Source organism: Stenella coeruleoalba (assembly GCF_951394435.1).
Source record: "Stenella coeruleoalba genome assembly, chromosome: 10".
Taxonomy (NCBI): domain Eukaryota; kingdom Metazoa; phylum Chordata; class Mammalia; order Artiodactyla; family Delphinidae; genus Stenella; species Stenella coeruleoalba.
This window is the reverse complement of record NC_137156.1, coordinates 5,206,998-5,351,176: the sequence shown is the minus strand read 5'-3', so window position 1 is coordinate 5,351,176 and position 144,179 is coordinate 5,206,998. Positions and strand designations below refer to the sequence as shown.

Below are 144,179 nucleotides of genomic sequence, written 5' to 3'. Positions count from 1 at the left end.
TTGCCCCTGGCTTATATTGGGGGAAATGGGGCCCCAGAGAGACAAGGAACTTTCCCAAGGTAACACAGGTAGCAAATGGCAGAGCTAGAGTCCAAACCCAGATTTTTAATGCCTTTAAATGGTAGGAAAGAGGCTAATGAAGATGTGTGTATCCATTTGTGAAGGTTAGTTTTACGTGTCAACTTGGCTAGGCTAAGGTATCCATTTGTTTGGCCAAACACCAGTTGAGATGTTGCCATAAAGGGTTTTTTTTTTTTTTTTAGATGTGACTTACATTTAAATTAGTAGACTTTGGGGAATTCCCTGGCAGTCCAGTGATTAGGACTCAGGCTTTTACTGCAGTGGCCCGGGTTCAATCCCTGGTCAGGGAACTAAAATCCCACAAGCCATGTGGCACAGCCAAAAACAAAAATTTACATCAGTAGACTTAGGATAAAGCAGATTACCCTCCCTAATGTGGGTGGGCCTCTTCTAACCAGTTGAAGGCCTTGAGAGCAAAGACTGAGGTTCCCTAGAAGCTGCCTCTAGACTGCAACAGAGGAATTCTACCTGAGTTTCCAGCCTTCAGACTCAAGACTGCATCCACTCTTGTGCATTTCCAGCCAGCCTGCCCAGCAGCTTTCAGACTTGCTAGCACCAAAAACCTGTAGAAGCCAATGCCTTAAAATAAATAAATCTCTCTCTCTCTCACATTATACCTCCCTCCTAGTGGTCTGTTTCTCTGTTATCTGGCCTGAGCACCCTGATAGCACACAGTCATAAATATTGCCCAAGGTCAGCAATAAAGCTGTGAGAGTGAGAGGCAGACATGAAAGGGAAAGCTCAGCATGTGCGGCTCCCCTGCCTCAGGGGAGGACTCACGGGGAAGGGCTCCCATTGGCTCATGTTGGACTTGGACCCAGACAGCCTGGCTTCCGCAATGATGGCTTCTCTTGTTGCAGAGCACAGGCTTCAGTAGTGGCACGTGGGCTCAGTAGTTGCAGCACACGGGCTCTAGAGAGCACGCTCGGTAGTTGTGGCACGTGGGCTCAGTAGTTGTGGCTCGTGGGCTCTAAAGCACAGGCTCAGTAGTTGTGGCGCACGGGCTTAGCTGCTCCGCAGCATGTGAGATCTTCCCGGACCAGGGCTCGAACCCGTGTCCTCTGAATTGACATGCGGATTCTTAACCACTGCGCCACCAGGGAAGCCCCTACTTTCATCTTTATTCCTTCCTCCCTCATGATTTTTGTCAGCTTCTTTGAGATATAATTTCTATACAATAAAATTCATCAATTTTAAGTATCCAGTGTGATGAGGTTTGACAGTTGTACAGTCATGGTACCAATCACCACGCTCATGCCACAGAACATTTCCAGCTCTCCCAAAAGCTCCCTCATGCCCCTCTGCAGTCAATCCCCACCGCACTCCTGGCAAGCACTCTGCTTTCTGTCACTGTAGTTTGCTTTGTAGAGAATTTCATATAGTGGAATCGTACAGTACGTACTCCTTTCCACCTAAGCTGCTTTCACTTAGCGTTATACGTTTGAGCTTCATCCATATGGTCGCTTGTGTCAATACTCCCTTCAGTTTGCTGGGTGCTCTTCCAGTGTCTATAGATGTACTAAATTTGGGTGCCATTTACCAGTGGCACGTTTGGATTGACTCCAATTTTTGTCTATTGCGTAAAGTTACTATGAGCGGTCAAGTACAGGCCTTTGTCTGGACATACGTTTTCAGTCTTCTGGGTCAATACCCTAGAAGTGGGATTGCTGGATCATGTGGTAAGTGTATATTTAACTTCGTAAGAAACCGCCAGACTGTGTTTCCAAAGTGGCTGTATATGATTTTTAACTTACAAGAGGAAGGGGGAAAAGAAGAGATATATCTTGCTGTTGTTTAGGAAAGATCAAGCCCCCATTAAAGGAGGAAAAGCAGTTTGGGATTAACAGTGGGGTCTTCTATGTGCTATTCCTTCCCAGGGATCACAAAATCCAGAGCTGACTGTACCTTGATTTCTGCAAATTAACATAACGCGAGATGGAATGACTCCGCTCAGACCTCAAATTCAAGTACATCAGAGAAAACGGATTCTGAAGTCTTTCTTTAGATCAAATTCATTTTGACTTGGTGCCCACATTCCCTGGGCTGGAGGGGAACTTGACCTCTATCCCTAGTAGGGTGCTCTTCCCGTCTACAGGGAAGTGAAAAGGTGGCAGGTCTTCGCTGGACCAAGGCAATGGGATGGGTCCTGCAGTGCTTGGTCACCAGCACCTCTGGGACAGCGAGTGACCAGTCTTCAGGTCACCTGACTGCACTGGAGAGTCACTAGGCTATTTCTGCTAATCTTAGAGGACTGATGACAGGAAGCCCCTGTTGGTCTAAGCAGATTCCAGATGTCAAGCGCCCTAATGCGCCTACGAAATTCTTGGGGCACGGGGACATTTGACAAGGCTGGGGATACTGTAGCCTGTTCCCCTCTGAGACGTTGCCGTCCCTGAGAGCAGGACACAGTTCCCAAAGAGGTTTGTAAATGAAAAGCAGAAAGAAAATTTCTGGGTGATCAGGTCTCCTTTCCACCCAAGTAACCTCTAGCTACTTGGAGAGGAGAAAGCAAGCCACAAGGAAGGAAAACAAATACTACAAAACATCCTGCCAGAGTATCGTTTGTTAACATGGTTCATAGTAATTCCTGTTTTTAAAAGATGACAAAATGAACACACAAAACTACTAGAAATACTGTTGCCAAATGAAAAAGGATTAACCTTTTTCTCACATTCTGCCTTCGAGACGAAGACACGTTTTAGGAGACGCCCCGCCCCGCCGAGTGGCCTTCAAATCGCTCCCCCAGAATCAGCCAGCTTCCTCAACCAGGCCTGGTGGAAGCCGAGGGGGGAGGCGAAGGCAGGCAGCCCCTCCTCAGAGCGGGGTGGGGTCATGTCCACGGCCACAGCAGACCGGGTGGGGCTACGGGGCTTCTCTCAATAGACTCGTCCTTTTAATCTCAGATGTTCAGCTTTTTCATGCAACAGAGAGTAGAAGCCAGACTCAGATGGAGACGATGAGGAAACTGCAGGTACCAGGATGGTGAGGCTGCGTCGTGCGGTGCAGGAGGCTAACCCGACTCCACGCTCACGGTGATGACTGGGACTCATGCGGGTGAGACTATCTCAATGGACAGTCGCTACGTATCTCTGCCAACCATTGTGGATGGACGGCAGTGGGACCTCCCCTGGCCAAAGCGCTGGGTGTCATTCGCTGGAGCATCTGACTCCACTCAACCTGCTCGTGGTGAGGGAACCATCACCTCCATTTTGCCACAACCAGTGACAGTGCCCAGAGCGCGCCCCCCAGAATCACCCAGGGACTCACCAGCTCATCCCAGCAGATGCGTCCTTCCTCCTGGCACACCTTCTTCTCCTGGCTTCGTGATATGACCTGGTTTTCTGCCTTGTCTCTGGCCACTCTTCTCCCTTGCTGGCTCCCACCCCTACCAGACCTCTCAGTGGCGGCATCTGTCCAGCTCAGCCCTCCCCCTCCACTGTCCTGACAGCCTCGTGTGTAGGTCACCTGCTGGGGGCACCGTCTCCTCCTGAGCAGCCTCTCTTCTGCCGCTCTACAGTTTGGATATCACCTGTAATGATCTGTCCGGGTCTCACGTGCTCATTCCTCCCAGATACTGTTTCTGGGAGGGCGGAGTTAGGCGTTGCTGGGCAATAGGACAGAACTGCTCAGCTGTGTCTTGGATACTCATTTCTTACCTCGATTAACAATCAGCTCTTTCCTTTGTTTATTGCAGCTGGGGATTTTTGCAGACTCTTATTATCCTTTGGTTGTTCACACTACTAGGTTTTAGAGGAAGGTTTTAAGATTGATTGAAATCGACAGAGGGAAGTCCGAAGGTCAGAAATCCAATGAACGTTTTTTTTGTTTTGTTTTAAAATCTCATTAGAAGAAGTATATGTTTCTGTTGTATCACAACAAGCCTATCTATAATTTTCCTTTCCAGCCCTTATCACAGCTTATATTTATTATATGTATGTATTTGGGAAGTTATGTTTTAATTTCTTCTCCATCAGAAACTCCATCAAGGACCTACTGTATAGCACAGGGAACTATACTCAGTATTTTGTAATAGCCTATAAGGGAAAAGAATCTGAAAAAGAATATATATGTATATAACTGAATCGCTGTGCTGTACACCGGGAATTAACACGACATTGTATATCAACTATACGTCAATTAAAAAAAAAACAAAAACTCCATGAAGGCAAGTACTATATCTGCCTTGTGGCCTCAGTCATTATCAAACTGCCTGACATATGACAGGAGCGCATGAAGTATCTGCTGGGTGAATGAATTATTTAATCAGCCAATCAGTCAATCAATCTACGACTCGGGCCAGGTTATCCCTTCTCACTCACTCACAGTAACAGTCAGTCACGCCCCCTACTCTGACTCTGGGGAGTCTGTGTCAAGTTAGCCTTGACGGGCCTATTTGAATAATAAGTACTTATGGTAGGCTGGATACCCTGCCACAGGCCAAGGTGAATGGATTTAAAGTTTGAATCCTTCATGTCTTTCTGTCCCCATGCAGCTTACAAACTAAGCGACAGCAGCTAATAAGTGCTAGATTAAAAATACAGGCCGAAATACACTGTAGTACCCACAGGGAACGGGGTACGATTTGGCCTTAGAAAGGAAAGGAATTCCAACAGATGCCACAACACAGACGAACCTTGAGGACGTTACGCTAAATGAGCCAGACGCAAGGGATAAACACTGTATGTTTCCACTTAAGTTGGGGACCCAGAGTAGTCAAATTCAAAGACAGAAAGTAGAATGGTGGTTGGCAGAGGGTGAGGGGAGGGGGGCACGGGGAGTTATTTTTAATGGGTATAGAGTTTCAGTCTTGCAAGATGAAAACAGTGCTGAAGATGGATGGCGGTATGGTTGCCCAGCAACGTGAATACACTTATGCCACTGCACGGTACACTTAAAACTGGTTACAACAGTAACATTTATATTTTACCACAATTAATAAAAAGCATAGCCCAAATGCTGTGGGAGCTCAGAGGAAAGGCTTCCGTGCCTCCCAAGAGGGTTCTGATGCCAGGTGCTAAGCCTAGTAGAGTCTTAACTAAGATCACGTGGGGAAGGGGGGGGCTTATGAGATTAATGAAAGATGGCGTAAAACGAGAAGGAAAATGTCTTCAAGTGTTTTTCGTGTGAAAGGACGTTTGGAAGCTCTCCCTGAGCAGGCTTCCAGCTTCTGCACGGCAATCTCAAATCTGCTCTTGTGTCTGGGCCACCACCTCCATTTCAACGGGGATCCCAGGACTCCTCAGTTGTCAAGGGAGTCACCAGGCAGGACAGAGCTGCTCAATTACATGAGCTGCTTCCAAATCATGGGGTGTGGATTTTTCCCCCCCTTTTTAAAAAGCAAATTTCATATTACTGCCAACTCCAATCAGCACTTAACCACACAATGATCTCAAATATCCCAACTGTTCCAAAAGGATGGAAACATTGACCCTGTACGGAGTTACGCGGCTCTGAGGCAAATGGGAAACACCGAATAAGGGATGCGTCAAGGGGAGTGATGGAGGCCTTGTGGGTCCCTTTATGAGAGCCAGGCTGTGGTGGGAAGCGTTATTTAGAGTCATCTCCGCGGAGCCTGATAAACGCCGCTCTTACCTATCATCTCTTTTTGGCTTCCTCTCTCCCCCACCCGGCATGGGCCGTGGTTAGTTCCACCAAGATGGTTCTGGGTTTCCACAGCCGCAGGAGCTGGAGTACCCTGGTTAAAGGGGCTGCCCCACTGGCGTGAACCACCAACACAGCTCGGTCACTCTGGACGCTTCTCACAGCGAGGGAGCCGAAAGCCATCAGCGCCGATGGTTGCGTCTGATTCCACAGCACTCCAGTGACGGGATTCCCTTTTAGCTCGTTTTTAGCGTTCAATGCCTCAAAAATACAATAAAAATTTCCTTCTAAGGCGCTCAGTCCTATTAAGAAGCACAAAAGAAGCCACAGATTTACAACCTGATCAATTTCTTTAGCTATAAAATCAACGTTATCATCTTTACTGAACTGGAAGTCTCTTTTTTCTCCGTTTTTAATACATCTAGGATAAAATCTGAGCACTTACCACTTTTCGTAACGGAGCAAAGGCTCCCTGTCTGCCTTGCATAAAAGCCAACACTACGGGCACTGGCTCTTGAGAAAAGAGCCTTCTTGTAAGCTTGGCCGACAACGCGCTTAAATCCGTCTCCGTGACCCAGCGCTTGGGGCGAAATTTAAGGAGATAGGGGAATTTCAAACTTGGAAGCTGATTGGTTAGTTTTCAATCATTCCATATAAGGTCCTCCTGCTGTTGGAAGCCAGGTTTTCCTTATTGAAGGACCTCTTGCTTTGTAAAGGGCTCCAGTGGCAACGCTTCTTTCCTTTGAGTTCCAGGGACTGAAGGTTCTTGGTTCCTGAGTTCCCGTCTTGAACATGTGCAGTGCTGTCTCTAAAATAACTCGAGGTTTGATTAATCAACCTATTTAAGGAGCCAAGAACCGTTTAAGCTGGGCAATGTTTTACATGTTGTTTCACTTTTACATGGGAAAAAGCTTTTTTAGAAAAAATTTATTTTATTGAAGTATAGTTGATTTACAGTGTTGTGTTAATTTCTACTATAAAGCAACGTGATTCAGTGATACATATATATTCATCTTTTATCAAATGAAAAAAAGCTGGAAGGTTTGTTTCCCTCCTGTCTTTCCTTTGCCATTTGTGGCGCAGCAATCTTGGAGGTGCTGGGATCAGGGAGATAAGAAGGCAGCAGGCAGAGAAGAACCAAGCCTTCTAAGACTCTGCTGGTGATTGGCCTGTTTTTAAATAATTAGGAGACAGAGTACTCTTCCCACAAACCATCTCAGTATTGCCGAAAATAGCCAACCATTACCGTTCTTGATTAATGACTATCTCATCTGCCAAATATGGTACAGCACGCTAAGTGGGCGAGCAGCCCGCCATGGTTCATTGAAAATATGTTTTTAAAATAGGTGATCCCTGTTTCATTTGATGCTGGATCCGTGGATGAGGAATTGAAGTACCACGAGTTACCACACAGCCAAGGGGTACCCCAGAAGTTCGCACAACCTGAGCTGCCCCAAAGACTGTTGTGCTCTACAGCTCCCCAGCCAGCCTGGCAGGATGTCTGGGCGTTGGAAGAAATGAGTGTACATGAATTTGTCCAAATCCCATTGTTTTTAACAAATGCTTTTATCTGTGCATATGGGAATTCCGTTGTTCTAATAACCCAGGAACTTCTGAAAGAATACCTGGGTCAGGTGACTGAGCAACTCCAACTCTTGTGAGTTTCAGCTGCTCCTTGGAGATCTTTTCCTTCAAGTATCAATGCCTCCACCACTAGTGTCTGCTGCTCCTAGACCACCCAGATCCTTGCTTACTCTTAGCATAGCTGAGACGGGATGGTAAGAAATTTTTAAAAGATTATAATACAACATAGGGTCAAACAAAAGGGAACGTATAATTAGCAGAAAAACAGTTCAGCTTCAGGTAGAAAAACAGAGAGTGGAGTGAAGGTTACCAAGGGCGACGGGGTGGGGGAAATGGGGGGATATTGGTCAAAGGGTACAAGCTTCCAGTTATAAGATTAACAGGTTCTGGGGATCTAATGTGCAGCCCCGTGATTATAGCTAATAACACTGAAATACACTTGAAATTTGCTAAAAGAGTAAATCTTAAATGCTCTCACTACAGAAACGAAATGGTAATTATTTGAGGGGATGGAGGTATGAGCCAGCGCTATGGTGGTATCCTTTTGCAATACATAAATGTATCAAATCAACACACTGTACACCTTAAACTTACACAACGTTATATGTCAATTATACCTCAATAGAGCTCGTAAAATATTTTTTTAATTTTTAAATTAAAAAAATTTTAAATGTTGGGTTAACCAAAAAGTTCATTCGGGGGCTTCCCTGGTGGCGCAGTGGTTGAGAGTCCGCCTGCCGATGCAGGGGACACGGGTTCGTGCCCCGGTCCGGGAAGATCCCAGATGCCGCGGAGCGGCTGGGCCCGTGAGCCATGGCCGCTGAGGCTGCGTGTCTGGAGCCTGTGCTCCGCAGCGGGAGACGCCACAACAGAGAGAGGCCCGCGTACCGCAAAAAAAAAAAAAAAAAAAGTTCATTCGGGTTTTTCCATAACATCTTATAGAGGTAAGGACATTTTATCTCACGTATTAAGAAGTCCAGGTGTGGGGCTCTCCCAGGGTTAGTTTATTCAGTCTCAACAACGTCATCAGGAACCAAAGTTCTCCCCACCCTGCAGTCTTCAGCCTGTTGGCTCCTCTTCTTCTGTGGATTCCACTCGTGATCAGAAATGGTTACCAGAGCCAAGCATCACACTTCACACAGCCATGTGTTGAGGTAAAAAGTGGATTTTTTTCCCCCCAAGATATCTCCCCCCAAGGATATCTATTTTCCCCCCAAGATATCTATTTTAGAAGCAAGGAAAGCCTTTCCCAGGAAGCCCCCAGGGAACTGACTCTCATGTACCGTTGGCCAGAACCTGTGTCACATTTTCAGTCCTAAACCAATCACTGGAAAGAGGGATGAGATCACATGACTAGCTTAGACCAATGAGGATTTACCTCTGAGCTCAGGGCGGCCCTATCCCTGAGCACATGGGCTCTGTAAGCAAGAGAGAAAGGGTAAGGGATGGATTTAGATATGCAACAAATGGTGTCTGCTAAGTGACCTTAATGATCTCTAAGGGTCTTTGCAGCTCCAACACCCAGTGACTATGTGAAAAAGCAACATGAAATCCTGGCTAAGTAGTGCTCCTTATTTCTAATGTAAGATGTCAGAGGATTTCTCTCTTTACACAAGGCTCAGATCTTCCACCAAGAATTTCAAAGTCATCAGATTCATTCAGGAGCCCAGTCCAGGACTGGTACTTAGCTCTATACTAAAAAAGGACACAGAGGCACTAAGTAGGGTAACCGAGGATGGGCTGTGGTAACAAATTAATCCTGAACTATCAGTAACTTAACATAATGAAAATTTAGTTCTTCCTCACGGGGCACGTCCAATGTGGTTCAGTAGAAGGCTCTGCAGTCACTCAGGAACCCAGGCTGACGGAGGCTGTACCATCTTGTGATGCCACCATGTTAACATAGCTTCAGCGTTTAATGGGACATGGAATATTCACACCTGCTCATAAGTGCCTCTGATTGGAAGTGACACTTGTTCCCTCTGCTTACAGCCCATTGGCCAGAACTGGTGATATGGTGCTAGCAAAGCTGTGAGCTATCGGGGAAGCCCCCCACATGCCCAGGAAGGAGAGGAAAATCCTGTGTGATGAGCACAGCCATCATACACACTTTCTATCGTATACACTTTCCTTCTCTAATCATCAGAATCTGGACACTTTACCTGAGCATTTCTAGGTTCTAGTTCTACACCGACAACTGAATTGCCTTTTAGCTTTTTTTTGCCAATCAGCCTTTCAGCTAAGATCAAATGTCTACATTGAGATCTGCCATTGGAATTATCCATGATTTTGTATTTATACCTGATGACTTAATTTTTAAAGCAAAAAAAAGAAAAGAAACAAGAAAGAATGAAGGAATGAAAGAACTCCTTCAGTTTCATTTGCATGTTGTTTTTTTCAAGTCACGAACATACCATGTGAGTAGATGACCAAAATAAATGAGCAGCAAACTGTGAAGCTGCAGTATCCATGAAGAGTCTAGGACTGTAGTCAAATAATTGTATATTAAATAAGTCTAAGTTGACATATTCAAATACAAGTAGTATTCGGCTCCATAGTAATAAGGCATACAGCGTGGGCAGTCCATGTAATTATAACTCATATTAATTCTAGGCAAACGGGGTTCTGAAACCAAGTCTCTGACACCATCTGGGTGTCCTGCAGCACAGTTCTGACGCTGACTACCTGGGGTGAGCATCGTACTCCACAGGCGTCAGGGCTGAGTCCACAATACAACCCTCACTTCAGACTCCAGCCACAAGTGGGGTCCCCAGGCCACCTGCACATCTGATCAACCAGCTATATGCATTTGGGGGGTTCCCACAATCCCCTCAGTCTCAATAATTTGCTAGAATGACTCACAGAGGTCATTTAAAACTTTACTTGTGATTACAGTATATTATAATATAAAGGATAAAATTCAGAAAGAGCCTAATGAAGAGATGCACAGGGCAGGGTCTGTGGGGTCTGGGGGAAAGCAGAGCTTCCATGGCGCCTCCTCGTGGAAGCTGGTCATACCACCCTCCCGGCCACATGAGTGTGTTCACCAACCAGGAAGCGCCACCAAAACCGGTCTCCAAAGCTTTGATCGGAGCCGCATTACTATGCATGATTGATTAAGTCAATGGCCACAGGACTGAACTCAATCTCTACCCCAACCCCACTCCCTGGAGGTCAGGCTGGCCCAAAGTTCCAACCTTCTAACCATGTGGGCTTTCTGGCGACCAGTCGCCATCCTGAAGCTTTCTAGGGGCTCACCTTGAGTCACCTCATTAGCATAACAAAGACACTCTTGTCTCAGGAAATTCCAAGCATTTTTGAGGCTTGGCCAGAAACTGAGGACAAAAACCAGGTATATGCTGTATTACAGCACACAAACAAAACTATATCTTCAATTTTTCTCTTCATGCTCTGTTCATTTTACAGTATTTCTAATCAGTGGTGACAATGACTGTTTTCCTAAGAGCATCAGAGACCCAAGACATATTATTGGGAAGGATCTTAGAAAGTCCCTTTTTTTTAACAGATAAGGAAACTAAGACTCAGAAGTTACATTACTTGCCTAAAGCCACAGCTGGTTGGTGAAAGAGTTGCGATTAAATCTTGAGTCTTCGTTTTTGAAATGTGGGCTTCACAGTCGACCATAACATCGCTCTCTTTTTTTTTTGGCCGAGCCACGCGGCTTGTAGGACCTTAGTTCGCTGACCTGCGATCAAACCAGGGCCCACGGCAGTGAAAGGGCCAAGCCCTAACCACTGGACCACCAGGGAAGTCCCAACCATAATATCTCTTAATGCCATGTAGCGAACTCACATTTTTTGAGGGGTTCAACTCCTCCAATCCAGAGTTCCCTAGAAACCTACCTCCAGAGCCCAAAGTTAAGCTTCTCTTGGTCACATTTGGTACCAGCCCTCCATCCTCCAGCCCTAACTGGCCTGCAAGCCAAGTAAGGCACTCTCCCCACCCTCAGGCACAGGGTGGGGAAAAGATCCAGGCTCAGCTTCAGGGAGGATAGAAGGTTGGATTCACAGCGGTTTCCTAAAGCTGCGGAATCATGGTGGAGGGAGGGGACCTCCGTGCTCAGGTAGGGCAAGTACCAGGTCCCAGCTGGCTCTGAGAAGAGCTCTTTACTTCCTGATGTTCCAGCCCCCAACTTCCATCCCCGTCTTTTCATGGAGGCAGAGAGATGACTGAGAGAAGAAACCTCAGTCCCTGTTCCAGCCCTAGAATGACAAAGCAGGCTCAGAGCCAGACTAAACAAGGGTAGCATGATTACTGGGATATCAGAAAATCCCCCTCAAAAAAAATAAAAAATAAAACCTTCCCCATCATCTGCATTCTGAGACTTTCAGTTCCTTTAAGGTAAACAAATCCTTTCATTCTATGAGAGATATGTTTCAAAATTTCAAAACCCAGCAGAGGGAATATATTTATGCAAACTCTCATTAGAGTGACTGACTGCTGTCTGATTTGGGGTTTTGTCTGCATTTCATTTTAAAGTCAGAGAGCATTAACAACCACAAGGACACTGAGTACATTCAGTGCATCCCCAAATTATACATTGAGCAGATCACAGCAACACTGCATGTGCTTGTATTTCATTGCTAATCCCTTGCTCCTGCTTATGGAGGAGATGTTTAGGAGAGTGAAACGGGCTCTGGGGGGAGAGGCAGGAAATGTATATCAACTGTAAATTGAAAATAAGGTCTTGAATTGCCTAATAATCAAGAATGATTGCCCAACTGCCTAATAATCAAGAATAACCAAGAATCCTCATATATCATTGCCTTCTTCCCTGCAAGACCAATGAATAAACGAAGATATGAACTTCTAACGTAAGAGTAAAACTCAATATCAAAATTATTCAGAAATGAACTCATCTAAACATGTTTTTGAAAGCAGAAACCTACCATTTTATTCACGTAGGTCTTTCACCAAAAGAAATCCTTTCTGCTCATTATATATCCCTTCCCCTCTAAGAAATAAATGAAATAAAATTTCTTCTAGACAATTCCAGCCTCATGTTCCCCAAACCACTGATCAAACAATTGCCTCAAAGATCAGAATTTCTTAAGACCCTTGAAGGAGGATGAAATGTATTCGACCCTGACTGCGTCAAGCCAATGGATCGGGCGGGAGTTCTCCACGGCTATGAACTAGGACCAGGCCGGCTTCATCAGAATCACCTGGGGGCTCCGTGACAATGAGACTGGGGGGGCCTAGGATCTACATGTATAAATGTGCTGTGCTCCTGTTTGGGGTACTCCATTTGATCTGTAATATATCAAAATTGTTATTAAAAAACAATTGCCCTTCAAGGGATGCATAGTTTGTCTCAGCAAAACTGACTTTTTAAAAACTTCATGCATTTTTTCCTCAGAATAGTACATTCATCTAGCACTTGGCCATCCTTAGATGGAAAGACCATAAAAAGCAACATTCACTAAGTATCTGTAATATGGCTAAACTCTGCACCAAACGGAAAATTCATAACTTTTGACCATGTTAGCCTTTAATTCCGGAACGAATGCCTTGTTTCCTTGCCAAATAGATATTAAAGAATGTTAGTACATCAAAAGAGTGATTATCTTAAAATGCTGATACTGGGAGTGAAAATAAAAGAGCAAAGACAAGTGCCACCTATCTCCCTTTTTATGTACTAACAACACTCTCTAATGCAGACAAATAGATCCGTATAGTTATTCAATACCACCAGGCTACAGGTCAGAAGAGCAGAGCAGCTACATAATTCACAGGGCCCTGAACAAAATAAAAATGCAGGGCCCCTTATTCAAAACGCAGGAAAACAAAAAAGGCTTTTCCTTTCTTCCATGATCTCTCCTGACCTGTCATGGTGGGTTTTGTTTGTTTTTAATGTCACGCTCCGACAGGCATGAGGACGGTCACAGATGGAGTGTCGGACACCCACCGGACACCCCCTCCCCTGGGGTAAATGTGCCCAAGCTCCCCCCGCCGAGCAGGGACGAGGAGTGGGGACTAACGACCATCCCTGGGAGGTGGGAGGTGGGAGGGGGAGACGCTTCACCCCGTCACGTGCTCCATTATCCCATCTGACTGCACTCCCAAGACACAAATTCAAAGACAAATCATTAAGAATTCCAAGACGGCAAAAGCAGAGCATTGGATCCCAAGCCCAGGCTCCCTTCTGAGCACAGACCTGAGTGGGACATGTGAGAAGCGCCCCATAAGAGCCCCCAGGTTATAGGACTATGCTGCATGGTACTAGGACATCCAAAAATTTGTCAAGATAAAAGCTGCAGGATGCTGTCACTCACCTTAAAATACACACACGATTTATCATTCTTTTAGAAAAGAGAACAAACCGAGGCTTTCTGATCAGGGGTGGGCAAGTTATTTTACGTAAAGTGGCAGACAGTACACATTTTAGGCTTTGGAGACCACAGCATCTCAGCCGCAACTACTCAGATCTGCCCTTGTAGCTCCAACCCGGTCACAGACAATATGTAAACAAATGGGCATGACTGTGCTCTAGGAAACATTTTTTATAAGTGCTGAAACTTGGATTTGATATGATTTTCATGTGTCATGAAATAGTATTCTTCTTTGGATTTTGTTGTTTTTTTTTTTTTTGCCCAACCATTTAAAAATGTAAAAACCATTCTTAACTCAGCAGCTGAGCAAAAACAGGTGGCCAGCTGGACTTGACCTGTGGACCGTAGCTTGCCAACCCCTGCTTTAGAGTATAGTAGATTCAGTATGGAAAACTAAAGAAGCCTCTAATACTCCCTCAAATCTGTAAGTGTGTCATTTCAACAGCAGGGTCAAGAGAAGCAATATTTATGAGTATTCAGAAAAGGGATTGGGAATAAGAGTTAGGAAGCTTGGATTCTAGACCAGGTTCTGCTATGCACCAGCTAGTGCTATGGATTGAATTGTGTCCTCTCCAAAATGCATATGTTGAAACCCTAGCCCCCAGTGTGACTGTATTTGGAGATAAGGCCTATAAGGAGGTAATTAAGGATAAATGAGGTCATAAGGGTGGGGCTCTGATCTGATAGGATTAGTGTCCTTATAAGAAGAGGCATACATAGAGGTGGTGTTTTAAGGTTTCCATAAAAAGTGAGAGCTGGAGTAACCAGGCAAGATTTCCAGGTGGGACTGAAAGGATGAACACGATTTCCTTTAAAGGAAAGAAGAAATTTAAGTCAGGAGGAAATGAATCGAATGTATTGGTGAAAAAGTCAAGAGGCCGGGGCTTCCCTGGTGGCGCAGTGGTTGAGAATCTGCCTGCCAATGCAGGGAACACGGGTTCAATCCCTGGTCCGGGAAGAACCCACATGCCGTGGAGCAACTAAGCCCGTGTGCCACAACTACTGAACGTGCGCTCTAGAGCCCACGAGCCACAGCTACTGAGCCCGTGTGCCACAACTACTGAAGCCCGCGCGCCACAACTACTGAAGCCCGTGCGCCTAGAGCCCGTGCTCTGCAACGAGAAGCCACCGCAATGAGAAGCCCGCGCACCGCAACGAAGAGTAGCCCCCGCTCGCCACAACTAGAGAGAAAGCCCACGTGCAGCAACCAAGACCCAACACAGCCAAAAATAAAAATAAAAAATAAATTAAAAAAAAAAACAAAAAAAACCCACACACGTGCTTTAAACTGCCTTACAGAGTCAAAGAAGAACCCAGAGTCCTTCCAGATGGAAAACAGTGAGACAGGAAAGCCTGCCATGACTTGTTAATAGGAAAGCCTCAGTGTTAAGTTCCTTCCCTGAAGGAAACTGGAATTGCTGTTAATTTTCTTAACAGTGTCTTCTGAGGAGCAAAAGTTTAATTTGATAAAATCCAACCGAGGGATTTTCTCTTTTATGGTTTATGCTTTCTGTGTCCTATTTAAGAAATCTTTGCCTAACCAAAGGTCCCAGAGAATTTCTGCTACGTTCTCTCTTAGAAATTTTATACTTTAGTTCTTACATGTAAGTTTACGGTTCACTTCAGACTGTTTGTATATCGCTGAAGGTAGAAGCCAAGGTTCACTGTGCTCCATGTGGATGTCCTGTTGTCCCAGCACCGTTTGCTGGTAGAACTACCCTTTCCTCGTTCAATTACCTCAGTGGCTTGTCGAAAACCAACTGATCACATATCTGTGTATCTGTTTCTAGATTTTTTTTTTCTGTTCTATTCATCGACATGGCTACCCTGGTGCCAGTACCACTCGGTTTTAGTTACTGTAACTTTGTAATAAATCTTGAAATCAAGTAGTATAAGTGTTCCAACTTTATTCTTTTTCCTCCCTAAACTGTTCTCTTTCAGATCCACTGCATGTCCATATAAATTTTTAAGTCAATTTCTATCAAAAAAAAAATCCTGCTGGCATACTACAACATTGGGTGAACTTTGAGGTGAAGCGCGCCAGCTAAAGATTGGTACTTGCCGTCTGCCTCTACGAGGATTCGGTCACAAGCAACTGCAGCCACTGACCTTCAACACGCCCTGAAAGGAGTTCAGGGTGGAGATCAGGAATGAGGCCCTCTGTGCTCTGGGGAAACTGGCAGAACAGGCCTTCAGATAGATATTTTCAGAAGATTTTATGAGCCCACTTCTTGCATTTCCTCATATTTGGAAAAGCACTGAAGTCATTCATGGTGACATCTGCTCCTCGTGACCAGCAGCCAGCATCTGCCAACATGTGTGACTGCACAGAGTCCCCTTCACTGAAATCACATATAACGCTGACCTGTCCCCCTACCTCTTTGGAGCAGTTTCTCAGAGCTATCTGAGATGCTCTCAGGCTATAGTCTTCATTTTGCCCCGAATAAAACTTAACGCACAACTCTCATGAGATTTTTTTGTCGACAAATAAGCCAAACACAAAAGGACAAACATTGCATGGTTCCACTTATGTGAGGTCCCTGGAATAGTCAGATTCATAGCGAGGGAAAGGAGAATGATAGTTGCCAGGGGCTGGGGTGGGGAGGGATGGGGAGGGATGGGGAGTGTTTAATGGAGACAGAGTCTCGGTTTGGGAAGCTGGAAAAGTTCTAGTGATGGACAGAGGTGACGGTTGCACAACAATGTGAATGTACTTACTGTCACTGAACTGTGCACTTAACACTGTTTAAAATGATGTATTTTATGTTATGTATATTTTATCAGTTTTTAAAATGCATTATGCTTTCAAGAAAGAAAAAAAAAAAGCCTGCTGGGAATGTACCGCAATTGCATGGAAACTTGTTCAATCTAGAGAGAACGGGTACCTTAAACATGTTATCTTCTCATCTGTGAGCATGGTGCTGTTACCAAACCAGGTTTGTTTGCCCGACACGCAGCCAGCCAAACGCTGAGATGCTGAGGTCTGCAGTGGAGAAGAGGTTTATTCACGAGGGGCCGGGAGAACAATTCAAATCCACCTCCCCGAAGGCCAGGGCTTGGGATACTTACAGGATAAAGCTGAGGCACGGGGAGCGTGGGAAAGGTGACTGGCAAGAAGAAAAAGGTGAGGTCATCGTGGTTATGCGCAGGCGCCACTAAGCTACAGGCTTCTCCATGCGACTCACTCAGAAAACTGCAGCATCTACACGCTCCAAGGGTGGAGTTTTCAGCTCTTTGACGTCAGAAGGTCACCGATTGGACATTCACCCAAGTCCAGCTGGAGGGTCTCAAAGGTCCCAACCCATCTTAACCAGCTCGAACTTGAATTGGACGCAGCTGACGCCAAGTTCCTGAAAACCAACTCGGGCAGACATCTTACTGCGCAGGCTACTTGATGCTTGGAAGGCAGGGAGTTTTTCTTAAAGTTAAAGCCAGCTTGATCAGTGAAGGCAGTTACAGTTCATTATTTATTAAGCAAGCTACAGTTTAATGGGTCTAACTGATGACTACCCTCGGTTGCAGCACCTCTTCACTTATGTCTTTAATTTCTCTCACGAAGATTTGTGGTTTTCAGCATGCAGGTCTCACACACTTTATTAAATTTCATCCTATGTATTTTATGCTTATTGATGCTATTTCCAATTTTCATTACTAGCATATAAAAGTTATAATAGATTTTTATGAATTGACCTTGCTAAATTTATGAGTTCCAGTAGGGTTTTTTTTGGGTAAATGTCTACATAGGTGATTATGTCATCTGTGAATTTAGACAATTATTACTTCATCCTTTCCAATCTGTACACATTTTCTTTCTATTGCATTATTGTACCAGTTAGGACCTCAGTACAATGTTGAATAGAAGTGGCAAGAGCAGACATCTTTGCCTTGCACCCAGTCATAGGAAAAATTATTCAATCCTTCACTTTAAAACATCTACAATGTTTTGTAGATGTCCCTTTGCAAGGTGAGGCAGTTCCCTTCCATTTCTAGTTTGCCGAGAGTGTTTTGTGTTTTTTAAGCCCTAAATAGGTCTTGAACTTTATCATGTTTTCTCTGCATCTATGGAGGGTCATAGGGTTTTTCTTTAGCACATCAATATGGTAAATTACATTGACCGAGGTATGTTTCTTCTTGAGTAAACTTAGGTAATTTGTGCATTTCAAGGAATTTACCCATTTCATCTAAATTGTTGAATTTACTGGCATGATATTCCCTTTCTATCATTTTAAAGTCTGTAGAATCTTTAGCAACACCTCCACATTCATTCTTGATACTAATTATTTTTTTCCTCCTGGCCAGAGTCATCTGCCCAGAGGCTTATCAAGTTTATTCACCTTTCTGAAAAACTAGTTTTTGGTTTCTTTCACTCTATTGCTTTCCAGTTTCCTATTTCCCTGATTTATGTTCTTTATTGTTTTCTTCCTTCTGCTTAATGTGGGCTTAATTCAATCTCTTTTTCTATCTAAGTTGACTCAAGAAGAAACAGATACCTTGAAATAGATTCAGTATATTAAATTCATAGATAAAAACCTTCCCACAAAGAACACTCCAGTCCCAGATGGCTTCACTGGTAAATTCTACCAAATACCTTTTAAAAAGGAATAGTATCAATTATTCACAATTCCAGATAAAAAAAGAGGAAGGAAACTTTCCCAGCCATCATTATCTTGATACCAAAACCCAGACAGACATTACAAGTAAACTACAGACCGATATACCTCATGAACGGAGACACCTTAACAAAAATTTGGCAAATTTTTGCAAATAAGTGAATCTAGCAAGACATTAAAGAAACACTATCCTATTTTTCCCGATCCCACCACCCTATTCCTTTCCCCTTCTCCCTCTCCTACTAAAAGCCCAAGTCCATCTTCTAGTTAGTAAAGTCATTGAAATCATAATGAAAAACAATATTATAAATTGAGTTATACTATATGAAACGGCTGATCATTCCAATGGATTTGACCTACAAAGGCAGCAATGTCACACGGCTCAACATTATGGTAACTCCGAAGTCCTTGTTTTTAAGACTTTTCAATCTGAATTTTATATACTTAGAAATTAAGTACAACGGCACTAATAGGGCTTCATACTGGCAAGCGACCCGCTGATTCTCACCTTATAAATTGGAGAGCTTCTTCCACACCTGAACCTAGCAGCCAATCTGATCTAAAACCAGTCAACCTTTCTGGCGTTGTCAGTTACTTACTCACGTAATCAAGGTTTCCTTTCTATTTGGAACCCACCTTGGAATCCTTAACCTGGGTTTCGCAGATACTGCTCTTCAGACATGAGATGTTTAATATTTAATGCCAAAGTTTCAACTGAACAATCTGGCATACAATAGACTATACTATACTACTAGCAACGAGAAGGAACAGACTACTGACACACACAGCATGGATCAGTCTGTGAAGAGGCAAGTACTGTGTTGTAGCATTCCACTTACATGAATTCTAGAAAAGATGTATCTAATCAACAGGAACAAAAAGAAGATCTGTGGTTGTTTAGGGCTGGTGGTAGAGAAACTGACTGGGAAAAGGGGTATAAGGGAACTTCTGAGGGAGAAGGAAATGTTCTCTGTCTTGACTGAGATGAAGGATACATGGTGGGGGGGGGGTATCAGTTTGTCAAAACTCAATGAAATGTACACTTAAAATGAATGTATTTTACTGTATGTAAACAGTACCTCAATCAACTTTATTTACAAAAAACAAAACGACAGTATATTTTTAATTAACAAGTGAAACACAAATACTACCTTATTTTTTAAAAATTAATGCATAATGAATAAAGCTAAAGTTCCCTTTGACCACCCTCCCAATCCTGGTTTCCATCCTTTCTCTCTCCCATTTATACCTCCTCCCTCAAATAATCACTGATGGGAGTTTGGGATGAGTTCTTCTGAACCTTTAGAAATATATTTACATACATATACAGCCAGAGAAGATGTACAGTATTGTTTTGTACATAGATATAACTTGTACATATGTTTCTGAAACTTGTTTATTTTCATTTAGCATGTCTCTGAGATCTAGTCATGATAATACAGTTTATTTCTTTAAGTCCAATATAGTAATCTATCGTGACTACACCACATTTTATTTAGCCAGGCCTTAACCCAAATATTCATCAAAAGGGGAAAGGCCTGGCTAAATAAAATGTGGTGTAGTCACGATAGATTACTATATTGGACTTAAAGAAATAAACTGTATTATCAGTTTATTAATATTCATCAAATATTCATCAAAAGGGGAGTTTTTCCCTTTTACAGTTCACCCGTGGTTACCCCCTGGGGTGGCCACAGGGATCACAGGTGGTGCTCCAAGCATTCTTTAGCCTTATCTGTAAGGTTTTTCTTTTTCTTTTTTTTTTTTTTTGCGGTACGCGGGCCTCTCACTGTTGTGGCCTCTCCCGTTGCGGAGCACGGGCTCCGGACGCGCAGGCTCAGCGGCCGTGGCTCACGGGCCCAGCCGCTCTGCGGCATGTGGGATCTTCCCGGACCAGGGCACAAACCCGTGTCCCCTCCACTGGCAGGCGGACTCTCAACCACTGCGCCACCAGGGAAGCCCAAGGTTTAATTTTTTACAGTAAGAATGCATTTTTGTATTAGTTATGTAGTTTAAATATTCACTTTAATTAAAGAATTTTCTGATACATAAATTATCAAAAAAAGAATGAAACAAAATCAGTAATAGGAGGCAATCATCCATTAAAATATAAGGAAAACAAATTTCTAGGGCATAATCAATGTACTCATGGTTTGGGATGTAAGTATTGGTTGAAAAATAATGATCTGAGCACTGAACAGTTCATAAAAAGCACATTCTCCTACTCAAAGCAATTATGATAAAAACATCAGCATACTGGTTACCATGGCATAAGCATAATTAATACACGCACAAATACTTCGTTTATATTTTTTGCTTTCTTCTTTTATGACTATGATGTCTTTCCCCATCCCTGAAATGAAAGGGGTGAAAAAAAAATTATAAATGACAGGCACTTTAATATCAAAGCTTTAAAATAATAATTCACAGTAATATACTGACATCAGATATAAACCAGAACAAGTTAAAACATGCCCTTAAAACTGATCAGTGACTTTTTTTCGGAGTAGATATAAAAAATGCATCATTAAAACTACAGGGCAAAATTGAGATGGGGATAAGGAAAACGGATTCTTTACCTGCGCTTTGGAGTTACACTTTAAAATTAACTCTGACTATATGTACCCAGTCGACGACCTGAGAATTCATTGCAAACAGGATGCTGGAGTCATAGGAGGAGTTCAGATGTCTGATCTACTCACCCTGGCCCCCATCTCAGCTCCCACAATTCATTCCCTCTCAAGGGTGGCCCTCAAAGACTATCCTAGTGAGAAGTGTTTCCTGCTAATACTCAGTTTATCCTCTCTAAAGGAAGATTACTCATGTTTAGATTTTGAGGTTATCTAACATCTGTAAGTCAATAGGGACTGACTGGACATGTCAAAAATTACTTAAGTGGAAGAAGCACTGACAACCAGAAGAAGTAAGACAGCACAATTTCTGATAGCTAATCAAGAGTTAACGTGTGCAGGGGCTTCCCTGGTGGCACAGTGGTCAAGAATCCGCCTGCCAATGCAGGGCACATGGGTTCGAGCCCTGGTCCGGGAAGATCCCACATGCCGCGGAGCAGCTACACCTGTGTGCCACAACTACTGAACCTGTGCTCTAGAGCCCGCGAGCCACAACTACTGAGCCCGCACAACTACTAAAGCCCGTGCGCCTGGAACCCGTGTTCTGCAACAAGCCACCGCAGTGAGAAGCCTGCGCGCTGCAATGAAGAGTAGCCCCCGCTCGCCGCAACTAGAGAAAGCCTGCTCGCAGCAACAAAGACGCAATGCAGCCAAAAATAAATAAATAAAATAAATATATTAAAAAAAAAAAGTTAACGTGTGCATAATTATCACAGATTATCATGCATTAAATGAATCAAAAGGGTTTACTAAGCAAATATTTCATTTTTATAAGAGGACTAAAATCATAGCTAGCTTTAACTCTATGAACTGAATGATAATAAGATGAGCATAATTATTAAACCAGTAAGTCTTACTAATATCCTGATCGCCACTGGCCCTGGAGAGGTGTCACTTAAAAGCCTACTGCTAGGGCTTCCCTGGTGGCGCAGTGGTTGAGAGTCCGCCTGCCAATGCAGGGGACACGGGTTCGTGCCCTGGTCTGGGAGGATCCCACATGCCGCGGAGCGGCTGGGCCCGTGAGCCATGGCCACTGAGCCTGCGCGTCCAGAACCTGTGCTCCGCAACGGGAGAGGCCACAACAGTGAGAGGCCTGCGTAACGCAAAAAAAAAAGCCTATTGCTAGACAAGCACTGTGCAAATAATACTAAATAAGACATGGACCTGCTTTCAATGAGCTCAGTCTAGTAGAGAGAGAAATAACTTACGTTCAATAAAAAGTAGGTGCTGGGTAGAGTGGTAACAAAATGAGAAAGATCAGCTCTGTCTGAATGAGTGAAAAAGGCTTCATGGACATGACTAAGCTGGGTCTTAAAGGATGAGTTTACCGAAGGCTTAAAGGACTCCCCAGTGGCGCAGTGGGTAAGACTCCGCACTCCCAATGCAGGGGGGCCCGGGTTCGGTCCCTGGTCAGGGAACTAGATCCCATGTGCATGCCGCCACTAAGAGTTCGCATGGCAGCGAGCTGCAACTAAGGAGCCCACATGCCGAAACTAAGACTCAGTGCTACCAAACAAATACATAAATAAATAGTCAACAACAACAACAACCACCAGGCAGCAGAACACGAGGTGGAAAGGCACGGACGAGGCCCAGTGCGGGTGGGGAGTTGTGAGGAATCCGGGCTGGCCAGACCAGAAGTTGTGTAGTTCATGGGGCAGGGGCAAATACAAGGTAGGTAGGCAGGCGCCCTGCTCCAGGAGGTCTCGAGAGCTGTTCCGAAGAACGTGAACTCTACCACTGAGGAGTTTTAAGAGGTGCAAGCCCACTCTGGCAGCAGGGCGGGGATGGATCCATGTGGGACAAGCCTACAGAGAGAACAATGAGGAGCACAGCCATCGTTTCCCAGACGACAGCCTTAAGGACAGAGAGAGGAGGCGAGTGTGAGGCATCTTCACACAAAACTGACGACTAGGACCAGATGGTAAGGAGTAAAAGGGAGCTTCTAGCATGAGTCCTCGGCTGCTGGCTTAGGTGAACAGATGATGGCCGTCCATTAACCAGGACAGGAGTACTGGCGGAAGAGGAGCAGACCAAGAAAAAGTCAAGTTCAGGCGTAGACCTGACAAATTTGAGATCCACGTAGATGCCCAGTAAGCAGCTGGATACAGGAACAGACCTCGGACGATCTGAATTCACTATTTCAGTATTACTTTATATCTCCGCAGCTTTCAGAATTTTATCAGGAATACCAACAAGGGCAAAACTGACTGCCATTAAAGCTTAGACCTTCTCTCTGACTTTATAACATCCTTTATCTGATGAATTAGCAAGAGAAAGAAAGGATGAGAAAGAGAAACAAGAAAGGGAGGGAGGGACACAGAAAGGACTGAAGAAAGATCTAGGCAAACACCTTTTTAACATGGTTAACTTTCTACCTAGACATTACTTTCCCATCTCCTGGTGAGGAAACAAGTAATTAAAAAAGGGAAACCGTACCAATCAGGCAGGTAGAGCTGTGGATATTTGAACTGAAACAGGATGAATGTTAAGAATCATCAATTGTTTACTCTCCTCACCTTAATTTACTTACAAGCCATGTCCTCAGCATGGCCTATGACAGCATGGCCTATGACAGAAGGGCCTTCTCAAGCATCAACAATTCCACAGCGAATGACGCAGTGCCGGGCTTACCTCTCTTTCCTTCTTCTTGAGTCCCAGTGTTTGTCCTTCTCTTTGTTTCTTTTGCGTTTATGCGGGCTCCTACTCCGATCCCTTCTATGTCGTGAACACTCCGCATCCAGATAGCTTCCCCCAGACTGCCGTGAGTCTACTGAAGCCGACCGCCTTTCTTCATTCCTGAAACAGAAAGAACATTAAACAGTTTTAACTATGGTCTCCAGTACAGACCAGCCTAAAGCTCCATATTCTGTATCAGACCAGTGCCAGACAGAGACTAAATACGTATAACCCCGCACTCCAGATAAGAGGGCGGGCAAAGAAACTCAGCTCTTAATGGCATGTTTCACAACTGTGGTAAAATCAAGAACAGTAAGCGTTCTGATGAATCACAGCATGCTACTAATGGTCTTGGAGGTGCTAAAGTTCAGTTGAACGATTACGGGTGACAGAATAAAAACAGAACTATTTTCACCAGCTGACGCACTGACGTACTTCTCCGCATCATCCTCTGCATTCTCCTGCTCCTCCTGCCACTGGCTGCAGAGTTCCTCCATGTGCACGTTGATCACATCCCGAATCACCTACAGAGAGTTAAGTACCGAATTTCAGATAACAGAGCTACTCAGGGACTTCCCTGGTGGCGCGGTGGTTAAGAATCCGCCTGCCAATGCAGGGGAAACGGGTTCCAGCCCTGGTCCGGGAAAGTCCCACATGCCGCGGAGCAACTAAGCCCGTGCACCACAACTACTGAGCCTGTGCTCTAGAGCTCGCGAGCCACAACTATTGAGCCCACGTGCCACAATTACTGAAGCCCATGCACCTAGAGCCCATGCTCCGCAACAAGAGAAGCCACCGCAGTGAGAAGCCCTGTGCACCGCAACGAAGAGTAGCCCCTGCTCGCCGCAACCAGAGAAAGCCCGTGCGTAGCTACGAAGACCCAACGCAGCCAAAAATTAAATAAATAAATTTATTTAAAAAAAAAAAGTTAACCATAAAATTGTAAAGAGCACTTAGCAACGACACTGATACTTGAGTTCAAGGTTATGAGACCAGAGAAGAAACAAGTGTTGAACCACCAAGGATTTGAGGGACTGTAAGACTCACTAGGGCGATGCCCGAGTAAGGTAAGTCTAAAACATGTACTTTAATTGTAAAAAGCACAGCATAAAACCAAGTGCTAAGCTGTCGGTACAGAGCATGAGTGCAGTAAGCCAGCAGATGGCTCAGAGCCATCAACACCTCATGGAAACAGTGAGTGGGCATCAAGTTTCTAAACAGCAAAACAAAAGGCACCACAGATGAGACTACGTGTATTAGGATACTGAGGTAAGAATAAATACGTGTGGTCAGACACACTTTAACAGACATGCTTGACTAAAACAGAAGAAAACGCTTGGTAAAATGAGGCCAGATTATGGAAGGTCTCTGGAATCATAAAAGGAAGGAAGAAATAACATGGGAACAATTAGAGATTCAATGAGGAAATTATTTACAGTGTTTAGGCAAGGTGATTCGTGTACCAAAAATTCATCAACTCTACCCACTAAATGACATCTGAAAATAAGTCTAGATATACATCAAGAGGTTAATGTACTTAAATTTTATAATATACATAAAATTATTTTATAATATAAATTACAAATAATTTATACCAAGACATTTCTTAAGCCCAAATGTTTAGTAAAGTACATAAACGCACACTAAAATTTCTGCCAAAAAAGATATTCACTGAACAATTTCTTTGTCCATAAGCATTATTTCAATTACTTCTCACAATAACCCTGCAGTCTGTATTACTATAAAATGAAAAACTCTGAATCTTGAAAAGCTCAAATAATTTGCCCAAGTCAAAGAGCCAATGATAAATTGCAGAATCAAAACTCAAGCGCAGGTCTGTCTAAAGCCAAAATCTATGTCCTCATCGTGATGTAATACCACTTTCTCAAGAGCAGTGTTTTTGTTAGACCGCACAACCTTTTCTTTTCTTTTCTTTTCTTTTTTTTTGGTACACGGGCCTCCTACTGTTGTGGCCTCTCTCGTTGCGGAGCACAGGCTCCGGACGCGCAGGCTCAGCGCCCATGGTTCACGGGCCCAGCCGCTCTGTGGCCTGTGGGATCCTCCCGGACTGGGACACAAACCCTTGTCCCCTGAATCGGCAGGCAGACTCTCAACCACTGTGCCACCAGGGAAGCCCTGCACAACCTCTTTATAGAAGGGCTTTGTACCCTGAAAAGCCTTTGTCTGGTAAAGGGTGGGTCTGAGAGTGATGGAGCAAATACAAAGCAGGTGTGGCCACCGTGGAGCCACGTCCGCTCAGAAAACCTCTAAGGAACTGTGGAGATCCACGGGACAGAGGATAAGTATCTAAGGGAAATCTCTGTGTTCGACAAAGCTCCATAAAATTATGCCAAACATACCTCAGTATATGACTTCTTGGTTATGTGAACATTCTTAGCTCTATAGGACTGGCGTCTTCTTTTATAATCTCTCACTTCTGCCAGGATTTCAAGGTAAGATTTTGGACTTTTTCGACTATTATCTAATAAAAGAACAAAATAAAATTATTACATCCTCAGAAGCTATAAATTCTTCTGAATTAGTGGGAAGGCACACCATAATCATCCGACATCTCAACATGCTTTAATGTACTGTGATAATACAGCACTCAAAAATATTCTGAAAACTCTGTTATGTAAGTGGACTGAGGTTTATATCACTCCTTTTCTCTAACCATTAATTGAACATAACAGTGCTTAGGTACAGAGATTAAAGTAACAGCCCAGCTCAAGGAACATTCTTACAGAAGTAAGGTATGCTTAATGTAACAATCAGAGAGCAAAATTTCAAGTACTAAGTAAACATCTTAATATATATGTGAATGACAGATGATACAAAACCATCCTATTCCAACTCAAAGTGGCCTGACAAGTCATCTTAGTAACACTCAAAGGATGGAATGACAATTAAGAAATAGAAAACTATGATATTCGTCTCAAACCTTGATTGACTTTGGCAGCCAAGTCTACAAAGAGATCGCTGTCATTTTCAATAATTTGAGAATCTGACCGTTTTTTCTTTGTCTCCTCGATTACAAAATCATAGAGGGCAAGACGATCGGCTTGGGTTAGATCACAAACAAACCGTTTGTGATTCAGAGGAACTTCAACAGGCAATGAAGAATACATCCCTAGAGTAAAAATAAAATCACAAGGATAAACAATACATGAAGCTTTGTGGATTTATGATCTACTATACTTATCTTTAAACATGCGCTGTAATAATGCAACATTAAATTAACACAAGCAATCTGTTTTCATAGTAATCCCTAAACATACAAAACATCAATCTGTGTGATAACGGTCAACATTGACTCTATCCTGAATGCTACATCCACAGAATGTTTGCTGTTGTGGACGTTTGCTATTCTTTCCAACAATGTTAAGACAGATCCCATGAAGGCAGGCAGTAATAACCATGAGACAATTTGCTAAGAAAAAAAACCTTTAAAAGGCTACCCATACTGTAAAGGTAGATATTAACTTTCTTTCTGTCTATATGCTTTTCCCCATAAAAGCTGGGAAAAAAATGTTTTTAATAGGTAATACACATTACAGTCCCTTTGAAGATAAATTATAGAAATATGAAAAATGTGTAAAAAATATCATTTTTTATGAGAGACATCAAGCTAGATGTTCCATAGTCAAAATGCATCCCATTTGTGCAATGACTTAGAGCTAGGGACCAAGAAACAGTTAAGTAGCAGAAATCCCAAGAAAGACCAGAGAAAGACAGACTGAGACTAACCCTGATTTAATTTTCGGAAGCAGCAGCATATTGACTTCACCAAATTAAGTGAAAAACCTTAACAATACCCCCCCCCACCAAAGTCATAGAACTTTCTAAAATCTGCTCATTAATGAAAAAAAGTAAATACAATACCTTGATATGATGTATTAAACATTGAAGAAAATTTGTTTTGAGATTCAAATTTTCTCAAAGAAACAAAAAAATTACTGTAACTGTAAATAAAGCAATTTAAAATGATTCTTTCTAGACTTCATTATTCACAAATGCAAACAAAGAACATGAGCTACTAAAGGAATCCTTTTAATGTTTGCTAGTTACCCTAAAGTAATAACTCAGGTTCACAGAACAATGTAAAATCAGTAGCTCTTCTCAACTACTTATATTTGATAAAGTTTAATCTCACTGACTTCCTAGGTAAAGAGGCAAAACAAAAATTCAAATGAGAGCACCCTATGAACTAAGCATTACCACACAAGAAAAGAGATGACTTTACATTTGTCTACAAATTAAGAGGAGAGCTACACTGAATCTGAGTCCGTGGTGTAACAGCTACAGATAAGCATCTGTACTAGCAGAAGGCTTCTGAATTAGTGCGGAAGGAGGGTTCCCTCCTTTTCAATCAATCTTACTCTAATTCTGGTAGACGCTAGGGAAAGCCAGATGTTAAAACATTTAATTTTATAATATAAAAATGAGATGCCTTTGATAAACCGAATTTATCTGAATATAGGTTATATATTCTAGGAGAAAAATACAAAAGATTAGAAAACACTGATGTATTATAAACAAGCTCCACATAAACCTCTCTCTGCTCTTTTTAAACAAAGAAGTATAATTTCCTCCTTAAAATATTTTGGAGTTTTCTTTATTCATCTTAAATTCCTGTATGGTCAAGACTGATAGTTAAATTCTTTGAAATTCAACTAAAATTCCAAATCAAGACTATAATATTGTGACAGTGATTAAGTTTAGAAATTTGAGTGATACTTTTAAAAGGATATCATTTGCAAAAAGGATACTGCATATCTTTAAATAAGGAGTACATTCAGGTTCCTAATTCCTCTTTATACTCACCCCAATTACTGAAAAAGAAAAAGTACAGGAAAAGTTAAACAAGCTGCATTCAAATCATTCAGAACATAGATATTTCCGACACACAAAAAAATAAACACACTTAAATAAGCTTACATTTCCACAAAATGTAAAAGTTCAAACGCAAGTTTCTATACAATTCAGAGGTATATCTGAATGAGCTGTAATCATACTAATTCTGTGACCCTCTATCTACCTTTTTTTATAGTAGTTTTTAAAAACTGTGGTAAAATATACACATGAAATTTACCATTTTAACCATTTTCAGGTGTACAGTTCAGTGGCATTTAGTACATTCATACTGTTGTGCAACCATCATGTCTATCCATCTCCAGAACCTTTTCATCATCCCAAACTGAAACTCTAATCTACTTTTTCAATAACTTGAACTCTCATTCTTCTGTGTTAGTCCTTTCTGCCAACACAGGGCATCTCAAACGTGTGAGATACAATATTAAATATTAATATTAAATAATAATATATTTAACAATATTAAACATTAACTCGTGTTAAAGGTACAAACTCAGAATTTTGCGAAGAATTCATACAGAGTCAATTTCCTAACGCTGGAGATGAAGAAATGAGGTCCTTGGAAGTAAAATGATTTGCCAACATCTCACAAGTGGTAGGAACAGATCAGGTCTAGAACCATAATCTCCTGTCTCTTTGGGGTTCTTTATCATAGTACACTGATGTTCAAATCACGGCCACCACCCAAACAGATGCCATGAAACTGAAGTACAGAAACTTGAATTTTTAATATTGAAGGAAAAAGATAAACCACCAACTATATAAAATGACTGTTTATGACTGAAATTAGTATCTTGGTGATAAAATTAACCAAAGTAACTATATCCGAAAATAAATAAGTAGATCTAATGGCTGTTCAAGCTTTGACAAAGATTAACGAATTGAGAACTCTATACCTTGAGTTTAGACCTGATGTGACTGATGAAATGAAAACGTAAAATCTGACAATTTAGTATATAACAAACATTAATGAAATGGAAAATGTAAAACTATTAATGTTAGTTATTGTTCCTTCAAAGTAAACATCAATAAGAAAGTATTAAAGAGATTTTTGTCCTGGGGTAAAAAATTTTAGATGTGTAAGACATAAGTGCGCCACAAAAATTAATCTCTATTGAGAAATTGCAGAACTCTACATAGATGGAAAAAAGTTTTAAAAAGAGGGTTACAGATCATATAACATGTTATTCTTAACAATGAAGTCTTAATTTAAGATAATACAAAAATTCAAAATCAAATAGAAGTTCCTTTTAACTATCTATTGAAAGAACTATTCATTCAAAGTAATTATTTGCTTTTGTAAAGAATTAAACTCAATGTGCAAATCTGCAAAATTCAGAACTTGGCTCTCAATCCAGCTTTCCTATATTATAGCAAAGGGGTGTTAGTTAATTCACTTCTGTGTGCCTCTATTTCTTCATCTAATATGAAAGAGCAAATACTTGTTCAACCTATCACAAGTTTGTTGTCAAAGGGAAATGAAATGAATAAGAGAGCTTTGAAAAATAAAAAAACTCTCTTCTAAAATATAAAAGCACTGAGAACCTTTAGAACAAGCACCCCAGAACTTTATCATCTCTATCAGACAGGATTTGTTTCCTGATCTGTAAAAAGCAGAAGCTGGATTAGATTATCTCCAAATTCTCTTTCAACTCTAAAATAAATTCAGTAAATCTATCTAACTAGCTAAGGTCAAAAAAAGTCCTTTAACTAATAACCCCTCCAAAAAAAAAAAAAAAAAAAACCAAAATCCTTTACTTTTTTAATTGGTTCACTAACTGAACAGGGGTCAAAAAAGGCTTGACTGACTATAGCTCAGTAATCGCTTCAAATAAGATGAGAGTCAAATGTCTCCCTCAAAGAATAAAACCTGCAATTTAGCACAAAAAATACTAAATGGGATCTTCAAAACAGGAAATACAAGCAATATGCTTCTGGCTGTTCCGAGGAACCAATCTAATGCAGACTAAGAAGACTTCTTCCTTCTGCAGCCACAGGGCAACTGAGGGAGAAATGAAGCCCAGATACTGGCTTAGAACAATGGGATTAAGACCCTGAACATCAACACAGGAGAAAAGAAATCCTAACTATGGGCTAGTGAGTATCATTCAGCTAAAAAGAAGAGTGAGGGAGAAAAAGGTAAGATGTCCAGAGAAAGCTACCTTCAGGAGGCTTAAGGAAGTCAACTGAGAATTCTTATCGGAGCCAGTCAGCTTTGGCTGGATGGTCTACCTAGAGTCAGAAATCTGTTAACTGCATTTACTTGTTTTCTTCTATGATTTTGAAGGATTAAGGTTTCTTTCAATTTCCTAGAAGCTCAAACTTAAAAATTCTAACCTAGTCTCTGCTGAAGTTAAGTCCCAGGCAGAAACTCTTAAGCCAGCCTGGGCATGCAGGGATCCACAAACCCTCTGAAATTGTATATAAAACCGCTGTTTGTGCTTCACCGAGGAGTAGCTGTGGGGACAGATTAGCCCGAGCCTTTCCTCTTACGTTGCATTTCGACATTCCTACATTTAACACTGGGTTAATTCTCAAGAGAGAGGGGAAATGTCAGGGTGAGACAGTCTACTCAGTGGGATTTATTTACTAAATAATCATAATTAAAAAAAATTTATCTACGAGGCAATCTCACCTATTAGGTAATTCCAAAGCATGAATCCCTAGCTAAAACAGTGTTCTGGTGAGATTGGTGTATCTCAGTGGAATATATCTAACAAATGAAGCTGACACCAAGCACTGAGTCTAATGTCAAATATAAAACTTAGCCTTTCTCATAACTGTTCTCGTAAGATTTCTCTTGAAAATTAGAAACATGTGCTATGGAAGAAAAAGTTTTATTAATTAGTTCAAACTTTGATGCCACTTACTTTGATTATAATAATCACCATCGTTTCCAACTGCATCTCTAGCTTGTTTAATTATCTGGAATTGTGAGTCCTTATCTGTCAAAAAAATCCATAAATGCAATATGAATTGTCAGTGTCCACAATGAAATTAACTGGGTTCCAATCCAAGCTCCCTGGGCACATTGAGAAACCTTCCAGAATCTTAACACCCACAGTGCTGCCAAGGTACTCTGAATGCAGAATTCTTTCAGATCTACCTAGAATCCGGTAAGTAACCAGACTTCAAGCAGTTCAGAAAACACTATAATCAAGCATGCAGCAGTAGCTGCTACAAATTTTATCAACCAATATAATATCTAACATTTCTTGAATTCCAGCTAAGTGTCAGGCAGTATTCTAACCATATTACATATATCATTACATCATTTAATCCTCACAAGGGTGCTATTATCATCATCCGCATTTTATAAAGAAATTTAGGCAACTAACAGGTTAATTACCGTACTGAAAGTCACACAACTATTAGTGACAAAATTACTTGACTCAGGGCATTCTGATTCCAAAGTCCAAGATTTTAACCTCTATGTATGCTGTGAACACTTGGAACACATTTCCATCCTCAGTTCTATCGTCAAATTATGTGTGTGGCCAGATTTTTGTTATAATCAAGAAGGAAGGCATCTGTCCTATTGTACAAAGCTTTGGAAGATTTTCATTGCCTATTATAAGCCTGGTCTCTAAATTTCAGATTGAGCAAACTAGTGTCACTATAGGAAATATCCTTCTTGGGACTTTCCTGGCAGTCCAGTGGTTAAGACTTCGCCTTCCAATACAGGGGGTGCGGGTTCGATTCCTGGTTGGGGAGCTTAAGATCCCATATGCCTCGCAGCCAAAAAACCAAAAGAACATAAAACAGAAGCAATATTGTAACAAATTCAATAAAGACTTTAAAAAACGTTCCACATCAAAAAAAAAAAATCTTAAAAAAAAAAAAAGAAAACCCTTCTTAACCAACCATAAGTATACTTATAAAGTCCATTCTTTTGATAATTCAAAAATGAAACATTAGGACTTCCCTGGTGGCACAGCGTTTAAGAATCCGCATGCCAATGCAGGGCACACGGGTTCGGTCCCTAGACTGGGAAGATCCCACATGACAAGAAGCAACTAAGCCCGTGCGCCACAACTACAGAGCGCTCTAGAGCCCACGAGCCGCAACTACTGAAGCCCAGGCACATAGAGCCCGTGCTCCACAACTAGATAAGCCACTGCGACGAGAAGGCCGTGCACCGCAATGAAGAGCAGCCCCCGCTCGCCACAACTAGAGAAGGCCCGCGCAAAGCAACGAAGACCCAATGCAGCCAAAAATAAATAAAAATAAATAAATTTAAAAAAAGAAATATCAATACCTATACAGGTACAGCTACACTAAGATATTTTAAAATTATATTAATACTTACTCAAGGTAACTGAAGGTATCTTCGCATTCTCATAGAAAAAGTCAGAATTATACATTTTACCCTAAACAATAAAAAAAACAAAATCTTAGTGTTTTTCAGTATCATGACTATTTTAAGATTTGAGATAAACCAACAATAGATTAATATCATTTAAACATTTCTTGCAATAATTTGAAGAATGAGGCAAGTACCATTGCACCCCTCAAATGACTATTATTTTGTCAGAAAACATCACACTGTACCTTCCAAATACTGTGAATTTATTAAGGTATGAATTACACAACATACACATAATAGATATATGGTACCTCTTCTTCTTTGGTATAGCCCAGTTTCCTCAATCTACAAGATACCATGTGCTTTGCTAGAGACGACTTAGGCATGCGATGATTGGAATCATAAGGGCATATGGCAACTTCATCCTATAAAGATCAAACAGAAGCAAAGAAAAAAGGTACATAATTTTTAAGGAAATAATTATACCATTAAATGTTTTTATATCCTCTTCCGTAGGCCTCTCCCAACGCCCCTGTGTGAGTGTATGTACACAGAAGGGAAAAAAAAAAACCCTCCCTCATTCTCTCTCCCCCTTACAGTCTCTGCCCCTCTTCAACCCATCAAAGCCCAACTCTTGAAAGATGTGTTTACACTCACTGCCTGGACAACCTCACCTACCAATCAGCTAGTCTTTTTTCCTCCTAACGAACTCTGAAATCCTTCCACATAATCCATGCCCACTGCCATGTCCCCATGCAGGAGATCATCACCTCCCAGGATCCTGGGTTACAAGGGCCACTGCCTAACTGCTCTCTCCACTTCCGGTCTGGCTGTTCTCCATTCTCCACACTGCAGCTAGCTTGAATCCCAGGTCTGCCACTTACTGACTATATGAACTTAGTCAAGGTACTGAACCTTATTTTGCCTCAGTTTCCTCATCTATAAAAGGGGTGTAACAGCAGGACCTCTTTCACAGAGCTATGAGTTTATACACATAAAGCAATTTGGACTGGACCTGGTAAATAGTAAGTATTCAATAAATATAAGCAATTATTATTTTATTAAAAGGCAAGTATAATCATGATATGCCTTGGCTTAAAATACTTCCATGCGGGGCTTCCGCGGAGCAACTAAGCCCGTGCACCACAACTACTGAGCCTGCGCTCTAAAGCCCACGTGCAGCAACTACTGAGCCCACGAGCCACAACTACTGCAGCCCACGCGCCTAGAGCCTGTGCTCCGCATCAAGAGAAGCCACCGCAATGAGAAGCCCGCGCACAGCAGAGAAGAGTAGCCCCTGCACGCCGCAACTAGAGAAAGCCCATGTGGAGCAACAGAGACCCGACGCAATCAAAAATAAATAAATTAAAGAAAAAAACAAAAACTTCCATGCCTCCCCCACTGTTCTCATTAAGAAAAAAAAAAAAAATCCAGATTCTTTAACACGGCTGACACAAGGATCTTTAAGGTCTGGCCCCTACTGACCATCATTCCCCTCCTTCCCCATAGCCTATGCTCTTAGCTATCCTTAACTACCGGAGGTTTCCTGATCTGCTCACCACACCCTTGTCTCTGGATTTCTACACATGCTGTTGATGCTTTCTCTGTGCTTCACTAGCTAATTCAGCTCACTTTCATTTATCAGCTTAGAATTCACTTTACCCAGGAAGTCCTGGCCATCCCCTCACAGCCTACAATAACCGGCACTACAGCAATTCCAACCCAGCCTTCACAGACTTTATCACATTACAATGTAGCGGCTGATCTCTCTGTATTCCCCCTCATCACCACCACCAGCCGCTGAGCTCTGTGAGGATGGGAACTGTGACGCTGTTCACTCAGCTTCAGTATGAAAACACTCCAGCAGAAAAGTGAAGATTCACTGCCTATCTGGACTGCACCTGGTCTAGGAAGTATGAATGTCACTTACCAGGATGTTTAAGCCAGTTCCTCTCCTGAATATCAGACACTGGTTTTGCAAAGGTCAGATACACACCCACAGACGATTGCCCGAATTTTGGAACTTCAGAGAGGAGTTTTAGAGCGGCAGCATATCAAGTAGGCACAGGGACTCTCAGAGCAGAATGCCTGGGGGTTCAAATCCTGCCACCTCTCAGCAATGTGTCCTGGGACAAAGTATCACCTCTTCTGGTTTGTTTCCTCATCTGTAAAAAGTGGCTAACGGTACCTACCTCATAGGGTAACTATGAATATTAAAGGAGGTAATTATAGTAAGTGACATATACAAAGCTCTATTTAACTGTTAATAAAAGAAATCTAAATTTACTAAATCGCTGGGTAAACAGTGGTGTGGAAAGGCTTGGCAGGCCCCACTCAATGGAATTCGCAGCTTCAAATATACCTCTAAACAAATAATAAAAGTGTTGCTGCTGTTTTCTCCTCTGGCCGGGCAGCACGCCGGATCTTAGTTCCCAGGCCTGGGGTTGAATTGAACCCGGGCCCCCTGCAGCGGAAGCGCGGAATCCTAACCACTGGACCGCCAGGGAATTCCCAAAAGTGTTTTTTCAAAATGGTAAACCCAGAAAGAATAGTCGACCGCATGAATAATGATGCCACACTGGAGCACTTCCCTTCCTCCCATCCCATTAAAAAGAAAAAAAAAAAATCAGGATTGTTCACCCCAATACTCCTGCCTACATCTCTTCCTAACGTCCAGGAGAGCTGCTAATACCGACTCTAGGTTGACATCCTTTAATAATCGTGGAATCGGTGCACAGTCTGGAGGCTGAGAAAGATGACCTGCACTCCCAAGCCCTCCCGACACCGAGTCTGGTGGAAGTACGGAATCCACGCGACAGATGACAGGGCAAGCCGCCGCCGCCTCCGCGAGCAGCACCCCGAACCCGCCCGCTTATCTCCCAGTCACACCCCAGCCCGGCTATCCGCTCCGCTCTGCACCCGCCGCGATCCCTCTGCTCCTTGGGGCGAGGTTCCGCAGGGGTGCGCAGCCCGGGGGTGGGTGCGAGCATCCCGGGGGCGTCGGGCACTGCAGGCCGGATCCCGCGCCGCCCACAGCCCTGCAGACGCGGGGCCGCGGCCGCCGCCCGGGGCTCCGCAGGCTGAGGGCCCCCGGGAGGACCCCGCGCCCCTCACCTCGGCCGCCTCCTCCTCCCCGGGGTCCAGCCGGTCCAGGCTCCAGCCCAGCGACGCCGTCACCTCCTCCAGCGTCCGGCAGCAGCTCTCCACGAACTCGCTCAGCTCCTCCCGCAGCCGCCGCCTCTCCTCCACCGGTGGAGGATCGCCATCCATGGCCGCGGCACGACCACTTACCCGCCTGCCGGCCCGGAAGGAGCGGCCCAACTGCCGGCGGCGCGCGCGGGCCTCTGGGAGCTGTGGGCGGGGCCACGTAGCCACGTGACTGGATCCGCCAACAGGGAAGGGCCCCGGGAAGGGCGGAAGCTGTTCTGAGAAGTCTCTTCCGTCTCTTCCCGACGTCGCTACCTTCGTAAGGCTCGTGGATGCCTTTGCACTTGGCCTTCCCTGAACGGCGTTCCCCGCCCCAATTTAAAAAAAAAAAAACACTTATATCTACAGAAAAGTTTAAAGAGTAGTACAATGAGCATTCGCATAGCCGTCCTCCAGTTCATTAACTGCTTAACATTTGGCCTCTCTCCCACCGTCTCCATACACACAGCCCCGCACACTGATTTTTGACGAATTATTTGGAAGTTGCGGATACTTCACCCCCACAGACGTCTGTATGCATCTCCCAAGAATAAGGACATAGCCCGACATAAGCATCATATATGATCAAACCTAGAAAATTAATGATTTCATAGTATCATCTAACATAATTCGTATTCAAATTTCCCGAGCTGCCCCCGAAATTCCTTTGATAGCCGTTTTTATTATTTTTTTCAACCCATGAGCTATAATCGGCTCTTTTACTGCAGAACAGTCTCCTCCACTCTCCTCTGTAACTTGTCACTGAATTTTGTCCCGACTCCCCGCCAGTTGTCTGGTAGAATGTTCCTCCTTCTGGACTTGTTAGATCTTCCCCTTACGACTAGATTCAGTGTTAAGCATTTTTTGCAAGACGTGTGTACCTCTTTATCACACCTCATAGAGGACACATATCTTAGATTCTCCTGCTGTCAGTAATGCTAAATTTGATCACTCGGTAAAGACAGTGACTGCATGGCTCCATTGTAACTGTACATTTTCCTCTTGGTATTTGGTAAGTAATCTGAGGGATGCTACTTTGAGGCCATGTGAACGTCCCGTTCCCAGCAAACTCACACAATCCTTCACTGAATCTGTGATTACATTACTGATTGCATACCCGATGATTCTGTAACTCTTTCATGCTCCCACGTTTATTAGCTGCCATTCTTACCACGCCTTCATTTTTTCTATTGTTTGTTTCACTATGGAATCACGGTTTGGTTTTTTGAAAATCATTATTAAAGGTTTTAAAATTCGTTATTACCTACTCCATTACCATCATAATTCTTGTTTTATAAGCAGAAAATGTGTTTGCAGAAATTATAAAGTGAATACAAAATACTGATATTTTTGAGAAAATTGAATTGGATCAAATCAGTAATAAAAATTTTTCCATGGTTCCATGGACTTCTTCTGAATAGTAAGATCACTGGTATTTGACATAGCCTAAATGATGCTGTCAACACAAAGTGAACAATGCAAGAGGCATTTACTAAAGACTGAGTATTTGTTATATGGATTCAGCCCATTAATAATCAATGTCCATTTCCATCCTGTATCTTGGACTTAATTTTTTTTTTAACCATCATAATTCTTGTTGATGCTCAAATGGTCCCAAGTTTGACCAGTGGAAACCACTATAACCACCTGTGTCTCTTTGACACATCCCTGTTAGTCCTCAAGTACTTCCCTGCTTTGATTAACCCAAGTTTACTCTGTACATTTCCTACCCAAGACCTGGAACCAGCACTTTTGGTTTCCCCAAGTGGTTTTAACTACCAGAATCTAATCCCTCTTATGCTTTTTTTTTTTTTCAAGCCTGATGCCAAATCTTTGCTTTCCTTTGCACTTGCTTCCATCAGGCAGTATACCGTGGAGTATACTTTTGTGAACAACTATTCTCAAAGGCAAATAGCACAGTTCTCACACACACACACAAATAAAGGTGATAATATGGAAACAGGCCAGTAGCTACAAGTGGATGTGTGGCGAGAAGCAGTCTATTCATACCCTGCCCACTGCATCCTTACTTTTTGTTTGCCATTACATAGTTTGCCAAGCCTCCTGGAAAATGTGAGTCTATTTTTGGGTGTGAAGTGATGACTGTTGTTGAAAATTTACATATACAGTTCCCTTTTCTGTGGATGTACAGTATACGTGAACCAGATCAAAACTCAGCCCAGGTCAAGTATGCCCTCTCTCGAGGATCCAGCTCTCTCATTTCACAGCTTAATGACAACTCCGGCAGCAGCTTGGAGGGGGTGTACCATATCAACCTGAAGAACTCCTTTCCATTGATTCATGTTAATCTGTCCAATCACCATTTTCCTAAAGAGGTCTCCTGACCCCCGTTCTAGGTTAGGCCTCCATTCTGGGCTGAATTCTGTCCCCTCCAAAATTCAAAGTTCAAACCCCCAATGTGACTGTATTTGAAGAGGTAATTAAGGTTAAATGAGGTCATAAGGGTGGGGCCCTCATGTGACAGAACTAGTGTCCTTCTAAGTTGAGGAAGAGATGCCAGAGCTCCTTCACTGCCTGTTAGCCCGGAAGAGAGCTCTCACCAGAAACCAACCCTGGTGGCATCTACCTTGACCTTGGACTTCTGACCTCCAGAGCTATAAGAAAATCAATGTTTGTTTAAACCACCGGGTCTGTGCTATCTCGTCACAGCAGCCCGAGCTAATGCAGCCCCCCCAGCTCTGGCCTAAGGATTCTCCTTCATTTCCTTCAACATAGCATTTCCCAGGCACTTTCCTTCCTTTTAAACTACAAGGGCTATTTTTGTACCAGGTACTTCTCCCATTAGATCCACAGCTTCTGGACCATGTGTGGCACACAGAACTCAATATTCAGTGAATGAAATTAATAACAAATCCTCCAAATTGGGAGGGGGCCAAGAGGAAGAAAAAGAGAGGCGAGGTAAGGAAGAAACGAGTGTTTTCACCCTAAGTACCAAAAGCCCCCCCCCACCAATAAGTTAAGGATTATCTAGAGTATGATCGTTTTTGTTCTACACAATTAGCATTTCATTTGTCTTCCTAGTTTCTACTGTACCATCAAATGTGTCTGATTGTATTAATATATGCTTCTGATATATGAAAGTTGTCCCACTCATTGTTTTACATGTGTCTTCTGTACCCATCCAGACTGTACGTGCCTTGAAGTCAGGGTCTTATAAACTCTACTGAATCCTCATTGTACCCAGCCCAATACTAGACATACCAGGCATTGAGTAAAGTATTATTAATTTAATAGCAAATGTCCGAATTTCAAAAGTTTTCTTTGATCCAAAGAATAGGCTTATATTTCGTTGTCCTTCAACAGAGAACCAAGAACTCTTCAGGAATCAGTTTCATAGATTCAAGGTCAATTCCCTTCTCTTTGGGGACTAAAATGCAACCATGTAGTTTAAGGCTACCCAAAATGGAATCTTAGCCACTTCATGTTTTTTAAAGGGTATGACAGTGACTTCTCCCCATGCTATTCACTGTCCAGAATAAGCCAGAAGTGGGTATTGACCTCTTGCCTGGCCTCCTTACACAGGCTTCTTTCAAGGACTCTACCTGGTACATAAATGTTGAAAAAACTACCTTCAGAAGACCAGCTTCTAACAAGAACTCAGAACTAGAACAGTTTTTTAACGGTCTTCCTTAATAGATGTTTAGTAAACAGTTTCAGACACATTTTACAATAAAAAGCTTCTGCTAAATGCCCTTGTGTGTAGGAACATATTATTAAATCAAAACGCAAAAACTTCAAACGTCTAAAACTTTATTGCCAGAATAGCAAACTTCATAAAGACACCTTTGAAAGTACATAGAAAATGACAAGCAAAATGAACAGAAAACTTTGACTAAAGGACAGCAAAGATTGCTACTATCATGCACATACAGTCAAATTAATACCAAACCAAACAGGTACATTTAAGAGTATATGGGTCATGCAATCCGAGGAGACGCATTCCAAAATGCTGGGGTTTGAGGGGGATTCTTTTTGTGTGGGGGCGTGGGGGGATAGGGTAATTTTCTCCTCATACAGAAAATGGAAATATTTAGATGAGACGCAGACTGATGACTACAAGGTCAATTTCATTTTTATCTCCAAGAACAGAAATCTGGGTTATAGGCCATAAGAAGTTCAAGAAGCATCACTCAAAAATCTAAAGACAGAAGAGAAGAAACAGACTCTAGATTCAATTTGTGTTTTCCTTACAACTGATTACTACTTCCTATACGCTACATCCAGTGTATGACATTGGTTCAGGTAAGCTAAGAAGATAAAAAGCCAGAACAGCCTTTACCATTTGATTCCCCCCATGGCTACATTTTCTTAAGCCTAGAAAGTTCTATCACTATCCTACAAGCACAAGGTTTTCTTTCTCTATTATTTAGTAAAGTGAAAATTCATATAAATGAAAGCCAAGGTCTAGCAACCATTTCCAACTGACTACTAGTGCCCAATAGAGCTGGTGCTAATGGAGTAGGAGTAGGTGTGGGAAGAATTCCCCGTCGCATCGAAGCTTCCTCTCCGGGACCCACTGCGGGAACCGGACCGGGAGCCAGAGCGGGAGCCGGAGCGGGAGCCTGGGGCAGAAGACATGTTATAAGGGCTGGGCAGGCCCTTGGAGGAGACCGAGGCGGCCTCCAGAAGGCGCAGGCCGGTGATGTCTTCCACCATGGAGCGATTCATGGCATCCTTATAGGATATCTTCAACTTGGTTTTGGGGCAGGTCAGGATCTTGCCGTAGTTGCTGGGGTCTTGCAGCCTCTGCGCTGCCCGGCCGTCGATGTACCCCTTTCTGATGGCTTCTTCCATGCTCATCCTCCCTTGCACCTCGGGGTCAACCAGGCCCCCCGTGAGGTACTGGAACTCCAGGAAGCGCTGGCCGGCCTCATAGGGGAGCCACTTTTCTTTCACTGCCTCTGCTGCCGACATCTTCTTCTTTCCCTTCACTCCTTCAAAGCCGAGGAAGGCTTTCTGAGCAGGCTTCAGCCTGGTGGCCATATCCTGGTCGAGCAGGCCCTGGGAGACGGCGTCCTGGAGGGGCAGCTTCTGCCCCGTGGTGGGGTGGATGATGCCGCCCGTGCAGGCCTGGGCCTCCAGAAGCCTCTGCCCAGTGATGCTGTCAACGATACCCCGCTCTATCCCTTCCGTGATGGAGATCTTCTCCAGGTTTTCCGTGTCGAAGATGGCTGCAATGGGGCTCGATTCTTCCAGGGTTTCGGACAGAGACCTGCTCTTTATGGTTAAATTCCTGACGCTGGAGACGGTGGAAATCTTGCTTAAGGACTCATGTCGCGAGCTGCTGAAGACATCATCGCTGACGCCACTCCCGGTGCCACCGCTGTTGCCGACACCATTCTTCAAGGAGATCATATCAGCAAACTGAGTGAGGCTGAGGCTGCCGGACTTGTACTGGTCAAAGAACTTCCTGTCAACGAGGCCCCTGTCAATCGCATCTTGAACATCATACTGACTGCCCGTCTTCCTGTCTACCAGGAGCACCCGGGTGGAGCCGTCTGATCCAGTCATGGTTATTTCTTCCCACTCGCACTCCTGCTCACACAGTTCTTTGAAGGTTTCGTAATCTATGAGGCCCTTCTTGTAGGCCTCCTGGACAGACATCTCCTTGTTGGTTTCCGGGTCAACTATGACCACTCTGCGCTTCCTGAGGGTATTCTTTTGGGATGTCTGCACCTGTTTCTTCTTTTCTTTCAGGGGCAGAAGACACAGCCCCGTTTCCTCATCCTTAATGCACCTTTCTTTCAGCTGCAGATATGTAAGGTTTTCTTCAGTGTTTGGGTCAAAGAATCCTTTTGTATCGTCACTTGGATCCGAGAGAATCTCACTGAGCTCCTGATTGAAGTAGCCCCTCTTGTACGCTATGTCAACGGGCAGGCGGTGGCTCTCCTTCGGGTCGATGATCCCACCGGTTGCAATCTGTGCTTCCAACAAGCGAATGCCATGGCCCTTTTCGATGAGTTCCTTGTTCATGGCTTGGAACAAGGAGATGGTGTTTCCTGTTTCAGGGTCATTGTAGCCAGTGACAGCTCGTTCCGCAGACAGGAGCTTCTCCTTGAACTCGATGCCCACCAGACCTCTTTTGTAGGCTTCCTCCACCGGTAACCTCAAGTTGCTAACAGGATCCACGATGAAGCCAGTAGCTGCTTGCGCTTCCAGGAGCTCCAGGGCAGTACCAGGTCGGACCAAGCCAATTTTCATGGCCTCGTAAATGCCAAGCTTCTGTTTTGTGGTCTCACTGTAGATGCCTGCGATGCAGCTTGAACCCTGAAGGAAATCCTTAATTCTCTCACCAACCTCATCATAAGAAATCTGACCTGATTCCAGTTCATTGACAGTGGATGGTCTCAATATACCGGAATCAACCAGCTCGGAGATGGGCACGGGTTGTCTGATTCCCTGGAAGGACATACTTCTCTTCTGTACTGACAGCAGCAGCAGACCGGTGTGCGGTTCGATTCTGCACCTTTCCCTCAGCTGCATGTAACTGACCTTCTTTTTGGTGACCGGATCCATGAAGTTCTTCTGACTATCTCGGGGATCGTTCAGGGACCGATACAGATCTCTGTCAATCAGCCCACGAGCCAAGGCTGTATCTTTCGGCAAAAAGACGCTGTTCACAGGGTCCACCACACCCCCTGAAGCAATCTGGGCTTCCAGCAGACGCATTCCGATTTCCCGATCGATCAAATTTTTCTTGATGGCTTCGGACACAGATACCGTCTTGCCTGAAAATGGGTCATCAAACCCAGTGACGGCTTTCTCTGCTGTGTATATCTGCTGGCGGTCATCGAAGTCGATGAGGTCCCGAGCTATGGCGCTGTCAACAGTCAGCTTCTCGTTCCTGTGGGGATCAATTATACCACCAGTGGCTGCCTGGGCCTCCAGAAGCATGACTGTGGATTCTGGGGTGATCAATTTCTTTCTCTTGGCCTCTACCAAAGAGTATTTCTCCTTAGGGGAAGTGGAAACTCCAGCGATAGCGCCTGCTCCCCGAAGGAAAGGCTGGATCTCAGACGCAACTTCTTCCGCTGACTTTTTCCCCTGCAGCAGTTTGTCCAGGGTTGTTTTGTCGATCAGCTGGCACTCGTACAGCTGCAGCGCCGTCACCTTCTTCCTCAGTCCGTCAAACACCAGCTTCGAGGAGTCAACGGACCACTCGTACTCAGTCTGGGTCTCGCGGTGGGACCCATACGGGCGCTGCCTGAGTTTGTCGATTTCCCTCTGAAGCCGGGAGCGCTCTATCTCCAACTGGGACTGGGTCTCCCTGCTGGAATCCTCCAGCTTCCGCTGGCACCTGTCCTCGATCCTCTTGATCTCCGCCTGGAGTCTTTCAATCTCACTCCTAAGGCTGTTCTTCTCTCTCTCGCTCTTTTCTCTTTCGGACTCTATCTTCCTAACAGTCTCCTCTTTGCGGGAACACTGCGTTTTCCACTGGTTCAGGTCGTTCTGGATCTGCTGTTTCTCACGCTCCAGGTGCTGTTTCACCCTGCTCTCTGCCTCGAGGGCCACTTTGGCCTGATTCAGCTCATCCTCCAGCCTCTGCAGCCTGGCCTTTTCTTGCTCCAGAACTTTGATTTTCACCAGGAGGCTCTCTCTCTCCTGCACCACCTGAGAGCACTGATTATTGGATTCCTGAATCCTATTAGATGCCTAGAATGCAAAAAAAAAAGAAAGAAATGGGAAAAAATAATGATGTGATCATATCACAGGGCCATTATCATTTAACTTCTTTTCCTATATTTTTAAAAAAAGTATATTTACTTATCGGCCCTTTTCTTTTCCTTGAGCACACTGTTAATTTTGTTATCTTACAAGTTCCTGAAAAAAATTCTGTAGATACATGTTGCCACTTTGATCAATGGCTTCTGTACTTTCTATATTTTTCCACAGAAGGAAAAAGGAGCAGCTGTAGACCTGGCTTACTCTTAATAGTAACTATGGTTTGAACAGATATGGGGAGTTTTATTCCAGGTTATCCCACCTGCTGTACCTACACTTCACCTGTTACAGCTATACTCACATGTTTAATAAAGCAATACAAATCTACAGACGTACGCACACCCCTCACCCAGCCCCACACAAATATTGTCTACAGAAGTCAAACGTATTAGAAGTTCAAGAGGTTGAGTGTTTTAATTAGGGGTTAAAAGAAGAAAAGTCAAACAAAAAGAAACATATTAGGGCCACGATGGAAAGAGCAGAGAATAAGGCATGCAGAAAAATCACAGAAGCAAGCAAGAAAGCGATTTTCAAACTGCACAGAAAACCCATTTAATGTGGCTTTTATTTAGGAAAACTTCAATTACAAATGTTACGTCACAGCTCACAAAGAGCCACCTTCTAGAAGACAGAGTGGAACACAGAGGAAGTGAGCTCAGATGTCACACCCCAGCCAAAGTTGGAAGAGCAGAGCCAAGTGCGGGTTACACAGGGACGGGCACTCGCTGTGGGAGTAGAAGAGAAGGGCAAATGGCACTGAAATGACCCTGAAGTAGCGTCTGGATTAGGACAGACGGCAGCACAGCCTCAAAAAGAAAAGCGAGACGTATGCAAGCATCCAGCCCAGCAGCAAGAGCACAGCCCAGCTGGGAGGACCGTGGAGGGAGTTAGTTGAGAGGAAGTGAAGCGGCGATCAAATATTTGTGAATACCTCTAATGCCTGCTTTTGGAATTTCTCAATTTCCTGTCTCAAATTTCCCCTCTCTCTCTGTAAATCATTAATCAGGCCCTGCAGCTCCAGGGTCCGGGTGTTGCTGATCTGCAGCTGGCTCCGGAGCTCCAAGATGGTGGCGTTTTTGTCGTGCTCAGCCTCGCTGCGGCCCTGCTGGAGGTCATCGTACTCCAGCCGGAGGTTCCGCAGTTCCCCCTCAAGCAGCAGGTGCTCCTTGGTGAGGTTCTCAGTCAGCGACTGCAGCCTCTCGATTTCAAGCCTGCTCTCGTTCAGGCTCCTGCTCTTGTCCTCAACAGCCTTCTGGAGATGCTCGCTCCGCACATGCGCCTGCCTGGCGTTCTCCCGCTCCTGCAGCAGCTGCTGCTGCAGGGCCTCGACCTGGGAGGCCAGCCTGCGCAGCTCGTCCTGGGTCCTCTGCTTCTCCCGCAGGTGGCCGTCCAGCACGTCCCGCTGCTGCTGCAGCTCGTCCTCGCTCCTCTGTTTGACGATGGACACCTGCTCCAGCTGCTGGGTCAGGCTGGTGACCTGGATCGCCTGCTCCTTCAGGGACGCCCGCAGGGTCTCCAGCTCCTCCTCTAGCTTCTTCCTCCTGCAGGAGTCCTCGGAGGCCGCCCGCTTCAGCCACACCAGCTCCTCCTCTGCCTTCTGCTTCTGCAGCTGCAGCTCCTTCAGGGAGCTCTGGCAGCGGGCGATGTCCTGGTCCCTGACGGCCCTCTCCTGGGACACCCGCTCGTAGTCCGTCCTCAGGCATATCAGCTCCTGTTCCTGCACCTTCAGTTTGCTGACTGTCTCCGTGGCACTGCTGTAGGCCTTCTGCAGCTCACACTGTGCCCTCTGCCACTTGGCCTTCTCATCCTCCAGACACTTCCGCTGCTTTGCTTCCGTCTCTGTCAGCTGCTTTAGCCTCTCTATCTCCTTGTTTTTATCCTGGATCGTCTTGGCGGCATCATCCAGAGACTGCCGGTACCGTGTGCTCTCTTCCATCCGCACCTGCGTGACCTGCTTCAGCTCCACCTCCAGCTGCTGTTTCCGCTGCGACATCTCCAAGCCCGCGGCCTTTTGCTGCTGGACGTTCTCTTCGACCCTCCTGAGGTTCTCCGTGGTCTGGGCTAGAGCGTTCTTCAGCTTTGTTACTTCTTCCGAGAGGCTCCGGTTTTCCCTGGTGAGGTTGTCTATCTGGGCTCGGTAGCCGCTGGTGTCCTCCTCCTTCTTCAGGGTGAGCTGGTGGATGGTCGTCTTGGTGATGTTGATCTCCGTCTCGAACTGGTTCTTTAAGCTGATGATTTCCTCATCGTAATTGCTCCTTACCTTAGCCAGTTCATTCTCATATTCCCGACGGTGCTTGGCCTCCTGCTGAAACTCAGCTTTGAGTCTTTCGATCTCCTTGTTTTTGTCCTGGATGGTCTTGGCAGCCTCCTCCAGGGACTGCTTGTGCCTGGCGCTGTCCTCGGAGCGCTGCTGGATGACCTGCTTCAGCTCCATCTCCAGATGCTGCTTCTTCTGCAGCATCTCGGAGCCACAGGCCTTCTGCTGCAGGGCATCCTCTTCTGCCCGCCTCCGCTGCTCCGTGGTCTGCAGGATGCTGTCGGTGAGCCGGACAATCTCAGCCTTCAGATCTCGATTCTCCTTCATGCATCTATCGAGCTTGTTTTGGAAATTTTTGGAATCATCCTCTTTTTGCATGGATATCTCCTTGATGGTAGTCTTTGTGATGTTAATCTCTGTTTCATACTTGTTCCTTAAATTACTCATCTCCTCATTATAGTGGTTTCTTACCTTTGCCAGCTCATTTTCATATTCTCTCTTCCGGGTACCCTCCTCCTGCAGAAGAACCCTCAACCTCTCTATCTCGAACTCCTTCTCCTTGATGGCTTTCTCAGACTCTATTTTCTGCCAGCCGAGGCTCTCCCTCTCGCTCTGCCTCGCTTTCTGCAGCTGGTCATATTCGTTCTTCTGTTGATCAAACCTGTCTTCCACGGTTTTCCTGCTTCGCTTTTCATGCTCGATCTCGTAAGTCAGCCGGGTGATCTTCTCATTGAGCTCTTTGATTTGACTGTAGCACTTGTCTAGATTTTGCTTGGCTGACTTGCCATCCAGCTCAGCCTGTCTCTTCAGCTCCTCCAGGCTCACGAGCTTTGCTTTGAACTGGGAACACTCCGCCTGGTATTTCTGCAGGTTCTGATCCAGGAATTTGTTCTTACTGCAGTTTTCAGAGTTGGCGTCTCGGGCCAGCCTGAGCTCCTCTTCCAAAACTTCGATCTTGGTATTTTTCAGCTGTGGAAGGGAAATCAGAAAGCGTGTTGAAAGAAAGATGCCTCACATCATAAGAAAGAAGTGGTACTTCCTCCCCCCAAGACCAACGTGCTTTCTCATTTCCTGTTACACACCTGCACACACACAGACAAGCACGCACACACGAGCACACATGTAGACACTGATACAAGGCAAAAGCTACTAGACAAAAAATTCAAGACATCTGTATTCTTGTCATAATTCTTCCATCAACTGCTTGCGTGATCTTAGTAAGGGATCTACCCTCTCTGAGTTTCAGCTTCCTCATCTGTGAATGAGGGAATTTCTTCCAAGACCAAAAGCTTATGATCTCCTAAATTATGTTTCCTTTATTTCCAGGTATCAAGTAAGTTTCCATATAAACTCAATTCGAATATTAGAAATGAGGAGTAAATTAAACAGCCATTCGACATGGAAAATTCAAATCCAGCCAGTCCTGGATGTTCTTCTTAATTTAACACCAAGAGAGAAAGAAAGCAAATTCCTTGACCAAACATTAAATGAAATTACTGGGGGTTACGGCAAGGAAAAATAGCTATAATTTTGAAAATACTACCTGAGTGCATTCCGAGCAGTGTACTGGAGAATAGGACTGACACCTGATTTATGAATAAACTATATCATACTAACTGTTTAGAGGAAATACACTTTTGCCAATGAGTATGTCCAAATTCATGTTATAACGAGGCAGTAATAATTAAGTTCCATTCTATTTTCTTTTTTGATCCTCCAAGGAAATAAGTAAATTACCTTCAGATCTTCCAAACTCTTCAGCATCTCACTTAAGAATCTGTAATAGTCTGCAGACCTTGTAAGAAGTTCTATGTACCGAGCATGCATCTCTGCCGCCTTGGAGAAAAGAAGTGCAAGGAAAAATCAAAGGCACTGCGTTCAAAAGAAGTCCTACGCGAGCTGCCCAACTGTTTTCTAAAACAATCCAATAGTGAAATTATATTTTAAGGAGTGAATTCCCTTCTTTCACCTGTGCTAATTCCGAAACCCAATAAAAGAATAAAGTACAATAAAACAAAGGGCCAAAAACCTTACACTTCATCCTCACCACTCCAGGTGTTCCCCCTAAACCATCTGATGGGTGATGTTCTCTGACACCTTTGAGAAGAAGTTGTCTTTTAGAAATCGACTGGATATTTTCCACTCTTTAAATGTCCCCCTCACTAAACCCAGAATTTAAGCCCAGTTTCTGCAAAGATTCTAATGTATGAGCAATAGACCCAGACTTCTCACTGATCATTCCCTAAAATGCATTATGCTGATGACTTACACTAGAGAGAGGATAACCTATTAAACCTTTTTGAATGGATACCCTATGGCAAGAGATGAATTCAGGGAGGGTAGGAAAGACAGGGAAAAGAGAAGATGCAGAGGGAGGGGCGAGCTCTAAGAGATGGGTAATGACATATCTACCTCTTGCAGAATCATCCCAGAAGGAGACTGAACGATGGTTCTCTTGATAGGTATGTTCAGTAGAGTTTCCAGTCCTGAGGTGTATGACGCCAGCTGCAGTTCATAATCCTGCAGAATAATAATGTTTCAGAAAAACAGACTTAATTGACTTAAAAGGAGTCACTGATGGCTACAGTTCCCAAGCTTTAAATCACCAAGCTGTACTTCTAATGTCCAACCCCAAAGGCCATCACGTGCTGCTAGTGTCCAAGCATCATACGACATTATTAAACCAAGCAGCACCACTTTATATGCAAAGTGGAGATCTCTGCACACACCACCAGTCTAAAGGATGAAGACCGGCCCATTCCCGTAGATATGGCCAATGTATAATCAATTCAAGCTAATGGATAACAGCATTTACAGTTTGTTCACGAGAGATTACATAAAAACCATAACCGTTGTCCTCAAGAAGTCTGTAATCTTTAAAGTGAATCAGAAAATAATGTAGTTGATAACATTCTTTTATTAAAAAAAGTATGGAACACTTCATGAATTTGCATGTCATCCCTGCACAAGGGCAGGCTGATAATCTCTGTATCATTCGTTTTAATATATGTGCTGCCGAAGCAAACATGGTTAATAATATTCTTGATGAAACACCAACATTCTTTGTGAAACGTACATACCTTAATTGAATTTGCACAAAGTTCGGCAAGTTTTTGTACTTCTTCTGATTTGTCTCGTTTGCTACTTATATCACTGTGCAAGTTCTATACAGAAAAGGAAATATTTATAAATGTTAAAATGTAGACACATTTAAAATAAATGTTTTTTTCATTCTTTAACCACTGTTACTTGTTTTTTTTTTCCCTCAGTTTATGACTACATGTTCAGACCCCATAGTCTCACAGTTAAACCTTAGGAGATGAGCATGTTTTCTATTCAGAAAATAGAAGAAAGATCTTCAAGTTCTTATGATCTAAGAGGTTACTATCTGGCTGGCACTCTCTTCTGGTCCTACCACCTCAATTTATAAAGATACTTTACTATGACGGTCGTTACATTATTTCCATGTTCACAACTGCATTTCTTTGTAAATTTCTCAATTGCTTTTCCTCTGGACACTATTTAAGCATTCATAAAATGGACTAGTAATAGTAATTATTTATCATTTCAGTAATAGTAATTATTTATCATTTATCATTTATCATTTCATCAAAAGATACATGCATCCCCATGTTCACAGTGGCAGTATTTACAATAGCCAAGAAATGGAAACAACCTAAATGTCCATCGACAGATGAATGGATAAAGAAGATGTGGTATATAGACACAGCTGGAATACTACTCAGCCATAAAAAAGAGTGAAATAATGCCATTCGCAGCAACACAGATGGACCTAGAGATGATCATACTAGGGGCAGTAAGTCAGAAAGACAAAGACAAATACCATATAATATCACTTATCTGTGGAATCTAAAATATGACACAAACGAACTTATTTATGAAGCAGAAACAGACTCACAGACAGCAAGAACAGACTTGTGGTAGCCAAGGGTGGCAGGGGGAAAGGATGGACTGGAGGTCTGGGGTTAGCAGACGGAAACTATTATACACAGAATGGACAAACAACAAGGTCCTAGTGTGTAGCACAGGGAACTATATTCAATATCCTGTGATAAACCATAATGGAAAAGAATATGAGAAAGAATGTATATATATGTATAACTGAATCACTGTGCTGTACACCTGAAACTAACACAACACTGTAAATCAACTATACTTCAATAAAGTTTTTAAAAAATTTATCATTTTAAACCTAAGTACTGGTACGAAAACCAGAGGAAAACACAGGTTACACCCAGTGACATCTATGCAATGACAAATTGCCTTATACCTTCTGCTCATTCAAAAATCGCATGACCATGCTGGAATCTCCAAACTTCATGGATTCTAAGTTATCCTGGCAGCGTTTGGCATCACAGAGCCATTTGCAGAAAGTCTGATAGTTATCACGGTAATTCCTCAGTTGCTTGATTTGTTTCTCCAGGTTCCATAATCTGGGGCAAACAGAGATAATAAAATTATTAAATATCGCTATTGCTCTGCAAAAGTATTTAACACAGAGTTACCCCATGACCCGGCAATTCCACCTGGCACATACTCAAGAGAACTGAAAACGTACATCCACACAAAAAATTATACATGAATGTTTGTAGCAACACTTTTCACGGTAGCCAAAAACTGGGAGCAGCCCAAATGTCCATCAGTTGATGAAAGAATAAACACAATGTGGTACAGTCATACAATGGAATATTATACAGTCATGAAAAGAAATGAAGTACTGACACGTGCTACACCATGGATAAACCTGGAAAACATTATGTTCAGTGAAAAAAAAACATTCACATATTGTATCTTTCTATTCATAGGAAATGTCCAGAATAATTCGCAAATCTATAGAGACAGCAAGTAGAATGGTGGCGGTTTGGGGCTGGAGGGTTGGGAGGAAATGGGGAGGGACTGCCAGTGGATATGGGGTTTTTTTTTAGGGTGATGAAAATGTTCTAACTTAGATTGTGGGGATGGTTACACATTCTGAATATACTAAAAACCAGTGACTTGGACACTTTTGGTGGGTGGGTTATACGGCATGTGAATTATATATCAATAGAGATGTTTTTAAGAAGCACTGCTCGTAAAATAAACGATAAGCAAGATTCAGGAGATGTTTTTAAACCCTCATTTGCAGTAAGGCATTTCTTTTGTGTAAGATTTAATTTTCACAAACTTTTGGAAAATACTCCCTCAAAGGAGCTCCTCCTTCCAACAGTCATAATAGGAGTTTACAGGGCACAAAAGAACTTGATCAATGGCTTCCATTATTTCCCTAAGAACCTGAAGGGCCTCTGACACAGGTTGGTTCAAGCTCAGCCACTGGATGTACTCTCTTCCTGTTGTCAACAAAGCTGCCCACAGCCAGTGCGTGAAGAGAGCTCCCAGGATGCTGAACTTACACACAAAACAAAACCACTGTTTTTTACAGTGATGACTTCAAGTGACATTATCTTGGGAACAACCAAATGTAAGAAAGTATGAAAGAAAGTATGGAAGGAGGTTGGCACACCTGTAGTCTATCTGTTTATCGATTCTTTGCCAGCGATCTGTCAGCTGTGTGACTTTTTCACTGAACTTGCCCAGGTCCAGGTCGTACATTGGATACTGCTGTGAAGTCTGGCAGTAGATCTGCTGGGCTTTCTGCAGTTCTGTCTTCATGGTGGCCAACAAGGACTGCTTCAAGTTCAAGTCGTTTTTAATTTTCTGTCACAGGAGGAAAAAAAAGTACAAATTAACCGCATTCCCGCTTGATGCTACACCACAAGGAAAATATATCTACTGATTGATTCTCCTATATTTGTGCCAGTGACCTAGTTCCTTGTGCCAACTCGGTTAAAAAAAAAAAAAAAAGGATTCGATGTGTAAATTAGTTTGAGAAATGCTACATATCACACTCCATTCCGTTCCTGAAAAATTATAAAATCTATTAACCTATTAAAGGTTCTGAGAAGTACTACAGTACCAGCTTAACTGTGGTTAACTCGCGTTCCCCAGACTAATCTCACCACAAACGGACTTTCTCACGTAGGTCCTGCCAACACGCTCTGGACAACAGTGCTCTAGAGATAACGGCTGATGTCAACCACGTGTGGCCAACGAAATCCAGTAATCCTCCAAACCCATGAAGACTTAGTGAGGCTCTACCACCGGGGACTGAGTAGTCCTGTATGCTTTCCCATAAGCCGGGCCGCTCGCTGTTCAACCCTTCTCCTTACCTTCAGTCCGCAGCGGTAAGCTTCCACTTTATCCAGATCTAGGCAAACAGTCTCCTCTTCAGTAAGCTTGGCTTCGTAAACCTTCAGCATGTCTTCCGTCTGAAGGATGGCCTGCAGGAGTGCTCTCACCACGCACAAGCTGTCGAGTGCCAAAGAGGCAAAAATAAAATTGCCGGCGACATAATTAGACTTGGAAACTCTCTCGGGCTCTCGCCACTCTTCGTAAAAGGGAACAATATGAAAGCAGATAAAAATTTACCCTGCTTATTTTATAAGTTACGGAGCAATACATTTTTTCCCTCTTTTTTTTTTTTTCTTTCTTTTTTTTTTTTTTTTTTTTTTTTTTGCGGTACGCGGGCCTCTCACTGTTGTGGCCTCTCCCATTGCAGAGCACAGGCTCCGGACGCACAGGCCCAGCGGCCACGGCTCACGGGCCCAGCCGCTCCACAGCACGCGGGATCCTCCCGGACCGGGGCACGAACCCGCGTCCCCTGCATCGGCAGGCGGACTCTCAACCACTGCGCCACCAGGGAAGCCCTCATTTTTTCCCTCTTTCATGACTCAGAACACCATCTTGCATCAATGGAAGAATTCTAAGTTCTGGCCTTTAGAGGATGCCTTGGCTGGAAGAGACAGTGGAGTTCAGAACAGTGGGATTGGCACCCTAGGCTGGAGGACCCTCTCTCAAAAGCACAGAAGAATGTGAGTGAGGCTCCAATGAAAAGAGAACCCATAAGGCAAGAGCTCCAGCAACCAGCACATAAAGCAAATGAAGTCTCAGAAAACGAAGCTTGAGAAAAGCCAAATATCTGAGGTCAGTGTCAGTCGCATTTACCTATTTAAGTAGCCGTCTGTGACACCATTGATATTTTCCAGTTTCTGAAACAATCCGAATACCTCATTCTGCAAATAGCAATATTTTTCCGAACCTCTGAAGTTAGCCAGCATGTCCTTCAGCTGGTTGAGAACTTGAGCAATTGCTTGAGAATCATTCTGTAAGCCCTGTCCGAAAAGAAGGGAAGCGCTTCTGATTTAGCTGTATGCTTCTCACCGTCATTCATGTCCTCAAAAGGCCCACGAAATGTGAACGACTCAAGTGAGAGTTGACCTTTCATGTCCTTCATCAGGGAGGCCTTACCAGCACTGGGTAAATGTGACCCTCTTCCTTAGAATATATACCTCGTAGATTCCAGCGCAGTGCCCGGGCCTGGCTGAGCGGAAGAGATCACTGAGCTTGACACTGAAACACCTGGGCTGCAGTCCCAGCTCGGCCGATGCCTTGCAGCTCTTACCCCACCCCCTACTGTCTACAAGTAAGATCATTCTACCTGTCTAGCCCACATCATAGGTTGTTTCAGGCAGAAGCCAAATGAATGTTTGTGAAAACTTTCGAAATCTACAAAGCACTACATTGCAGAAAAGGAAAAACACTGCAGCCGGACTGAGTGGCCCACAAACTAACAGCAAAGGTGGTTGAATCCCCAGCCTGGTATCTTTCCACAGATTCGGCAACATGGGAAAGAAAAAAGGAAATTGTGCCAGAAGCCTCTTTTCTTGAAAATGAAGGTTTCTTGCCTATAAATATTTAAACCAGGAGGTCTTTTTTTTTACTACTTCACAGTTAAATATAAATACACCTAGAATCAAGCAAAACATTAATGGATACCTACCTTTAGCTCGCTTATCTTCACTGTGATGTGGTGCGAAGACCGTTGATCTGCCAGAAGGATGTTTTTAAGGGTCATTTTGCTCTCACAGAGCTCCATCTGCCTGCGAATCTTCTGGAGCTCCATCAGCAAGCACATTTCCTGCTTGTCATTTTCTCTGTTGGTTTCAGTTACTTTATTATGGTTGACAGCTTGGCAGGAACCAAGATGAGTGATTTCAGTTGTGGTTACTGTAAAAATGTTAGGACCACAAAAATCAGAGACTTCTTGGCTAGAAGGGCGCAAGGCCTCAAGAAAACATCCATGCTGCATGAAAGTGTCGCTACTTCCTTTGATTTGGTTCTGAAAACCTAGCATCTCAATGACTTTTGATATACGATCTTTCAAAGGAGTGATTCTGCAACTAGCTTTTGGCAAACTACGTACTTTCTTTTGAAAACGGCATGTATGGTGGCTACAAAGAAGGACTGGCTCTAAACCAACCTGTCTGTTGCTGCGGGTAGCCGGGGAGCTGTATGACCAGGGTCTGGTAGTGTTTCTGGGCATCCGTGAACTGGGTCTGTATTTTCCTCTTGTCATCATCTCCAAACATCTCTGAGCCTTGGCTGTCTCTGATGAAGTCTTGGTAGCGTAACTCAAGGTCAGATATTGTCTTCAGGTAATCTTCCTGCCGCATCGTTTTCAGCTGGAAATAAACCAGGCGGGGAGTGTTTCTTGGCCCCAGAGCGTGGCCAAGAAAGCTTCCTGGGAAATGCACGACTCTGGTGGCGCTGGAGGCAACGCCCCTCAAAGACCCATTAAGGCAGAAAAGGTCTTTGATGATTTAGAGCTCGCGCCTAAGAACCAGAGCAGTGGGTTGTCAATTTTCTTCTTCCTATGGAATTTTCTTCCTCAAAGGAAATAGGACTCAGAAGCCCCAAATGTCAAGCAGATCACAGCAAAGCTGCTCTGACTGAAAAGAGTTAAAGGGGTAAAGGGAAGCCCCCAACTTACCCATTCCCTGCCCCTCTCCTCCCTGCTGTCCCTGTCATCCCAAAGGACTCCCTCACCTGGATTCTTGGGCCACTACCTGAAAACCACTGATCTAGGGTAACTAATGCTTCCAAGAATTCAACGCCCACCTTTTACTTCTGTGCTATCCAGTCAATACCTATGCCCTCACTTTCCATTACATCTAAGGAGAGTGGGACCCTGAGTACCACAGGACCTCATGCCTTTCCCACAGGGACTTCTGGCTTGTCCGGTAACTTGAATTAGTACTTCTGTTTGTCTCTTAACCGGCCGGGTGTGAATCCCTCCCATCCTGTGTTGGACGGACTAGAACCTCTAAGGAAGGCTCAGCCGGCTCTCGTGTTGACACACAAAAGCATCAGCTGCACAGCTAGGTTCGCCTGGTAGAAACCGCACGTCAGGGAGCAGCTGGGGGGCCCCTCCAGGCAGCGGGTGGTCCTGAGGACGTACCTTGGCGATGGTCATGGTCTTGATCTTCTCGATGTCGATCATGCAGTAGTGCCAGGACACCAGGCTCTTCATGTTGATGTAGAGCTGGTTCCACAGGGCCAGGATGGCTTCGTAGTACTGCTCGATCCTAGGAGGTGCAGAGGGAAAAAGCACGCTAGCCCGGCTCTCCAAGTTCACCCCAAACGGGAAACCTGGCCACGCTCCCCCAAGGGCACAGAAAACTCAAAGGAGAACTAACAGAGCAATGGGTGAATGGAGCATTTGCAAAACATTCAACATTTCAATGGATTTAGACTAATACCCAAAAGTACATTCTCCATGACCGACATGGGTTTCGATACATTGGAATCATTTCGGTCAAAACAGGCAGTACAATTTGTGGTTGTTGGGTTGTTTGTCAACAACTTTTTAATTGACGGAGGTCTGGCGCCGTGCAGGCAACAGTGAGAAATGGGTCTCGGGTCACAGACGCCTGCTGGAGCTTGGACACGGGCTCACGGGGTTCCCTCACCCCACCCTGAGCGGGCTGAAGACTTCCATCATAAAAGGTTTGGAAGAATGTGCCCTAGACAATCTGTCAAATGAATGTGCCACCTACTGATGGCCAAATATTGATGCCAAGTGCATTTTGTATTTGTGGCTACAGGCCAAACTACTGATGGTTTAAAAGGCAGAAGAATTTCAAAACACCGTCTTTAAAGTGCATGGCCAGAATGAGCTCCTTTGCTGTCAGACATTCTTTTCATCTTCCCAAGATAACCACAGTATCTGCAACAGAAAACCTCAAGACAAGGCAAAGGGACCTTCACCGGGTCCCCCTCTGGGGGGAGGTGACAGCAGTAAGAAGCAGTATGTCTCGTATCAGCCTCTGCCCTATTTCTCCCCACCCGCGTTCATGTCACGGCCAGAAGGAAGTTCAAGACGTACTTGCTTGAGAGGTCCACGGCCAGGGTGTTGGGTGGAGGAATGATGAGGCCCACGGAGGGCACGAGCATGTCCACGCCGCCCGGGCCAGTCACGTGCCACTTGCTCCGTTCGTTATTGTCCTTCAGGATACACTCGTCCCCTTTGTGGACGATTTTCTGCAAGGCAAGCAGCACTGTGTTTTGGCTTTATCCACGAGCCCACGTTTTTATCTTTTTGCTCAAGAACAGAAGCAGCAGCAGTGATGATGTGCTGTTTCAGCTTTGCTCTTAGTATTTTTTGCCTCAATTGAAGCTGATCTGGACACAACCCAACATGACTGATGCTTTAAATAAGACAGGTGAGCCTACAAGGTGTGTCTGAAGGGAATTAGGTAGAGTGACTTTCCAGGGGACAGCCAGGGGAGTCCCCCGGTGAAGTGAGCCATCCTCCTGGAAAGCAAAAACTCACCCCCTGGCTTTTCTACTTTTGTGAGTTTGTGTTTTATATCGTAGAGTTCAGTGCGTGGGAGTCACTTGTCTCATTCATTTGCTCTTAAAATTGTTAAATAAAAACAAAAAAATTTTGGTATCAGGTCCCCAGAAAAATAACTTCCTAAATTAACTCCAGCATCTAAATAGCTTCTTTTCTAAATTAACTCTATATAGCTTCTTAAAATGGGTATTTAAAATATGCCAACTATCTTAACTACTAAAATGTAACAAGTTCGACATGGAGGTATCTCAATCTCCCTTTAGATTTCTTACGTCTCTCCACCCAAGTTCTAAAACCATTTCTGCATGGTAGAATAAACTCCATTGTTTTATAATGTCCATCTCACCAACTCATCACATTTTTATTTCTTAAGTCCTCCATAATTTTTATAAGAAAATAGAGGGAATTACATAGATAATGACTAAAACCAAGTCATCTTTCTATATAAATGTTTGTATTTACCACTGAGCCTACAGAACTGATGTCGCTCATTTAATGCATAAAATCCGCAATGACATTCCCTTTACATGCAGCATAATGGCCACGTGTCTCTTTTTTTTTTATATTTCAGAAATTTAAAGAGGGATCACAGATGCTAATTGCATATTGGAAGAAAAGAAGGCTTAAGCCTTAAAACAGAATTAGAATAGTTTAAAAATAACTATTGTCCTACTTATTTGCAACTATCATACAACTCAGAACAAAAATCACTGCATTTTTTCAACAGCTTGCCACTTTGTATACAAAAGAAAGACATTTACTAGGGTGCTCACTGAAACCTACATTAAATTCTGCCCTGGACAAAAATGCATCCGTAAAGAAAGGGAAAACTTGGGCAGCATTCTGACTAGCCGAGTACACACCTGGTCCTGTTTGTAGTCACAGAGAGCCCTGACAATAATGGGTTTATTGCTTTTGTAGTCCGGGTTCCGAGGTTTCAGCTGCACAATCCTCTTGGACTTGTTTACCAAGTTCTGCACCTGGCGCTTGTTCTCAAGGATTTTCTCCCATTCTTGCTGCAATTGCAAATAAAATCATACTCGAACACAGATAATCTCTGAGAGTGAGATAAGACCTTCAAAGGGCATTACTATAGCTACCATGACATTACAAATTAGATACCGCTGTAGCTGCATTAGCTGCAAAAAACCACCCATTCATCTGTCTGCAGGGACCACAGGTACCTTTCAAAAGAAGCCGCTACAGAGGCAACACAGCCATGAATTAGGTGGGCGGGAAAGAACATCACTTTGCAAAAAGGCTATGCCGACAACATGTGAAGTACGCTTTTCCGAAGGGATTGTCATGTTAAGTCATCAGTGCTCTCTCCGGTTTTGTTCTGAGCACCCATAACTACTGAAGCAGAAGTAACGTGCCACAGCAGCTGATCGTGCAAAGAAATGGATTTTGAGAAAAACCACTGAAAATGAAGACAACGCTTGCCTGGGCTTTGGGCGCTCGTGGCTCTATAGAGCAATACAAACGCAGATAATCTGAATTGAGTCGGTGGGCGCATTTGTTTTATTCCCGGGTAAGGGCCTGGGTCTGAGACAGTACCTCTAGCATCTTGATCTGCTCCAGCAGACGCTGCAGGGGCATGTTCTTGTCACACAGGTACTTCTTCCTGACGGAGTCTTGAAGGCCCTTCAGGTAGGCTTCCGTCGACTGGGCCTCTTCAAAAAACTGTTAAGGATGCGGGTGACCCCGTGTCAATTAAAAGCAACTCAATACGCAGCATCACCTACTATTTCAACTTCAAGGATTATCTTCCCTACGAGTCTATCTGATAGGTGGTTAAAGGAAAGAATTTGAGCAGAAAGTATATTAACTTATCTGAGAGCAAGAGGCTACTTGAATGATTGGTGACCAATCTGTGCTCCTCTAAACTAAAAACCAATAAATAGTTTTCACGCCATAGTGTGAAGATTGTTTTCAGTGCTTTTTCAAACATATTTGGAAGAGAAGCTGTGAAGACCCAAAAGACAATTAAATGATTACTAGGTATAAAAACCTGAAAGTAGGCAGCATTTTCTTTGAGATGAACATCAATGCATTTGGTGATCTGAAGAATCCAGCTCCACTGTGTCTGGAGAGTATCCATATATGCCTGAAACAAGAAAACAGCAGCTGTCTCTCCACCGTTCGGCCATAGAGAGGCATCCGTTATTTCATAGATAGGTGAGCCTGAATGAAAACCCTGAAGCATTTTTTATCTAATTCCAAATCAAGCAAACTTCTTTCTAAAACTTGAAACCGGAATTTCCCAACAGGGCACTCTTGGTATGGTAGAAATTAAATTTTAAAACCAATTTTGGGAATTCCCTGGTGGTCCAGTGGTTAGGACTCAGCACTTTCACTGCCGTGGCCCCGGGTTCAATCCCTGGTCGGGGAACCAAGATCCTGCAAGCTGGGTGGCCAAAAAACCAGAAAAAACCCCAAAAAACAGCTTTAACACATGGATATAATTAGGAGTATTAGTCAAAATATTCATCCAAATGGCATGGCTACTGACCAATCAAAACAGACCAGTCAGAACAGGGATAGCACTGGGGCATCAAGCCCTGTTCCTGTACCGCTGCTAGATCATGCGGAGGTCCAAGGTGAAACAGAGCAGGACACAATGGTCCTTGCCCCCCATGTCCTCAACCTGCCTTCTGTCTGTGAAAAAACTTTAGCCAAAGAATAAGTTTAATCAGAGAAGTGAGAAAATGCAGAAACAAAGGAACAGTCCAACAAGACTAAATAACAATAGTTTGTTCATTAAGCTTAGTCAAGGACCTTTAGTTCCTCCTCAAGGGCTATAGATAATATTCTGAACAATATCCTGTGAGCTGTCTAATAGAGACTGAAACCCACACCAGGTGGAAGGAGTGAACTACATGATGACCAGACTGTAGCCATGACATAAGCTGCCACAGTTCTAAGAACTGGCCTCAAAGAAATGGGGACAAACCGATCCTGGAACTAAAGACTAACTGCACTTAAAACAATCAAGATGACACTGATCAGACCACGGCATGACAAATTTTAAGATGACTGTCAGAGCTGACTGTGCTGTTTCGACAGGTAGCCCCCTACCCGCATCGATAAAAGCTCTTGGCCCCTGATTGTCAAGTGGGGGGAGGTGGCCTTTGGACAGGTTGCCGGCATCCAAAATAAAGGACACTTTCCTTTCCACCAACCTTGCCTCTTTCTTAGCTTTTTTTTTTTTTTTTGCGGTACGCAGGCCTCTCACTGTTGTGGCCTCTCCCGTTGTAGAGCACAGGCTCTGGACGCGCAGGCTCAGCGGCCATGGCTCACGGGCCCAGCCGCTCTGTGGCATGTGGGATCTTCCCGGACCGGGGCACGAACCCATGTCCCCTGCATCGGCAGGCAGACTCTCAACCACTGCGCCACCAGGGAAGCCCCTTTGTTAGCTTTTGAGCAGCAAATAGCTGGACCGCCCCTACTTTCAGTTACAAAGGTACCTGCCATGAAGAGGGCCTGTGGGGGACGAAGGCAGTGATGCTTACCAACTGATAGGGAAATATCTGGATTTTTTTAAACAATCAAAATGGTCATACCAGTGCTACCAGCTAATGTCAGCCTTGAGCACAGCCCAGAGATGGCAGTCTAGGGCAGAGGTCAGCAAACTACAGCCCAAGGGCCACATCCGGGCCACCACCTTCATTTATAAATAAAGTTTCACTGGCGCACGGCCACAACCGTTCATCTACATGTTGCTGTGGCTGCTTTCACACTACAATGGCAGACTTAATTTCAACAGAGACCAAATGGCCTGCCAGTCTAAAATATTTATTATTTGGTCCTTTCCAGAAAAAGCTTGCCAACCCCCGGTCTAGGGTATTGATAAAATCAACTTGTCACGGCTTTGTGCTGGGTCAGAACCACTCATCTGTACAGTCTTATTGTTTGAAAAGGGCCCCCTATTTTCCCCTGATAAGAATATAAATCTCACGAAGCCCACCTCGATTTTGTCTGAAGCTGGATGCTGACTGAGGACAAGTTGGTCACTTTCTTGTTTAAGCTTATTGAGTTCTTTTTCCTTAACTTCCAGCTGACTCATGCGTATCTGCGAATAAAAGAAAAACAAGTCCTGTAGAACAAGTCACCGGCAGCCTTCCATCCCTCCCGCCATTGTTAAAGGAAGTCAAACACAAAACTGCATTTTGGAAATGAACAATGTCAAAGAACTGCATTACGTGTTCCTCAAGAATCTTAGCATTTTTAAGACCAGAAAGGATGTCTGAGATCATCCAGTAAGCAGCTGAGGCCGGACTGGTGACACGGCTTGTCTGAATTCACCCAGGTGAAGGGACAGAGCTACAACACATAGTGAGATTTTCTAATTCTCGGTTCTAAGCCACCACACTCTGCGGTACACACACTCGAGGATGTCTGACCGAACCAACCTCACCCCGTCTGCTGTCCTCTGAGATGCTAAGCCCTGCACTGCCTCTCTTAGGTCACGGAAAAGCCTTCAGAAAGGAATGGTTTTTCACGACCACCCCACTGAGGCTGCACCACAGGTGGCCGATTAGACGATCACAAGTGCTTTCACCAGCACCGCACGACCCCCGGGGCTTACAGAGAAGGCCTCCTGCTTCTGAGCGATGTCGGTGTTCCTGTCGCTCCAGTCGTACAGCAGTTCCTCCTCTTCACAATCATTGATCCACATGATCTCTTGGGACGTGGCCTGAATGATGTTCTGCAGCTGTCGCAGGTGGTCCATCCTCTCAAAGGATATTTTCTGCACAGGAAGGTCAAAGCAGCGTTAGGACAACAATATGCAAATGAATGATGCTCCCTGCAGATTTCACAGATAAACCCTCGCTGATCCCTTTTACCAACAAAAATCCCAGGAATCGGTCAAATGTTCATCTTTTGCATTCACTGATCAGCTGGTAGGTGGAAAGGACCCACCCAAACTTAGGATGAGTAAGGGGTCAATTTTAGATTCAAAGAAATAGCCTAATCCAGAAGGGTCTTGATTCAGACACTGGTGTTTGGCTTCAATAATTAGTTTTAGATTATATAGAGAAAACAGATTATTAAAAAAGATAAATCAAGCTTTTTCTGCCCTCTCCCACATCCCCAAAAGTCAAGGGGCCATCACCTTGGAAAATAGTTGTGTCACCACTGGCCATGTTATTTAAATAGTATCACTGCCAACAAGGAAATACTGGAAAAGGGAAGACAGGGTGACACAAATAGGCAGAAGAATGGACATATCTCTCCTTATGAGTCAAGTAATTGATTCAGTTTGTCATAAAATGGTGATGATGGTCTGATAAACCTCTCTCTAAGGAAAACAAGTCTTACTTTTGCTTATACTTCCTAAAAAGGCTACAGTTCACAAGTGGAAAAGCTTTATGGCTTTAACTGCAAGTACTTAACAAGTGCTAATTATGTGACACTTAAACTTGCAAAAACTAAGTACTGTCTTCAGAAAAAAATTCTTTTCAAATTTCCTTCTAAAGGGAACACAGCAGTAGAAATAAAATCAGCATCTATAAGCCCCTTGGTATACTTCCAAGGCACTTCCTGGGTCCTTAGGGATAACGCCAAGCAGGTGCTTTATCCCCAGGTCCACATTTATACAACCGAATTGCACTGAACACAGAGCCTTCAGAAATAAGTCGTCTTACCAGCAGGTTTTCATACTCCTCCTCCAACTGGTAGATTGCAGATTTTTCACGCTAGAAGAAGACCAACAGTGAGTAATTATTTAATTCCCCTTGAGGGTTTATATAGAGAGAACAGCCCTTCTAAATCTCCTTCTGTCAAATACGTACTAACTTCAGATTCCCTGGTGGAAAGAAGAATTTGCTCTATGAAATCTTTCACCCACAGGGACCTTTCTCAGTTGATCTGGAGGCAAACCTCACTGGCCTGGTGGTGGCATCTCTAAAAGGAAAGGGCTCATCACTGTCGCTTAAAGAATCACTGTTAAACAAACTTTTAAAAGTTTGAAAATATCATTTAGGACTCCTCAGATCTTAGAGAAAAGAGGGAGAGATCTGATCAGATACTCAGGTAGACAAAAGTAGGCAAAAAAAAAAAAAGGTGGAAAAAGTGGGGATGGGCATCTCCGGGCCACGTACAAAAGTCAGTGATTTACTTTTTTTTTTTTTTTTTTTGCTATACGCGGGCCCCCTCACTGCTGCGGCCTCTCCCGTTGCGGAGCACAGGCTCCAGACGCGCAGGCTCAGTGGCCATGGCTCACGGGCCCAGCCGCTCTGTGGCATGCGGGATCCTCCCAGACCGGGGCACGAACCCGCGTCCCCTGCATCGGCAGGCGGACTCTCAACCACTGCGCCACCAGGGAAGCCCCAAAAGTCAGTGATTTAAATGGTACAAATGAACTTATCAACGAAACTGAAACAGACCCACAGACATAGAGAACAGATTTGTGGTTGCCAAGAGGGAGAGGGGTGGGAGAGGGCTGGAGGGGGAGTTTGGGATTAGCAGATGCAAACTAGTATATACAGCATGGATAAACAAGGTCCTACTATAGAGCACAGGGAACTATATTCAACATCTTGTGATAAACCGTAATGGAAAAGAATATGGAGAAGAATGTATATATATATATGTGTGTGTAACTGAGTCACTTTGCTGTACAGCAGAAATTAACCCAACATTGTAAATCAACTATACTTCAATTCTTAAAAAGTCAGTGATTTAAAGTGTAGAGATCGGGTGGCCAGGTACTTAAAATCAGATGAATATTTTAGGCTGTAATCTTGGACCCAGCTTCAAGTCAGTCCTTTCAGCAAAGGAAAAATGTCAGGATGAGACACGATTTCCTTATTAGAAATACAGTTTAATTACCACATAGGAAAGGCTTCACCAAGGACTGCACCAAGGATTCGCCAAAATAAAACTAGAGGATTATCGCATTTTCTCTATTTGAAGAGACGGTCTGCTTTGTGCAGAAGAGAACTACCAGCCCTCAGAACATGCATTTACCAGTGGCATAAACGAGTGTGTGTGTGTGTTTAGTCCTGGAGGGTTAGCGCGATCCCTAGTCGGTCTTTCTGATTCCACATCCCCATTTATGAAATGGGATTTTTAAAAATTTCTAGGGAAGGATAAATGAGCAGTTTGGGATTAACAGATACACATTACTAGATATAAAATAGATAACCAACAAGGACCTACTGTATAGCACAGGGAACTATGCTGAATATTTTGTAACCTATAAGGGAAAAGAATCTGAAAAAGAACAGATATCTATGTATGTATAACTGAATCATTTTGCTGTACACCTGAAACTAAGACAACACTGTAAATCAACTATACTTCAATTAAAAAAAAAATGCCAAGATTAAAAAAAAAGGTTCCAGTCTGTTGGGGAAGAAATCCCAGACTCATGTTTCAGCCCAAACTGCCTGGGATCAACTAACTACAGCATCCTTCAGTACACTCCCAGAAGACTCTACAATGAAATGTTCCGAAGTACCAGGTCGGCTTTAATCTTGTCCAGCTGCCAGCGGTAGTCCCCGATGGCGTTGTGGATGGTCCTGTGGCTGCTGATGTGCTGTTCCACTGAGGCCAGGTCCACGCCCCAGGTTATCATGTCCATCTCCGCCTGCCAAGGGAAAGAGAGCGGGCCCTTCAATGTCTGACCCCCCTCACCTACAGCATCATCAGGGGTCGGGTACATACACAGGGACATACAGAGCTTCCACTGAGATACAACTGAAGCTGTAAACAGTCAATATTTTTGAAATGAAAAAAAATTGTAAAGGCTTGGAATTCCCAAAAAGCTAGGGAGGGCTGCCCAACACAGTAATACGTTGGAGGTCCCCTCAACTTATGTGTCCCTAGCTCAAGATGGGCTGAGGAGAGATGATTCCAAAATGAGATCCTTAAAACCTAGATCGCGTCCTCTAAAGAAAAAAAATCTACCTGTGCACATGCAGGTGGCCTGTGTGTATATACAGCTGTGGGTGCGCGCCTACGTATGATACAATGTTATAAGATGCTGATAGACGTTTCAATATTCAGTTATTTTTAAATGTGCGTTAATAATGGTTCATTAAGCTCAGTCAGGTACTACTTCCCAAGCTAAACAGTTGACCCAAGAGAAGTTTTCATTGTTTATTTCTTTAAATTGTGTTGAGCAATGTGATTTTTGACTCTTTAAATCCAGAATTTAGCATTGCCTTTCGGGATGCAAAACTCCCTATGACCCATTTCAAAGAGAAGTTACAATATATACCCAATGCCTTCATTTCAATGAATGTTGGCAATATGAAGATGGTGGATTTATGTTAGCTTTATAAAAATGAAATCTAACTTTCTAATTTGAGTCTCCACTACTTCAATTTAAGAATGCCACACAGTAAGAATCAAACATATTATTTCACAAGATTCGTACTGTGGCGAGTCTATTGTCTTCCTTTTGCGTGAGCTCATGTAAATTTCCAAATCACCTGTGTCATCTCTCGGACATGCTGAGGGCAAACATTGCAGACTGGTATTGCAGCAAGAACATTACACACATTGTTCTAAGCCACATCCATGTTCTCATGTACTTGGCGAGCCTTCAGAAAGGGCAGCCACCAGACAACCGTAAGTTACCCAGGACTCTGACCTTTCTCTCCCGTGGCTCACTTCGACTTTAAAGCAGAAACAAGCGAGTACACTGGGAAATTAATGAGATGACCAGGCTCCCGATCCCACCTCTCATTACCAGCCAGGTGTACAGTATCTGCCCCATCCATCAGCAGAAACACAAATCAGGGAAACACAACCCTGGCCCAGGAGCTGTGTGACTGCGTACGGACTGTGCCTCTGGGGACACCTCTCCCTTATCAGCTGGCCCTACAGCTCAGTCCCCTGGGAGTGAGAGGAAGAATGCAGGCTATGCTTAGGAGAAGAAGGGATAAGAGGAACGCCAGAGCAAACAAGCAGCAAGTGATAAAACGGCTTTTAATCCCTTTGAAACCCTGGGGGCTACCTGATCTGAAAAGCAGCGGCTCATCAGTTGCATCTGTAAGAGGGGTGCACCCCACCCCCTCTCCCCACCACCTGCCATGACAGAAAACTGAGTCCACGTGCTAATGCCGTTTTCCAAAATTTTAAAATGCTGAGCTACAAAAGATTCTTACAAGGCTACACCCAACATGAATACAGAAAATGACAAATTATGAGCTGTCATGTTCTAGAACCGTCAGAGTGACTAAGAAGAAATGAGGGAATTTGCCATTTCATAAGTAATCTGGTTCAAAGGCTGTTTCACCTAACGTCTGTCACTGGTCACTGACCCTCCCCATGCAGTCCAAGCCCCATGAGCCTGGCCCAGCCTTCTCTGCTGGCTCCATTCTGCAGGGACGGGAGTGCCAGCCCTCCCCCACTCCCATCTGAGCAGGGCTTTAGCACAGCTCATGCAGAAAAAGTTAGCATTTGGCTGTATGTATCTTGTTTTCTTCGATAATATTCCTTTTCAGGGCTATGGGACATAAGCTTTGAACCTCATTTTCTGGCATGCTGCCAAAACATAGTAAATGTTCCAGAAATGTGTGTTCAAAGATTAGAAGGGACTTGGGAAACATGCAAATAGGTTTGTATTTAGGTTTCTGGGATGACAACTGACTCTCCTCCTCTACAAACCCCACCTTCTTGTAAGTGCTATGAAGTCTTTATAATACGTGGGAGAAAAGGTTAACTGAATGAACGAATGCACACATGCATGTTTAGTCGCAGAAGCCTTCACACGTGCCAAAGAACACCTACAAAAATCTTTAAGTGGCTGAGAAACTTCAGAAGCGCTGCTAAATTGGTCCAACAACAATGAAACCACTCTCTCCAACAACGACAACCGCATCTCTGCACAACGGATCATTCTAACACGCCCACCTCCTCACGAGAAGGACAGCTCATCAGGATCGCGTTTTCATTACAAAATTCCCATCTACATTCATTACAGCACATAATTACTACATAAAACAACAAACCAATAATTAGCACTGAAACATCCTTTGTAGAAACTCCGGTTCTAGGGAAAGGCTCAGCACCTCTGGTGCCAGTATTTCACTTCTCTCCCACAGAAGTGATGTCATGATTGCACAAGACAGCTGACACTTCAAAAATATAATAAGGTTAGGCAACCAACGAGACCAAACCAGAAGGTCCAGTTTTCCTGCGTGTCCAGCTCCTCCAATTTGTTAATATTTTAAATGAACCTCCACAATGTTCGCTTTTTTTCTCTTAAGCACCTCTCAGTAACACCTGAAGAGCTCTGCAATGAAGTTTTTTGGCGCATGAACTCCCATAACAGATCTTCCAGCTGTGAACGGTGAGAACTAGATTTTCACCATCTAGCAATTCAGTGATACGTGTTAAATATTACCTACGTGATAAAGTACGACTATAAAGCAATGAGGCTGGTTCCCTAAGCCACAAGGGGAAGAAAAAAATCCCTGAATTTTCACTTATTTCAAAGTAAAAGAATATGAGGAAATGCCGAAAACAGCACGTGGTTGCTGCCAGCTGACGTCCCGACCCCCATCCCGCCAGGTCTGCACACCTGGCCAGGATCTCTGAGAACCAACCTCCTCCCACCGGAAGCTGCTTACCCTCTGCTGCCGCATCCACCCCAGACATTCGCTGGTGAGGCGCTTGGTGACTTCATCCCACCCGGAGCCACTCTGGCAGGTGTACCCTCCACCTCCCTTGGAGCTGGCCCTTCGCCCTCGAGGGACACTGATGGCTTTGTAAAGGGCTCGCATTTGCTCCTGGAGCTGCAGCAGTCTGAAAGGAAAGGAAAACAATCACACCACTGCCGGAAAACAGCCCATGAAACATGTCCTGGCCAAACGGCCCCCTCAGTGTCAGTATAGAGATCACAAATGTCTTACTCATAGATTTTTTTTTTCTTCATCACATGCAAAGCCTTAAATATTCTGACGCTCCAAGCCTGAAGCACCACAGCAAGTGTAACTGCCTTTGCCCAACCCGGCAGCATCCTGTACCTTCTCACAAGTTCCACCCTGGGAATTTCCTAGGACCATGCGCCCTGGGTAGTGTGATCTCAAAATCAGACTACACACCTCTGCTTTAAATGGCATTTTCAACTCTGTGAGTCTCATTTCTGTATGCATTAAACTGAGCTGGACTTAATTTTAGACTCTTCAAAGTCAATTGCTGTGCCAAAGGTCTTTGCTGCCCCCTAAGCGGAAGCACAGTGAACGTCTCAGAGCAAACTCAACTCTTCAAAAGAAGCACGCCCTCTTGGGCAGGTCTGTTTAGTTCTTCGCATGGCAGCTTTGTGATTCCACGACAGATGAAGGTAGTGGGTTTAGTCAATTTGTATTAGAGACACATTAAGCTCTAATACCAAGCAAGGGAGCCCTTTCTGGGGAATATCTGTGCTTTCTTCAGGGAAGACCTGGGTCAGGGGATTGAGTGCAACTCCACGAGGCCTGCGGGCACCACGCTCGCTCTGTGGGCAATACCTTTTCTGATAAACGTCACAGGGCTGGCCCATCTGCCGCATCTCTCTAATCAAGCTATCGGTAATTTCCATCTGATCGTTGGCCTGGGCAAAACACTCGTCCAGTTCTCTGCTCTGCGCCAGCTGTATCCCATCTCCGTACTTCAGTTCCTACAAGAAAGAAGTCACATGAAGGAAACACATAATACTGGAGAGAAAAGCTTCACGCGTATTACTAGAAGCAAAAGCTTCCGCTATAAACTTAAATATTATAAGTCCCCTGCCCCGTTCCACGGAAGTGCAAAAAGTCTCTAACTGAAAGTTGTCTTATTAGTTTGAAATAGGGAGGTAAATTAGGGAGATTCTTGAAGCAAAATTTGTAGCCTATATTTTAAATTTTCAGACCCCTTTAAAAGCATATTCACAGAGTGCTGACCTTTCTCTTACTTCAGTGTTAAATGCCTATCTTTCTTATTTTCACAGGACACTCATCTAACTGTAATTTCACTGTGATAAGAACACTGTACCAGATGAGGTCTTTTTTTTTTTTTTCTGGTACGCAGGCCTCTCACCTCTGTGGCCTCTCCCGCTGCGGAGCACAGGCTCTGGAAGCGCAGGCCCTGGAAGCGCAGGCCCAGCGGCCATGGCTCACGGGCCCAGCCGCTCTGCGGCATGTGGGATCCTCCCGGATTGGGGCACGAACCCACGTCCCCCGCATCGGCAGGCAGACCCTCCACCTCTGCGCCACCAGGGAAGCCCCCAGATGAGGTCTTTTTTACACACAAACTGAGCTCTTCCTGCAACTTGTGGGAGATAACTTTTTGGTTCTTAAAAAGAAAGCTGTCTAGTTAATTGTATTGAGCCAATCAATTTCCTGGTTTTGATGATGGGTGATACTTAGTGAGATGGCCACCTTTGTGGGGAGCTGGGTGACGGATACTCGGAAAATATCATGGGTCTCGTGCCTTCTAAGCCTGTTTCAATAAGATCCTAAGTTATCTCTGTAACATCAAGAAATACTGTGAGCTTTCACGAATGTTACCATTTCCCCTCAATTTTCAGTTGCTTATTTATCCATATTTTGTAATGTTTCTCATGTAGAAGTGTTCTCACAAGATGGTAAATTTTCCTGAAAAAAGACATTCAATTGATGGTGTACATCACAACCCATGACAATCCAGTGACATAAACATGTCAGGTTGCACCTCTAGGAAAAGAAAGCATTACAAAATCAGAGAAATGACAACAGGTTGTTGCAATTCCAAAAGGGTGTTAATCCGTAGTGTAAATATTTGTTGGGAAAAAAACTATGTGAAAACTGGTTCCCATTGTTAAGCCAACATTGCAAGTAAGTTAGGAAGACAGACATCCCGCTCTCGTCTGTTTTGAGAAAAAGCATCTCTAAACACTAGGAGGGCGGGGAGAGAATGCACAGGTCAGGGCTCTGAGTCTAAGTTAACCAGGAGCAAAACCAGGTACAAAACCAGGTGTGGACAGTACTTTAGGAGAAAAAGAAAGCTTACCGGCTGCACGATCAGCTCGGCCCGCATCAAACAATCCGAGCAGTTCTGCAGAAGCTCCTGGATGGTGTTCTGGTTCTGCCTGGACATCGTTCCGGTTTGACTGATGAGCAAACACAAAGAAAGAAAATATGAAAATTTTTTTTCAATTTTGAACTCATTTTAAACTTTCAAAACAGCTGCAAAAACAAGACAAAAACACTTCAGTAGGCCCTTCACCCAGACTGCCCAATTGTTCACATTGGCCATGTCTCTTTGTTCCCCTCCCCCCTGTATGTGTGTATATCTATGTATAGTATATATACATTTTTCTGAGCCATTTGAGAACAATCACGCTTCTTTATCCCAAAATATTCCGGCATGTATTTCCTAAGAACAAAGCCATTCCATTATATAACCACAGTACAATTACCAAAAGCAAGACATTTAAAAATGATGGAATACTATTTTCTAATCTACAGAACTTTTTCAAATTGTACTAACCTTCACACCAAGTTTTTTTTTTTTTTTTTTTTTTTTTCCTGGTATAAAATCTAATCCAGAAATATCCTTTTGAGTTGTGAAAACACATTTCCAGCATCTTCTCTGTCACCCCTCTCCCTTCATCCCACATCAATGCCATCACCAGTCCTGGGAAAGGTGGCATCAGACCCAGAGCTGCAGGGTTTCATTGACCAGTCTGGCTGAGGACCATTGTAGGAGACGAAAGAAAAGCTTATTCTGCAAAAATATTTTCTGCAACCAGAAAAAGCTGATAATGGTAAAGGAAGGATGGGGTAAAGAAAGTGATGGGAAATTTAAATATCTTTAATGCAAAAAGAAGCCACTTTTCCTTTCAGGATGACCCCAGAATATTATCCTGTACAATGATGCTCACCCACATGTGTATGTCAAATGTAGCGCTATTCTGGAAGACAGGTAGCAGAAACCTTAAAACGACCGTGGTATTTAAGAAGAATGTTGTAGATATTCTACATTTTAAAGAAAGAGATTACAGAAATTCAGTTTGCTCCAGATACAAGTAGAAAGAGTAATCTATCATAAAACAAGTCTTACTTTTTAATTTGCCAGGATACATTATGCTACAGCACAGCCCGCTACGGCTTAGTTTAAGAGAGATTTAAAGCACATTAAATTATTAACGTTCAGGAAAGGTCTTATGAATGTCCTACAAGAAAGCTGAGTTCCTCCAGGGCTTCTGAGCTACCAGCCAGGCCGGCTTGAGCTTTCAGATAAAACAGACGCCTGTTCAATACTGAACTTTCTTTTATGTGTGTCTGTGTCGGGAAGGGTGTCTGTGTGCGTTTTAAAGAAAGAATTTCCGGACTTCCCTGGTGGCGCAGTGGTTAAGAATCCGCCTGCCAATGTAGAAGACACGGGTCCTGGGGGCCTTCGAGCCCTGGTCCAGGAAGATCCCACATGCGGCGGAGCAACTAAACCCGTGCACCACAACTACCGAGCCTGTGCTCTAGAGCCCGCGAGCCGCAACTACCGAGCCCGTGCTCCGCAACTAGAGAAAGCCCACGCGCAGCAACGAAGACCCAAAGCAGCCAAAAATAAATAAATTAATAAATAAATTTTTTAAATAAATAAATAATGAAGAAAGAATTTCACTGTTTAAAAAAAACGTTTGAAAAGCACAGGCTGTACTAGGCAGAGATAGGGTAAAGTCACAAGAATGTGGGAAACTGCTCCCACCGCCCCTTGATTCCGCCTCATTTCACATCGGACAGGCGCTTTCTCTCTCTGCCGGCCAGGCTTCCCTGCAAGCCAGCCCTGGCTGAAAGTATGTGGGTGAGAAACCAGCTCTCCTGGGAACCAGTGCCAGGTGAGGCCGCAGCTCCTCCAGGCAGGCCCTGGCACTGCCCACCCATCAACACCAGGGCACCGCACACACAACCCCCGCCCCCCGCATGAATGCTGCCCTTCTCTGCCTGCCACTCAGAATCAGACAGGAAACCTGGCACACTTCTCGGATTGCTGAGATGTTAACAGGACTCCATCCGTTGTCAAAACTTGTGCAAAATTCCACTTGACTTAGAACACTTTCCAAAATGCACCCATTATAACAGGGAGGAAAGAAATTCAAGAGACAAAGGGAAAAAAAGAAAAAAGAGAGACAAAGGGAGAAATACAGAAACATCACTGAGAAGTCTAGGATGGGTAAGTAATTAGGGAGGTCCTGTGTAATTAGATTTGTTTTCTTTAATGAAGGGGCATGAGAGGCCCTTTCTTCTGAAACATTTAGTAATTCTGGTCAGCAGTTGGGTTCAGAGGGTGATTCCCACAGAGAATGCCAGTCCCTTGCATACAAAGGAAAGGGCTCTCTCTTAGCACAGTGGAAAGTCAAGAGTTTCTGAAATGATTTAATAACGTGTGCTACTGTAAAAACTAACACAGTGAGTGCTAAGACAGAGGGAGACGGGGAAACTGGGTGAGGTGTAGGAGAACTCCCTCTATCTCTGCAGCTTTGCTATAATCCTAAAATTATTCCAGGATAAAAATGTACAAAAAATAAAAAAGAAGCAGAGAGGCCAAACTCACTTGTGAATGAAAGTTCCAAAGTGTATACACAAGTCTTTCAAAAATGAATTTATGACACTAAATTCATTTGCCAACAAAATATGAAACTCTTCGGCTCTTTTTACCCAACTACTAGAGTAGTTAGTTACATGACACTTAGAAATGAACTAAGGAAAAAGAGGTGAGGCAATTAAACGCTGGCTTAAAATATTGGTGGACTTGCACTTAAAAAACAAAAAGGTAAAAAAAAACAAAAACAAAAAAACACCACAACGGTAACTTCATATGCTGTTAATGATACTGGAAAGAATTATTCATGCTTCACCAACAGGCCTATGTTCACCATACATGCCCTTGATAGCCACTAAAACCCTATGTGTTTGCCTCGGCATTTTAGGAATAGATGAACAACCGTCTACACAAAAATCTAATCTTTCTAAAAGTAAAAAGAAAGAAAAGCTAAAGTGTTAGAACAATGTAATGAAGAATCTTTGGTATTGTGATTTGTCTGTAGGAAAGTATGATCTAATTAACCAAATTTCCTTAGGCACAACTTTTCAAGACTGTGTCTGGTCCTTAAAGTAAGATCTACATGTCCCGTTTGTCATCTGTAAGCATCTCACTTCCGTCTGAACATCCTTGGGAAACAGACCATCAAATCGAGCAGGTGGAAGGACAACTCAGGCCCCTGAGGTTTATTGATGAGAAAAGAGAATCCACCTTCACATTTCAGCTTGCTTGTCCCCGCCCAGTGAAGGATCCACACAGAAATGACTGTACTTAAATCAAGAAGGAAGTGTCCGTGGAGAGGATTTCGACTCACTAGACACTCACTCAGATGCTGTGCAGGGCTGGACCCTTCAGCAGGAGAGCCAGGAGAGCATGCTTCAGGGAACACGGGCATTTTGTGTGTCATTCAGAACTTTTTAAGTCAAAAATCATATTTTTTCACATAATTTTAGGTCTTTTGTCGTTTACCTCAGAAATATTCTAGATCTCAGTTTTCTCATCTTTTGGGCTAGGTGCTAGCTAAGATTTCCTTAGCTCCTTTGATCTGTAACCTTATTTTATGAGACCACCAAACTCACTCCTCCTACTGAAAATAATCTAAAAGTCTATGTTCTGTGTAAAGGTAATGAAGTTTCCTCTTCATACAGTGCAACTTGGGAAAATGCAAAATTCCATCATATAGGAAGAAATCATTTTAAAATAAATACTTATTTAACAAGCATATAAGGACTTTAAAAATCCCTAGCCTCAAAGAAATTTTCAACACTGGTACGTATTGGTATTAGGGGTGCAGAGATTTTAAACCATGTTAGGAATTGAACTAACGAGGTCAGAGTTCAATTTTTAAGTCCCATTTCCGTGTCATGGAAGATGAAAGAAGTCATGCAAAAAAAAAAAAAAGAAAGAAAGAAAAGAAAGTTCATTTGGGTCAAATCAATCAAAAAATATTGACTTCTAAACTAAAATTAATAGCTGGCCTTGAAAAAAATAACATTTGTCCTTAAAAGTCTTTAACCTTTCTGAAATCTTCTCTTATTTTCAAACTTACAAAGACAAATTATTCGTACAACAAAGAACCTGCCTACACTTTTTTTGAAAATTCATTCTAAAACTTGTTTAAACAAGTAAGGGTTCCAACAGTTTACATAAAGATCCCCTCATCAGAGGCTAAAAGGAAAACATGGTCTGGGCCACATGAACGTGTGAACAGTATTAAAGAGCTTTCGATGTTTTATTTTACTACCTCCAAATAACAGTCTTTTCTTAAAAAAATAAGACCCCAAAATTAACTGTGAAGCCACTAGTTTCACACTTTTCCCAAGAATATTATAGACAAAAATACAAGACAAATACTTTGAAGAGAGTCTTGAAGCATTACAAGATATTTATTAATAGTTACTCTCCTTGCTTTATGAAAGTCATTTTACAATCATCTATTCTGTTCATTAGACACTTGGCCGGTGCCACGTAACTCTGGATTTATTTTTGTATATACACTGGTTGGCCAAAAAGTTCGTAAGAGTCTATGGAAAAACCAGAAGGAACTTTTTGGCCAACCCAATACTTTCTCTCCATTGGGTTCCTTCTTTCCTTCCTTCCTCTTTCCTTTGCCCCTTCTCTCTCTCCCCCACTCTCTCTCTCTTCTTTTGGTTCATTCCATCAACATAAGGTCCTGGATGTGTGCCGGAAATTATGTCTCATGTGTATTCAGATTCATGGAATAATGACCTTGGAAAAAGTCAATGAAGACTTGATGGAAATGATGATAATTATGTAATGCATTAATACTGATCTTAAAACTTATTTGCATTCATATTGATCTAAAACCTATCTGCTGAGCTCCTTACAATGTTTCAAACATGTTCCATACGTTATTTTGAGTTTCTTTAAAAGATCTTAAGTAAAAAGAAAAACATCCATGAAGTTTGTAAAAAAAAAAAAAATTTACGTCTTCATTTAAGGACAATACCCTACCTCCAAGACTCACTAAACACATCAGTGGAAATGTCACGTATCGGAAGTTACACACCAAGTGCTTCCGCCTCCACAGAGTTTTCCTGGCACATCTCTGCCCTCCTTCTGAACGAATTATTTACACACCTGTCTGCCCACACCTGGAGAGCAAAGTCTCACACCTTAGTCACTTTCGGCTCCTACGTGCACCTAACAGCACAGAGTTCCTCACCCAGAAGGTCCTTAACGTATGTTTGTTTGGTTTAGGAAAGTAGAAGAAAAACAAAGGCAAATCGAAGACTGATATGAAGATATTACTACTCATTACCCTGATTTCCAAAGCTCAATCAGGTAGCGCATCTACTGCACCCCAATTCCCCACCAATAGTGGGGAAAAAAAGGGGGGCTTCCCTGGTGGCGCAGTGGTTGAGAGTCCGCCTGCCGATGCAGGGGACACGGGTTTGTGCCCCGGTCCGGGAATTTCCCACATGCCGCGGAGCGGCTGGGCCCGTGAGCCATGGCCACTGAGCCTGCGCGTCCGGAGCCTGTGCTCTGCAACGGGAGAGGCCACAGCAGTGAGAGGCCCGCGTACCGCCAAAAAAAAAAAAAAAAAAAGCTTTTCTCTATCAATTTTAGGAAGAAGGCCTCCTCTGGACCTTCATCTTGTCCTCACCCAGGAGCTTTGGAAGCGGTACTCTAATAAAAGTTCCACTGCCTTTCCATGTTTGCTATTTTCACAGTTTTTGGTGGCTTGGGTGGGGGCCGGGGAGGGCAACCTGATCACAGATCATTAACTTCATAAAGAGTTTGGGGTCCACCCCGTTCTCAGCCACTTCTGGCTGGACAGCCTGTGACTCGGAGCAAGTTAGTAGACTCGCGGGGCCTAGGGTTTCTGCAGGAACACAGTCACCTCTCGGGGCTGGCCTGATGTTGAGAGAAGCAGCCAGTGAGGTCTGTAAAGCCCGGCAGAAACTAAATCCTCGCTGCGAGATCGTTCGTACAGGGGAAGCTGCTGTTGTGATATGATTCTTAGATTTTGCTTTTATTTTTCATTTTGTGTTTTTCGCCCCAGTGCATGATTTTGCAGTTCACCCAGTTCACAATGTTAAGGATATCCTGCAAGCACACTGGAGGTGGGGTGAGAAGTGAAAAAAAGGAAAGAAGAAGAAATGATGATTGGGTATTAAGTGTGAGGCATTTGAGACTTTCTCAGGTAATTTTTAATTCCTAAAATTATCTACGAAACCTAAAAAAAAGTTTGAGACAATTCAAAGACAGAGATACATTTTAACTGCGTGAAAGACATCTTTTTGAAGGGATTAGAAAATTCAGAAAAAGATGCTTTCCTTTCCTTTATTAAATGGGGATGAATATTTGACCCTTACAAATTCAAGGCCAAAACAGGGATTTCTGTTTTGAATTCCTTCCCTATGTGAAAACTTACATTCATTCTGATGCCTAAAAAAAATCGTTTACAAGTTATCTGGTTATCCACCAAGAGGCCAACTCCTTTTTAATTTTTTTCAGGTACCTTACGAAGCAAGGGATATTACGTTTGCATGTCACACATTTGAATTCCAGGCAAAAAACTCACACCTATGGCCTGCAGCCTCTCACTCTGGTGTCCTCATTTTCATGAAATGTAGACTTCACATTCCTGAGGTCTCTGAAGGTCCTGGACCCTCCTCCTAGCCCAAGGTGCTGGTGGTAAGGTGCACGTGATGGGACTGCCCTGGCATTTTATGGCATGCTGAGGCTTGGGGTCCGTGGGGCAGTGGCTTCAACATCAGAACCACCCCTGCCCATTTTCCCAGGAGGGCCAGAGGGAGCCGGAGAAAAAGCAAAGGGCGGGGCGGCAGGGCCCCAGGCACCAAGGCCTCGGGACTGAGGCGCTTCTTCCAGAACCTTTGAAAAGTCTGGAAAGACTGGCTGGCTGAGGGCTGAGTTAACACTCCCGGAGACACACCCAAGCCCTCCTCAGCTCCACCCGAAGATGTCAGCGTGGAGGCATCAGCACTTTTTTGTCTTTCCCAAGACATTTCAGGCGCCCGGACAACAATGAAATTACGCCCATGTTTACAGAAAAGATTAACTACTTGCTGGAAGCTGCTCTGTAGATGTGCCTGACATTCAGCGGGCTTAACGCAGCATCCCACTGTCCTTCATTCCTCAGCAGATGGAAACTCTACAGGAGTGTGAATGCAGGAACACAATGGCTATGAGATATTTCCCAGGAATGCAACAATTTAAAAAGAAGTAAAAACCCCTATTGGATAGAAGAGTTTACAAGAAGAGGTGAATTCTAATAACTGAAGTTAGGTCTTTTCTTGCACCATCGTGGTATACTGGATTCAAATGCAGCTCAATTACTAGCTTAGCTGCTTGACCTAAGCCAAGTCATCTAACTCTTTTAACCTCAGTTTCCCACCTGTGAAATGGGAAGTTTGTCGTGAGGCTTGAGATAACAATATACTTGGCACATGGTGGGTGTTGGCCAGGCAATGGTAACTATTATTAACCACTGATCTGATGTTTGTATAAAATATATAACCTACTCAAACTTAGTCACTATGTAAGTGTTACTACTCCCATATATTAAGCTACCCTGAAGCTTACTTTGCCATCGTTTCCCAGAAAAATATTTAGAATAACCATTCTGAGTCAGCCAACTCTAAGCCTGTTTTCTCCCTCTCCCTTGCCTCTCTGATCCAGTTCTGAGCTGAAGCTGTCACTCCATCACATCTACCTCCTGTCCCACTGCCACCAACCTCGACCAGACTTTCACCTCCCTCCTTCACTGGTATAACTGCTTCCTTAAGGCAACCCCTCCCACACACTGCTGGCCACAGCAACAATCCTATGGCTTCCTGCGTCGGTCTTATCGCTCTGCTCCTTCAAAGGAGACCTTCACTGGCTCGGATGAGACCTGCAAGGGTTCCCCTGTGCCTAACCCTAGCCCACCACCGTGATTCGTGGCCCCAGCCCGTCCTCCCTCCTTCCGTCTCACTGTTTCCCCACTTAAGCGAATGCTCCAAAAGGAGACCACTCTCTAGGCCTTGAAGTTGCGCCTGCTTTTCCACTTCTCACACTTTTCTCATGCTCTTCTCTCCTCCAGGTGCACTCTCTGCCCACTCTCTTTACCAACTGAAATTCTCCAAAGTCCAAGTCAACACCACTTCCTTTATAATAAAATCTTACTAGTGCCGCCACTACAGATGTTATCTTGTCCCCTTACGAAGCCTCTGAGTCATGGGTACCACTCCTGTGCATTATCCGTTTGTATTATAGTACTCATGTACTTATCTTCCTCTAAAGAGCATCTGCTCCCTTCCAGAAGTCTTTGTATTTTCACCTTTGAATCTCCCCGACATCTAACGCACAGCAGATGCTCAGGAAATATTGGCTGAATGAATGAATGAATATATGGACTTGAGGTACTTTCATCCTGTAAGTACAGGGCTGTCCAGTCTCATACACCAGTACATGGTCTAAACGCACAGGATGCCAGAGGGCAGAAGGAGGAGCCCCTGATTCTCATGCCAGCTCGGCCATGGTGGACTCCGGGATTTGGGGCAAGTCTTAATTTGTCTCTAAAGTGGAAAAGTGAGGTTTCTGTCCTCCTCAGGACCCCCTTCCACTCTAAAATTAAATGTAAATGCGCCTGTTTAACTTCATGCTGAGAAACAGGCTTCTTTTAAAAGGTAGTTTAAAGCAAACTTTAAAATAGGTATCAGATAGCGATCACACATACTTCGCTTTGGAAATCAAGTTCTGGAGAAATGTAATCATTACCATTTTATGCACATATTTCTGAAGCTTAGTGACTGTATTGGCTTGTAAGCCTCCTACAAATTCCACACTTTGATCGGCGGAAGATATAACTGGGGGACTCTGTCACTTGGCCACCAAATTTCACTACAGATTTGTAATTTCTTTTAACTACAGGAATAAGACCAGTGTAATTCTGCCATCATTGAAAACAATATAGCATCTCATACAAGAAAAATCCAAAGTTTAAATTTTCAAAAATAAACATCTTAAATGATCAAGCATGAAACATGTACCAAACTTTAAAATACCAAGAAAAGCAGCGGAAGAAGGTAAATAAAGTCGTTGCAGATCCCATGCAGGGTAAAACAAAGACACAAAAGACAGGTGGGGGAACGAGGGATAATCAGAGTGAGAAATATCCGGTCCTAAACAGTGACAAGTGTTACTAAATAAAGGACAAAGGCAAGAGGCTGTAAAGTCACTTTCAAAGGAAAAATAAGATTTGGGCTCTGGACACACTCAAATTAGCTTATTTAGGGAAGGGCTAAATGCACACATTGATCATTAAAAAAATCACCAATCTGATTCAGCCAATAAAGTGGGAGTTTTAGAAATAAAGGAGTTTAGATGCAACCAGTCGTTTTCATACTGGTTTTTTAGGGGTGTTTTTTTTTTTTTTTTTTTTGGTTTTGTCGCTTTAAAAACAAAACACCTCTATTTAGAAAAACTTTCGGTCAGAAAAGTGCTTTTAAAATCCTTCATCATCAGTCACTTAGCAGAGGGCAGTCGAGTCAGAGCTGCCATCCTGCTTCTGCCAAGTGCGTGCCAGGGCCAAACAAATCCTTCCGCACAAGACGCTAAAAACCCTAGGAAAACAGGTGCGGTGCGGACACCGACCCTCTCCAGTCAGTCGTCCTTATTTTAAAATGCAGACCTCAGCGTTTGCGGGCTACTGTGTATTGTGACAACGCTTCGTTTCTAAGGGCAAGTAGCACAAGCGCAGGCCGGGACAGGCCTGGGGAAACTCCAGTACCTGGATCCAGAAAGAACGCCGGCCACATGCTGACTCAAGCCCCCAGCCTGCCGCCCCGCGGCCCTTGGCAGCTCGACAGCAACGCGCAGAAAAACAACCTCCCTCCGAGTTAGGTCACTTTTCACTAGAGTCTCTTTCCCCTTCCCGGGGAGATGTTAAAACTTGACAGGTTTATCAACAGCCTTTAGGTTGGAAAAACCGAACACAAGAAATGATGCTATACTAGGAGAAAACATCAAGCCTCGCCCAAATTTAACGTTCGGTGAAGCATCCTTATAAACCGGGTATCTTTATGCAGGTCATTAACCCAGATATTAATTACAAATTTACTTCTACAAGAAGTCAAGGGAGTGAAATATTCCATTAACAGCCATGTTTATTGTCAACTTAAAACATAGGGACGCTAAGATAACAGAAGCATATTCAAAAAAAAAAAAAAAGGAACAAAAAAACCAAAAAACCACCTGGTTCATAAATGCAGGAAAGAAGCAACCTTGCAAATTCTGACTTGGATTTAAATGTGTGGATTCAAAAGCATGTGCTTTCCAAATACTGCAAGACTGGGAGGGAAAAGTAAAGTTTCAGATTTAAATGGTTGGCCAACTTTTCAAACAAACTTAAAAACCAAAGTGTAAACGAGCAAAAATTTCTCCCCAGTCTCCCTAATGGTTTGGCGTATTTTTTCCTGGAAACCCCCAGGTGCATTTTGTTCATTAAAGAAAGAGCTCCAAGATTGAGGCAATTCTTTGCTAGCTCAAAAAGAGAAAATAAATTTTCAAGGTGCTCCGGGAAGATAAAGAAATGAATAAATCGAAGCAGAAAGCAGGTTGCAAGTCGAGTAGTCCGTCCCGGCCCCCAAAACTGCTGGCAAAACAAAAAACCCCTGGAGTGTATTCAGTTTGCTCCTCCCCAGCCTAAGGCCACAAGGCTAGGTCGACAAAGTTCTGGAACTCAGGCCTCTTCCCCCGAAGCCCTACAAGGGAAGGACTTGCAGGGGGCGGGAAAGGGGGGTGAGAGCCGCAAAATTCTCACGGCTCACGTGGGAGAGTCCGGCTCCGGGGACCGGGTAAATGTACGTTCATTATCTTTCTCCACCCGCACCCGATTGACCTCCCTCTCCCCAACCTGGGTTTCCCGGATGATTCGGAGAGGCAGACCCCGCCCTCTTCCCAGGGCGCCCCCAGCATCGCGGGCCGGCCGGGATGGTACGCGGAGCCTCCCCGCCACGGGCCCCTGCCCGCGCTATCCCGCTCAGAGCGCAAGACCCTGCGCCCGCGCTCTGCCACCGAGACACTGAGGCTGTTCCTCGGATGCTTTTTGAAAACCGGGAAACAAAGGGCGCAGGCGCGGGGCCACAGGTGTGCTCGCTGGCGGGGGCTGCCGCGCGGCTGATCCGGGCTGGGGGGACAGGCAGCCGCTCCCGCCGGGAAACTTGGTTTGGGTAGCAGGCGAGGCCGAGGCGGGGCCTTCTCGACCCGCAACCCCGAGCTACCGGGACGCGCAGCCTCTGCACAAAAGCCCCCGGGTGGCCGGGCAGCCCAGGCGCCGCTGCGGACGTGGTCTCGGGGTGACCACGAGCTTGCGATGAGCCACTAGCCAAAGCCGAGAGCCACGTCCACGCTGGCCACCCGACAGGCCGGAGGCCCCGCTCCCCTCGCTGTTTTACTTTTGGTTACAGTTCGAGAGATTGGGTTTAGTGGTCGCAGCCACGCCCGCCTGACCTCCCACCTGCGGCCCGGGACAAAGGCGAGGCCTCGCTGGGGACAGTCCCGGATACAGCCGGGACCCCCGCCGTCCGCCGCGCCCTGCCTGCACTCTCGCTGGCTGGCCTTGGGCCCCGGCACGCAGGAAGCGAGAAGGGGGGCCCGAGTCCCCGCCGGCAGCGAAGGAGACGCTCCCCTGCGGGTTGGCGCACATGCCCACCCAGTCTGCGCGGTGCGCCGGGACACGCGGTCTTGCCCCAGCGCGAACAGGAAATGCGTGCATGACCTCGGACAAAGAGACTGTCCCCTTTCTGGACCTGAGCTTCCTCGTCGGTCAGAGGTCGACGGTCCGTCCCGGTCCCAGGGTGCTAGGGGAGTGTAGAGACCCCGGCCCACGCACACCGCGCGCTCCGGGTCGGCCCGGTACCCACCAGTAGCCGTCCGAGTTCTGGTCGGTGACCGTGCAGCGCCGGGAGTAGTACATCCTGCTGGTGCCCCCACCACCGCTGCTGCCGCCCCCGCCCCCGCCGCCGGTCATCTCGTAGCGCAGGTCGGGGCCGGACTCGGCGCGGGTCATGTGGCCCAGCGTGTTGATCCGCGGGCTGGAGCCTCCGTTGCAGCTCATGTTGGCTGGCACTCGGAGCGCCGCTCAGCGCCGAGGCGGACGCGAGGGCGGGCCGGCTCGGAGAGAGCGAGGGGCTCCCAGGAGAGGCCCAAACCGGGGACTGGGCTGGGGGCGCAGAAGGATCGCGAGGACGCGCCTCTCCACCGCGGCCGTTCTGGACACTGCGAGCGCGGCACGGCGGGCGGGCGTCGGGCGTCGGGCGCCGGGGACAGCGACGGGCCGGGAGTGGAAGCGGGAGCGAGGGCTGCGGCTCTCAGGGCTGCGAGGACGCAGAGGAGCAGGGCCGTGGCGGGGTGGTGGTGTTGGTCGGCTGGGGCTCGAGTCTCCTCCCCGCTGGCACCCGACGCTGCCGAAGCCACACCTGGCCGGTTTCTTCCCAGGGCGGGGTGCGGCCGCCGCGCCTCCCCGCCCCATCGGGTGTCACCGACTCGCACCGGCCGCCCCTCCCCACCTGCGCCGCCGGCCCGCGGCTCCGCCCTCCGCGCCGGGGCCTGAGTAACATGCAAGGGGCGGAGGCCTGGCACCCGCGCGCTCCCAGCGCGCGGCCGGCCGAGGGGTGGACATGCGCTGGCCGGGGCGTGCGCTCCGCGCGTCGCCGCCGTAGCCAGGAAAGCAGGGCCCCAGCTTTTGAGGATTTCTACGGCCCCCGGGTGGAAATAGGCTAAAAAATAAGTCATTCGATTGGACAGTTACTTATTAAACTTTTACTTCTGCTTATCCCTGAAAACGGTGCCAGCCAAGCTTTGGCTACAAACAGTTGAGGAGAGAATGCTTAGATGATGAGGTTTTGTTCGGAGACTCTTTTTGAATTTTCTTTTATTCCAGTAATTCAGAAGATTGCCTCAGAAGCATGTTTTCCGACGTGTAAAACGATTTTTACCCAGAACCACCGCTTTCTGGAGAAGTCTTCACCGTAAATAACTAATTTCTTTAGCATGAAGATAAAGAGGAATCCACTACAGTCAGTTCCCATAGGGTACCATGAAACTATAAATCGCAGTGTCTTTTATTTTGCCTGGTGATGGTCAGTCATTTTAAACGAGAAATGGCAAAGACTTCCACCCCAGACCGCTTCCAAATTTTATTTAAAAACCTTGGGGGCTTCCCTGGTGGCGCAGTGGTTGGGAGTCCGGCTGCCGATGCGGGCGACGCGGGTTCGTGCCCCGGTCCGGGAGGATCCCGCGTGTCGCGGAGCGGCTGGGCCCGCGCGTCCGGAGCCTGTGCTCCGCGGCGGGAGGGGCCGCGGCGGTGAGAGGCCCGCGTACCAAAAAAACAAAAACAACAAAAAAACCTTGGGACCACTCCTCTCTTGCGTGCCCCTGAGCAGCTTCTCCCCCGACCCATCCCTTTTGAAACAGCTTTTCCCACAAGTCAGTGGTGGTGGCCTTCCTGGGACTTCAGTCTACCTGAGAGCAGCAGAGAACCCTGAACAGAGATCATCCACTGGGTACAGTTGAGTAACTCAGAGCCAGAACATTCCAGCCACCTGATCGAGGGCCCCTCCCAATTAGTGGCTGCCTGCGAACAACACCGCAGTCTCTGTGACTCGGGTTTAGATCCAGACCCAGTCACAACATCCATAAAAAGCTGTTTCTATAATTTGGAAAAACTGTTCAATTACTCTTTAATAAACACCATTTAAAAATCTTTATAATAAACATTTGTCATCTCCCTAAACAATGACAGTTAACTCACTTTCTTATAAAGTATATTTCTGAAATGTTTATAAACTGAAAAGAACAAAAATCAAACTATATTTGCATGTTGTAAAGGGAGGGGAGGGAGTTCTCTAAAAGGTCCCAGATTATAGCACCCCAAGTTACACCTCAAATTTTAGGCAGAAATCTTTAACAAAATGTCTTTTTCTCTACAATGGTCCACAGAGTTGACCAGCCTAAATCCAAGGAGTCAAAGATACCATGAGATGAAAGTTTGCCACTGTTAGCACTCAATAATTCCCATCATTTTCTCAGTTTCCTCTTCTGGTAAAGGCTAATGTGATAAAGTGTTCAAATGATTTCACAAACACTGATGTATAGACAAGAGTGGTATTTCTTCTGAAATTGAATCAATGGCTGGAAGTCAGCATCTGCACAAATGGCCCAGATATTCACGGGTCGGTGGAGGGGAAGCCTTTTGGGGTGTCAGTCCATAATATACAAAATACTTCTATGCACCTCCTTTGTTCAGCAAGTAGTTATAACCTCCTATACAGAAGGACCAATGCTAGACTTTGGAATATACACAGAATGTCCTTGAAAACATAGTAAAACTTCAATTTTAAAAATTCAGGAATTCCTTCAGTCCAATAATGTGTAAATAGAAGGTCATACAATTGCACAGTAGAATCCTCCTTAAACACAGCACACATCTATGAGCCACCTCCCAGTGGTGGCGAAAGCTGTGCTCGGCCAATGGGTCCCTCTGAGAGCTCGCACTGGGTAGTCAGGAGCCCAGGCACTCACAGACCTAAACATCACCCAGACCCGCAGAGCTGTTTACAAAACGGGTAGAGGTGAAGAGCACAGCCCACCGTTGCTTCCTGGCCTACCTTACTGCTTCCTGTTCTTAAGATGTTCCCAAGAAGGCGACCGACTTCCAGCTAGCCAAACATGCCGGGTCTGGGAAGACAACAACTTTCATTTACCTTTCTCTAAGGAAGACGGGAGGATGAAATAAAAGATCGACATGACAGATGGGATCCAGACATACACGCATGCGTTGTCTAAATTGACTGTCTCACACGAGGCCCCCCAGTGAAGGCTGGGGATCAGAAGACCATCCTCTGACATGAGTGCTGCAGTTTACTTGGGAAGAGCTCCATCTCCTCAGGCGCTAGATGGAAATGATACTTGTCCTGCCAACTTTGCAGACCTACAGTGAGGATCAAGTGAGATAAAATATATGAACATTCCTGGAAGCATATAAAGCAATGGCGCCACTCATTAAACCGAAAGCTCTTTGCTGGGTGTGAAATGTTTAGCTCTAGTGCTTCTCTTTACCCCACCTGTGACTCGGCATAACTCCCCCTTGGAGACATTTAACATTCATTCAAGCAGTTATTAAGCATCTACTGTGTCACACAGCAGGCTCACTGCCGGTCACTCTCTGTAGGATATCTGTGGGAAAACAAATAATTGCAATACAATGTTAGGTCTGCTGTTATAAAGGTAGGTCTTCAGAGTTGCGGGGCACAGCAGACGGGCTGAAAAGTAGCTTTTTTCTTACAACGAGGTTTATACAGTGTAGAGTCCACGGTCTGGCAAAGTCCTCGCTAGCTGCCCTAAGGTCAGCTATTTTTTCCCTACCACTTGTAGATACCTACCCTTGTCCTTTTAGAGACACATCACTGACAAGTCACTTTCTCTCTGGCTGAACTTAAAAATGACCTTGCAGTGAGGAAAGAGGCATCAGTTGTATCCTGAACATAGTTTTTAAATGAAACAGAGCACCTTGATTTCAGTGAGATTAAGAAGAATCATTTACTTGCTCAGAATCCTATGGGAAATCTCTCCTATCTCTTTGTTGGTAAATGATAGTGCTTTACCATAGAAAAGATGTACAGCCCGTGAGCTAAAATACCTGTTCTGCCGGCCAGGGAAGCAGTATTTTTCTTCTTTTACCTTTTTATCTTTGGCTTCACCGTGCAGCTTGCGGGATCTTAGTTCCCCGACTAAGGGATCGAACACAGGCCCCAGCAGTGAAAGCGCCGAGTTCTAACCACTGGACTGCCAGGGAATTTCCAGGGAAGTAGTATTTTAACAAATTAGAACTACAGACACTAGGATTGGAATTGTAAAAATAAATAAATATATATATTTTTTACTTCCTTATTTTTCCGTTTGTATGAATAAATTAGAATCTTCCAGAAATCATAAAATCTGTGTTCTCAATATTATAAAAATACGATTGATCTCTCCTAAAGTTGTTGAAGCTATTCAAAGCTTTGAATGAAGAAAGCAGTTTCACAAACCACAGAAATCCCATTTCAGAAATGGGAACGTGTTTGTGAAATATATACATTAGCCCAGAACTCTCTTTATTTTCCTTGGTTCAAGCGTCCTTCAGGGACGGAAGAATTTCTATCTGTAGTAGTTTTTCGTTTTTGCCAGAGAAGGGTGAGTAACTTTTCAGAAATTGAATAGCTGAAAGAAACATCTCAAATACATTTTCTGTTTCTGTGCTGATGAGTTGTCCCATTGTTTTGGCACAGATAATATCCAATAAACCATGCTATCCTTTGTGGGGTTTTTTAAAAATTTTTTAAATCTGGGGTGGTTAGTTGTTTGGGGTTTTTTTTCTTTTTTTAAATAAATTTATTTATTTATTTTTGGCTGTGTTGGGTCTTCGCTGCTGTGCACGGGCTTTCTCTACTTGCGGCGAGTGGGGGCTACTCTTCGTTGCAGTGCACAGTCTTCTCATTGCGGTGGCTTCTCATTGCAGAGCACGCGCGGGCTCTAGGTGCGTGGGCTTCAGTAGTTGCGGCACGTGGGCTCAGTACTTGTGGCTCGCGGGCTCTAGAGCACAGGCTCAGCAGTTGTGGCGCACGGGCTTAGTTGCTCCGCGGCATGTGGGATCTTCCCGGACCAGGGCTCGAACCCGTGTCCCCTGCATTGGCAGGTGGATCCTCAACCACTGCGCCACCAGGGAAGCCCTGTGGTGTTTTGTTTTTTTTTTTAATAGACTTTAAAAATTTTTTTTTAATTTATTTTTGGCTGCGTTGGGTCTTCGTTGCTGCGTGCAGGCTTTCTCTAGTTGCCGCGAGCAGGGACTGCCGTTGGTTGAGGCGCACGGGCTTCTCATTGTGGTGGCTATTCTTTGTTGCAGAGCACGGGCTGTAGACCATGGGCTTCAGTAGCTGCAGTGCGTGGGCTCAGTAGTTGTGGCGCACGGGCTTAGTTGCTCCATGGCATGTGGGATCTTCCCGGACCAGGGCTCGAACATGTGCACTGGCAGGCAGATTCTTAACCACTGCACTACCAGGAAAGTCCATCCTTTGTGTTTTGAGTATGTTTTTTTTGACTACATTTAATTGGATAGCATAGATATTGGAGATTCATCTATACTTTCCTGCCAGATCTTTTTCATTAAGAGCCCAAGTTTGCAAGATAGGGAGGCTGGAAGTTCAGGGCGTGGATGATGGCATGCACAGGTATGGGCTACACAGAAGACACCTACACCCTTAGCCAAGTGACTTCTAACCCACCAAGCTAAACAATAACTCACCTTAATTTTGTTGGGCAAGCACACAGTCACTGAATAGCCAAATAAGCTAGCCTTTAAAATATACTCTCAAAGGAGTTTTTTAAGCTTATGCTTGTGAGGGACTGTCACTGTGAGTAGATTGTCCTTCTACCACGCTGGGACTGGAACACGTACTCAGGGTTTACATTACTGCTGGTAAACCCTGTTATCAGCCAATGCCACATGGATGTATACCGTGCTAAGAGCTCCATGAAGAAAATTATGACTTGCTATTCAGCCTTTACCAAAAGAATTAAAAATATGTATTCCATAAAGGATTTCAGAAACGAAAGCTGCCTTCAAGAACTTTTATACGAATTGTTTTCAAAACATTGAGAGTCTTGGAACTCCTTCTACCAATGAAACCCAGTAGCTAAAACAGATCATGGTGGGGGGCAGGGGGCAGACTGGTTGTACCCTGCTGGGAGCCCAGGACCCACCCACTGCACCTGGGCTCTGGAGCATTTCCCTGACGGAAGAGCCGTATAAACCAAAAGCCACATTTTAATAAAAGAAAATAGCGAGTCCCAGAAAGGTTAAGAAACTTCCCTGAGTTAATGATTGGTATTAATTTGAAACCAAGAAACTATCTGATCAATTGTTATTTTCCTACACTAGACACATAGGATGTCTGGAAACACAGTAACTATAAGTAATCAGCATGCTTTGCAGAAGGTACATCAAAAAAAACTACTCTTATTATTATTTGTTTGTTGTTTGTTTGTTTGTTTTTGCGGTACGCGGGCCTCTCACTGTTGTGGCCTCTCCCGTTGCGGAGCACAGGCTCCGGACGCGCAGGCTCAGCGGCCATGGCTCACGGGCGCAGCCTCTCCGCGGCATGTGGGATCTTCCCGGACCAGGGCACAAACCCGTGTACCCTGCATCGGCAGGCGGACTCTCAACCACGGCGCCACCAGGGAAGCCCTGTTTGTTTTTTTAAAAAGGCTTTTTGAAAGTAGCAAGGGGCAGATGCTGGAGGTTTCCATACAAGCGATCCACCCCTCTTCTAGAATTTTCACATTAATGGCAAACAGCAGCCCCTGTGGATGGGTAACAAGTGGGCGAGGGCGAGGCAGGGCTGGAGGGGGGAGCAATCCTTCATGGAGGGCAGCTACAACCATCACCAAACGGTGTTTAGGAAAACAGTCCTGCCCCAAAGGGTGCAGGCAAGTCCTTGTAGGGTCTTCCCAGCGATCCTTCCTTAGCCCTAGCTTCCCTTTAGCAAGAGCTGGGTTCAAGAAAGTCATGCAAAATCAAGAGGAGAGTATAGAGGATTGTTTCCTCTGCTGTAAATCAATGCCCTTGACAACAAATCTAACTTGATTTGATATGTGTGTGTGTGTGTGTGTGTGTTTAATGATTTGTAGTATTTAAACTGAAACATTTAAACCTTGCTGACATCAGCCAGAAACGTTTCACATTCAGGAAAAAGTTACAGCACAGTTCCGAAGCAGTTTCAGCAAACCTTGAAGCCGTTCTGTCTTGCAGAGGTGGGTGTGGAGAGCTACACTTTATTCTCTATTCTCGTTAAACCTGCCTGACGGCCCCTGGGAGTTGTGACTGCTTAGCAGTTTGGCTCCAGCCAGAATCTAGGAAAGCATCTGTAGTCTTTTCCCACCCAGGCACTCAGAAGAGATGTCAGCTATCATCTCTAAACAAGCTTTTATTTTTCTTTACTGAATAAGGAATAAAAAAATTTAAGGATTTAAAACTGGAATTACTGTGTTCTTAAAACAAAAATCAGCATTCCTATTTAATGTACCCCTGAGAAAAAATGTAATACACAAAAGGAGGGTTTTTAAACCTCTTTTTTAACTACAGAGGGACTTGGCTTATAAGAGGGACTTAATATTAAATACATATTACCATAAAAGGGGAAATGGACAGTAACACAATAATAGTAGGGGACTTTAACACCCCACTTTCACCAGTGGACAGATCATCCAAAATGAAAATAAATAAGGAAACACAAGCTTTAAATGACACATGAAACAAGATGGACTTAATTGCTATTTATAGGACACTCCATCCAAAAACAACAGAATACACATTTTTCTCAAGTGCTCATGGAACATTCTCCAGGATAGATCATACCTTGGGTCACAAATCAAGCCTTAGTAAACTTAAGAAATTTGAAATTGTATTGAGTACATTTTCCAACCACAATGCTATGAGACTAGGTATCAATTACAGGAAAAAAACTGTAAAAAATACAAACGCATGGAGGCTAAACAATACACTACTAAATAACCAAGAGATCACTGAAGAAGTCAAAGAGGAAATCAAAAAATACCTAGAAACAAATGACAATGAAAACACGACGACCCAAAACCTATGGGATGCAGCAAAAGCAGTTCTAAGAAGGAAGTTTATAGCAATACAATCCTACCTCAAGAAACAAGAAACATCTCAAATAAACAATCTAAACTTAACCTAAAGCAATTAGAGAAAGAAGAACAAAAAAACCCAAAGTCAGCAGAAGGAAAGAAATCATAAAGATCAGATCAGAAATAAATGACAAGAAATGAAGGAACAATAGCAAAGATCAATAAAACTAAAAGCTGGTTCTTTGAGAAGATAAACAAAATTGATGAACCACTAGCCAGACTCATCAAGAAAAACATGGAAAAGACTAAAATCAAATAGAATTAGAAATGAAAAAGGAGAAGTAACAACTGACACTACAGAAATACAAAGGATCATGAGAGATTACTATAAGCAACTATATGCCAATAAAATGGACAACCTGGAAGAAATGGACAAATTCTTAGAAAAGCACAACCTTCCGAGACTGAACCAGGAAGAAATAGAAAATATAAACAGACCAATCACAAGCACTGAAATTGAAACTGTGATTAAAAATCTTCCAACAGGGCTTCCCTGGTGGCACAGTGGTTGAGAATCCGTCTGCCGATGCAGGGGACACGGGTTTGTGCCCCAGTCCGGGAAGATCCCACATGCCACGGAGCAGCTGGGCCCGTGAGCCATGGCCGCTGGGCCTGCACGTCCGGAGCCTGTGCTCTGCAACAGGAGAGGCCACAGCAGTGAGAGGCCCGTGTACCGCAAAAAAAAAAAAAATCATCCAACAAACAAAAGCCCAGGACCACATGGCTTCACAGGCGAATTCTATCAAACATTTCAAGAAGAGCTAACACCTAACCTTCTCAAACTCTTCCAAAATATAGCAGAGGGAGGAACACTCCCAAACACTTTCTACAAGGCCACCATCACCATGATACCAAAACCAGAAAAGGATGTCACAAAGAAAGAAAACTACAGGCCAATATCACTGATGAACATAGATGCAAAAATCCTCAACAAAATACTAGCACACAGAATCCAGCAGCACATTAAAAGGATAATATACCATGACCAAGTGGGGTGTAACCCAGGAATGCAAGGATGCTTCGATATATGCAAATCAGGCTTCCCTGGTGGCGCAGTGGTTGAGAGTCCACCTGCCGATGCAGGGGACACGGGTTCGTGCCCCGGTCCAGGAAGATCCCACATGCTGTGGAGCGGCTAGGCCTGTGAGCCATGGCTGCTGAGCCTGCGCGTCCAAAGCCTGTGCTCTGCCATGGGAGAGGCCCGCGTACCGCAAAAAAAAAAAAAAAAAAAATATATATATATATATATATATATATGCAAATCAATCAATGTGATAAACCATATTAGCAAACTGAAGGATAAAAACCATATGATCATCTCAATAGATGCAGAAAAAGCTTTTCACAAAATTCAACACCCATTTACGATAAAAAAATACTCTCCAGAAAGTAGGCATAGAGGGAACTTACCTCAACATAATGAAGGCCATATATGACAAACCCACAGCCAACATCGTTCTCAATGGTGAAAAACTGAAACCATTTCCTCTAAGATCAGGAACAAGAGAAGGTTTCTTACTCTCACCACTATTATTCAACATAGTTTTGGCAGTTTTAGCCACAGCAATCAGAGAAGAAAAATAAATTAAAGGAATCCAAATCAGAAAAGAAGAAGTAAAACTGTCACTGTTTGCAGATGACATGATACTATACATAGAGAATCCTAAAGATGCTACCAGAAAAATACTAGAGCTAATCGATGAATTTGGTAAAGTAGCAGTATACAAAATTAATGCACAGAAATCTCTTGCGTTCCTGTACACTAATGATGAAAAATCAGAAAGATAAATTAAGGAAACACTCGCATTTACCATTGCAACAAAAGGAATAAAATAGGGCTTCCCTGGTGGCGCAGTGGTTGAGAGTCCGCCTGCCTTTGCAGGGGACCCGGGTTCGTGCCCCGGTCCGGGAAGATCCCACATGCCATGGAGCGGCTGGGCCCGTGAGCCATGGCCGCTGAGCCTGCACGTCTGGAGCCTGTGCTCCACAACGGGAGAGGCCACAGCAGTGAGAGGCCCGCGTACGCAAAAAAAAAAAAAAAAGAATAAAATACCTAGGAATAAACCTACCTAAGGAGACAAAAGACATGTATGCAGAAAATTATAAGACACTGATGAAAGAAATTAAAGATGATACAAACAGATGGAGAGACATACCATGTTCTTGGATTGGAAAAATCAACATTGTGAAAATGACTCTACTACCCAAAGCAATCTACAGATTCAATGCAATTCCTATCAAACTACCAACGGAATTTTTCGCAGAACTAAAACAAAAAATTTCACAATTTGTATGGAAACACAAAAGACCCCAAATAGCCAAAGCAATCTTAAGAAAGAAAAACAGAGCTGGAGGAATCAGGCTCCCTGACTTTAGACCATACTACAAAGCTACAGTAATCAAGACAGTGTGGTAGTGGCACAAAAACAGACATATAGATCAATGGAACAGGATAGAAAGCCCAGAGATAAACCCACACACATATGGTCACCTTATCTTTGATAAAGGAGGGAAGAATATACAATGGAGAAAAGACAGCCTCTTCAATAAGTGGTGCTGGGAAAACTGGACAGCTACATGTAAAAGAATGAAATTAGAACACTCCCTAACACCATACACAAAAATAAACTCAAAATGGATTAAAGACGTAAATTTAAGGCCAGACACAATCAAACTCTTAGAGGAAAACATAGGCAGAACACTCTATGACATAAATCACAGCAAGATCCTTTTTGACCCACCTCCTAGTGAAATGGAAATAAAAACAAAAATAAGCAAATGGGACCTAATGAAACTTAAAAGCTTTTGCACAGCCAAGGAAACCATAAACAAGACGAAAAGACAACCCTCAGAATGGGAGAAAATATTTGCAAATGAAGCAACTGACAAAGGATTAATCTCCAAAATATACAAGCAACTCTTGCAGCTCAATATCAAAAAAACAAACAACCCAATCCAAAAACGGGCAGAAGCCCTAAACAGACATTTCTCCAAAGAAGATATACAAATTGCCAACAAACACATGAAAGGATGCTCAACATCATTAATCATTAGAGAAATGCAAATCAAAACTACAATGAGAGGGGCTTCCCTGGTGGCGCAGTAGTTGAGAGTCTGCCTGCCGATGCAGGGGACACGGGTTCATGCCCTGGTCTGGGAAGATCCCACATGCTGCGGAGCGGCTGGGCCCGTGAGCCATGGCCGCTGAGCCTGTGCGTCAGGAGCCTGTGTTCTGCAACGGGAGAGGCCACAACAGTGAGAGGCCCACGTACCGCAAAAAAAAAAAAAAAGAAAAAGAAAAACAAAGTACAGTGAGGTATCACCTCACACCAGTCAGAATGGCCATCATCAAAAAATCTACAAACAGTAAATGCTGGAGAGGGTGTGAAGAAAAGGGAACCCTCTTGCACTGTTGGTGGGAATGCAAATTGATACAGCCACTATGGAGAACAGTACGGAGGTTCCTTAAAAAGCTAAAAATAGAACTAACATATGACCCAGCGATGCCACTACTGGGTGTACAACCCTGAGAAAACCATAATTCAAAAAGAGTCATGTACCCCAATGTTCATTGCAGCACTATTTACAATAGCCAGGACATGGAAGCAACCTAAGTGTCCATCATTGGATGAATGAATAAAGAAGATGTGGCACAAATATACAGTGGAATATTACTCAGCCATAAAAAGAAACAAAATTGACTTATTTGTACTGAGGTGGATGGACCTAGAGTCTGTCATACAGAGTGAAGTAAGTCGGAAAGAGGAAAACAAATACCGTATGCTAACACATATATATGGAATCTAAAAAAAAAATAAAAGGTTCTGAAGAATCTAGGGGCAGGACACAGACATAGAGAATGAACTTGAGGACACGGGGAGGGGGAAGTGTAACCTGGGATGAAGTGAGAGAGTGGCATGGACATATATACACTACCAAATGTAAAATAGATAGCTAGTGGGAAGCAGCCGCATAGCACAGGGAGATCAGCTCCGTGCTTTGTGACCACCTAGAGGGGTGGGATAGGGAGTGTGGGAGGGAGACGCAAGAGGGAGGGGATATGGGGATATATGTATATGTATAGCTGATTCACTTTGTTATACAGCAGAAACTAACACCACTGTAAAGCAATTATACTCCAATAAAGATGTTTAAATAAATAAGACAAAAAAATACATCTTGATCTCAGAGTTATCATTAAAGATAAATGTTGGGGCTTCCCTGGTGGCGCAGTGGTTGAGAGTCCGCCTGCCGATGCAGGGGACACGGGTCTGTGCCCCGGTCCGGGAGGATCCCGTATGCCGCGGAGCGGCTGGGCCTGTGAGCCATGGCCGCTGAGCCTGCGCGTCCGGAGCCTGTGCTCCGCAACGGGAGAGACCGCAACAGTGAGAGGCCCGCGTACCGCAAAAAAAAAAAAAAAAGATAAATGTTAAAAACATGGCTGTGTAAATCTAAAATTTTTAGACATTTAAAGAAAATGGGTGTGTTTACATAGACAGAAGGCAAAATGAAAAGTTAAAAAAGGCAATTTTTAAGCCATATATATATATATATATATATATATATATAGTACAGTCAGTTGTTTTATATTAAAAGTTATGTGTTATAAGAGACATACTATCTAAGGCATAGATGTTATCAATGAAGACCTATTTTTTAGCATATACATTTCTAATAATAGTTCTTTTAAATAGAGCTATGCAATTCTTAAAGAAAAGGATAGCTTTTGTACCTAGTTTTGAAAATGAGATCCCTAACACCTGAATGTTAAAAATCTGATATTTATCAGTATGAGAAAGATAATTATAATCCAGTTCATTTGTACAGGAACTGACAAGGTTTTTCCTTTTAATTGTGAAAAAATACACATAACGTAAAATTGACTCTTTAAACTGTTTTTAAGTGTACGGTTCAGTGGCATTAAGTACATTCATGAAGTTGTGCAACTCTCACCACCACCCATCTCCAGAACTTTTCCATCATCTCAAACAGAGACTGTACCCATTAAAGACTAACAAATCTCTCCCCCTACCCACCCTCAGCCCCTGGGAACTTCTACTATCTGTCTCTATAAATGTGACTATTCTAGGTACCATATATAAGTGGAATCACACAGTATTTGTTATTTTGTATTTGGCTTGTTTCACTGAGCATAATGTCTTTAAGGTTCATCCATGTTGTAGCATGTGACAGAATTTCATTCTTTTTTTAAGGCTGAATAATATTCCACAGTCTATCCACTGCACATTTTGTTCATCCACTCATCAGTTGATGATGGACATTTGGGTTGCTTCCACCTTTTGGACATGGTGAATAATGCTGCTGTGTTGTGTTTTTTAAGTAGTAAAATTATTATAGACTTTTCCTTTAGAACTTCCGCTCCCCCCAGAGTTAATAACTGTCTTTTTTTTTTTTTTGCTTTTGCTTAGTTGTTGGTAATTATCATTAATTTATTCCCAAACTCTTCCTGAGTTGAGTAAATCTCTTCACAACACGAACATTCGTATCAGGTATTCTATAAGTTTCATCTGCTTGAAGAAATCCCTCCTGGTCGGGGGATGAGGGTGGGTGAAATGGGTGAAGGGGGTTACAAGATATAATCTTCTAGTTATAAAATAAATAAGTCATGGTGGTGGAATGCACAGCTTGGTGACTATAGTTAGTAATCCTGTATTATATATTTGAATGTTGCTAACAAAAACAGACATAATAGATCAGTGGAACAGAATAGAGAGCCCAGAAGTAAACCCACACATTTACAGGCAACTAATCTTCGACAAAGCAGGCAAGAATATATGACGGAGAAAAGACAGTCTCTTCAGCAAGTGGTATTAGAAAAGCTGGACAGCCTTCTGTAAATCAGTGAAGTTAGAACACACCCTCACACCATGCACAAAAATAAACTCAAAGTGGTTTAAAGAATTAAATATAAGACATGACACCATAAAACTCCTAGAAGAGTTTCTAGGAGGCAAAACATTCTGTGTCATAAATCATAGCAATATTTTCTTAGAGCAGTCTCCCAAGGCAAAAGAAATAAAAGCAAAAATAAACAAATGGGACCCAATCAAACTTAAAAGCTTTTGCACAGCAAAGGAAACCACAAACAGAACAAAAAGACAATCTACAGAATGGGAGAAAATATTTCCAAATGATGTGACTGACAAGGGGTTAATTTCCAAAGTATACAAACAGCTTATACAACTCAATATCAAAAAACCCAAGCAACCTATTCAAAAAATGGGCAGAAGACATACATATGGCCAACAGGCACATTAAAAGATGCTAAGCATCACTAGTTATTAGAGAAATGCAAATCAAAACTACAATGAGGTATCACCTCACACCAGTCAGAACGGCCAAAAATTTACAAACAATAAATGTTGCTGGAGAGGGTGTGGAGAAAATGGAGCCCTCCTGCACTGTTGGTGGGAATGTAAATTGGTGCAACCACTATGGAAAGCAGTATGGCGGTTCCTTAAAAAACTAAAAATAGAGTTATCTCATTATCCAGCAATCCCACTCCTGGGCATATATCCAGAAAAGAAAAACATATAATTCGAAAAGAGACATGCATGAGCCCCAGTGTTTAGCAGCGCTATTTAAAATAGCCAAGACATGGAAGCAAACTAAATGTCCATCAACAGATGAGTGGATAAAGAAGATGTGGTACATACATACAATGGAATATTGTTCAGCCATAAAAAAGAATGAAATACTGCCATTTGCAGCAACTTGGATGGACCTAGAGATTATCATACTGATTAAAGTAAGTCAGAGAAAGATAAATATCATATGATATCACTTATATGTGGAATCTAAAAAATAATACAGGGACTTCCCTGGTGGCGCAGTGGTTAAGAATCCGCCTGCCAATGCAGGGGACACGGGTTCGATCTCTGGTCTGAGAAGATCCCACATGCCGCAGAGCAACTAAGCCCGTGCGCGACAACTACTGAGCCCGTGCTCTAGAGCCTGCAAGCCACAACTACTTAGCCCATGCACTTAGAGCCTGTGCTCCTCAACAAGAGAAGCCATTGCAATGAGAAGCCCGTGCACCGCAACAAAGAGTAGCCCCCGCTCGCCGCAACTAGAGAAAGCCTGCGGGTAGGAAAGAAAACCCAGCGCAGCCAAAAATCAATAAATAAATGAATTAATTAATTAAAAAGAGAGAACTACAAAAAAATTTTTTTTAAATACAAATGAATTTATTTACAAAACTGAAACAGACTCACAGACATAGAAAAAAACTTATGGTTACCAAAGGGGAAGGAGGGGAATAAATTAGGAGTATGGGATTAACAGATACAGACTACTATATATAAAATAAACAACAGGATTTACTATATAGCACAGGGAGCTATATTCATTATCTTATAATAACCTATAATCAAAAAGCATCTGAAAAACACACACATATATATATAAAACTGAATCATATTGCTCTACACCTGAAACTAACACAGTATTGTAAATCAACTATACTTCAATTAGAAAAAAAAGGTGCTAAAAGTAAATCAAAATTCTTCATCACAAGAAGAAACATTTTTTTTTTTTTTTTTTGCGGTACGCGGGCCTCTCACTGTTGTGGCCTCTCCCGTTGCGGAGCACAGGCTCCGGACGCGCAGGCTCAGCGGCCATAGCTCACGGGCCCAGCCGCTCCGCGGCACGTGGGATCTTCCCGGACCGGGGCACGAACCCGTGTCCCCTGCATCAGCAGGCGGACTCTCAACCGCTGCGCCACCAGGGAAGCCCAAGAAGAAAAACTTTTAACTAGGCACAACCACCTATTGTGATCATTTCACAGTATATGCAAATATCGAATCATTATGTTGTATGCCTGAAAATAATATAAAGTTATATGTCAATTTTACCTCAAAAATATATTAATTTTTTAAAAAAAGATATTGCAGCCTCAAAAAGAGAGAAAGAAAGAAGGAAATAAAGAGAAAGAGAGAGAGAGGGAGGGAGGGAGGAAGGAAGGAAGGAAAAAAGGGGGAAAGGGAGAAAGAAATCCTCCCTAGAATCTTCTGACTTGCTCTAATCTGAGCCCATTGCTCTCCAGACCTGTTTCTCCACTGTTGATGTGGAAGTTTCCTCCATCTTCCCACTAAGGGTTCCTGTTGCCTGTTGAGTGTTGGTTGGACATTGTCTTCTGTTTGTGGAGTTGCCATTGAGAGGTCAAAAGCCACTCTGGTTCTTTGTACATTTTATGAAACCTTCAGTAATCAGGATGTTCTATCATTTCTAGAACATAAAACTTGTGGGGGAGAGGGTTCAACCTAAACACCCTTCTTGCTTGGTCCCCAGTGCAGGAGAAAACAAGTATATTAGGGGTGGCAGAGAGTTCCTGTGGTAGATCAGCAGTCAGTAAACATGGCTGTTATGGGAAGAAAAGGAAAGTGGGTTGTTTTTTTTTAATTGAATAAATATGGTAAATGAATGAATGAATTGCCCTTAAGAATAGGAGAAAGGAAGTCCCCTTTCTTCCCTCCCTCCCTCCTTCCTTCCTTCCTTCCTTCCTTCTTTCTCTCTCTCTCTCTCCCTCTCCCTCTCTCTCTCCCTCCCTCCCTCCCTCTCTCCCTTCCTCCCTCCCTCCCTCCCTCTCTCTCTCTCTCTCTCTCTCTCTCTCCCTCTCCCTCTCCCTCCCTCCCTCTCTCTCTCTCCCTCCCTCCCTCCCTCTCTCCCTTCCTCCCTCCCTCCCTCCCTCTCTCTCTCTCTCTCCCCCTCTCCCTCTCCCTCCCTCCCTCCCTCCCTCTCTCCCTCTCCCTCCCTCCCTCTCCGTCCCTCCCTCCCTCTCTCTCTCTCTCTCTCTCTCCCTCTCCCTCTCTCTCTCCCTCCCTCCCTCCCTCCCTCTCTCCCTCTCCCTCCCCCTCCCTCCCTCTCTGTCCCTCCCTCCCTCCCTCCCCCTCTCTCTCTCTCTCTCTCTCTCTCTCTCTCTCTCCCTCTCCCTCTCTCTCTCTCTCATCTGTAGCCCTTTCCACAAATGGTTCCTTCATCTGGAAGAATAATTTCCCCCACAGACAGTCAGACCTCTTTCCTGAAAATGAAACACACGCAGGCAGCCTGCTCTGGAGGCACCTCCCAGGCTCCACCTGCTTCCTCCTAGTCAAGTGAAAGCGGAGTGACAAGGGGAGGTCCACCAGGCCAGCCCAGGTGACAGAGGAGGAGTGGCCACATCTGGCTCCATCCCACCAGGCTTCAACTGTGCTCTCCACTGCTGGGGGAACCGTCCAGCTCCTTCCTCCATCTCTCTCAGTCTGTCGGCCCTGTGTCCCACCCCCAATGGGCTCCCACGGCACCTCATCCAATTCACCTTTCTCCTTGCAACTTCAGCAATTTAGCTGCTCAGTTCAGTTTCACATTTCTTGGATTAATCCATTTCTGCTACCCACCCTAATCTAACCACTATTTATCTTGCCAAGTCGCCAAGAGAAAAAAACCCAGCCTAGACCTCAAATCACCTTTACTCCTTGTCTCCATTGATGCCACATGCTCCACACTCCTTGGGGATCCAACCCTCCAACTTCAGCATGTCTCCTCTCCAGCTAAACATTCACCTGCCATGATTTTTTTTTAATTAACTAATTAATTAAGTTTTGGCTGCGTTGGGTCTTCATTGCTGCGCGCGGGCTTTCTCTAGTTGCGGCGAGCCGGGGCTACTCTTCATTGGGATGCACGGGCTTCTCATTGCAGTGGCTTCTCTTGTTATGGAGCACAGGCTCAGTAGTCGTGGCACGTGGGCTCAGGAGTTGTGGCACACAGGTGTAGCTGCTCCGTGGCATGTGGGATCTTCCCGGAGCAGGGCTCGAACCCGTGTCTCCTTCATTGGCAGGTGGATTCTTAACCACTGCGCCACCAGGGAAGTCCATGCCATGACTTTTAAAATGTCATCTTGTATATTTCAAAATCGTCAGTATGCGTGGTGGTAAATGGTTTACATGACCACATTAAGAATTCATAGAGAATAGAGAAGACACTGCGACAGCTATGCCCTCCTTAATCATTCCTTTATCTCTCTTTATTTCCTTGGTTGTTATACTCGTCAGGGACTTGACCATGTCCTGCTTAGAATGAATTGTCCCGTCCCTTTCTCAGCTCCACACCACACGCCAGCACCAGACTAACCTTTGGAAAGGTTCTCTCCTCATATCATTCACCATCTCAAAATCTCACTGACTCCCCACTGGCAGCTCCCCAGCCTGGCATCCAAAGCCCTCCACAACTGTGTCCCAATCTACCCTCTACTCACACTAGGCTTTCCTGCCTCTGTACTTTTGATCCATGCCCCTCCCCCCAATGCAACACTCTCCCACCTTCTCCGTATATCTGCTAGATTCACCTTAAGCCTTGCTTCTCCGTGAGACCCTCCCAGGTCACCAAAGCCCATGGTTCATTTCTTAAATTCATCCAACCATCTATCCATCCTTCCTTCCATCTTTTCATTCAGCAAATATTTTTTTTTTTTAGTACCTATTATGAGTCAGGCATTGCGCTGAGTTCTGGGGAAGCATAAATAAATGTCATGCTTTCCGTGCTGATGGGATTGACAGTCCACCATTTAGTTTGCACACACCTTGTACCAGATGTAGTACAAGGCATTTAAAACACGTTGTTATAAATTATCTTCACAGTAACACTGTGAGGGAGGCATTAAATTACTGATTTTATTGACAGTAGAACAGAGGCTCAGTGGGGTCAGGTTATCTGTCCATGGTTACTCCGACGGTAATTAGCAGCGTCTGTAACAGCCTGCCCTGATGCCCGGGCTCCTGGGTGACACTCCTTCTCACCTCTTCCCCCACCTCTTTCTCTTTCCCCTCTTCCCACTCTTTCCTCTGAGTTCAAAGCATTTGGTAATTGATCAAATACTGTATGTTTTCTCTTTGCATTTTCTTAACTTTAATTTTTTGTGTGCTTATATTTCCCCAATTAGATTTGTAAATGTCGAGAGACAGAGTAAGTTGGAAAAGGATGCTGTTAAGAATATTGTGACTTTTACAGAAAAGGATTCATATATTCCAGTTGTAACAGCTTTGTAATGTCAACACCTCAATATTTTATGCAGCTAGAAGGAAGTCATTCATGAGTTAAACATAGATCACTAACACTTTCAAACAGTGACCTCCAAACTTTTAAATTATGAGGACCACTTTATTATTAAAAATTGCAAATCTGCTCATAAACAAAGTTATGCTTCTTTTAGCAACCGATGGAGGAAAGAACGTAGTGACAAACACTGCCGTGCATTTAACGATACTTTGAAACAAATTTGTACTTTATGAACCACAAGCACATATTCCTACTTTTGAAAAATAGTAGATGTAGGTGTAAAACATGATGTATGTGGTTATAGATGATGCAAAACCATGACGAAACTCTTCACCTCCTCAGGCATGCACGTCCCAGAGACTAGAAACCACTGATCTACGAGTTTGCTGACCCTGAGCTGAGAGTGGGCAGGATGGGTGGCACCTTGTAAAGGGGCATTCGTCCCTTCTGAGTCCGGAATTCTCTTTGGGGCGGAATGTTAATGTAGGGCAGAGCTCTGACATTTCTCTCTCTTCCACACTCAACAAGAATACAAAGTGGGGGCTTGCGGGGCTGGGGGCCGGTGTCTCACCTCACAGATTACACAATATAATTACTACAGGTGTTAATGGCATTTGCAGTAGTGGGTTCAGTGCGATGAATTTAAATACAATTGAGTGAGTTCATTTTGCCTGCCTCTTTCCTCTCCGCAGTCCAAGCCTCAGAGGAATCTGAGCTGACAGATAGGAGTTCAGTCAAAGTTGGAAGTGAGCCAACGGTCAAGGTCAACCGCTAAGAGGATGTTTGCCACGGGAAGAAGAGAATCACCCTCCACCCCTGTGCCCTCGGGCGAATCTTATATTGTCACTCTTCTTTGTGACATGGCCATGAGCTTGCAGGAAATCATTTGAAGCAAAAAACTGACAACTTATTGCACAGCTCGAAAAGGCTATTCATTGTAAAGTAATTACCCTCCAATAAAGATGTAAAAAAAAAAAAAAAAGAAAGAAAAGGCTATTCAATATGTTTTTCATACATCTATCAAATACTTCCTTGAAGAAGCCTAGAGATCCTTCTGACATGAGACTTTAAACCTCACAGCAATGCACAGACGTCGGTGGTGACTCTCACTCTTGGCAGTAGAGCTAAAAGGACAGGGGCAGCCTAAATGTCAGTCAGCTGTTACTCCCAGGAAGAGAAGCCCCCCACCATGAAGGACTGCAATGCATTGTTGTTAATTAACTGGCAAAGAGATTGGGTTTAGTTTAAAAAGTGATAATGATTTGGATTCATGACAATCTAACCAATCCAGAGTTTGTCGTGATTTATTCTAGAGAAACATGCACAATACTATTATCTTTATCCCAAAATGCATTTAGAGTTCTTATTATGTACATGGCATAATTAAAAGCAGTAATATTTTATCTTAGGAAATTAGGTGTTTCTTGAACTCTGAAGGTGACATCTATAAATACTCTATTTGGGCTCCCAAGTCTCCCCGGGTGTGAAGAACAGACCTCCCCCTTGGAAAATTCAGCCTCTAACACAATGCCTGGCCCATAAAAGGGCTCAGGAAATAAAATAATGAATGAGTTAATAAACAAGACGCCTGTGGCTTCGGCAAACAAATGTATAAACACAGACACCCTCATTCAAGGAAAACTCAGGCTCGACCCTCAGGCTGATCATCAAAAAGCCACACAGGTTAATAGCTGGTTTTACTATCGTTCTCCCCTTCCAGGTCTGGATTCCTTAGTCTTTACATCAAAAGCACAAGTAGAAAAGGAATCCTCCAAGGTTGTACATCCCTTTTGTGTGATAAATAGTAAAATCAATTCAGGACTTCTCTGGTGGTGCAGTGGTTAAGAATCTGCCTGCCAATGCAGGGGACACAGGTTCAATCCCTGGTCGGGGAAGATCCCACATGCCGCGGAGCAACTCAGCCCGTGCACCACAACTACTGAGCCTGCACTCTAGAGCCTGCGAGCCACAACTACTGAGCCTACAAGCCACAACTACTGAAGCCCGTGCACCTAGAGCCCATGCTCCGCAACAAGAGAAGCCACCACAATGAGAAGCCCGTGCACCACAACAAACTAGAGAAAGCCCAGGCACAGCAACAAAGACCCAACGCAGCCAAAAATAAATAAATAAATTTATTTTTAAAAACTGGGGCTACGCTTACTGCAGAGCCCAAACCAATCGGCCAGATAAAAAAAAGTCTAGGCTCTGCAGGTCATACGGTCATCTAGCCTGTATTTTCCTAAATGTTTTCTTCTCTGGTATCATTAAAGACCTTATTCACCTGCTGGTAAACAATGAATACAGATCAGTGGTCATTAATCAAGGTCTTGGGTCACTTAATAGGATGGCTCAGTGGGTGTTTTCTATTGGGCTGAGCGCCTGATGGGTCATCAGGGTGACCAGGTCGAGCACAGCTGCATTCTAACCACGTTCTGTCTCAGAAGGATATGCCCCTCTCGTTCTCTACCCGCACTTATGGCTGAAGAAAGCAAAACACGTGGGAACACAGGGGCCATATCCGTGCCTATTAGGCCTTCAGATTTGCCTGCTGCCCTCCCCCGCCCCATGAGGCCTGCCATCCAGCACCCCTCTTTCACTGGCATCGGTGTCAGGACTGTAAGAGCCATTAGCTCCCAAAGCCTTCACTGCCAGCATCCACCCTTTACCTTGTTCTCCCCAATCCCGAGAATCGGCGGAAGAGACAAGTAATCCCCATTTACGGAAAAAAAAACTCTAAGAGGCTTTTTATTATTTTTCATACTCCCAAGTAAAAGTCTTTGCAGCACTGCATGAAAAAGCAGTGAGATTTTCAAGTTAAATGTATCTGCATTCCACAAGAGCACCCCCAGCTCACAGAGACAGTCCCACCTCTATCCCTAATACGTGTCGGATTCTGCGCAAGATTTCATGAATAAAAAGGAGTTCTGCTGCTTTTACAAGTTTGACAACAGGAGTCCCAGCAGCTCGGGAGTGGCAAGAGTGGCAATGTCCAGCCACTCAGCTCTGCGAAGGCTCTCGCTGTGCTGTCCCCACAAACACCCTGGTGCACTCCACCCCAGCCTCTGCCAAGATACCCAGGAGAGACAGCAGTTCAGCTCAAAAGGCAGTAGAGGGCTTCCCTGGTGGCGCAGTGGTTGAGAGTCCGCCTGCAGATGCAGGGGACGCGGGTTCGTGCCCCGGTCCGGGAGGATCCCACGTGCCGCGGAGCGGCTGGGCCCGTGGGCCATGGCCGCTGAGCCTGCGCGTCCGGAGCCTGTGCTCTGCAGCGGGGGAGGCCACAGCGGTGAGGGGCCCGCGTACCGCAAAAAAAAAAAAAAAAGGCAGTAGAGCTGGCCCTCTGTATCCGTGGTTCCACATCTGCAGATTCAACCAACCGCAAATCAAAAATAAAATTATTCTTTTAATTCAAGAAAGTTCCCCAGAACAAAACTTGAATTTGCCATCCAACAACTATTTACAAAACATTTGCTTTGTATTTACAGCTATTTACATAACATTTACATTGTATTAGGTATTAAAAGTCATCTAGTAGTTAAAAAAAAAGTCATCTAGAAATGATTTAAAGTACACGGGGGGATATGCGTAGGTTATATGCAAATACTACACCACTTTACATAAGGGACTTGAGCATCTGTGGGTTTTGGCATCTCCAGCGGTCCTGGAATGAATCTCCCTGATACCGAGCCCAGGGAGAGACCCACCAAATGTCATCCAAATCTGATCCTGCAAACAGTGATGTGAAAAAAATATATATATATGCAGAAAAAAGGAAAAGGGGATGCGAAAGGAAAACGAGCCAAAGTGACCAACCAAGAAATGAAAGAAGACGCACCTGCAGAAATACAGCTGCTAAGGAAAGGCCAGCCTCTGTGGAGCAGGGGAGAAAGAAGCCGAATCTGACCAACGTAAAGGGAGTCTCACCAGCTGTCCTGGTGCCCCCCTTCTTGTACAGTCCAGAGGAATTGTTCTATCAACTATTTTGTAAATGCAAGATTTTAATTGTTCTAGAAATACACTGTTAAGAAGCAGGATACCCACTCTATGCCTTAAAAATTTTTTTATAAGTATAAATACATTTTTTAAGAAGTGAGTTCATCGGCTGGTTGGTTGTTTTCAGTACCACCAAAAATTAATGAAATATCAGTTTAAAGGAGGCTTTGATCATAGGCTGGGGCTGGGGGGAGAGTGTGCTGGCAGTTTTTAATGTAACAAGAAGCATAGCCAGATGGCAACTGGAAGTCATAACCATGCATTCAACTTGTAAACATTTCCTATGACTTACTTTATCTCCTTGTTGGCTTTTGGTAGAATTATGTATAAAACTGTTCCCTGACCCTTGCTCTTCCTAATAGAATTGGGCGCTCTCTGTGACAACTTTGTTCTCAGCCCAGCTTTTCCTAATAATGCTGTTAAAGTGCTGTGAAAAATTGGAAAATTTTGAGCATGTAGTGTATATGATATTAAATGATGACCTAGTAGAATTTTAGTTAACAAGTTATCAATGTTTTAAAATCATGGTCTATATTTTTCCAGCTGTATTGAGATATAACTGAGAATAACGCTGTGTGAGTTTAAGGTGTACAATGTGGTGATTTGATACATGCATATGTATCAAAATGATTATCACAGTAGGGTTAGTTAACACCTCTATCACCTCGTATAATTGTGTGTGTGTGTGTGTGTGTGTGTGTGGTAAGAATATTGAAGATCTAGTCTCTTAATAACTTTCAAGTAGATAATACAGTACTGTTAACTATAGTCACTATGCTGTACATTACATCCCCAGAACTTATTCATCTTATAACTGGAGTTTGTACTCTTTGACTAACATCTCCCCATTACCCCCACTCCTTAGCTACTGGTAATCACCTCTCTGCTCTGTTTCTATGTCTGTTTTTTTAAGATTCCACAGATAAGTGAGATGATGCAATATTTGTCTGTCTGACTTATTGCACTTAGCAGAATGCCCTCAAAGTCCTTGCAGAACCTCTTTTTAAGAACAATTTGTCTCCAAATTTTAAGCTGGAAAGTCAATAGAATAACTGGAAAAAAATTATATAGCTTTTAAATTTTTCAATGCTTGCATTAAGAACTATATAGAAATTGATCATCATGCGTATATACTGATCACCAAATGAAAACCAGTAAAACATCAAGTAAAGAGGAAGAAAGTCTGAAAACACAAGGCCTGGTAGAAATCAGGTAGAGAGACAGGGGCTCCCGACCCAGAGAGGTTCTGTAACTTGTCTGACATCACAGAGCAAGACATGAGTCATGCCTTCAGGGTCCGACCCGCCCAGCCCAGGGTTGTGTCCATTACCCCACGTGGCTTCCTTGAGGCAACTCATCATCGTACAGTCATGCATGGCTCGCAAAGCCAAAGAGCCAAAAATGGGTTCAAATCTAGATTTTCTCATTTGCTAGGTTGCCGATGGCAGTGATTCCCAACCCACACTGTGTATCAGGTCATCTGAAGGAGCTAGGAAAAAAATACAGTTTCTCGGACTCCTTTTCCAGAGAGTCCGACTCATTCGTTCTCGGGTGGGGCCCAGGCATTTTAATTTTTAGAGAAACATCCTCAGGTGCAGCTGATTAGATGAAAATCAGTGCTCCATGGCTCTGGTTCTCCCCCCTGGGCACCCACTGGAGTCACTCGGGGGAGCTTTAAAAGCGACATGCCTGAGTCCCATCTTCAGAGAGGCTGATTCACCTAGTCTGAGGCTCAGCCTCAGCACAAGAGCAGGTGACTCCATCGTGTAGCCAGGGACGAGAACCAGTGCTCATGGGCTCCTCGAACCAGGAAGCTCTAGTCTAAGTTATCTCCCAAGGAAGTTTCAGGGACCTGATCATTGCCATTCCTAAAATTCCAGAGCTGTCAAAGCGCAATAAAGGCTTGCTGATAGACTTGTCTAAGGAGGCTCGATGTTAATGGACAGGTGAGAAGGAAAGGGCAAGCTTAAGAAATAACGAGCGTTTAGTATGAAAAGGTCCCGAGGGCAGATTATGCAGTCAGTCAAGCAAACATTACAACGTTATTTTACAAACGCACAGGTGGCACTTTTGGGGGCAGTAGAGGCTACTCTCCAAAGCCTGGCATCTCCTTATTTCCGAGGATATTTCGAGAGTGGAAATGAGCAAATTCTACCCACCTTAACTAATTCCTATCACAGGCAGAATCACTCTTGACCGAGTCTCATGGCAATCCTGCCACAAGGCTCTGGAGAACAGGATAATTCATTTACCAGATGCTGTGCCCCGTAGGTGAGCAACAAAGGATGCTACAATGAAGGCTATGACCCACCAATGGGAATTCATACCATAGAAGAGCTATTTTCCTGAATGACTAAGAAAACTGATCTCCCCATTAAACGTTATTTAGCAAGAATGATAAGTGAACAAGTAGGCTAGCAAAGCTGTCTAGGCTGCATAAGCCACATCTGGAATAAACATGGTGGGGAAGACATTTATCAGCCTATTAACAGGGCCTATTTTGGCATGGAGGGACTATGGTGATTTTTATTGTCTCCTTTATATTTTTCTATCTTTCCTAAATGTTTTATCAAGTATTACTCTTTTTAAAAAATTATTTATTTTTGGCTGCATCAGGTCTTACTTGCAGCACGCGTGATCTTTCGTTGTGGCATGCGGGCTTCTCTCTAGTGTGGCACGGTGGCTCTCTAGTTGTGGCGCATGGGCTTAGTTGCCCCATGGCATGTGGGATCCTAGTTGCCTGACCAGGGATTGAACCCGCGTCCCCTGCATTGGAAGGCGGATTCTCAACCACTGCACCACCAGGGAAGTCCCCTAGAGTAGGTTCTTATACATTTGTTGAACAAGTGAACTTCCTCTCAAAGAAGAATGGTAGCACTTTATAACGATAACATATGTTTATTTACGTGGAGCCATTTTCAAAGCATGTGAGACTTGCAGCTCCAAATGGGATCCCCAGAACGGCAGAACTGACAGCTCCTGGGAATTTCTTAGAAATTCAGTATCTTAGCCTCCTGCTTCCTCCCTCTGTTCCCTCCCCCTACACACACCCCACTGAATCAGTTTTAATAAAATCCCCAGGCAACTCTCATGCCGTTCAACTTTGAGAAGCATTGGTCTAGAGCATCGTCCCTCAACCTTGGCTGCACTTTAGGAATCAATGGGGACTCCAACATACAGATGCCTGGGTTCCAGCCCCCAAGAGTCTGATTTAATCAGTCTGAGAACCAGAATTCTTAAAAATGCCCCCAGTGTGCAGCCAGGGAGAAGAACCATTTGCTCAGCATCCTAGCTTGAGAGCTTCAAAACTCCTGCAGTATTTTGTAAGCCAGTGTCTCACCTTCACAGTGATTTCTCTCCTCTTTACTACTCAACCTTCCCTTATCGTATTACTTTTCCTCTTCCAAAAAATACCTCCTAGTTTCCTTTGTCAAAAAATTTTGCAGTTTACAGAGGACAAAACCTCACGCTGGTCAAGTAATTTGACCATGCTCATATTTCTGGCAAACCATGAAACAGGGATTCAGACCCATAGGTCTGTCCCCAAGGTGTGTGTGTGTGTGTGAGTGTGTGTGTGAATAGATTAATTATGGTAAAACACAGATATCATAAAATCGTCCACTTTCACCATCCTTAAGTGTCCAGTTCAGTGGCATTAAGTACATTCCCATTGTTGTACAGCCAGCACCACCATCCATCTCCAGACCTTTTCATCTTCCCAAACTGAAGCTCTGTCCCCATTAAACACTAACTCCCCCCTCCCTCCCCCAGCCCTTCTTCTTTCTGTCTCTGTGAATCTGACCACTCTGGGCACTTCATACAGATGGGATCACGCAGTATTTATCTTTTTGTGGCTGGCTTACTTCACTTAGAAGAATGTTGTCAAGGCCCATCTATGTTGTGGCATGTGTTAGAATCTCCTTCCTTCTCAAGGCCAAATCATATTCCATAGTACGTATAGACCACATTTCATTTATCCATTCACCTAGTGATGGCCGCTTGGGATACATCCACCTTTTGGCTATTGTGAATAATGCTGCTGTGAGCATGGGAGTACAAATATCTCTTTGAAATCCTGCTTTCTTTGGGGTATATATCCAGCAATGGGATTGTTGGGTCATACGGTAATTCCATGTTTAATTTTTTGAGGAACCGCCATCCTGTTTTCCACAGGGGCTGAACCATTTTACACTCCCACTAACAGGGCGCCGGGATTCCAATTATCCACATGTCTGCCAATACTTGTTTTGGGGTTTGGGATTTTTTTGATAGCAGCCCTCCTGATGGATGTGAGATGTGTCCCTGAAACCCATACCAAGTCTTTCCCTTCTAGAATTTTTCTTCTTAACTCAGTAGCAGTAGCACACACACAACGGAAAGACCTTGATCACAGTGCAGGAATGCGCGAGGATCCACGCCCATTCCATCCCTCTGCCCTCAGCTTGGTGTCTTTAGGTTGGCAGCGTGGAATCATACAAAGCCTCCGCCTCGCTCTAGCCCCCGACCTCCTTGATGTCAAAGTATGCTTCCCCCTCTTTTCTCTTTTCTACACTCTCAGGATTCTCTGTAAACACTCCGGAAACATTTAGAAAAGAAAACAAATCATGTTTCGGGAGAGATCAGCCTATTTTAACTCCATTCATTTTAATGGGCATGCTCTTTCAGGAAACCTGCTCGGACTTGATCACGGGAGCTTGGTGTAGGCAAATTCTCCGCCCGCCCTTCAGAACCTGGGCAGAGGGTGTGGCTCCCAGGCGGGCGGGAGGGTGACTCACAGCGGCTCACCTCTCAGCGGCGGGGGCTCCACCCTGGGCGTGCCGTGCTGTCCTCCTCCCTGTCTTCCCTCCGTGGGCTTCAGCCTCCCAGGCCTTCCTTGCTGCCAGGCTCCCTGGGAAGCTGGGGCTGGAAAAACATGGTGATGAATCACAGCCCCTCTGACCCCTCCAGGGAAGGCAGCAGCAGCTCCAGAATGACTCGTGGAGAATCAGGACCCAAGCTCCCAGCTCAGAAGCCGTGACAGTTTCAGAGCAAATTATTGTTCAAAGGTCTCCTGACCAGAGCTGCTCGCTCCAGAAGGAGGACCACTGCCAACCTGGACCAGAGCAAGCCAGCTGTAATCAGGACGCCGATGGACTTAATGTGCCCAGCAAGTGCAGTCAATTAGGCTTGGGTGCATGCCGACAAGCTAAAAAGCACCCACAGCTGGTTGTTGGGAACGAAATTGGTGCAGCCGCTGTGGAGAACAGCATGCAGCTTCCTTAAAAAACTAAAAATAGAGTTACCATATGTTCCAGCAATCCTACCCCTGGGCATATATCTGGACAAAATTCAAATTTGAAAAGATACATGCACCCCTATGTTCACAGCAGCACTATTTACAATAGCCAAGACATGGAAGCAACCTAAAAGTCCATCGACAGATGAATGGATGAAGAAGATGTGGCACATATATACAATGGAATATTACTCAGCCATAAAAAGGATGAAATAATGCCATTTGAAGCAACATGGATGGACCTAGAGATTATCACACTAAGTGAAGTAACTCAAAGACAAATATCATATATCACTTATATGTCAAATCTAAAAAAGTGATACAAATGAACTTATTTACAAAACAGAAACAGATGCACAGACATAGAAAACAGATTTATGGTTACCGAAGGGGAAAGGCGGAGGGGGGGATAAATTAGGAGTTTGGGATTAACAGATACACACCACTATATAAAATAGGTAAACATTGGGGCTTCCCTGGTGGCGCAGTGGTTGAGAGTCCGCCTGCCAATGCAGGGGACGGGTTCGTGCCCCGGTCCGAGAGGATCCCACATGCCGCGGAGCGGCTGGGCCCGTGAGCCATGGCCGCTGAGCCTGCGCGTCCGGAGCCTGTGCTCCGCAACGGGAGAGGCCACAACAGTGAGAGGCCCGCGTGCCGCAAAAAAAAAAAAAAAAAAAAAAAAAAAAAAAAAAGATAAACAAGAACTTACTGTGTAGTACAGTATCTTGTAGTAACCTATAATGGAAAAGAATCTGAAAAGAATATATATATATGTAAAACTAAATCACTTTGCTGGACACCTGAAACTAACACAACATTGTAAATCAATTACTTCAATAGAAAAAATTAAAAAATAAAAAATAATCACCCAGTGTTGGAATCATAGACTTGTAGCATTTTAGGGCTGAAGGGGATTTTTCAATGTATAACATCAAGGAATTTCAGGATAAAAATAATGTGCAGTATTGATCTTACCCAGAGTCGCGACGGAACTGGCTTACACTGTCTCGTCAGAACCAACTGTTAAATTTTCAGGAAATGTGTGAACCAGTTAATTTCAAGTTGGTAGCTTGAAACGGGCCTTTGGTGGGATCCTCACACCACAGAAATTGACAAACACTCCAAATCAGGGCTTCCCTCTCTCCCCCTCCTCCACCAAGAACTGGGTGTTTAGAAATTTACTAGAACATCATTGATCTTACACAAGCCTTTTATTTATAGATAAGAAAACTGAGCCCCAGAGAGAGGAAATGACTCATCTAGGGTCACACTATAAATTAGTGTCAGAATTCAGAATCCAAATCCTTTCTGTCCTGGTCCAGTGAATGGCTACCTAAAGCACAGCCCTGTTACCCACAGCCCAGAGTCCTGCCAAAAAACAAAGCCACGTTAGAGGGTGTAATTGCAGGAAAAACAGGGAGGGAGAGGTGAATGGCTATCTTGAAAACAGGTTCTCAGGGGAAGAGGTTGCTCACTATGAGGCCCACCCTGGGATTTGCTCTAATAGTTTAAGCTGAGGGATGAGCACTGTTTTTGTCATATTTGTGTGGAATGCAACAGGAAGACTTGGACACAACGGTGTATTTGTGATACCGTCAACAAGAAGAGGCTTGGTTGCCCTTGAAAAAAAGAGAGGAGGGAATTCCCTGGCGGTCCAGTGGTTGGGACTCTGTGCTTTCACTGCCGAGGGCCTGGGTTCAATCCCATGTCAGGATACTAAGATCCCGCAAGCTGCTCAGTGCGGCCAAAAAAAAAAAAAATTAAGTTAAATTTTAAAAAAAGAAAAAGAAAAAAAGGTGGCATGTTTGGAAAACTTGGGATAAACAGATTGACCACAAGTAAGAAGAAACTAAGATTCGTAGCCTGAAAATCCATCATTTTGGCTGCATGACCAGACTTGCTCTACTGTTTCCTGTGACGCACGTGGCTCCCAAAGAAAAGCAAACGGACTTTGATGCTCACAACTTTATCCACAGTGTGACTTTCCTGTCCTTTCACAGCTGAACTCAGAGCCCTGGTTTAGGACTTTTATGGGCAAAAGGAGAGAACACATGCCATAAGCCAGAAGAGCTGGCAGGGGAAGGACAGATGCAGGAGGTGTAAACCCAGACTGGGGGGAATATTCCAATTGGGTCTCAAGAGCTGGGCTCAGAAAGGTGCTCAGAAAGGCCCAGCACCCCCCGCTGGAGAGGGCAGGGAGCCTGGGAGAAACAGAGAGGCCTCTGCTTTTTCCTGGTTTAATCACCCACCAGTGACAGCAGAGCAGGGACTGGGCAGCCCCACTGCACAGGATGAGGAAAAGAGGAAACAGTATACTTCCAAAGCAGGAGGGAAGAGGCGAACATCTCTAAGGGGCTGTGGATTCCTTTCCCTCCACGCTCCCTCTGTAACCCCTTGTGGTTGCTCTGGTCAACCCAGCCTCACTACTGATATGCTCTTCCAAAAATCACTGCTGCCGCCTCATCATTTTCCAGAGGCTCCTCCGTCCCGGCTCCCAGGGCCACCGTCGTGCTCACTCCCTCTGACTCTGACAGCAATGCCCTCCGCTCTCACACACCCCCCCCACCCCACCCTTCATCGCTCTGCCTACGTGAGGCTGCACAGCTGTCACCTCTTTAACCTATGATTGTCCTCTCAGCCCTGAGGATAGCCACAGTCTCACCTGAAGAGTGACATGACTCCTGGTGTCACTGGTGGCAGGACAAGAGGTCCCTCACAATGGGCAAAGGAAAAGAGAACTCAGGTCCTGGGTGGGCAGCCCTCCTGCCCAGACTCCAGATGCCGGCTGTAGAGTCAGGGATGCCTGTGTGAGGGGTGCAGACGGGAGCCAGTCACGTGGAAATATCCAGTCCTTGGAAGGAGGATGCCCGGCAAGGACCCCCTTTGAGGCTGGGCTGTGGAGAACCCTGCTCTCTGGGATGAAACCCAGGAAGCTGGCTGTGCTGGACTAGAACCATATACCTTGCAAATCTGATATTCACTGTATCGTTTCTGTTCTCTGTTTAGTACTTGGAAAAGTCTTTTTTTAATTTAAGTTTCAGTATGTCACAGCAGTAGTAAGAAGAAAAAGGGAAAGGGTTGTATCTACTCTTTGGCCAAAATATGACAGAAGTGGCAGCGTGCTACATCATCGAGGCTCTGGGTGTTGAAGCAATTTTTTATTTCTGTCACCTCCTCTTTGAAATGCCTCTTCCAGACTTCCGAGCCTCTCACCCGCCCTAATTCTCCTGCACCTGCCTTTGGGGTCATCTTTCCCCCTTCTCCTCCCCTAAGGGGGCTCTTTCCCAAAGGGATGCTCTGTGCCCTTCTGCCTGCCTCTTCACTCTGCCCTCACAAGGTCATCTGCTGTCAAGACTTCAGCTGCGACCTCCATGAGGATGATCCCAAACGTTTATCTCTAGCCTTGACCTTTCTCCAGACCAATTTCAACCTTCTCCTGGGCCACACTGCCTGGACAGGTGATTGCTGTCATAAACCAACATTTCCAAAACGGAATTTCTTTCTTTCAACCCAAGCCCCCGAATTTCAGAATGACCTCGGACAACCTCTCCATTCTTCAGCCTCACATCTAGTTACCAAAGCCTATCAACTCCATGTCCACTGATCTCTCTACCACGCCCGCCCTCTTCTTTCCAGCACCCGTGTCCCCACCCAACCCAGGCTGCATCACCTCTTCCCTGCACTGCTGCAAAGCCCCCTGACCTGGACTCCCCACTTCCAGGCTCTATAACCACTTGAAATCAACCAGGTCAACCTTGACAGCTTTCCCTTCATCAAGCCCAGGCGAGGATGTCTTCTCCTCTGCCTGAAACACCTTGCTCTGCTTGCGTTCAAGGACACAGATGGTGCCCCTTCCCCAAAGTCTACCACTGCCTCTCCCCAAACACTACCTGCAGTCCTGTTTCTTCTCCCTAGAAAGCTTTTCCTTGCAATGTCACCTGCCCAAAGCTCTTTTCTCCTAATCCAAAATCTGCTTCAAATGACACGGCCCGCTTGGATTCTTCTCTGATACCCTCACCCAGGTTGCCTCACTGTCTTGCCCCAGAGTGCGGCAGGGTTCCGCGTGGTACCCACCACTTTGCCCTGTATCACAGCATCGCCTGTGCTCCCTCTTCCTTTCCCCACCTTAGCGATGCCTCCACCTCTCACTGTCCGAGCCAGAAACTTGGAAATGACTCCACATTCCTCCTTCTCCCTCATTCGACACTCAAGTCCTCTCAAATCTGCGTCTGAAATCTCTCTCAACCTTCCTCGCAGGTGGTAGCTCAGGCCATCCTCATCCCGGGAGCAGGGGCGGGGTTTCCCAAGCAGCAGTGCGATAGGCAGCCCCAGTCTCCACCCTGCTCGCTACCTGTGTGACCTCGGGGAGGTTACTCAGCTTTTAGCTTTTCTGAGCCTCAGTTTCCTCATCTGCAAAAGGGGTTCAAAAAAAAAAAACTCTCCAAAATTTTATACACAAACACACACACCGAGAGAAACTAGCAAAAGCCAGACACAAAAGGCCACATGTTGTGTGATTTCATTTACACGAAATATTGATTACAATCAGAACTCTACCCAGTCAATGCGGGTCCTCGGTTTTCTCATCTATAAGATGAGGTTAGATCAACTGACCTCTAAAGTCATATTGAGTTCTGTTTTTTGATTCCTTATTTATAAAAATGACTGTTAGATAGGCTGATGGAAGAGAACCCATATAGCAATCCCCGGGGAGGGTGTGGTGGTCCCTCCATTTCAGCGGCACTGAGATAGAGTGGGGATGACCCTGGAGGTTTGGATTCTTCTGCTGGTTTGAGCATTTACCTTGGGAATGATTTTAGGGTTCATTAAATCCTCCAGGCCTTTGTTTTTATTTATTTATTTACTTATTTATTTGGTTGCACCAGGTCTTCTTAGTTGCAGTAGGTCAGCTCCTTAGTTGCAGCTCGCGGGCTCTTTTAGTTGTGCCTTACCAGCTCCTTAGTTGCAGCACGTGGGCTCCTTAGTTGCGGCTCACCAACAACTTAGTTGTGGCATGCGATCTCTTAGTTGCAGCATGCATGTGGGACCTAGTTCCCTGACCAGGGATCAAACCCAGGCCCCCTGCATTGGGAGCGTGGAGTCTTATCCACTGCGCCACTAGGGAAGTCCCCAGGCCTTTGTTTTTGCATCTCTAAAATCTGGGAGTTCCAGGAGGTGGCTTCTGTGGTCCTTCCCATAGAAAGTGTGAGTTCCAACCCATCTTCACTTTCTGAAGGCAACCTATATTCACTCACGTTATAGATTCTAGGAGTTTTAATAAAATTAATGTCATTAATGTTTTTCTGTTAAAAAGACCGAGGGAAGGGCTTCCCTGGTGGCGCAGTGGTTGAGAGTCCGCCTGCTGATGCAGGGGACACGGGTTCGTGCCCCAGTCCGGGAAGATCCCACATGCCGCGGAGCAGCTGGGCCCGTGAGCCATGGCCCAGAGCCTGCGCGTCCGGAGCCTGTGCTCCACAATGGGAGAGGCCACAACAGCGAGAGGCCCGCGTACCGCAAAAAAAAAAAAAAAAAAGACTGAGGGAAGTACATGGAATAATAATACACTGTATGTGTTAAAAAGAATGCAGTAGATTTATAAATACTGATGTGGAAGATGTCCCATGAGTACTGCTAAGTTAAATAAACTGAGTTTCAAAACCATTTGTATAGTACAATATCATTTTTTACAAGCAAACAATGTGTGCGCATGCCTGTACATACCCAGATCTCTCAGTCTTTCCCATCTCACTGTGCACCACAGTCCACTCAGCTGCTCAAGGCAAAAGACACAAGGATCAGTCATCCTGGTTCCTTCTTTTCCTTCACACCTTACCTCCCTCTCTTCACAGGACACAGGGGAGAAGCCACATGGATATCGCTCTTGAAAAGTCTTATGGGGCTTCCCTGGTGGCGCAGTGGTTAAGAATCTGCCTGTCAATGCAGGGAACATGGGTTCAAGCCCTGGTGGGGGAGGATCCCACATGCCGCGGAGCAACTAGGCCCGTGTGCCACAACTACTGAGCCTGTGCTCTAGAGCCCACGAGCCACAACTACTGAGTCCGTGAGCCACAACTACTGAAGCCCACGTGCCTAGAGCCCATGCTCTACAACAAGAGAAGCCACTGCAATGAGAAGCCTGCGCACCGCATCAAAGAGCAGCCCCCGCTCGCCACAACTAAAGAAAGCCCGTGCGCAGCAAGGAAGACCCAAAGCAGCCAAAGATACATAAATAAAATAAATAAATTTATTTTTTAAAAAAGTCTTATGATCTGGGGAAACAAGACGATGCACAAAAGCAGATTACTGAATAATTGGCCTAGACGTCATAATTGGAAGAGAGAGAATCCTGATGGCTGGATGGTCAGAGAAGAGGCACGAAAGGCTGAGTGGGTCAGGCTGGAGGAGCAGACGCATGAGGGAATCGGGGGGAGTGAGCGTGTGAGGGGAGGTGGCTGCCATTGACCGAGGCCTGGCACAGGTGCCTGTGTTAGTCTACGGGAGCTGCCGTAACAAAGTACCTCAGACTTGGTGGCTTTAACAATAGGAAAGTATTTTCTCACAGTTCCGGGGGCTGGAAGTCCAAGATCAAGGTGTGAGCAGGGCTGGTTTCCCCTGAGGCTTCTTCCCTCTGTGTGTGTCTGTGTCCTGACCTCACTTCCTCTTCTTCTACAGACACCAGTCTTATTGGATTAGAGTCTCTCCTACTGACCTCGTTTTAACTTACTTACCTCTCTAAAGACCCTAATTCCAAATACAGTCACATTCTGAGGTCCTGGGGGTTAAGACTTTACTATATGAATTTTGAAGGGATACAGTTCAGCCCACCACGCTGCCTACACCTGAAGCATAATAAATGGTGAGAAAATGGTTGAAAAACTGAATGAGTGAAGCAAATTGTGTTTGCTTTGTTTGTGGAAACGGTGGGAAGTTAGTGGGACACTTACAGTAGGAAAGATCATGGAGGGCTTTGAGCACTGGAGCGAGAAGTCCAGCTCAAGCTCTAAGACACTGGAGCAAAGGAATGCATGGTGGTTGATACTGTTGCGGGCACATTAGAAGGCGCTGGTTTGCCTTGTGGGTTGGAGCAGAGGTGAGGCTGGAGGCAGGGAGGTCAGATGAGAGGCTAATTCAGTCATTCCATGTGTGGGGTCACAAGGGCCTTGACCAAGGTGGTGGCCACAGAATAAAAGCTGGAGACGGATGGGTGTGCCTGGTGGTTGTTCCAAGCACCTGCACCAGCTGATGCAACTGTGAGGACCACATTCCACCTTCACCTTGAGAACAATGAGTCCTCTAGAAACTGGAAGGACAGCGGTTACCAAAGCCATGTAAGGTGAGCTCATAAGTCTGGAGACACCAATGATTCCAGATAATTCCTTTTGATTCAAGGCTCACTCAATTTGTTTGGCCCCACCCTGGCTCTGCAGCTGGGTGCTCTCTCCTCTACAGGATGGGTGGGTTACACTAGAACAGATTCTTCTTGATTCACAGAGGCATTAAACTCACTTCCACTGTGTCTTGGATTTTGTTGTCATCTCCCTGCATCACATCACTTACACCTACCAGGCTGTCCTCTCTCCTCTTCCCTATTTCTGAAAATCCTCTCCATCTTTGAAGTCCCAGTTTATACATAGCCTTGTCCACACAGCCCTTCATGATTATTACTGTTCAGGTGGCACTCTCCCTTGGCTGAATCCTAATCACACATACTTGTACCATAAAATCCACCAGGATATTAAATAATGTATTATGACAATGCTCAAGATGTTTGGAACATTCACGCAAACTCCCCCAGGAGATTCTAAACTCCTTGAGGTTGTAAATTGGGGACTTCTTACGTATTTATTACCTGCCAGATCCAGTACATACTAGGTGCTCAAGAAATTAATGCTGAGACAGTAGCCAACACCCCAGAAGTCCATGGAGGTTTTTCCCTTGGCCCAGGAAGTGGGGTTAGTAACAAAAGTAGTAGAGATAAAATTTAAGCATATTATTTCAATCCATAGAAATAGCCTTTAAGTCACAACTGCACCAGCTCTCCCCTTACTTCCTTAATACAGCTCAAAAAAGCATCAGCCCCAAGGCAGAGGAGTCCTTATACCTCCAAAAGGAGCTTCGTGGGTCGAACACAAAGCTGACTTATCCTCATGTGCATAATGTTGATAAAAGGGTTGAGCGACTGACTCTTGGCAGTCTGCATCCAAGGAGATGATTAACCTGTCCTTGGAGGCAGGTAGGACCAACGCCTGTGATAAGGATCATACAGAGGGCCTGAGGGGAGCTGGTGCCAGGGCAAACTTTGGGGTGGAACACTGCTGTTTGAATACTACTTATAAGAAGAGGACAAAGGGGAGTTGGCAGGTATTTTTGCAGAAAGGTAAAAGCCGATCCTCAAATGCACATGGAATTTCAAGGGGCCCCAAGTACCCAAAAGAATCTTGAGAAAGAAGAACAAAGTTGGAAGACTCATAATTCCCAATTTCAAAACTTACCACAAAGCTACAGTAATCAAAACAGTGTGGTACTGGCATAAAAATAGACATATAGCCCAATGGGATAGGATAAGAGACTTGAGATAAATTCATGTGTCTGTGGTCAAATAATTTTCAACAAGGGTGCCAAGTCCATTCAATGGGTGAAGTCTTTTTAACAAATGATGCTGGGAAAACTGGATATCTACATGCAAAAGAGTGAAGTCAGTCCCCTATTTTACACCATATACAAAAATCAAGTCAAATGGATCAATGACCTAAATATCAAATCTAAAACCATAAAACCCTTAGAAGAAAACACAGGGGTAAGTCTTCATGACCTTGGATTTGGCAATGAATTCTTAGATATGACACCAAAAGCACAAGCAACAAAAGAAAAAAAAAAAGATAAATCAGACTTCAAAATTAAAAACTTTCATGCACCAAAAGACATTATCAAGAAAGTGAAAAGATAACCTGTAGAATGGAAGAAAATATTTGCAGGTCAAATACCTGATAAAGGTTTAATATCCAAAATATATAAAGAACTTCTAACGCCCAACAGCAAGACGACAAATGACAAAACTTAAGAAATGGCCAAAGGATTTAAATAGACATTTCTCCAAAGAAGATATGCAAAGAGCCATCAAGCATATTAAAAAATGTATAATATCATTAGTAATTAAGGAAATGCAAGTCAAAAGCACATTGAGATACCATTTCACACTGATTAGGTGGGCCATTATCAAAAACAAACAAACAAAACCCAGAAAATAATGTGTTGACAAAGATGTGGAGAAACTGGAATGCTAATACATTGCTGGTGAAAATGTAAAATGGTGCAGCCACTTTGGAAAACAGTTTGCTATTTCCTCAAAAAGCTAAACGTAGAATAACCATATCATTCAGCAATTCCACTCCTAGGTATATCCCAAAAGAATTAAAAACAGGTGTTCAAACAGATACTTGTCCACCAACGTTTATTGCAGCATTATTTGCAATAGCCAAAAGGTAGAAACAACCCGTGTCCATCAGCAGATGAATGGATAAACAAAATGTGTTATATATATATACTATGAAATATTATTCACCCATAAAAAAGGAATGAAGTTCTGATACAACACGGGTGAACCTTGAAAACATTATGCTAAATGAAATAAGCCAGACACAAAGAGCCGAATACTGTATGATTCCACTTTTATGAAACATCTAAAATAGGCAAATCCATAGACACAGGAAGTGTAATTGAGGTTACTAGGAGCTGGAGGAGGGGTCAATGGAGAGTTTTTTTTTTTTTTTTTTTTTTTTGCGGTACGCGGGCCTCTCACTGTTGTGGCCTCTCCCGTTGCGGAGCACAGGCTCCGGATGCGCAGGCTCAGCGGCCATGGCTCACGGGCCCAGCTGCTCCACGGCATGTGGGATCTTCCCAGACCGGGGCACGAACCCGTGTCCCCTGCATAGGCAGACGGACTCGCAACCACTGCGCCACCAGGGAAGCCCAAGAGAGTTATTTCTTAATGCTTACAAAGTTTCTGCTTGGGGTGGTGAAAAAGTCTTGAAAATAGATAGTGATCCTTGTACAACATTGTGAATGTACTTTATGTCACTGACCTGTACACTTAAAATGGTTAAAATGGCAAATTTTCTGTTAAATATATTTTACCGCAATAAATTTTTTTTTATAAAATAAAAGAAGAGTTGGCAGATGTGAGGAGCAGAAGCAAGGTGCGATGTGTACCCGGCACTCTCTGGAATGGGTAGATATTGGGAGAGTATGTGGTAATGGCCAGGCTTTTATTTCAAAGACATTTTGTGTTAGATGCCAAAATCTGCCTAAATACACAAAAATCATAGGCAGAGAAGATTTGTTCCAACAAATTGGGAGAAGCAAGATTCTCCCTTGGAGTCAGCAGACTGATCCACAGGCTTTTGGGGCCACCCCAAGATGCTGAGAAAATGATCTCTTAAGTTCACTTTCTATGCCCAAGCTTTATTATTCTGGCGGCACTTACTTCCTTTGCCATGTTAAATTAAAAAAAAAAAAAACTCAGATGACAGATGCTCAAAAGCTTGCTTAGCTAGAAAATGTTTAATCTTCCAGCATCTCTTATGTCAAAAAAAAAATAGGCACTATGGCTTCCATAGCCTTTTAATTTACTTTTCAGGATAAGATATGTCAGTTTCCTATTCAGCAGAATGTTGAATTCTGTTACCTTAAGAGAAAGCCACTTAGAGTCACGTTCCGTCCTCCCCTGACCCCGCAGGACACTGGCTCTGGGGCACTGCATGTTCTGATCCATCTCTAGAAAAGCATGAGCATTGAGATAATGTGCGTGGCAGTGCTTGGCACACAGAAGATGCTCAAAATACGTTTGTGATATATAGAGAATCCCAGCTCCCTATGAGATGGAGAAAGAAGTACAAAGAGGTGATTGTTAGGAGAAAAGAAAAGGACATCCCTGGGATACTAAAGAAGTTTAAGTTCAGCTTTTAAAGAGGGACATGTTTAAAAGAGAGCACATAGGGTCCTTATGTACTTCAAGCCTCTTTGAATATCTCTGCAACTTCATGTGGATGATTCTAAACCTTCAGTTGGATCAGGAAACTGATTTTCTGGGCTCTCCACTTTTGAATTTAAGAGTGAGCTGCCTGCAAATCAGACATGTCCTCAAATATTTAAACCTCCTAAGTGAAAAGGTCCTCCTGAAAAGCACAGGTAAAGAAGTGTGGCTGTAACAGCATTTCTGCTTAAAAATGAAAAGTGAGCCTTTAAAATAGATACATACTTCTGTATAAGTGACATTTGGTTAGATTTGATAGGATGGCTAGTTTGCTCGATTTTCCTTTATTTTGGTTTCTCTGTTCTGCTCAAATTATACTATGCAGATACACCACACAGCTGCCCTAAAGACTAATTGCTAAGAGACAGCTCTTTCAGGGAAGTAGATTCAATTATCATCAAATCTTTAATTACACAGTATATTATATACTTCACATGTATAATTATTTATTTTATGGCATCATGCCATCCTGTAGATAAACAAAGACTGAGAACATCTACTAGCTTTTCTGGGAGTGTCCCTAAAAGTGATTTACTGGGACTTCCCTGGTGGCGCCGTGGTTAAGAATGTGCCTGCCAAAGCAGGGGACATGGGTTCGAGCCCTGGTCCGGGAAGATCCCACATGCCACGGAGCAACTAAGCCCATGCGCCACAACTACTGAAGCCTGCATGACTAGAACCTGCACTCTGCAACAAAGAGAAGCCACTGCAATGAGAAGCCTGCGCACCACAATGAAGAGTAGAGAAACGCCGCAACTAGAGAAAGCCCGTGGGCAGCAATGAAGACCCAATGCAGCCAAAAAAATAAAAATAAAAATAAAATAAAGTGATTTACCACAAAGATACCTACAATAACATGACTAAGTACAAATAAGAATAAAACAATAGGATCGTGGGTAACTTAAACATGACTAGTTAAAATAAAATAAAAGCTAATAACAGAAGAGGCAAAGTAAAATCATAAATATGTAGGCTATAAGGAATTATAGAGTTGCCATAATTAGGCCTCAGTTTTTACTTTTTGTTTACTACCAGCCAAACTGAAAAGGAAAATACGGTCAGTTACATAGTCCTTATTCTTAGGAAAAGAAACTTCCTCAAGGGAAGCTTAGCTCTTTGAAAAATTTGGTTCTAAATTATATACCTCATACACAATTTCATATTAGCTTCCACCTGCCCCACTCATGACAGAGTAGAAACTATATCATACATTCTTAGAGCAAAAGCAGTAAAGTAAAACTCTGTAGTAAAGGTTAATAAAGAGGTTCTCAAGCTGGGATATAGAGTTTGTATCAGTTATCTGTTGCTGTGTAACAAATCTTCCCAAAGCTTAAAACAGCCACCATTTTATTTGCTCATGATCCTGAGGGTCAGCAAACTGGGCTGAGCTCAGCTGGGCACTTCTACCAACACTCAGGCCTCACACTGCAGAGGTTCTGATAATGGGATGAGGCCCATTTATCAGCAGCAGATTAAAAAGCTCCTCAGGTGATTCTTATATATTGCCAAGCTTCAGAGTCACCAGCCTCATGCACAACACTAAATCACAACTGAGTGAAGGCTCTTCTTCCCAGGTGAGGTAAAGTCAAAAAGGACTTGGAGAAGCCTGAGACCTAGATTAGCCAAAACAATACTGAAAAAGAACAAAGTTGGAGAACTCATACTTGCTGATTTCAAAATTTACTATAAAGTTACAGTAATCAAGACAGTGTGGCATGGCATAAAGAAGATGTATATATCAAGGGATCAGAATAGAGAGTCCAGGAATAAACCCTCACATCTATAATCAACTGATTTTCAACAAGGGTGCAAAGATCATTCAATGGGGAAAGAAGGGTCTTTTCAACAATATGCAAAGGAACGATTTTGGACCCCCTTTTTCCATCATCTAAAAGAAGTTACTCAAAATAGGTCATAGACCTAAATGTAAGAGCTAGAACTATGTAACTCTTAAAAAAAAAAAAAAAAAGGATAGGATTATACACCATGACCAAGTGGGATTTACCCTAGGAATGTAAGGTTGTTTTAAAACCCAAAATTCAATTAATGTAATTCACTATAGTAATAGAAAAAAAGGACAAACACCACATGGTCATCTCAATAGCTTCAGAAAAGTCATTTCTCAAAATCCAATTTACATTCATGATACAATTGCTCAATAAACTAAGGATAAAAGGAAGCTTCCACAATTTAACATTATACTTAACAGTAAAAGACTGAATGTGTGGGCTTCCCTGGTGGCGCAGTGGTTGCGAGTCTGCCTGCCGATGCAGGGGACACGGGTTCGTGCCCCGGTCTGGGAAGATCCCACATGCCGCAGAGCCGCTGGGCCCGTGAGCCACGGCCGCTGAGCCTGCGCGTCCAGAGCCTGTGCTCCGCAGCGGGAGAGGCCACAGCAGTGAGAAGCCCGCGTATTGCAAAAAAGAATGACTGACTGTGTGAAGGAATATGATTCAGGCTTAAAAAGGAAGGAAATTCTGACACAGGCTACACCATGCATGAACCTAGAAGTCATTATGCTAAGTGAAATAAGCCAGTTACAAAAAAGATAAATACTGTATGATTCCACTTATATAAAGTACCTAGAATAGTCTAATTCATAGGGACAGAAAGTAGAATGGTTGGTGCCAGAGTCCGAGAAGACAGAGGAACAGGGAGTTACTGTTTAAAGGTACAGAGTTTCAGTTTGGGACGATGAAAAGAGTTCCACGGATGATGGCGGTGAGGGTTGCACAGCAGTGCGAATGTACTAAATGACAATGAACTGTACCCTTAAAAATGGTAAAAATGGTAAATTTTACGTTATGTAATTTTATATTTCACCACAATTTTTTTTTTTTTGTGGCTGCGTTGGGTCTTTGTTGCTGCGTGCGGGCTTTCTCTAGTTGCGGCGAGCGGGGGCTACTCTTGATTACAGTGTGCGGGCTTCTCATTGTCGTGGCTTCTCTTGTTGTGGAGCACGGTATCTAGGCTCACAGGCTTCAGCAGTTGTGGCAAATGGACTCAGCAGTTGTGGCTTGCGGGCTCTAGAGTGCAGGCTCAGTAGTTGTGGTGCATGGGCCTAGTTGCTCCACGGCACGTGGGATCTTCCCGGACCAGGGCTCGAACCCGTGTCCTCTGCATTGGCAAGCAGATTCTTAACCACTGCACCACCAGGGAAGTGCCTCACCACAATTTTTAAAATAAAAATAAGTAAATACAACAGTGAAAGAATGAATGCTTTCCTAAGACCTAGAACAAGGCAGGGATATCTGCTCTCATCACTTTTACTCAGCATTGTCCTGGAATCTCCAGCCAGTGAAATAATGCAAGAAAAACAAATAAAAGGTATATAAACTAGAAAGGAAGAAGTAGAAGTGTCTCTATTCACAGAAAACATGATCCTGTACGTAGAAAATTCTAAGGAGTCTCCAAAAATGTACTAGAATGAATAAACCAGTTCAGCAAGGCCACAGGACACAAAACCAATACGAAGTTAATTATATTTTAATATGCTAACAATGAACAATTCAGAAATGAATTGTTTTTTGTTCATTTTTCAGAAATGAACAATTTCATTCACAATAGCACCAAAAAGAACAAAACACTTGGGAATCAATTTAACAAAAAAGTGCAAGAACTATGCACAAAACTCCTAAAACATTGCTGAGATATTTACCTGAACGTCTGATCAAATGGAGAGGCGTGCCATGCACATCAATTAGAAGGCTCAATTATTGTTAAAGAGGCAGTCCTCCCTAAATTGATCTAGAGATTCCACATAATCCCCAGGAAAATCTCAGGAGGGCTTTTTTGGTATAATAGAATTTGACAACCTGACCCTACAAGTTACATGGAAATGCAAAGAACATAGAACAGCCAAACAGTTTTGAAAAAGAACTAAGTTGGGACATTTACACTACCTGGTTTCAAAGCTTTCTATAAAGGTAGAGTAATCAGGACAATCTTTTCTGTTTGTTTGTTTGTTTGGCCGCAACGCACAGCTTGTGGGATCTTAGTTCTCCAATCAGGGATCGAACTTACACCCTTGGCAATGAAAGCACGGAGTCCTAACCACTGGACTGCCAGGGAATTCCCTGGGACAACCTTGTATTGGCATAAACGTAGACATATGGGTCAATAGAACAGAATGGCATGTCCAGAAATAAGCTCTTATGGTCACAATCAATTGCTTTCCAACAAAGATGCCAAGGCAAAAAATAAAGTATAACTTTCCTCCCACTATACGCAAAAGTTCATTCTTAGATCTAAATGTAGGAGCTAAATAATTATTATCTACACTAATTCCAAAAATCTACCCCCCAAAACCCCCAACTAACTAGCTCTTTGCTTTACGTCACTAGGGCAAATGACTAAGGTTAGAGATGGGCCAAATATTTTGAATGCCATTGTCTGTTATTTTTGACACCTTTACCAATATTTTCCTCTCTGAGACCAGATTTGTCAAGTTGAGTGCCTTGGAAGAAAACCCCACCACATTACCCTGACGGACGTCTGCGTTGGAAAGAAAGGGAATGGAATTTTTAAGTTGATCCCCAGGGTACTGAAAAATCCTAGATGGGTTCTGAACTCAGATTCTGTTCTAAAGAATAGTATTTTCCATCTAGAGAATTTGATTGACAGTTGCGCTAATAATTTCTCAAATTTAGCTGTGATCATTCACCTTAATTTAATTTGAAGATGTAACAAGGAAAGGAAGACCTCCCCAGGGGTGTTCGCCACTGAGTTCCTTCGGCCGTAAAAGGCTGAGAGGGTCTACAAAATTCTAGGTCAGCAGCTGTGATCTGGGGGATTTCACAGACGGAAGAGCCCCAGTTTGTGTCTATCCTGACGGCCTGGGATGCTGCTGGTCAGGACCAACCCTGCTTCTGTGAAATGCCTCCGAGGCAAGCAGTCCCTCATTAATCTTAAGACTCAGTAGACCTGAGAAATGAGCAGCTCTCTCTAGGGAGCAGCTGTAGGTTTGCCCATGTGTTCTGGATTCCTTCCAGCTTCTGGGTAGGTTTCTTTCTTGCAGTTCAGGAATGGGTGTGGGAAGCCGCAAGCTTCAGCTCTCCACCAGGGAAAGCGTATTCATTCACCTGCCAACACAAGCAGCAACTTGCGGGATCAACACTTCACTTCCTTTGTCTAGAGATTTGATACAAAGAAAATCAGGTCCCCTTCCCATGAGGCCAATGTAAAGCAGCTGTATTAAAAACAAGGATATACACCCAAAACACAATTTCCTTCTCTCTCCCTACCTACCCACAGATACTCATGGAAGTTGAATTTCAGACTAGCCATGCATGTCTTTTTAGAAGATTAGCTTCCCTCCAACCAAACCAGCCAAACCTAAAACGTCTATTTCAGGTAGTAGTGACCTTCCTTTGTTTTAGAATGTGTCATGCTCCCATTAGAGACATTAAATCTTTCTCTTCTCATGAATTAAACTGTCACAATTAAGAATTGTAACTCAACATTTACCAGCCCTCATATGCCACTTCCTACCTGAGAATTTCATAACTTTCAAGATAAAATGACAGCTCACACAGTAGGAAAAAAAAAATACTGTGTGAGTCTGAGCAAGTCATCGTCCTCTTCTTTTTTTTTTTTTTTTTTGCGGTATGCGGGCGTCTTACTCTTGTGGCTTCTCCCGTTGCGGAGCACAGGCTCCGGACGTGCAGGCTCAGCGGCCATGGCTCACGGGCCCAGCTGCTCCGCGGCATGTGGGATCTTCCCGGACCGGGGCACGAACCCGTGTCCCCTGCATCGGCAGGCGGACTCTCAACCACTGCGCCACCAGGGAAGGCCCCCCATCGTCCTCTTCTTGAGGAAGTGTGTGCAGGGGTTAGCGTGCAATCAGTGTCTCTTTCAGGTCTACTCTTCCTCAATTTTACGACAGATTACAGAAAATGCTTAGGACCATCCTTAGTGTGTGACAAAGTTAAGCATGGCATGTGATCCTAGCTCTCCACTGTCATTTCTGAGTGTTTCTCCTGCTAGTATTCTATTTTACGTTATTTTTTTCAATGAATAATGTTCTCATCATCCTGCCTCTTTTTGATATTTCCTTTTATGTTTTAAAAACAGCATCTTTTATCAGATTATAAAATTAGTACTGTTCATTACAAAATTCTAAAATATGAAGAGAGCCATAGATGAGTCCCACTGTAAAGCAAAGTCTCATTTTGAATAATGTCAGCAACCACACCTCCTCCCCCTAACTACTCTGAGAAGTTTAGATTATGTATACCGAATTTTCTAAAGCCAGGCACACCTGAGATATGTTTTGCTCAGGGACCTGCCCATTTGCAATCACTTCTTCCAGGAGATTCCGTGAGAGTCACTCATTTACAGACATTTCCTGCTTATGTCTAAAAACCACTTTGTGAGTCATGGCCATTTTACTCACCTCCATCGCTGTGTGTTGTCAGGTGTGTGATGGCAAACCTGCTGCCTGACATTCTGTAACTGCCCCGCCCCAGGGAGCTGGGGCTCACGGGCAGTGGTCCCCCTCCCACCATGGAAGTGCAGGGAGAAACACCTGCTCCTCTCAACCTTGGGTCGGTGAATGATGTGGACCTGCCAACGACAAATGAGGCTTCTTCTGACTCATCCGTGCACAAAGCTGCTTTATCTCCCTCCTCTCACCCTTGTGCCCTGCCCAGCCTTTCCTTCAGACAAGCCAGGGATGGAAATGAAAGTGGGCACCCTGGGCCCAGAGAGCTAGGAGGTTGCTGAATCAGGAGCCCGCCAGCCCTGCAGCAATGGCCCCAGTAAATGCCCCACGCCTGGGCCACGCCTCTCACTGGGGACCGCAAAGTCCTTAAAGCACTGGCTCATGAGTCCCAGGCAGGCCCTGGGAAATGACTGGGCTATTTTCAAAGTCTGGGAAGCTAAGGCACAGTGGGGTCACGGTCATGATAGACATCACACAAAAAGATGATTCAGCGAGAACTTGGGACTTCCATGTTATTTTTAACCCTTCCTCCCCCACCCTTTTTCCTGATATTTTCTGGAATCTAACTCGTATTTTCAATGGATGGGGAAAGGGAATAACCACTTTGTACAAAATATAATCTACAAATAGCAATCCAGTGCTTTAGGACAGCCCAGAGAATCTCTGTGTGGCTTTCAGAATAGCTTTGCTTCCTGAACTCTCCCGGGAGCGTCTCCCCTTTCTGAAAGCTTTATTTCTTACAATGCCAATGTCTTTTAGAAGGCAGTCACCTCAGGTTTTAAGATGGTTTCTCAGATTTTGATGTGCAGAAAAATCACCTGGAGATTGTATTAAAATGCGGAATCTGGGGCTTCCCTAGTGATGCAGTGGTTAAGAATCCACCTGCCAACGCAGGGGACACGGGTTCGATCCCTGGTCCGGGAAGATCCCACATGCCGCGGAGCAACTAAGCCCGTGCGCCACAACTACTGAGCCTGCACGCCACAACTACTGAAGCCGACGCGCCTAGAGCTCCGCAACAAGAGAAGCCACGACAATGAGAAGCCCGCGCACCGCAACAAAGAGTAGCCCCCGCTCACCACAACTAGAGAAAGCCCATGCGCACAGCAACGAAGACCCAATGCAGCCAAAAATAAATAAATAAAATAAATTTTAAAAAGAAAAAAATGCAGAATCTGACCCAATAGACCTGGGTGGGGCCTGAGCCTCTGGATTTCTAATAAACTCTCAGCTGCTGCTGGTGGTCCAGTGATTACACTTTGAGTAGCAGGGGGCCAGCCAGAGAAAGCCCCCTGTGGACACTGCCCTCTTGAAAAATAAGACTTAGAAGCACATCCATGGCTTCCCTCAACACCAACTTTCTGGGAGCTTAATTGTCTGAGTCTTTAATTATTCTGAGTTTAATTATCTTGACTCTTAAGAGTCTGATTTGCAAACCATGCTCATGTTAGCCCATCACAGCACTGGATGGAGGTAAGGAAGTCATGGTTGTTTAAAGCCTGTACAAACTAGGGAGATGGTTTTATCTCTGATCGTACTTAACATAGTTAATAGACATGCTCCTTCGAAGAGTACTACCAGGTAAAATTGTTTGCTAAGCAACATTCCAATGCAATAGACTGAAAAAGAGATTAAATTAATAGGAGGTCATTTGAGAGTGAAGAGAAAAATTACCTTTCAAACCAGCCATCCAGTGCATCTCAAGAACATAGTCCAGGCACATAAGAGGTTTTACTACATACATTTAACAGTGTCTGAAATGACCTTTCACCTCTGTCAAGTTATTCATGTGCCCAGTGGTTGTCATGGCAACGCTGATAACCAGCAGTGGCTTCTCAACACCTATGGAATGCCGGAGTCATCCGAGCAGTCTCATTTTCTAGTCTTCCAGCCTGTCACCCTATAAACTAAGAGACAGTTGAGGCCCTAGGGCACAATTTCTAAGTAATTAGGTGTACTGCAGAGTCAAGGACCTTCCCAGACCTGAAACTTCCACCCACAGCCTCCAGGACCAGGAGACAGTCACCCAGGGAGGAACCTTGCCTGTGCTCTTCTGGCCCAGCAAGGACAGAGACAAACGTGCGTCTGCTAACATCTGCTGCCCACCAGCACCTTGGCCCGCGCCTCGCTGAGGGGAGGAGGGTGGAGATGGTGACAGCAGCGTGCCCAGCATGCTCCACTCCCCGAGTCCCCCCCGGCTCCCCCAGCTCCAGCTTCCCCTAGACAGCAGACTTTCACTCTGTCCACAAATTCCTACAGCCTGACAACATAAAACTTCACTCACCTTTTTCTTTAATATCGGGAGCTATTTCAAACGTACTGAAAAGTACAGATGATTTTGCAAATATGGATATACTAGCTTTATCAATTATCGACATTAAATATTTTTGACAGAAACAAATGTCCAGGTAGAGTTGATACTCCCTGAGTACTTGTACCCAATCCTTTCTCTCCTTCTTTCCAGAGCTTTGCTATTTGTCATTCCCATGCATATTTTATATCAAGACTTCATATGTTAGTGATAATACAAATGTTATGTTTTGCATGGCTTTATACAAATGGCATCCCACTATATGCAGCTTAAAAAATTTTTTTTCACTGAAAATTATGTTTATGAGATGTATCCATGTTGACACACGTAACTCTAATTCATCCATTTTAATTTGCTGTATAGTATTCCACTGCATGAATAAAAACAATTATTTACCTACTCTCCTGTTCATGGGCACTGAAGTTGCTTGAAATTTTCTCTTACAGATAAAGTTGCCATGAACATACTTGTAAAGTCCCCTTGTGTGCGTGTCCTAGATTCATTACCTAGAAGTAGGGATGCTGGGACACAGAATAGCACAGCTTTCCTTTTACTAGATGCTTCCAGTTTGCTTTCCAAAGTGTACCAGCTTACAATTCCACCAGCAGTGGGGAGAGTTCCTATCTTTCCACATCTTCACCAACACATAGAATAATCAGACTTTTTAGTTTCTGCTCATCTAGCAGGAATAAAATGGTATATTCCTCCCTCTTTAAAAACAGCCTCTTGAGATATAATTCATAGACCATACAATTCATCCATTTAACGTGTACAATCTGATGGCTCTGAGTTTATTTACAGAGGTGAGCATCCACCACCACAATCAATTGTAAAATATTTTCATTGCCCCAGAAAGAAATCCAGTTCCTTTAGTTGTCACCCCCATTCGTCCCTCCCCATCTCCCCAGGCCTAGGCAACCACTGACCTACTTTCTGTCCCTATAGATTTATCTGTTCTGGACCTTTCATATAAGAAAGAACCACATTTTCTTTCTTTTCACAAATTCCTACAACTTGACCACAAAACATTTTGCTTAGTGTTTTTCTGTAATTTGGGGAAAGATTCAATATGTGGTTGGTGCCCATTTTAATTTGTATTTCCCTAATTACCAGTAATTCTGACAATCTTCATATGCTCATTGGCCATTTGGGATTCTTCTTGAAAATGCCAATTTACATTCTTTTATCCATTTTTAAATAGGATTGCTTGCCTTCTCCTTGTTTAATTGTAGGACTTAGTTACATATTCTGTACAGGTGTCCTTTATCGGTTCAATATGTTGCAGATATTGTTGGAAGGCAATGCTCCCTGGATTTCTCAGTGTTCCCTGCACTGTCCAGACCTTTTGGAGCAGCAAATATTGACATGCTATAAACTTAGAAATGGTCTCCTTTCTCCCCAAACCCATTTTTCTCTTCATTTTCTAAAGGTGATAAACCCAGAGCCATTTGTTTACATTCCAAATGGTTGTAAAAACCCAGAGAACTTCCTCTCCTCTCCCCAGAGTGGAGTGGTTTAGTTTAGAGAGCAAAGGTCTCTCCCTCTACCTCCAGAGTGCAAGGGAGGGACAGATGTGCCGGCAGCACCTATACTGGTTCTGAGAGCCATAATTCTCCAGCTCTTCCCTGTGTTACAAGCTCCTGGACCTGCAGGACACATCTGCCCTCACTGTGTTGCCTGCTGGGAATTGGCAGTAAGACTGATAATGTCAGCAAATCATTGGTCTCTTCTCTGATCCAGAAACCTCATGCCTCCAGTCAGGATACTAAATGAATAATAGATATAAAAACTTAACTGGTATCCTCTCCTGGTCTGAAGCTTATCTTTTCCCTTTGTTTAGGCTGTCTTTTTTTTTTTTTACATTGTAGTAAAATATACATACATAAAATTGACCACTTTAACCATTTTTTAGTGTAGGTTTCATTGGCATCAATAAAGTCACAATGTTATGCAACTCTCAACCTTATTTATTTCTAGAAATGTTTCATCTTCCAAAACTGAAACTCTGTACCCATTGAATACCAACTCCCTCCCCATCCCCCCTCCCCCAGCCCCCCTTCTACTTTCTGTCTCCATGAATTTGGCTACTCCGGGACCTCATACAAGTGGAATCACACAGTATTTGTCCTTCTGTGACTGGCTTAGTTCACTCAGCATAATGTCTTCAAGGTTCACCTATGTTGAGGCATATGTCAGAATCTCCTTCCTTTCTTTTTTTAAAATTCTGGGAAAATACACATAATAGGGAATTTACCGTCTTAACCCTTTTTAAGTGTATAATTGAATGAAACTAAGTAGATTCACATTGTTGTATAACTATCACCACCATCCATCCCAGAACTCTTTTCATTTTGCAAAACTGAAACTCTGTACATCCATTAAACAATAACTCCTCCTTCCTCCCTTTTTAAGGCTGAATAATATTATACCCATAGTACGTATACAACACATTTTGTTTATCCACGTATCTGTCAGTGGACACTGGGGTGTTTCCACGTGTTCCCTATTGTGAACAATACTGCTGTGAACACGTGTGTACAAGTATCTGAGTCCCTGCTTTGTTTACACTTTTGATGAAAACAATTTTTTTTAAGTTTTACTTTTTTTTTTTAAGGTTTTTTTGTTTGTTTTGATGTGGACCATTTTTAAAGCCTTTATTGAATTTGTTACCATACGGCTCCTGTTTTATGGCTACAAGGCATGTGGGATCTTAGCTCCCCAACCAGGGATCGAACCTACACCCTCAGCATTAGAAGGCAAAGTCTTAACCAGTGGACCGCCAGGGAAGTCCCTTAAGTTTCAACTCATTCACTTTTTTCACCCTTTCCTTTATGGTCTGAGGGGTTTGTTTTGTTTTGTTTTGTTTTTTAATATCCCATGAAACATCATTTTTTGAGTATACTATTCTTGCTATAGCGGCCTGTTTCTGGTTCCTGTTGCCCTGAAATCAGAATGCTAAGGCTGTTCACCCCCAACCCAGGCTCTAGGCCAACGCTGCCCAAATCAAAGCAGACAGAGCCTGCTGGCTGGTTTCACACAAAACCGATTCCCTGGACCCACTCATCGGACCCTTCTGTCTGCTCTCCTTAGGCCCAACCCCAGGCTCGGAGCTCCAGCCTCACGTCTGGCTCCTCTTGGCCGAGTCCTGTCCACTCTCATTGGTTCTTCTAATGAATAATCTTGTGCCTGAACTTAATCCCGGAGTCTGGGGCCTTGTTGTGTCCTGTGCCTGGTCCCCCAAACTCCCCCGAGATCATCTGGTTGCCTGAGTTCCACTCAGCTGCTTGCTCCAGGGATCTTTCGTAACCCTCACCCCAGGCCAGGGAAGTCTTACACGGCCAGGGTCTTGGGTCACTGCCTCTCCCCCACCGCTGTTTAGACTACAACCAGAGACACTTAACATTCTTCATGAAACCACACTGACCATTATTCATTCTGCCTTTTTTTAATGTGAAAATTAAATTCATAAAAGGAAAGCTAGGGCTTCCCTGGTAGCGCAGTGGTTGAGAGTCCACCTGCCGATGCAAGGGACACGGGTTCGTGCCCCGGTCCGGGAAGATCCCACGGGCCGTGGAGCGGCTGGGCCCGTGAGCCATGGCCGCTGAGCCTGCGCGTCCGGAGCCTGTGCTCCGCAACGGGAGAGGCCAAAACAGTGAGAGGCCCGCGCACCGCAAAAAAAAAAAAAAAAAAAAAAAAAAAGGAAAGCTCACTAAAATGGAGTTGGGAGGCCAGAAAGGGGTGGTCTCACTACCGTACCGTACCACCCTGCATCATTACAGATCCCAAAGGGAAGAAACTTCCCTTTTTTTTTCTTTTTTTTACCATGCTGCATGGCTTGCGGGCTCTTAGTTCCCCCACCAGGGATCAAGGCTCGAACCCGGGCCCCAGCAGTGAAAGTGCTGAGTCCTAACCACTGGACCTTGAGGAAATTCCCCGAAACAGACTTACCTTGCATCTCCGGCAGGAAGTCACACTTCGTTACTACCCAGCCGGAAGAAGAAAGATTTCTCCTCGCCTGGCAACAGCCCAGCCAATGAGAGACTGCCACAGCTCAGCCAATGGAAAGCCACTATACTTCGAACTCCCAGTTTCCTCCAGGACTGGAGGGCTCTTTATTACAGCGTTTAGGTCTGTTGTCTCTAGGGCCCTGATGCTCTGGTCCGGTCTAGGAGCCCCTTATCTCCACGTGGACCTCCTGGAATCTCTCCGTTGTACGCCTTGGCAGAGCTGCTGGGGCCATTCCCACTGTCAAGGACTCACTCAACAGAAACTTTTTTTTTTTTTTTTTTTGCGTTACGCGGGCCTCTCACTGCTGTGGGCTCTCCTGTTGCGGAGCACAGGCTCTGGACGCGCAGGCTCAGCGGCCATGGCTCAAGGGCCCAGCCGCTGTGCAGCATGTGGGATCTTTCTGGACCCGGGCACGAACCCGCGTCCCCTGCATCGGCAGGCGGACTCTCAACCACTGCGCCACCGGGGAAGCCCAAGAAACATTTTTTTAGGTTTTTTTTTGGCCGGGCCATGCGGCTTATGGGATCTAAGTTCCCCAACCAGGGATCAAACCCGTACCCGCTGCAGTGGAAGCGTGGAGCCCTAACCGCTGGACCGCCAGGGAATTTCCTTCAACAAGATTTTAAACAAGTATTTATTGAGGCACTAACAGGTGGCCAGCCCTGAAGATCCAAAGTAAATAAACAAAATAATTGAAATCAAGTTCTGAAAGGGTTCTTTGTACACCTATGTTCACAGCAGCACTGTTCACAAAAGCCAAAAGGTGGAAGTAAGCCAAGTGTCCATCAATTGATGAATGGATAAACAAAATGTGGTCTATACACACAACGGGAAATCTTTCGGCCTTAAAAAGGAAAATCTGGCATATTCTGCAAAATGGATGAACTGGAAGAAAGTATGCCAAGTGAGATATGCCAGTCACAAAAGGACAAATACTGTATAATTCCGCTTAAATGAGGTGTCTCAAATTCATAGAGACAGAAGGTAGATGGTGGTTGTCAGGGATTGTGAAGAGGGAGGATGGAGATTTAGTGTCTGATGGGGACAGGGGTTCGGTTTGGGGAGACAGATGGTGCTGATGGTTGTACAGCAACGTGAATGCACTTAATGCCACTGACCTGTGAGAACTGCAAAAACTCTCCACGTGAAAGACTCCATTCAAACCCCTCACTACGCGACCCGACCAAACTCTAGTAGGTCTTCTGGCAGCCTCAGCCCCCATCCCTGGGAAGCCCGCACACCTCCCACGTCAGCGTTCTTCTCTGGAAAAACACAAAGCTGCCAAAAGAAATTTACCATTTGTTCCAGCCAACCCCTTACCGATAGGCCTCTGACCTCCGTTTCTTGGAGCATTTGCTGAAAAAAAACCCCAAAACTTAACAGTTGTAAATATTTCCTCTGTCCTTTTGAGATGTGTGTGTTTCTGCTACAACCCAGGACGATTTTTCTCAAAGACCTCAAAGCCATTCCTTTCTCTTTTTTTTAATTTAAATTTTATTTTTTTATATAGGTGGTTCAAAGCCATTCCTTTTAAGTGTCATCAAGAAGGACAGGGCCACTGGCTCCCATTCGCTGTAGGAGGGCAGAAGCCTCACTGAGAACTGCCGATTAGTGGACACAGCTGGCCTAATGGCGTTTACACTAACTCTCTCACCAGCTTTTTCTTTTTCTTTTTTTTTTTTGCGGTACGCGGGCCTCTCACTGTTGTGGCCTCTCCTGTTGCAGAGCACAGGCTCCGGACGCGCAGGCTCAGCGGCCATGGCTCACGGGCCCAGCCGCTCCGCGGCATGTGGGATCTTCCCGGACCGGGGCACGAACCCGTGTCCCCTGCATCGGCAGGCGGACTCGCAACCACTGCGCCACCGGGGAAGCCCTCACCAGCTTTTTGTAACGTTTCACTGCCCTGACTCTGCTTGAGCCCAGCCTGCCGCTCCCCCGCACTCCCGTTCTCCCTTGACAAGGCCCGGTCATCCCTGGCAGGTCGAGAGGAGCTCAGCTGTTTCCCCTTGATGTGGGAAAGCGTTTAACCAGATACACTGTCTACTGAGAGAAGCCAGGCGCAGAGCTGCGGAATACCATCATTTGTTTAAAGGGGGGAGGGGCAAGTTTTATATACATATTTGCCTGTGTGCACAAAATCTGTGAAAGTCACGCAAGAAGGTACTATTGCTTTTAAAGTTTACATTTGGAGAGGGGAATTGAGTAGCTGGGGAGATGAAGGGGAGTGAGATATCCTTTCAGATCTTTTGAATCTTGATACATGTGACTAATAATATTATTTCCAGGGGGAAAAAGTTTAAATAGAAACAAAACAGAATGAGTAGGGCCAAAATTGAGAAGGGAAGTCACAGAAATGCAAAATTCTTTTATCTTTTTAATTGAGATATAATTCACATATCTTGAAATTCACCATTTTAAAGTGTACAGTTCAGTGATTTTTAGTATACACAGAAAGTTGCGCAACCATCACCACTGTCTAATTCTGGAACTTTTTCATCACTCCAGAGGGAAACCCCTTATCTGTTAGCAGTCACTCCCCATGTCCCCTCCCCTGAGCCCTTGGTAACCGTTAACCTGCTTTCTGTCTCTGGATCTGCCACCTACGGACATTTCAGGTGAATGGGATCATACGATACGTGGTTCTTTTCGACTGGCTTCTTTCACTCAGCAAAATGTCTTCAGGGTTCATCCATGTGGTAGCATGTGTCAGAATTTCATTCCTTTTTACTGCTGAAAAGTATTCCATGGTACGACATACCTATTTTGTTTACCCACTGATGGACAGCTGGGTTGTTTCCACTTTGGGGCTATCATGAATAATGCTGCTGCTGCAGAAATGCCAAATCTGAACCATACTAAAGTCCAAGATTTCCTGATACTCAATATAAAAGCTGGGCAGCGTGTCCAGCTACAAAGTGGATGTTTTCTGTACGCATTTTAATACATATTTACAATACATTCTGGCGCAACTGTGAAAAGGTCAAAATTTCATTTAAGTCAAATCTTCCCTTTCCCATCCCTTGCATTCTCACCCACCTGCCTTGTTTCTTCCATCCTTTCCTTCCCTCCTCTGTCTGCTGCTACCCTCTCTCTCTCAAAATTCCGTGTCCCTCCCCGTTCTCCCTCCCGAATAACTAACCTTTCTTCCTTTACTGGGCATTTTTTCATTCCCCCTCTTTGCCAACATGTACAATCATCGTTTCCAAATGAATTCAACCTGGAAAAAAAAATCTAAAAGCTGGCACCCGGGAGCTTTCTTTGAATAGTCACATTTGCCATTAGCGCTTTATCTGCAGGCCAAGAGGTTTGCTGAAACCCGCGCTGCTCCCGCAAGTGTGAACTGTGGTCTTTTTAAGCCCAGGTTTACTGAGCTCCAGAGACTCTTGTAACAGAGATTACGATCAGCAGCAACTGGACAGTGTTTGGCTGCAGATAAGATCTGGAGAAGCAGGAGGGAGGTCTCTCACACACACACACACACACACACACACACACACACACACACACACCCCCTCCAGAGCAACCTCTGTGCCTGGAGTCTCTCCTGGGAGTCAGAGTAAACACCAAAGATAAGGGCTTAGACTATTCTGCCGCCATCTCTGTCCCTCCGGCCTCCAGAGAGAATTCCTAGGAAGATAGGCCGTTTACCAGAGAGGCGTCCTTGGGAGTCAAAGATCAGAGCTTCAGGTCAATCCTTGCTCAGAAGCTTAGGTCATCCTGGTAAAACCTGAATAAAACTCGTTTGGAGTTTTAAATTATGTCATTGTCCCCTCAGGGGCTAAAATGCTCTTTAGGGGAACACAGACACGTATCTCTTTAAACTGTATCCCTGCCTCTGTATTCGCCCTGTGGGAGCGGCCAGCATCCTACCCCCCAGACTCCTGTCACAGTGCTCACTGCTCTCTGCCCCCTCCCCTCGCCCTGTCCCCTCATCCCACACAGCGACCCAGGCTGACCTCTGCCCCACATCTCCCTGTCAGTCCCCCTCCCCCTGTCCGCCCCCACCCCCCACCCCCGCACCTGGTACGAGCAGGACAACATCTCGAGCCTCAGCCTGATGCACGGACATGTAGGACGTGGCCCAGTGGGGTCCGCATCTGCCCATCACTGTTCTCTCCCCCAACGCCCTCTACCCCAGCCAGGCAGGTTGACTCGCTCTCTGCTCTGAGCACCCCAAGCGCTTTCCAGCCTCTGCTCAGACCACACTCTACTCTCTGTCCACAATGCCCTTTATTTCCTCATTCAACAAATATTTACAAAGTCCCCACGATGTGCCACGGCGGGACTTCACGGGGACGCAGCCAGTGAGGGCGGCAGGCAAGGATGCAGGCTGTTGCAAACGCAGTGCGAGCAGGGGTTTGCGGGGGGGACAGGGAAGAATGTCAGGCACACTTAACTTCGTGCTTTCAACAGCTGTTAGGGAGACAGAGTTACACCCATTCCAGAGCAGAGGAGGCCGAGGGCTAGCACACAGCAGAGGCCACTCTGCTGTATCTCGCTCCCAGGCCGTCTTCTCCACCAGCCTCCCCAGGCCAGACAGACCTAACAACAGAAGCTCCTACCTTCTGCCTTTCGTTTTGAGAACAACGGCCTAAGCCTCGTCTCGGCAGCGTTTTTAAACTTTGTGCGCGTGGCGCATCTCGTCTCCCCGGCTGGCTGCGTCCCTGTGGGCAGGGCAGAATTTCATATACACGCTTTTGTACAGGGTAGGCAGCCAATAACTATCTGCTGAACGAATAAGCGAGTGAACGTACTCCTAGCACCTGATTATCTATCCAAAATCATCTGTCCAAAAAAATAGCTCCACAGAACGGAGAGGATTGCTCTTCCCTACTTTACGGGGCGTGCTGAACAGATTAATTCATTTGTGTCCCTCATGAGGCCTGAAATCTTCAGATCAGAAATACTAAATCTTTAGCAGACTCACAGATATAGAACACAAACTAGTGATTACAAGTGGGGAGAAGGAAGGGGGGAGGGGCAAGATAGGGGTAGGGGTGTAAGAGGTACAAACTATGAGGTATAAAATAAGCTACAAGGATATACTGTACCACATGGGGACTATAGCCAATAGTTTCTAATAACTATAAATCCTTAAAACTGTGAAGCATTAAAAAAATCATGAATCACTATATCCTACACCTGTAACTTATATAATATTGTACAGCAACTGTACTTCAATAAATAAATAAATAAATATGATTAAGAAACCCCCCCACTAAATCTTGGTGGCTGAAAAAAAAGCTTAAAAAATAAAATATATTTTATCTCATAATAGGGGGCCTTGATTACCCTTCCTTAATAACCATGAAGGCCCATTTAACTGAAAGCACAAAGAGCAGAGAGCATAGGATGTGGGGGGAAAATGTATTTTTTTCCCTTTAAATGTCATTTCTCTTTTTTGCAGTGTCTAGAATGATTACTGAGCCCTGGGCGTATCCTGCCAAAATCAGAAGAAATGTATACGGCAATGCACAGCTCAGAGCTGGCCTCTTCCCAGAGGCTGGAAAGCCCAGTTCCTTCAAAGCCAGGACACCAAAGCTTTGCAGGAGCTTCTCACTCAGCAAAAGGCTGAGGGAGCTCCACCCAGACCCCAAGCATCTGCCAGCTTTTGTCTCTGGGAGAAAATGCTGCTGAGTCCTGACAGAATCTGCAAGGAGATTAAAAATAATTGAGGGAGATGCCCAGCTCTGCTCTCCTCCCTTCCCCTCTGGGCACGTGGCCACCCGCTCCCAGGGGGCCTTGGGGGAGAGCGGGGCTTGGATGAACACACCCTTCTTCTTCCAGGCTGTCCTCATCTGTTTGGGGGACACTTAACCCTTCATCTTCCTCCCGTCCCTCTGGTTGCTCCTGCTTGCCACGTTTCCTGTGTCCTCCACCTTCTTCCACCCCACGTGCACTGTCCTGCCTGCCTTCAATGTTGAAAGCAATGTTCTCTTCCCGCGTCTACCCCTCACGCTCTGTTGGGCAACTCACTTATTCCTATCATGTCAAACCCTCCTCTTTGCCCCTCCCCCAAGTGGCAACTCCCACATCGCCACATTGACTTACACACTTGCAAACTCATTATTCCCCCAAAGTATCTTGTTCCGTCTCCCCAAACCTGATCATGTCCTGATTCTCCATCTTGGTGGCTTGTGCCGCTGTCTCCCCTGGCACCATCAGCGCTGGAAACCTGGGAGTCAGTGAGTTGCTCTCCTCCCATCCCTACGGCTGCATCGTCATGGGCTGTCAAGTCGAATCCTCTCCATCCCGAGTACCACTGCCTCCGAAAGGCCCACTTTCTCGTTAGCCTCCAAAGTGGCTTTTCTGTCTCCAGTCTCTTGCCCGGTCCAACTTCCACATTGTGGCCAAAGGGATTGGCATTTCTAAAATGCCAATCTGTTATGTTCTCTTTCTATTTAACATGCCTTCAGTGGGACTGCACTGCCTAAGGCAGTGGTTTCTAAACCTGGTTAATAGACCTGAGAGCTTTTTTTAAAATGGAGACTCAGAGGACCCAAGAAAGGCCAAGTCAGGATCTCCAATGAGTGGTAAGAGGGTAGCCCTGCCATGGACCCGATTTTGAAATCAATTTAAATTCTTCTGAAGCACCTTGACACCAAAACTCACCCTACTCTTCAGCATCCTTAATGATTTCATTTCTCACCGGGCCGCCCTTTCTCTGTCCGAGCTATTCTGCTATCTGGACACCCTCTCCAGCCGAAGGCTTCCTGTGCCCCCAGGCAAAATCAATACCATCCTTCTCTGGGCCTCCTATGGACTGTGTAGTTGGGAAAACCCCTACTATATCACATTTCACGTGGTACCTCTGGTGCATTTTTTAAGAAGACGTCTCTCTCTCCAGCTGGACTCCAGACTAACTCCCTGAGACAAGTCTTAAGTAGCTTTGCATCCCTCAAGTCCCAGCACAGGGCTGGCACACAACTGGTTCTCAATAAATATGTATTAAATGCATGACTAATTGAAGAAGAATACAAGGAAACACATTCTTTCCACGTTCAGAATTTTATAGAGATGAAATAAGATGAAGAACCGCCAACAATTTTTAGTTCCTGAAGTTTTAAAATTTCTGAAAGCCCAGAAACTTGCCATTTTCTGCCTGAAGTCTCAAATCTCCACATCATCACTACAAGTCTCTTTTCCCAGGATCCTCAGCCAGAACCTCCAAGCAGTGGTTGTCCTAGGAGAGGGAGACATTATCGAGGGTACAGACAATAAGGGATGGGTTTGCCTGCAAGGATTTTAACGACAATAATAAGCCAATTAAAACTCCCTCTGCTTTTTATTACCACCATGTGCTGCCAATTCTAAGCAATGTGAGTGATAAAATTCTGCTGGTCCTTTGCCCACCAAGTAACCCTGTCCTCTTGTGATCCTTTTTTTCCATTGTCATAAGTGGAAATATGTATGATCTTTAAAGTTTTATCAATTAAAAAGAGAGAGAGAAAGAGACCTGAAATCTGTCCACGATGAATTAATACTACCTCTCCTTGACCTTCCTTGGCCTGCTTTGAAAAGATTCTTAAGGTAAAATAGAGATAAAAGAATTACGCATTCATCGAAATGTAATATTTTTACTTCCTTTTCTCGTAGGGGCTCACACCAACGAAATAAAAGATCTCCAGGCCATCTCTGCTGTTTGTATATCCTTCATTAAGCAAACAGTTCTGTTAGAATCTGAGATGCAGTTCAGGGTAAAGATACATGATGAGCACACACAACTCATTTCATTCCTCCTGAAGTGCTAAAAACCAAAGAAACAAAACCGGCCCATGGCCAGGGAGAATGAGAGAGGAGACAAAACAAAACTCTGGAAGCTGGAAAACAGATGGACAGTGGAAGTGACTTTGCCGACCTGAAAAGACTGAGTAACCAACGGGGGAAGCTGAGAACAGCTTGACTTACAGCCCAGAATCCTTAAAAGATGCGGGGAATGGCAGCACCAGGGGTCCCAGGAGCCAGCAGTAAAGGAGGTGTGACTTCCTTCCTCGGGAGGTCGAGGATGAAAGCTGTTTAAGAAGCAGTTAGAGCCACGGATCCCCTCCCCGACTCCACGACTGCTCCTCCCCCATGGCAACAGCGGGGAGATCTATTGCCAGGGGAAGGTGAAGGAGAGGCTCTCTGGACTGGGGGACACCAGGCACAGTTAGGGGTCAGGAGACTGTACTGAGGGCAGAGGATGGCTTGAACGTTCACACACTGAGGGATGAAGCAATCAAAGCTCCCCCCCTGCGCGAGGCTTCCCGACGCCGGCAGCCAGCATGTGTGTGTTTTATTCCATAAGAAAGCAGTAACATTAAGGGCAGTAGCTATAGTATAGATCTTGTATTCTCTCAATAGCATATCATCAGTAGGTTTAGAATAATATTCAATTCAGAAAAAAAAAAAGAGGGAGAGAGAGAATGAACTATATGGTTAGTGTTGATTTTCACTGACTTTCTATTTACTTGCAGGGAGATTCGTTCGATGGGGGCATGGATGTCAGAGAATCCAAGGTATGCAGATCTCTGTTTATTGTAAAAATTTACTGCCCTCTGTTGGGACCTCAGACTGGACTCTGTGTGGTCAAGGCCTCCCCAAGAATGGAGCTTGAAAGGTCATAAACCAGAGCAAGGAGGGCCCTGGATGGTGTTTCATTCAGCTGTTTACATTTCCTACTTCAAAAACCCAACACCACACAACCCAGAACAGACTCACGGATGCCTCAGAGGCCTCTGAGCAGCTGCGTGGCCTGCGGAGGCTGGGAAGGAGCCCCAGAGCAGCCCAGACACTCACGTGGGAGGGACGGTCAAACTGCCGCAGCTGGACTGTCGTCCTCAGAACCAGAGCAGGGCTGACCATCACATCTAGGACTTTCCTCCTTCCTCTGGTCTTCTTGGAATTGTGTGTGGCAGAGAGCATCTAAAACCCCTCCAAGAGGGCTTCCCTGGTGGCGCAGTGGTTGAGAGTCCGCCTGCCGATGCAGGGAACGCGGGTTCGTGCCCCGGTCCGGGAGGATCCCACATGCTGCGGAGCGGCTGGGCCCGTGAGCCATGGTCGCTGGGCCTGCGCGTCCGGAGCCTGTGCTCTGCAACGGGAGAGGCCACAGCAGGGAGAGGCCCGCGTACCGCAAAAAGTAAAATAAAATAAAAATAAAACCCCTCCAAGAAAGATCCTTACGGGCCATGGGAAAGTGGATCCTGTTTCTACATCTAGGGTATAGAGTCTACGACAGCCCCGCCTGGAGCTGGGGATGACAAAGTGGGCCTCGGCCAGGAGGTGCCTCAAAGCTCTTCCCACGGCCTGATCTTCCTCATCTTTCTTGCCTGCTTCAAGGAGCTGGTCTGAAGAAGGGGACCACCACCACTAAGAGCAGCCGGAGAGGACAGACAACCAAATCCCAGACTGCCTGGTCCTCAACCACCTCCATCCACCTAGCGGGCAACCCCAGCTATGTCGGGCTGGACTCTGTCTGCAGGTTCTGCTACTGGGAACGTCCACAGACACTGGCCTCGCACATTCCTAAAAGGCCAGATGGATCCTGCACCACCCCTGTGCACAGGCACTGGGTGCCCTTCTTCATTGTCCTCTATTTTCTGGGGACACATGGGTTTCCATCACGTGCAGGCGGTGCTCACGCTGCCTCAATGTGACGCAGCTCCGGCCAGCATCCAGCATCCAGCTCCAGCGGCCTCAGGCAGCCTCACCCACGCCCGGCCTCCAACAGCTGTATCCAAAGCACCCCTGATGTGTCTACTCGGATTCTTCTCCCCCTCGATCCTCACGGTCTGGAAAACAGACTCCTCTGCATGCTGGGATGCTGATACTGGCTGGCAACGTGCCCAGCATAAGGTGTTTGGACTAGGACAGCCCACTGAGGCTGGGTGGGGCCTCCCCTGGGCTTGAAGATAGAAGCAGCTGAAATTTCAAACCCCAAATACAACCATTCGGAGATCTTTTCTGTTACTTGCCTTCTTGTAGGGGCTTGCCCTTCCTTTGTTACAAAAATGTTTTCCCATTGTTAAGATCCTTGAAGGATTTTTTTCTTTATTTCCTGGACTCCTAACAAGCCCATTCCAGTCAGAGAGCTAGATTTCCATCTCCGTGACACCTTGAGAAACTGCCTCATCCTGGAGAACTGTCCCCAGAGAACCTGCTCTCTGTTCCCTGAGCCCAGACTCCAGAGGCAGGAGGATTTCAGCCCGTTCTGGGCCATCCCAGGGCCACAGAACCATGCCCCAAGGTCAAAGGTATTTCAGAGAGATGCTGGGAGAGTGAATCCAGCTAATGGCCGAGACTGCTCACTGCTTTTCTGGCCACTTTCTTCCCTGGCGAGCACAGGCTAAAAGCAGCAAACAAGGCAGACTCGTTCATAAACTGGGGAAGAAGCAGCGAAGCTCCTGCAGGAGGGGACAGAGACATCCTAACCAGAGTGGGCTTCCCGGTGAAAGCAAGGGCCACCGGCTTTCCACTTTCCACTGAGCCGGGTAACTAGATGCTCCATAGGCTGCCATGAACCTAAAACCAACCAAACCAAACAAGAAGCAGCCAAAAAGCAAAACCAGAAAGACGACCATCCCCCAAATCAACCCACGGCTCTCCTGCAGAATCCTAATTACAACATGGCGGGCCTGCCCAGAGACACTCGGGTCCCGGGGGGCGGGGAGTCCAGCGCTCAGCTGATCTCACAGCCGCAGCCCCAGCCCTGCCCCTGGGG

At 44.6% G+C, this 144,179-nt stretch overlaps 2 protein-coding genes across 5 annotated transcripts; both read right to left on the bottom strand.

The window, feature by feature from the left end:
* Positions 1 to 19,877: 19,877 nt before the first annotated feature.
* On the bottom strand, positions 19,878 to 36,443 carry SNRNP48 (small nuclear ribonucleoprotein U11/U12 subunit 48). 2 transcript variants are annotated; one of them, XM_079933046.1, is made up of 9 exons: positions 35,831 to 36,443; positions 33,028 to 33,141; positions 32,720 to 32,780; positions 31,281 to 31,355; positions 26,480 to 26,668; positions 25,899 to 26,020; positions 23,974 to 24,062; positions 23,494 to 23,658; positions 19,878 to 20,582 (listed from the first exon to the last, which is right to left on the bottom strand). In XM_079933046.1, exons 1-9 carry the CDS (start codon positions 35,984 to 35,986, stop codon positions 20,534 to 20,536), a joined length of 1,020 nt encoding a protein of 339 aa, XP_079789172.1. In that variant the 5' UTR covers positions 35,987 to 36,443; the 3' UTR covers positions 19,878 to 20,533. The 2 variants fall into 2 exon arrangements, with proteins under 2 accessions (XP_079789172.1, XP_079789173.1); XM_079933047.1 differs by lacking the exon at positions 35,831 to 36,443 and adding an exon at positions 34,647 to 34,813.
* Positions 36,444 to 39,656: 3,213 nt separating this feature from the next.
* DSP (desmoplakin) lies at positions 39,657 to 109,398 on the bottom strand. 3 transcript variants are annotated; one of them, XM_079935486.1, is made up of 24 exons: positions 109,198 to 109,398; positions 69,622 to 69,721; positions 68,121 to 68,269; positions 67,242 to 67,416; positions 64,121 to 64,249; positions 62,304 to 62,354; positions 61,244 to 61,405; positions 60,623 to 60,727; positions 58,667 to 58,762; positions 58,213 to 58,338; positions 57,519 to 57,671; positions 56,185 to 56,339; positions 55,258 to 55,384; positions 54,280 to 54,481; positions 53,800 to 54,026; positions 52,965 to 53,131; positions 52,130 to 52,268; positions 51,424 to 51,617; positions 50,194 to 50,356; positions 48,983 to 49,066; positions 48,315 to 48,422; positions 47,640 to 47,738; positions 44,577 to 46,871; positions 39,657 to 43,576 (listed from the first exon to the last, which is right to left on the bottom strand). In XM_079935486.1, the coding sequence occupies exons 2-24, from the start codon at positions 69,706 to 69,708 to the stop codon at positions 40,352 to 40,354; spliced, it is 8,418 nt and encodes a 2,805-aa protein (XP_079791612.1). In that variant the 5' UTR covers positions 69,709 to 69,721; positions 109,198 to 109,398; the 3' UTR covers positions 39,657 to 40,351. The 3 variants fall into 3 exon arrangements, with proteins under 3 accessions (XP_079791612.1, XP_079791611.1, XP_079791613.1); XM_079935485.1 differs by lacking the exon at positions 109,198 to 109,398 and adding an exon at positions 81,543 to 82,207; XM_079935487.1 differs by lacking the exon at positions 109,198 to 109,398 and adding an exon at positions 81,543 to 82,207 and having other exon boundaries at positions 46,374 to 46,871.
* Between the last annotated feature and the right edge of the window lie 34,781 nt (positions 109,399 to 144,179).

Excerpts from the sequence above, each read along its gene's own strand:
- SNRNP48 (XM_079933046.1), bottom strand. The coding sequence starts at position 35,986 with ATGGATGGCGATCCTCCACCGGTGGAGGAGAGGCGGCGGCTGCGGGAG. Across the intron at positions 31,356-32,719 it reads GATACCTTCAGTTACCTTGA|ATAAGGACTCACAATTCCAG; the intron begins GTAAGTATTAAT and ends TTTTTTTGACAG. Across the intron at positions 26,669-31,280 it reads TGGTGATTATTATAATCAAA|GGATGTATTCTTCATTGCCT; the intron begins GTAAGTGGCATC and ends TTTTTACTCTAG.
- DSP (XM_079935485.1), bottom strand. The coding sequence starts at position 81,736 with ATGAGCTGCAACGGAGGCTCCAGCCCGCGGATCAACACGCTGGGCCAC. Across the intron at positions 64,250-67,241 it reads GGTGGATGCGGCAGCAGAGG|GCGGAGATGGACATGATAAC; the intron begins GTAAGCAGCTTC and ends TTCCCTTGGCAG. Across the intron at positions 61,406-62,303 it reads AGGAGTATGAAAACCTGCTG|AAAATATCCTTTGAGAGGAT; the intron begins GTAAGACGACTT and ends CTTCCTGTGCAG.